Source organism: Hypomesus nipponensis, chromosome 17, assembly GCF_054491055.1.
Source record: "Hypomesus nipponensis isolate SF chromosome 17, ASM5449105v1, whole genome shotgun sequence".
NCBI classification, from domain to species: domain Eukaryota; kingdom Metazoa; phylum Chordata; class Actinopteri; order Osmeriformes; family Osmeridae; genus Hypomesus; species Hypomesus nipponensis.
This window is the reverse complement of record NC_140377.1, coordinates 3,514,130-3,658,308: the sequence shown is the minus strand read 5'-3', so window position 1 is coordinate 3,658,308 and position 144,179 is coordinate 3,514,130. Positions and strand designations below refer to the sequence as shown.

At 43.2% G+C, this 144,179-nt stretch overlaps 4 protein-coding genes across 8 annotated transcripts; 3 read left to right on the top strand and 1 right to left on the bottom strand.

The window, feature by feature from the left end:
- Positions 1–71,456: 71,456 nt before the first annotated feature.
- Positions 71,457–82,760, bottom strand: LOC146253014 (G protein-activated inward rectifier potassium channel 1-like). Its single transcript, XM_084677222.1, has 3 exons — positions 81,861–82,760; positions 75,266–75,482; positions 71,457–72,118 (listed from the first exon to the last, which is right to left on the bottom strand). Exons 1-3 carry the CDS (start codon positions 82,524–82,526, stop codon positions 71,457–71,459), a joined length of 1,545 nt encoding a protein of 514 aa, XP_084533348.1. The 5' UTR covers positions 82,527–82,760.
- A 4,175-nt stretch (positions 82,761–86,935) lies between these two features.
- znf281a (zinc finger protein 281a) lies at positions 86,936–96,383 on the top strand. 4 transcript variants are annotated; one of them, XM_084678604.1, is made up of 7 exons: positions 86,936–87,076; positions 89,181–89,637; positions 91,057–91,158; positions 91,399–91,525; positions 91,799–91,882; positions 91,980–92,098; positions 92,301–96,383. In XM_084678604.1, exons 2-7 carry the CDS (start codon positions 89,230–89,232, stop codon positions 93,939–93,941), a joined length of 2,481 nt encoding a protein of 826 aa, XP_084534730.1. In that variant the 5' UTR covers positions 86,936–87,076; positions 89,181–89,229; the 3' UTR covers positions 93,942–96,383. The 4 variants fall into 4 exon arrangements, with proteins under 4 accessions (XP_084534730.1, XP_084534727.1, XP_084534729.1 ...); XM_084678601.1 differs by having other exon boundaries at positions 86,984–87,120; XM_084678603.1 differs by lacking the exon at positions 86,936–87,076 and adding an exon at positions 87,366–87,543.
- A 4,354-nt stretch (positions 96,384–100,737) lies between these two features.
- LOC146253012 (uncharacterized) lies at positions 100,738–114,457 on the top strand. Of its 2 annotated transcripts, XM_084676619.1 has the most exons (14): positions 100,738–100,902; positions 107,916–109,727; positions 109,924–110,100; positions 110,333–110,440; positions 110,541–110,650; positions 110,746–110,804; positions 110,937–111,082; positions 111,216–111,356; positions 111,983–112,025; positions 112,192–112,229; positions 112,342–112,429; positions 112,555–112,753; positions 112,928–112,960; positions 113,453–114,457. In XM_084676619.1, the coding sequence occupies exons 1-14, from the start codon at positions 100,848–100,850 to the stop codon at positions 113,582–113,584; spliced, it is 3,141 nt and encodes a 1,046-aa protein (XP_084532745.1). In that variant the 5' UTR covers positions 100,738–100,847; the 3' UTR covers positions 113,585–114,457. The 2 variants fall into 2 exon arrangements, with proteins under 2 accessions (XP_084532745.1, XP_084532744.1); XM_084676618.1 differs by lacking the exon at positions 112,928–112,960.
- A 4,546-nt stretch (positions 114,458–119,003) lies between these two features.
- Positions 119,004–137,566, top strand: mpp3a (MAGUK p55 scaffold protein 3a). Its single transcript, XM_084678344.1, has 20 exons — positions 119,004–119,146; positions 124,716–124,773; positions 125,115–125,233; positions 125,321–125,398; positions 125,752–125,832; positions 125,970–126,107; positions 126,474–126,555; positions 127,479–127,564; positions 127,721–127,795; positions 128,027–128,223; positions 129,212–129,276; positions 130,460–130,519; positions 131,540–131,581; positions 132,816–132,881; positions 133,915–134,076; positions 134,256–134,336; positions 134,482–134,575; positions 134,715–134,823; positions 135,008–135,136; positions 135,648–137,566. The coding sequence occupies exons 2-20, from the start codon at positions 124,737–124,739 to the stop codon at positions 135,825–135,827; spliced, it is 1,881 nt and encodes a 626-aa protein (XP_084534470.1). The 5' UTR covers positions 119,004–119,146; positions 124,716–124,736; the 3' UTR covers positions 135,828–137,566.
- The last annotated feature ends 6,613 nt before the right edge of the window (positions 137,567–144,179 follow it).

Below are 144,179 nucleotides of genomic sequence, written 5' to 3'. Positions count from 1 at the left end.
AACTGCTTCCTAAAGGTATTAAAATTTCGAAAGATCCTTTGGGTAGTTATTTCATCTATTCATACTAATCTGGAGCCTTTGTTTCTGATTTCGAGTCATCATAGAGCCATTACCACACAGGTCACCATTTCTGACGGTCGTCAGAATGTGTGACCCACAAAAAAAAAAATATAGGCCTATATGTATATTTTTTTTAAGAATGAGTGTTCCCACCGTAACTGCTTCCTAAAGGTATTAAAATTTCGAAAGATCCTTTGGGTAGTTATTTCATCTATTCACACTAATCTGGAGCCTTTGTGTCTGATTTCGAGTCATCATAGAGCCATTACCACACAGGTCACCATTTCTGAGGGCCGTCAGAATGTGTGACCCACACAAAAAAAAGATGTTTTAAGAATGTGTTCCCACCGTAATTGCTTCCCAAAGGTATTAATATTTCGAAAGATGGTTTGGGGTAGTTATTTAATCGATTCACACTAATCTGGAGCCGTTGTTTCTGATTTAGAGTCATCATTGAGCCATTACCACACAGGTCACCATTTCTGACGGCCGTCAGAATGTGTGACCCACCCCCCAGAAAAACGATGTTTTAAGAACGTGTGTTCCCACTGTAACTGCTTCTCAAAGGTATTAAAACTTTCAAAGATGGTTTGGGGTAGTTATTTAATCGATTCACACTAATCTGGAGCCGTTGTTTCTGATTTAGAGTCATCATAGAGCCATTACCACACAGGTCACCATTTCTGACGGCCGTCAGAATGTGTGACCCACAAAAAATATATATGTTTTAAGAACGTGTGTTCCCACTGTAACTGCTTCCCAAAGGTATTAAAACTTTCAAAGATGGTTTGGGGTAGTTATTTAATCGATTCACACTAATCTGGAGCCGTTGTTTCTGATTTCGAGTCATCATAGAGCCATTAGCACACAGGTCACCATTTCTGACGGCCGTCAGAATGTGTGACCCACCAATAAAAAAACTATGTTTTAAGAACGTGTGTTCCCACCGTAACTGCTTCCTAAAGGTATTAAAATTTCGAAAGATCCTTTGGGTAGTTATTTCATCTATTCATACTAATCTGGAGCCTTTGTTTCTGATTTCGAGTCATCATAGAGCCATTACCACACAGGTCACCATTTCTGACAGTCGTCAGAATGTGTGACCCACAAAAAAAAAATATAGGCCTATATGTATATTTTTTTTTAAGAATGAGTGTTCCCACCGTAACTGCTTCCTAAAGGTATTAAAATTTCGAAAGATCCTTTTGGTAGTTATTTCATCTATTCACACTAATCTGGAGCCTTTGTGTCTGATTTCGAGTCATCATAGAGCCATTACCACACAGGTCACCATTTCTGACGGTCGTCAGAATGTGTGACCCACAAAAAAAAAAATATAGGCCTATATGTATATTTTTTTTAAGAATGAGTGTTCCCACCGTAACTGCTTCCTAAAGGTATTAAAATTTCGAAAGATCCTTTGGGTAGTTATTTCATCTATTCACACTAATCTGGAGCCTTTGTGTCTGATTTCGAGTCATCATAGAGCCATTACCACACAGGTCACCATTTCTGAGGGCCGTCAGAATGTGTGACCCACACAAAAAAAAGATGTTTTAAGAATGTGTTCCCACCGTAATTGCTTCCCAAAGGTATTAATATTTCGAAAGATGGTTTGGGGTAGTTATTTAATCGATTCACACTAATCTGGAGCCGTTGTTTCTGATTTAGAGTCATCATTGAGCCATTACCACACAGGTCACCATTTCTGACGGCCGTCAGAATGTGTGACCCACCCCCCAGAAAAACGATGTTTTAAGAACGTGTGTTCCCACTGTAACTGCTTCTCAAAGGTATTAAAACTTTCAAAGATGGTTTGGGGTAGTTATTTAATCGATTCACACTAATCTGGAGCCGTTGTTTCTGATTTAGAGTCATCATAGAGCCATTACCACACAGGTCACCATTTCTGACGGCCGTCAGAATGTGTGACCCACAAAAAATATATATGTTTTAAGAACGTGTGTTCCCACTGTAACTGCTTCCCAAAGGTATTAAAACTTTCAAAGATGGTTTGGGGTAGTTATTTAATCGATTCACACTAATCTGGAGCCGTTGTTTCTGATTTCGAGTCATCATAGAGCCATTAGCACACAGGTCACCATTTCTGACGGCCGTCAGAATGTGTGACCCACCAATAAAAAAACTATGTTTTAAGAACGTGTGTTCCCACCGTAACTGCTTCCTAAAGGTATTAAAATTTCGAAAGATCCTTTGGGTAGTTATTTCATCTATTCATACTAATCTGGAGCCTTTGTTTCTGATTTCGAGTCATCATAGAGCCATTACCACACAGGTCACCATTTCTGACGGTCGTCAGAATGTGTGACCCACAAAAAAAAAATATAGGCCTATATGTATATTTTTTTTTAAGAATGAGTGTTCCCACCGTAACTGCTTCCTAAAGGTATTAAAATTTCGAAAGATCCTTTTGGTAGTTATTTCATCTATTCACACTAATCTGGAGCCTTTGTGTCTGATTTCGAGTCATCATAGAGCCATTACCACACAGGTCACCATTTCTGACGGCCGTCAGAATGTGTGACCCACAAAAAAAAAAGATGTTTTAAGAATGTGTTCCCACCGTAATTGCTTCCCAAAGGTATTAATATTTCGAAAGATGGTTTGGGGTAGTTATTTAATCGATTCACACTAATCTGGAGCCGTTGTTTCTGATTTAGAGTCATCATTGAGCCATTACCACACAGGTCACCATTTCTGACGGCCGTCAGAATGTGTGACCCACCCCCCAGAAAAACGATGTTTTAAGAACGTGTGTTCCCACTGTAACTGCTTCTCAAAGGTATTAAAACTTTCAAAGATGGTTTGGGGTAGTTATTTAATCGATTCACACTAATCTGGAGCCGTTGTTTCTGATTTAGAGTCATCATAGAGCCATTACCACACAGGTCACCATTTCTGACGGCCGTCAGAATGTGTGACCCACAAAAAATATATATGTTTTAAGAACGTGTGTTCCCACTGTAACTGCTTCCCAAAGGTATTAAAACTTTCAAAGATGGTTTGGGGTAGTTATTTAATCGATTCACACTAATCTGGAGCCGTTGTTTCTGATTTCGAGTCATCATAGAGCCATAAGCACACAGGTCACCATTTCTGACGGCCGTCAGAATGTGTGACCCACACAAAAAAAAGATGTTTTAAGAATGTGTTCCCACCGTAATTGCTTCCCAAAGGTATTAATATTTCGAAAGATGGTTTGGGGTAGTTATTTAATCGATTCACACTAATCTGGAGCCGTTGTTTCTGATTTAGAGTCATAATAGAGCCATTACCACACAGGTCACCATTTCTGACGGCCGTCAGAATGTGTGACCCACCCCCCAGGAAAACGATGTTTTAAGAACGTGTGTTCCCACTGTAACTGCTTCTCAAAGGTATTAAAACTTTCAAAGATGGTTTGGGGTAGTTATTTAATCGATTCACACTAATCTGGAGCCGTTGTTTCTGATTTAGAGTCATCATAGAGCCATTAGCACACAGGTCACCATTTCTGACGGCCGTCAGAATGTGTGACCCACCAATAAAAAAACTATGTTTTAAGAACGTGTGTTCCCACCGTAACTGCTTCCTAAAGGTATTAAAATTTCGAAAGATCCTTTGGGTAGTTATTTCATCTATTCACACTAATCTGGAGCCTTTGTGTCTGATTTCGAGTCATCATAGAGCCATTACCACACAGGTCACCATTTCTGACGGCCGTCAGAATGTGTGACCCACACAAAAAAAAGATGTTTTAAGAATGTGTTCCCACCGTAATTGCTTCCCAAAGGTATTAATATTTCGAAAGATGGTTTGGGGTAGTTATTTAATCGATTCACACTAATCTGGAGCCGTTGTTTCTGATTTAGAGTCATCATAGAGCCATTACCACACAGGTCACCATTTCTGACGGCCGTCAGAATGTGTGACCCACCCCCCAGGAAAACGATGTTTTAAGAACGTGTGTTCCCACTGTAACTGCTTCTCAAAGGTATTAAAACTTTCAAAGATGGTTTGGGGTAGTTATTTAATCGATTCACACTCATCTGGAGCCGTTGTTTCTGATTTAGAGTCATCATAGAGCCATTAGCACACAGGTCACCATTTCTGACGGCCGTCAGAATGTGTGACCCACAAAAAATATATATGTTTTAAGAACGTGTGTTCCCACCGTAACTGCTTCCTAAAGGTATTAAAATTTCGAAAGATCCTTTGGGTAGTTATTTCATCTATTCATACTAATCTGGAGCCTTTGTTTCTGATTTCGAGTCATCATAGAGCCATTACCACACAGGTCACCATTTCTGACGGTCGTCAGAATGTGTGACCCACAACAAAAAAAAATATAGGCCTATATGTATATTTTTTTTAAGAATGAGTGTTCCCACCGTAACTGCTTCCTAAAGGTATTAAAATTTCGAAAGATCCTTTGGGTAGTTATTTCATCTATTCACACTAATCTGGAGCCTTTGTGTCTGATTTCGAGTCATCATAGAGCCATTACCACACAGGTCACCATTTCTGAGGGCCGTCAGAATGTGTGACCCACACAAAAAAAAGATGTTTTAAGAATGTGTTCCCACCGTAATTGCTTCCCAAAGGTATTAATATTTCGAAAGATGGTTTGGGGTAGTTATTTAATCGATTCACACTAATCTGGAGCCGTTGTTTCTGATTTAGAGTCATCATTGAGCCATTACCACACAGGTCACCATTTCTGACGGCCGTCAGAATGTGTGACCCACCCCCCAGAAAAACGATGTTTTAAGAACGTGTGTTCCCACTGTAACTGCTTCTCAAAGGTATTAAAACTTTCAAAGATGGTTTGGGTTAGTTATTTAATCGATTCACACTAATCTGGAGCCGTTGTTTCTGATTTAGAGTCATCATAGAGCCATTACCACACAGGTCACCATTTCTGACGGCCGTCAGAATGTGTGACCCACAAAAAATATATATGTTTTAAGAACGTGTGTTCCCACTGTAACTGCTTCCCAAAGGTATTAAAACTTTCAAAGATGGTTTGGGGTAGTTATTTAATCGATTCACACTAATCTGGAGCCGTTGTTTCTGATTTCGAGTCATCATAGAGCCATAAGCACACAGGTCACCATTTCTGACGGCCGTCAGAATGTGTGACCCACACAAAAAAAAGATGTTTTAAGAATGTGTTCCCACCGTAATTGCTTCCCAAAGGTATTAATATTTCGAAAGATGGTTTGGGGTAGTTATTTAATCGATTCACACTAATCTGGAGCCGTTGTTTCTGATTTAGAGTCATAATAGAGCCATTACCACACAGGTCACCATTTCTGACGGCCGTCAGAATGTGTGACCCACCCCCCAGGAAAACGATGTTTTAAGAACGTGTGTTCCCACTGTAACTGCTTCTCAAAGGTATTAAAACTTTCAAAGATGGTTTGGGGTAGTTATTTAATCGATTCACACTAATCTGGAGCCGTTGTTTCTGATTTAGAGTCATCATAGAGCCATTAGCACACAGGTCACCATTTCTGACGGCCGTCAGAATGTGTGACCCACCAATAAAAAAACTATGTTTTAAGAACGTGTGTTCCCACCGTAACTGCTTCCTAAAGGTATTAAAATTTCGAAAGATCCTTTGGGTAGTTATTTCATCTATTCACACTAATCTGGAGCCTTTGTGTCTGATTTCGAGTCATCATAGAGCCATTACCACACAGGTCACCATTTCTGACGGCCGTCAGAATGTGTGACCCACACAAAAAAAAGATGTTTTAAGAATGTGTTCCCACCGTAATTGCTTCCCAAAGGTATTAATATTTCGAAAGATGGTTTGGGGTAGTTATTTAATCGATTCACACTAATCTGGAGCCGTTGTTTCTGATTTAGAGTCATCATAGAGCCATTACCACACAGGTCACCATTTCTGACGGCCGTCAGAATGTGTGACCCACCCCCCAGGAAAACGATGTTTTAAGAACGTGTGTTCCCACTGTAACTGCTTCTCAAAGGTATTAAAACTTTCAAAGATGGTTTGGGGTAGTTATTTAATCGATTCACACTCATCTGGAGCCGTTGTTTCCGATTTAGAGTCATCATAGAGCCATTAGCACACAGGTCACCATTTCTGACGGCCGTCAGAATGTGTGACCCACCAATAAAAAAACTATGTTTTAAGAACGTGTGTTCCCACCGTAACTGCTTCCTAAAGGTATTAAAATTTCGAAAGATCCTTTGGGTAGTTATTTCATCTATTCATACTAATCTGGAGCCTTTGTTTCTGATTTCGAGTCATCATAGAGCCATTACCACACAGGTCACCATTTCTGACGGTCGTCAGAATGTGTGACCCACAACAAAAAAAAATATAGGCCTATATGTATATTTTTTTTAAGAATGAGTGTTCCCACCGTAACTGCTTCCTAAAGGTATTAAAATTTCGAAAGATCCTTTGGGTAGTTATTTCATCTATTCACACTAATCTGGAGCCTTTGTGTCTGATTTCGAGTCATCATAGAGCCATTACCACACAGGTCACCATTTCTGAGGGCCGTCAGAATGTGTGACCCACACAAAAAAAAGATGTTTTAAGAATGTGTTCCCACCGTAATTGCTTCCCAAAGGTATTAATATTTCGAAAGATGGTTTGGGGTAGTTATTTAATCGATTCACACTAATCTGGAGCCGTTGTTTCTGATTTAGAGTCATCATTGAGCCATTACCACACAGGTCACCATTTCTGACGGCCGTCAGAATGTGTGACCCACCCCCCAGAAAAACGATGTTTTAAGAACGTGTGTTCCCACTGTAACTGCTTCTCAAAGGTATTAAAACTTTCAAAGATGGTTTGGGGTAGTTATTTAATCGATTCACACTCATCTGGAGCCGTTGTTTCTGATTTAGAGTCATCATAGAGCCATTACCACACAGGTCACCATTTCTGACGGCCGTCAGAATGTGTGACCCACAAAAAATATATATGTTTTAAGAACGTGTGTTCCCACTGTAACTGCTTCCCAAAGGTATTAAAACTTTCAAAGATGGTTTGGGGTAGTTATTTAATCGATTCACACTAATCTGGAGCCGTTGTTTCTGATTTCGAGTCATCATAGAGCCATTAGCACACAGGTCACCATTTCTGACGGCCGTCAGAATGTGTGACCCACCAATAAAAAAACTATGTTTTAAGAACGTGTGTTCCCACCGTAACTGCTTCCTAAAGGTATTAAAATTTCGAAAGATCCTTTGGGTAGTTATTTCATCTATTCATACTAATCTGGAGCCTTTGTTTCTGATTTCGAGTCATCATAGAGCCATTACCACACAGGTCACCATTTCTGACGGTCGTCAGAATGTGTGACCCACAAAAAAAAAATATAGGCCTATATGTATATTTTTTTTTAAGAATGAATGTTCCCACCGTAACTGCTTCCTAAAGGTATTAAAATTTCGAAAGATCCTTTTGGTAGTTATTTCATCTATTCACACTAATCTGGAGCCTTTGTGTCTGATTTCGAGTCATCATAGAGCCATTACCACACAGGTCACCATTTCTGACGGCCGTCAGAATGTGTGACCCACAAAAAAAAAAGATGTTTTAAGAATGTGTTCCCACCGTAATTGCTTCCCAAAGGTATTAATATTTCGAAAGATGGTTTGGGGTAGTTATTTAATCGATTCACACTAATGTGGAGCCGTTGTTTCTGATTTAGAGTCATCATAGAGCCATTACCACACAGGTCACCATTTCTGACGGCCGTCAGAATGTGTGACCCACCCCCCAGGAAAACGATGTTTTAAGAACGTGTGTTCCCACTGTAACTGCTTCTCAAAGGTATTAAAACTTTCAAAGATGGTTTGGGGTAGTTATTTAATCGATTCACACTAATCTGGAGCCGTTGTTTCCGATTTAGAGTCATCATAGAGCCATTAGCACACAGGTCACCATTTCTGACGGCCGTCAGAATGTGTGACCCACCAATAAAAAAACTATGTTTTAAGAACGTGTGTTCCCACCGTAACTGCTTCCTAAAGGTATTAAAATTTCGAAAGATCCTTTGGGTAGTTATTTCATCTATTCATACTAATCTGGAGCCTTTGTTTCTGATTTCGAGTCATCATAGAGCCATTACCACACAGGTCACCATTTCTGACGGTCGTCAGAATGTGTGACCCACAAAAAAAAATATAGGCCTATATGTATATTTTTTTGGGGAATGAGTGTTCCCACCGTAACTGCTTCCTAAAGGTATTAAAATTTCGAAAGATCCTTTGGGTAGTTATTTCATCTATTCACACTAATCTGGAGCCTTTGTGTCTGATTTCGAGTCATCATAGAGCCATTACCACACAGGTCACCATTTCTGACGGCCGTCAGAATGTGTGACCCACACAAAAAAAAGATGTTTTAAGAATGTGTTCCCACCGTAATTGCTTCCCAAAGGTAATATTTCGAAAGATGGTTTGGGGTAGTTATTTAATCGATTCACATTAATCTGGAGCCGTTGTTTCTGATTTAGAGTCATCATAGAGCCATTACCACACAGGTCACCATTTCTGACGGCCGTCAGAATGTGTGACCCACCCCCCAGGAAAACGATGTTTTAAGAACGTGTGTTCCCACTGTAACTGCTTCTCAAAGGTATTAAAACTTTCAAAGATGGTTTGGGGTAGTTATTTAATCGATTCACACTAATCTGGAGCCGTTGTTTCTGATTTAGAGTCATCATAGAGCCATTAGCACACAGGTCACCATTTCTGACGGCCGTCAGAATGTGTGACCCACCAATAAAAAAACTATGTTTTAAGAACGTGTGTTCCCACCGTAACTGCTTCCTAAAGGTATTAAAATTTCGAAAGATCCTTTGGGTAGTTATTTCATCTATTCATACTAATCTGGAGCCTTTGTTTCTGATTTCGAGTAATCATAGAGCCATTACCACACAGGTCACCATTTCTGACGGTCGTCAGAATGTGTGACCCACAAAAAAATATATATAGGCCTATATGTATATTTTTTTTAAGAATGAGTGTTCCCACCGTAACTGCTTCCTAAAGGTATTAAAATTTCGAAAGATCCTTTGGGTAGTTATTTCATCTATTCACACTAATCTGGAGCCTTTGTGTCTGATTTCGAGTCATCATAGAGCCATTACCACACAGGTCACCATTTCTGACGGCCGTCAGAATGTGTGACCCACACAAAAAAAAGATGTTTTAAGAATGTGTTCCCACCGTAATTGCTTCCCAAAGGTATTAATATTTCGAAAGATGGTTTCGGGTAGTTATTTAATCGATTCACACTAATCTGGAGCCGTTGTTTCTGATTTAGAGTCATCATAGAGCCATTACCACACAGGTCACCATTTCTGACGGCCGTCAGAATGTGTGACCCACCCCCCAGAAAAACGATGTTTTAAGAACGTGTGTTCCCACTGTAACTGCTTCTCAAAGGTATTAAAACTTTCAAAGATGGTTTGGGGTAGTTATTTAATCGATTCACACTAATCTGGAGCCGTTGTTTCTGATTTAGAGTCATCATAGAGCCATTACCACACAGGTCACCATTTCTGACGGCCGTCAGAATGTGTGACCCACAAAAAATATATATGTTTTAAGAACGTGTGTTCCCACTGTAACTGCTTCCCAAAGGTATTAAAACTTTCAAAGATGGTTTGGGGTAGTTATTTAATCGATTCACACTAATCTGGAGCCGTTGTTTCTGATTTCGAGTCATCAAAGAGCCATTAACACACAGGTCACCATTTCTGACGGCCGTCAGAATGTGTGACCCACCAATAAAAAAAGTATGTTTTAAGAACGTGTGTTCCCACCGTAACTGCTTCCTAAAGGTATTAATATTTCGAAAGATGGTTTGGGGTAGTTATTCAATCGATTCACACTAATCTGGAGCCGTTGTTTCTGATTTAGAGTCATCATAGAGCCATTAGCACACAGGTCACCATTTCTGACGGCCGTCAGAATGTGTGACCCACCAATAAAAAAACTATGTTTTAAGAACGTGTGTTCCCACCGTAACTGCTTCCTAAAGGTATTACAATTTCGAAAGATCCTTTGGGTAGTTATTTCATCTATTCACACTAATCTGGAGCCTTTGTGTCTGATTTCGAGTCATCATAGAGCCATTACCACACAGGTCACCATTTCTGACGGCCGTCAGAATGTGTGACCCACACAAAAAAAATATGTTTTAAGAATGTGTTCCCACCGTAATTGCTTCCCAAAGGTATTAATATTTCGAAAGATGGTTTGGGGTAGTTATTTAATCGATTCACACTAATCTGGAGCCGTTGTTTCTGATTTAGAGTAATCATAGAGCCATTACCACACAGGTCACCATTTCTGACGGCTGTCAGAATGTGTGACCCACCCCCCAGGAAAACGATGTTTTAAGAACGTGTGTTCCCACTGTAACTGCTTCTCAAAGGTATTAAAACTTTCAAAGATGGTTTGGGGTAGTTATTTAATCGATTCACACTAATCTGGAGCCGTTGTTTCTGATTTAGAGTCATCATAGAGCCATTACCACACAGGTCACCATTTCTGACGGCCGTCAGAATGTGTGACCCACAAAAAATATATATGTTTTAAGAACGTGTGTTCCCACTGTAACTGCTTCCCAAAGGTATTAAAACTTTCAAAGATGGTTTGGGGTAGTTATTTAATCGATTCACACTAATCTGGAGCCGTTGTTTCTGATTTCGAGTCATCATAGAGCCATTAGCACACAGGTCACCATTTCTGACGGCCGTCAGAATGTGTGACCCACCAATAAAAAAACTATGTTTTAAGAACGTGTGTTCCCACCGTAACTGCTTCCTAAAGGTATTACAATTTCGAAAGATCCTTTGGGTAGTTATTTCATCTATTCATACTAATCTGGAGCCTTTGTTTCTGATTTCGAGTCATCATAGAGCCATTACCACACAGGTCACCATTTCTGACGGTCGTCAGAATGTGTGACCCACAAAAAAAAAAATATAGGCCTATATGTATATTTTTTTTAAGAATGAGTGTTCCCACCGTAACTGCTTCCTAAAGGTATTAAAATTTCGAAAGATCCTTTGGGTAGTTATTTCATCTATTCACACTAATCTGGAGCCTTTGTGTCTGATTTCGAGTCATCATAGAGCCATTACCACACAGGTCACCATTTCTGACGGCCGTCAGAATGTGTGACCCACACAAAAAAAAGATGTTTTAAGAATGTGTTCCCACCGTAATTGCTTCCCAAAGGTATTAATATTTCGAAAGATGGTTTGGGGTAGTTATTTAATCGATTCACACTAATCTGGAGCCGTTGTTTCTGATTTAGAGTCATCATTGAGCCATTACCACACAGGTCACCATTTCTGACGGCCGTCAGAATGTGTGACCCACCCCCCAGAAAAACGATGTTTTAAGAACGTGTGTTCCCACTGTAACTGCTTCTCAAAGGTATTAAAACTTTCAAAGATGGTTTGGGGTAGTTATTTAATCGATTCACACTAATCTGGAGCCGTTGTTTCTGATTTAGAGTCATCATAGAGCCATTACCACACAGGTCACCATTTCTGACGGCCGTCAGAATGTGTGACCCACAAAAAATATATATGTTTTAAGAACGTGTGTTCCCACTGTAACTGCTTCCCAAAGGTATTAAAACTTTCAAAGATGGTTTGGGGTAGTTATTTAATCGATTCACACTAATCTGGAGCCGTTGTTTCTGATTTCGAGTCATCATGGAGCCATTAGCACACAGGTCACCATTTCTGACGGCCGTCAGAATGTGTGACCCACACAAAAAAAAGATGTTTTAAGAATGTGTTCCCACCGTAATTGCTTCCCAAAGGTATTAATATTTCGAAAGATGGTTTGGGGTAGTTATTTAATCGATTCACACTAATCTGGAGCCGTTGTTTCTGATTTAGAGTCATCATTGAGCCATTACCACACAGGTCACCATTTCTGACGGCCGTCAGAATGTGTGACCCACCCCCCAGAAAAACGATGTTTTAAGAACGTGTGTTCCCACTGTAACTGCTTCTCAAAGGTATTAAAACTTTCAAAGATGGTTTGGGGTAGTTATTTAATCGATTCACACTAATCTGGAGCCGTTGTTTCTGATTTAGAGTCATCATAGAGCCATTACCACACAGGTCACCATTTCTGACGGCCGTCAGAATGTGTGACCCACAAAAAATATATATGTTTTAAGAACGTGTGTTCCCACTGTAACTGCTTCCCAAAGGTATTAAAACTTTCAAAGATGGTTTGGGGTAGTTATTTAATCGATTCACACTAATCTGGAGCCGTTGTTTCTGATTTCGAGTCATCATGGAGCCATTAGCACACAGGTCACCATTTCTGACGGCCGTCAGAATGTGTGACCCACACAAAAAAAAGATGTTTTAAGAATGTGTTCCCACCGTAATTGCTTCCCAAAGGTATTAATATTTCGAAAGATGGTTTGGGGTAGTTATTTAATCGATTCACACTAATCTGGAGCCGTTGTTTCTGATTTAGAGTCATCATTGAGCCATTACCACACAGGTCACCATTTCTGACGGCCGTCAGAATGTGTGACCCACCCCCCAGAAAAACGATGTTTTAAGAACGTGTGTTCCCACTGTAACTGCTTCTCAAAGGTATTAAAACTTTCAAAGATGGTTTGGGGTAGTTATTTAATCGATTCACACTAATCTGGAGCCGTTGTTTCTGATTTAGAGTCATCATAGAGCCATTACCACACAGGTCACCATTTCTGACGGCCGTCAGAATGTGTGACCCACAAAAAATATATATGTTTTAAGAACGTGTGTTCCCACTGTAACTGCTTCCCAAAGGTATTAAAACTTTCAAAGATGGTTTGGGGTAGTTATTTAATCGATTCACACTAATCTGGAGCCGTTGTTTCTGATTTCGAGTCATCATAGAGCCATTAGCACACAGGTCACCATTTCTGACGGCCGTCAGAATGTGTGACCCACACAAAAAAAAGATGTTTTAAGAATGTGTTCCCACCGTAATTGCTTCCCAAAGGTATTAATATTTCGAAAGATGGTTTGGGGTAGTTATTTAATCGATTCACACTAATCTGGAGCCGTTGTTTCTGATTTAGAGTCATAATAGAGCCATTACCACACAGGTCACCATTTCTGACGGCCGTCAGAATGTGTGACCCACCCCCCAGGAAAACGATGTTTTAAGAACGTGTGTTCCCACTGTAACTGCTTCTCAAAGGTATTAAAACTTTCAAAGATGGTTTGGGGTAGTTATTTAATCGATTCACACTAATCTGGAGCCGTTGTTTCTGATTTAGAGTCATCATAGAGCCATTAGCACACAGGTCACCATTTCTGACGGCCGTCAGAATGTGTGACCCACCAATAAAAAAACTATGTTTTAAGAACGTGTGTTCCCACCGTAACTGCTTCCTAAAGGTATTAAAATTTCGAAAGATCCTTTGGGTAGTTATTTCATCTATTCACACTAATCTGGAGCCTTTGTGTCTGATTTCGAGTCATCATAGAGCCATTACCACACAGGTCACCATTTATGACGGCCGTCAGAATGTGTGACCCACACAAAAAAAAGATGTTTTAAGAATGTGTTCCCACCGTAATTGCTTCCCAAAGGTATTAATATTTCGAAAGATGGTTTGGGGTAGTTATTTAATCGATTCACACTAATCTGGAGCCGTTGTTTCTGATTTAGAGTCATCATAGAGCCATTACCACACAGGTCACCATTTCTGACGGCCGTCAGAATGTGTGACCCACCCCCCAGGAAAACGATGTTTTAAGAACGTGTGTTCCCACTGTAACTGCTTCTCAAAGGTATTAAAACTTTCAAAGATGGTTTGGGGTAGTTATTTAATCGATTCACACTAATCTGGAGCCGTTGTTTCCGATTTAGAGTCATCATAGAGCCATTAGCACACAGGTCACCATTTCTGACGGCCGTCAGAATGTGTGACCCACCAATAAAAAAACTATGTTTTAAGAACGTGTGTTCCCACCGTAACTGCTTCCTAAAGGTATTAAAATTTCGAAAGATCCTTTGGGTAGTTATTTCATCTATTCATACTAATCTGGAGCCTTTGTTTCTGATTTCGAGTCATCATAGAGCCATTACCACACAGGTCACCATTTCTGACGGTCGTCAGAATGTGTGACCCACAAAAAAAAAAATATAGGCCTATATGTATATTTTTTTTAAGAATGAGTGTTCCCACCGTAACTGCTTCCTAAAGGTATTAAAATTTCGAAAGATCCTTTGGGTAGTTATTTCATCTATTCACACTAATCTGGAGCCTTTGTGTCTGATTTCGAGTCATCATAGAGCCATTACCACACAGGTCACCATTTCTGACGGCCGTCAGAATGTGTGACCCACACAAAAAAAAGATGTTTTAAGAATGTGTTCCCACCGTAATTGCTTCCCAAAGGTATTAATATTTCGAAAGATGGTTTCGGGTAGTTATTTAATCGATTCACACTAATCTGGAGCCGTTGTTTCTGATTTAGAGTCATCATAGAGCCATTACCACACAGGTCACCATTTCTGACGGCCGTCAGAATGTGTGACCCACCCCCCAGAAAAACGATGTTTTAAGAACGTGTGTTCCCACTGTAACTGCTTCTCAAAGGTATTAAAACTTTCAAAGATGGTTTGGGGTAGTTATTTAATCGATTCACACTCATCTGGAGCCGTTGTTTCTGATTTAGAGTCATCATAGAGCCATTACCACACAGGTCACCATTTCTGACGGCCGTCAGAATGTGTGACCCACCAATAAAAAAACTATGTTTTAAGAACGTGTGTTCCCACCGTAACTGCTTCCTAAAGGTATTACAATTTCGAAAGATCCTTTGGGTAGTTATTTCATCTATTCACACTAATCTGGAGCCTTTGTGTCTGATTTCGAGTCATCATAGAGCCATTACTACACAGGTCACCATTTCTGACGGCCGTCAGAATGTGTGACCCACACAAAAAAAATATGTTTTAAGAATGTGTTCCCACCGTAATTGCTTCCCAAAGGTATTAATATTTCGAAAGATGGTTTGGGGTAGTTATTTAATCGATTCACACTAATCTGGAGCCGTTGTTTCTGATTTAGAGTCATCATAGAGCCATTACCACACAGGTCACCATTTCTGACGGCCGTCAGAATGTGTGACCCACCCCCCAGGAAAACGATGTTTTAAGAACGTGTGTTCCCACTGTAACTGCTTCTCAAAGGTATTAAAACTTTCAAAGATGGTTTGGGGTAGTTATTTAATCGATTCACACTAATCTGGAGCCGTTGTTTCTGATTTAGAGTCATCATAGAGCCATTACCACACAGGTCACCATTTCTGACGGCCGTCAGAATGTGTGACCCACAAAAAATATATATGTTTTAAGAACGTGTGTTCCAACTGTAACTGCTTCCCAAAGGTATTAAAACTTTCAAAGATGTTTTGGGGTAGTTATTTAATCGATTCACACTAATCTGGAGCCGTTGTTTCTGATTTAGAGTCATCATAGAGCCATTACCACACAGGTCACCATTTCTGACGGCCGTCAGAATGTGTGACCCACAAAAAATATATATGTTTTAAGAACGTGTGTTCCCACTGTAACTGCTTCCCAAAGGTATTAAAACTTTCAAAGATGTTTTGGGGTAGTTATTTAATCGATTCACACTAATCTGGAGCCGTTGTTTCTGATTTAGAGTCATCATAGAGCCATTACCACACAGGTCACCATTTCTGACGGCCGTCAGAATGTGTGACCCACAAAAAATATATATGTTTTAAGAACGTGTGTTCCCTCTGTAACTGCTTCCCAAAGGTATTAAAACTTTCAAAGATGGTTTGGGGTAGTTATTTAATCGATTCACACTAATCTGGAGCGTTGTTTCTGATTTCGAGTCATCATAGAGCCATTAGCACACAGGTCACCATTTCTGACGGCCGTCAGAATGTGTGACCCACCAATAAAAAAACTATGTTTGAAGAACGTGTGTTCCCACCGTAACTGCTTCCTAAAAGTATTAATATTTCGAAAGATGGTTTGGGGTAGTTATTTAATCGATTCACACTAATCTGGAGCCGTTGTTTCTGATTTAGAGTCATCATAGAGCCATTACCACACAGGTCACCATTTCTGACGGCCGTCAGAATGTGTGACCCACCAATAAAAAAACTATGTTTTAAGAACGTGTGTTCCCACCGTAACTGCTTCCTAAAGGTATTAAAATTTCGAAAGATCCTTTGGGTAGTTATTTCATCTATTCACACTAATCTGGAGCCTTTGTGTCTGATTTCGAGTCATCATAGAGCCATTAGCACACAGGTCACCATTTCTGACGGCCGTCAGAATGTGTGACCCACCAATAAAAAAACTATGTTTTAAGAACGTGTGTTCCCACCGTAACTGCTTCTTAAAGGTATTAACATTTCGAAAGATCCTTTGGGTAGTTATTTCATCTATTCACACTAATCTGGAGCCTTTGAGTCTGATTTCGAGTCATCATAGAGCCATTACCACACAGGTCACCATTTCTGACGGCCGTCAGAATGTGTGACCCACAAAAAAAAAGATGTTTTAAGAATGTGTTCCCACCGTAATTGCTTCCCAAAGGTATTAATATTTCGAAAGATGGTTTGGGGTAGTTATTTAATCGATACACACTAATCTGGAGCCGTTGTTTCTGATTTAGAGTCATCATAGAGCCATTACCACACAGTCACCATTTCTGACTGCCGTCAGAATGTGTGACCCATAAATAAATAAAAAACATATATTTTTTTTTAAGAATGAGTGTTCCCACCGTAAGTGCTTCCCAAAGGTAATACAAATTCGAAAGATCGTTTGGGGTAGTTATTTCATCTATTCACACAAATCTGGAGCCGTTATTTCTGATTTAGAGTCATCATAGAGCCATTACCACACAGGTCACCATTTCTGACGGCCGTCAGAATGTGTGACCCACAAAAAAATATATATATATGTATATTTTTTTTAAGAATGAGTGTTCCCACCGTAACTGCTTCCTAAAGGTATTAAAATTTCGAAAGATCCTTTGGGTAGTTATTTCATCTATTCATACTAATCTGGAGCCTTTGTTTCTGATTTCGAGTCATCATAGAGCCATTACCACACAGGTCACCATTTCTGACGGTCGTCAGAATGTGTGACCCACAAAAAAAAAAATATAGGCCTATATGTATATTTTTTTTAAGAATGAGTGTTCCCACCGTAACTGCTTCCTAAAGGTATTAAAATTTCGAAAGATCCTTTGGGTAGTTATTTCATCTATTCACACTAATCTGGAGCCTTTGTGTCTGATTTCGAGTCATCATAGAGCCATTACCACACAGGTCACCATTTCTGACGGCCGTCAGAATGTGTGACCCACACAAAAAAAAGATGTTTTAAGAATGTGTTCCCACCGTAATTGCTTCCCAAAGGTATTAATATTTCGAAAGATGGTTTCGGGTAGTTATTTAATCGATTCACACTAATCTGGAGCCGTTGTTTCTGATTTAGAGTCATCATAGAGCCATTACCACACAGGTCACCATTTCTGACGGCCGTCAGAATGTGTGACCCACCCCCCAGAAAAACGATGTTTTAAGAACGTGTGTTCCCACTGTAACTGCTTCTCAAAGGTATTAAAACTTTCAAAGATGGTTTGGGGTAGTTATTTAATCGATTCACACTAATCTGGAGCCGTTGTTTCTGATTTAGAGTCATCATAGAGCCATTACCACACAGGTCACCATTTCTGACGGCCGTCAGAATGTGTGACCCACAAAAAATATATATGTTTTAAGAACGTGTGTTCCAACTGTAACTGCTTCCCAAAGGTATTAAAACTTTCAAAGATGTTTTGGGGTAGTTATTTAATCGATTCACACTAATCTGGAGCCGTTGTTTCTGATTTAGAGTCATCATAGAGCCATTACCACACAGGTCACCATTTCTGACGGCCGTCAGAATGTGTGACCCACAAAAAATATATATGTTTTAAGAACGTGTGTTCCCACTGTAACTGCTTCCCAAAGGTATTAAAACTTTCAAAGATGTTTTGGGGTAGTTATTTAATCGATTCACACTAATCTGGAGCCGTTGTTTCTGATTTAGAGTCATCATAGAGCCATTACCACACAGGTCACCATTTCTGACGGCCGTCAGAATGTGTGACCCACAAAAAATATATATGTTTTAAGAACGTGTGTTCCCACTGTAACTGCTTCCCAAAGGTATTAAAACTTTCAAAGATGGTTTGGGGTAGTTATTTAATCGATTCACACTAATCTGGAGCGTTGTTTCTGATTTCGAGTCATCATAGAGCCATTAGCACACAGGTCACCATTTCTGACGGCCGTCAGAATGTGTGACCCACCAATAAAAAAACTATGTTTGAAGAACGTGTGTTCCCACCGTAACTGCTTCCTAAAAGTATTAATATTTCGAAAGATGGTTTGGGGTAGTTATTTAATCGATTCACACTAATCTGGAGCCGTTGTTTCTGATTTAGAGTCATCATAGAGCCATTACCACACAGGTCACCATTTCTGACGGCCGTCAGAATGTGTGACCCACCAATAAAAAAACTATGTTTTAAGAACGTGTGTTCCCACCGTAACTGCTTCCTAAAGGTATTAAAATTTCGAAAGATCCTTTGGGTAGTTATTTCATCTATTCACACTAATCTGGAGCCTTTGTGTCTGATTTCGAGTCATCATAGAGCCATTAGCACACAGGTCACCATTTCTGACGGCCGTCAGAATGTGTGACCCACCAATAAAAAAACTATGTTTTAAGAACGTGTGTTCCCACCGTAACTGCTTCTTAAAGGTATTAACATTTCGAAAGATCCTTTGGGTAGTTATTTCATCTATTCACACTAATCTGGAGCCTTTGAGTCTGATTTCGAGTCATCATAGAGCCATTACCACACAGGTCACCATTTCTGACGGCCGTCAGAATGTGTGACCCACAAAAAAAAAGATGTTTTAAGAATGTGTTCCCACCGTAATTGCTTCCCAAAGGTATTAATATTTCGAAAGATGGTTTGGGGTAGTTATTTAATCGATACACACTAATCTGGAGCCGTTGTTTCTGATTTAGAGTCATCATAGAGCCATTACCACACAGTCACCATTTCTGACTGCCGTCAGAATGTGTGACCCATAAATAAATAAAAACATATATTTTTTTTTAAGAATGAGTGTTCCCACCGTAAGTGCTTCCCAAAGGTAATACAAATTCGAAAGATCGTTTGGGGTAGTTATTTCATCTATTCACACAAATCTGGAGCCGTTATTTCTGATTTAGAGTCATCATAGAGCCATTACCACACAGGTCACCATTTCTGACGGCCGTCAGAATGTGTGACCCACAAAAAAATATATATATATGTATATTTTTTTTAAGAATGAGTGTTCCCACCGTAACTGCTTCCTAAAGGTATTAAAATTTCGAAAGATCCTTTGGGTAGTTATTTCATCTATTCATACTAATCTGGAGCCTTTGTTTCTGATTTCGAGTCATCATAGAGCCATTACCACACAGGTCACTATTTCTGACGGTCGTCAGAATGTGTGACCCACAAAAAAATATATATAGGCCTATATGTATATTTTTTTTTAAGAATGAGTGTTCCCACCGTAACTGCTTCCCAAAGGTATTAAAACTTTCAAAGATGGTTTGGGGAAGTTATTTAATCGATTCACACTAATCTGGAGCCGTTGTTTCTGATTTAGAGTCATCATAGAGCCATTACCACACAGGTCACCATTTCTGACGGCCGTCAGAATGTGTGACCCACCAATAAAAAAACTATGTTTTAAGAACGTGTGTTCCCACCGTAACTGCTTCCTAAAGGTATTAAAATTTCGAAAGATCCTTTGGGTAGTTATTTCATCTATTCACACTAATCTGGAGCCTTTGTGTCTGATTTCGAGTCATCATAGAGCCATTAGCACACAGGTCACCATTTCTGACGGCCGTCAGAATGTGTGACCCACCAATAAAAAAACTATGTTTTAAGAACGTGTGTTCCCACCGTAACTGCTTCTTAAAGGTATTAACATTTCGAAAGATCCTTTGGGTAGTTATTTCATCTATTCACACTAATCTGGAGCCTTTGAGTCTGATTTCGAGTCATCATAGAGCCATTACCACACAGGTCACCATTTCTGACGGCCGTCAGAATGTGTGACCCACAAAAAAAAAGATGTTTTAAGAATGTGTTCCCACCGTAATTGCTTCCCAAAGGTATTAATATTTCGAAAGATGGTTTGGGGTAGTTATTTAATCGATACACACTAATCTGGAGCCGTTGTTTCTGATTTAGAGTCATCATAGAGCCATTACCACACAGTCACCATTTCTGACTGCCGTCAGAATGTGTGACCCATAAATAAATAAAAAACATATATATTTTTTTAAGAATGAGTGTTCCCACCGTAAGTGCTTCCCAAAGGTAATACAAATTCGAAAGATCGTTTGGGGTAGTTATTTCATCTATTCACACAAATCTGGAGCCGTTATTTCTGATTTAGAGTCATCATAGAGCCATTACCACACAGGTCACCATTTCTGACGGCCGTCAGAATGTGTGACCCACAAAAAAATATATATATATGTATATTTTTTTTAAGAATGAGTGTTCCCACCGTAACTGCTTCCTAAAGGTATTAAAATTTCGAAAGATCCTTTGGGTAGTTATTTCATCTATTCATACTAATCTGGAGCCTTTGTTTCTGATTTCGAGTCATCATAGAGCCATTACCACACAGGTCACTATTTCTGACGGTCGTCAGAATGTGTGACCCACAAAAAAATATATATAGGCCTATATGTATATTTTTTTTTAAGAATGAGTGTTCCCACCGTAACTGCTTCCCAAAGGTATTAAAACTTTCAAAGATGGTTTGGGGAAGTTATTTAATCGATTCACACTAATCTGGAGCCGTTGTTTCTGATTTAGAGTCATCATAGAGCCATTACCACACAGGTCACCATTTCTGACGGCCGTCAGAATGTGTGACCCACCAATAAAAAAACTATGTTTTAAGAACGTGTGTTCCCACCGTAACTGCTTCCTAAAGGTATTAAAATTTCGAAAGATCCTTTGGGTAGTTATTTCATCTATTCACACTAATCTGGAGCCTTTGTGTCTGATTTCGAGTCATCATAGAGCCATTAGCACACAGGTCACCATTTCTGACGGCCGTCAGAATGTGTGACCCACCAATAAAAAAACTATGTTTTAAGAACGTGTGTTCCCACCGTAACTGCTTCTTAAAGGTATTAACATTTCGAAAGATCCTTTGGGTAGTTATTTCATCTATTCACACTAATCTGGAGCCTTTGAGTCTGATTTCGAGTCATCATAGAGCCATTACCACACAGGTCACCATTTCTGACGGCCGTCAGAATGTGTGACCCACAAAAAAAAAGATGTTTTAAGAATGTGTTCCCACCGTAATTGCTTCCCAAAGGTATTAATATTTCGAAAGATGGTTTGGGGTAGTTATTTAATCGATACACACTAATCTGGAGCCGTTGTTTCTGATTTAGAGTCATCATAGAGCCATTACCACACAGTCACCATTTCTGACTGCCGTCAGAATGTGTGACCCATAAATAAATAAAAAACATATATATTTTTTTAAGAATGAGTGTTCCCACCGTAAGTGCTTCCCAAAGGTAATACAAATTCGAAAGATCGTTTGGGGTAGTTATTTCATCTATTCACACAAATCTGGAGCCGTTATTTCTGATTTAGAGTCATCATAGAGCCATTACCACACAGGTCACCATTTCTGACGGCCGTCAGAATGTGTGACCCACAAAAAAATATATATATATGTATATTTTTTTTTAAGAATGAGTGTTCCCACCGTAACTGCTTCCCAAAGGTATTAAAACTTTCAAAGATGGTTTGGGGTAGTTATTTAATCGATTCACACTAATCTGGAGCCGTTGTTTCTGATTTCGAGTCATCATAGAGCCATTAGCACACAGGTCACCATTTCTGACGGCCGTCAGAATGTGTGACCCACCAATAAAAAAACTATGTTTTAAGAACGTGTGTTCCCACCGTAACTGCTTCCTAAAGGTATTAATATTTCGAAAGATGGTTTGGGGTAGTTATTTAATCGATTCACACTAATCTGGAGCCGTTGTTTCTGATTTCGAGTCATCATAGAGCCATTAGCACACAGGTCACCATTTCTGACGGCCGTCAGAATGTGTGACCCACCAATAAAAAAACTACGTTTTAAGAACGTGTGTTCCCACCGTAACTGCTTCCTAAAGGTATTAAAATTTCGAAAGATCCTTTGGGTAGTTATTTCATCTATTCACACTAATCTGGAGCCTTTGTGTCTGATTTCGAGTCATCATAGAGCCATTAGCACACAGGTCACCATTTCTGACGGCCGTCAGAATGTGTGACCCACCAATAAAAAAACTATGTTTTAAGAACGTGTGTTCCCACCGTAACTGCTTCTTAAAGGTATTAACATTTCGAAAGATCCTTTGGGTAGTTATTTCATCTATTCACACTAATCTGGAGCCTTTGTGTCTGATTTCGAGTCATCATAGAGCCATTACCACACAGGTCACCATTTCTGACGGCCGTCAGAATGTGTGACCCACAAAAAAAAAGATGTTTTAAGAATGTGTTCCCACCGTAATTGCTTCCCAAAGGTATTAATATTTCGAAAGATGGTTTGGGGTAGTTATTTAATCGATACACACTAATCTGGAGCCGTTGTTTCTGATTTAGAGTCATCATAGATCCATTACCACACAGGTCACCATTTCTGACGGCCGTCAGAATGTGTGACCCACCCCCCAGGAAAACGATGTTTTAAGAACGTGTGTTCCCACTGTAACTGCTTCCCAAAGGTATTAAAACTTTCAAAGATGGTTTGGGGTAGTTATTTAATCGATTCACACTAATCTGGAGCCGTTGTTTCTGATTTCGAGTCATCATAGAGCCATTAGCACACAGGTCACCATTTCTGACGGCCGTCAGAATGTGTGACCCACCAATAAAAAAACTATGTTTTAAGAACGTGTGTTCCCACCGTAACTGCTTCCTAAAGGTATTAAAATTTCGAAAGATCCTTTGGGTAGTTATTTCAGCTATTCATACTAATCTGGAGCCTTTGTTTCTGATTTCGAGTCATCATAGAGCCATTACCACACAGGTCACCATTTCTGACGGACGTCAGAATGTGTGACCCACAAAAAAAAAAATATAGGCCTATATGTATATTTTTTTTAAGAATGAGTGTTCCCACCGTAACTGCTTCCTAAAGGTATTACAATTTCGAAAGATCCTTTGGGTAGTTATTTCATCTATTCACACTAATCTGGAGCCTTTGTGTCTGATTTCGAGTCATCATAGAGCCATTACCACACAGGTCACCATTTCTGACGGCCGTCAGAATGTGTGACCCACACAAAAAAAAAATGTTTTAAGAATGTGTTCCCACCGTAATTGCTTCCCAAAGGTATTAATATTTCGAAAGATGGTTTGGGGTAGTTATTTAATCGATTCACACTAATCTGGAGCCGTTGTTTCTGATTTAGAGTCATCATAGAGCCATTACCACACAGGTCACCATTTCTGACGGCCGTCAGAATGTGTGACCCACCCCCCAGAAAAACGATGTTTTAAGAACGTGTGTTCCCACTGTAACTGCTTCTCAAAGGTATTAAAACTTTCAAAGATGGTTTGGGGTAGTTATTTAATCGATTCACACTAATCTGGAGCCGTTGTTTCTGATTTAGAGTCATCATAGAGCCATTACCACACAGGTCACCATTTCTGACGGCCGTCAGAATGTGTGACCCACAAAAAATATATATGTTTTAAGAACGTGTGTTCCCACTGTAACTGCTTCCCAAAGGTATTAAAACTTTCAAAGATGTTTTGGGGTAGTTATTTAATCGATTCACACTAATCTGGAGCCGTTGTTTCTGATTTAGAGTCATCATAGAGCCATTACCACACAGGTCACCATTTCTGACGGCCGTCAGAATGTGTGACCCACAAAAAATATATATGTTTTAAGAACGTGTGTTCCCACTGTAACTGCTTCCCAAAGGTATTAAAACTTTCAAAGATGTTTTGGGGTAGTTATTTAATCGATCTTTGAAAGTTTTAATACCTTTGGGAAGCAGTTACAGTGGGAACACACGTTCTTAAAACATATATATTTTTTGTGGGTCACACATTCTGACGGCCGTCAGAAATGGTGACCTGTGTGGTAATGGCTCTATGATGACTCTAAATCAGAAACAACGGCTCCAGATTAGTGTGAATCGATTAAATAACTACCCCAAACCATCTTTGAAAGTTTTAATACCTTTGAGAAGCTGTTACAGTGGGAACACACGTTCTTAAAACATCGTTTTTTTATTGGTGGGTCACACATTCTGACGGCCGTCAGAAATGGTGACCTGTGTGCTAATGGCTCTATGATGACTCGAAATCAGAAACAACGGCTCCAGATTAGTGTGAATCGATTAAATAACTACCCCAAACCATCTTTGAAAGTTTTAATACCTTTGGGAAGCAGTTACAGTGGGAACACACGTTCTTAAAACATCGTTTTCCTGGGGGGTGGGTCACACATTCTGACGGCCGTCAGAAATGGTGACCTGTGTGGTAATGGATCTATGATGACTCTAAATCAGAAACAACGGCTCCATATTAGTGTGTATCGATTAAATAACTACCCCAAACCATCTTTCGAAATATTAATACCTTTGGGAAGCAATTACGGTGGGAACACATTCTTAAAACATCTTTTTTTTGTGGGTCACACATTCTGACGGCCGTCAGAAATGGTGACCTGTGTGGTAATGGCTCTATGATGACTCGAAATCAGACACAAAGGCTCCAGATTAGTGTGAATAGATGAAATAACTACCCAAAGGATCTTTCGAAATGTTAATACCTTTAAGAAGCAGTTACGGTGGGAACACACGTTCTTAAAACATAGTTTTTTTATTGGTGGGTCACACATTCTGACGGCCGTCAGAAATGGTGACCTGTGTGCTAATGGCTCTATGATGACTCGAAATCAGACACAAAGGCTCCAGATTAGTGTGAATAGATGAAATAACTACCCAAAGGATCTTTCGAAATTTTAATACCTTTAGGAAGCAGTTACGGTGGGAACACACGTTCTTAAAACATAGTTTTTTTATTGGTGGGTCACACATTCTGACGGCCGTCAGAAATGGTGACCTGTGTGCTAATGGCTCTATGATGACTCGAAATCAGAAACAACGGCTCCAGATTAGTGTGAATCGATTAAATAACTACCCCAAACCATCTTTGAAAGTTTTAATACCTTTAAGAAGCAGTTACGGTGGGAACACACGTTCTTAAAACATAGTTTTTTTATTGGTGGGTCACACATTCTGACGGCCGTCAGAAATGGTGACCTGTGTGCTAATGGCTCTATGATGACTCGAAATCAGAAACAACGGCTCCAGATTAGTGTGAATCGATTTAAATAACTACTCCAAACCATCTTTGAAAGTTTTAATACCTTTGGGAAGCAGTTACAGTGGGAACACACGTTCTTAAAACATATATATTTTTTGTGGGTCACACATTCTGACGGCCGTCAGAAATGGTGACCTGTGTGGTAATGGCTCTATGATGACTCTAAATCAGAAACAACGGCTCCAGATTAGTGTGAATCGATTAAATAACTACCCCAAAACATCTTTGAAAGTTTTAATACCTTTGGGAAGCAGTTACAGTGGGAACACACGTTCTTAAAACATATATATTTTTTGTGGGTCACACATTCTGACGGCCGTCAGAAATGGTGACCTGTGTGGTAATGGCTCTATGATGACTCTAAATCAGAAACAACGGCTTCAGATTAGTGTGAATCGATTAAATAACTACCCCAAACCATCTTTGAAAGTTTTAATACCTTTGAGAAGCAGTTACAGTGGGAACACACGTTCTTAAAACATCGTTTTCCTGGGGGGTGGGTCACACATTCTGACGGCCGTCAGAAATGGTGACCTGTGTGGTAATGGCTCTATGATGACTCTAAATCAGAAAAACGGCTCCAGATTAGTGTGTATCGATTAAATAACTACCCCAAACCATCTTTCGAAATATTAATACCTTTGGGAAGCAATTACGGTGGGAACACATTCTTAAAACATCTTTTTTTTGTGGGTCACACATTCTGACGGCCGTCAGAAATGGTGACCTGTGTGGTAATGGCTCTATGATGACTCGAAATCAGACACAAAGGCTCCAGATTAGTGTGAATAGATGAAATAACTACCCAAAAGATCTTTCGAAATGTTAATACCTTTAAGAAGCAGTTACGGTGGGAACACACGTTCTTAAAACATAGTTTTTTTATTGGTGGGTCACACATTCTGACGGCCGTCAGAAATGGTGACCTGTGTGCTAATGGCTCTATGATGACTCGAAATCAGACACAAAGGCTCCAGATTAGTGTGAATAGATGAAATAACTACCCAAAGGATCTTTCGAAATTTTAATACCTTTAGGAAGCAGTTACGGTGGGAACACACGTTCTTAAAACATAGTTTTTTTATTGGTGGGTCACACATTCTGACGGCCGTCAGAAATGGTGACCTGTGTGCTAATGGCTCTATGATGACTCGAAATCAGAAACAACGGCTCCATATTAGTGTGAATCGATTAAATAACTACCCCAAACCATCTTTCGAAATATTAATACCTTTAGGAAGCAGTTACGGTGGGAACACACGTTCTTAAAACATAGTTTTTTATTGGTGGGTCACACATTCTGACGGCCGTCAGAAATGGTGACCTGTGTGGTAATGGCTCTATGATGACTCGAAATCAGAAACAACGGCTCCAGATTAGTGTGAATTGATTAAATAACTACCCCAAACCATCTTTGAAAGTTTTAATACCTTTGGGAAGCAGTTACAGTGGGAACACACGTTCTTAAAACATCGTTTTCCTGGGGGGTGGGTCACACATTCTGACGGCCGTCAGAAATGGTGACCTGTGTGGTAATGGCTCTATGATGACTCTAAATCAGAAACAACGGCTCCAGATTAGTGTGAATCGATTAAATAACTACCCCAAAACATCTTTGAAAGTTTTAATACCTTTGGGAAGCAGTTACAGTGGGAACACACGTTCTTAAAACATATATATTTTTTGTGGGTCACACATTCTACGGCCGTCAGAAATGGTGACCTGTGTGGTAATGGCTCTATGATGACTCTAAATCAGAAACAACGGCTCCAGATTAGTGTGAATCGATTAAATAACTACCCCAAACCATCTTTGAAAGTTTTAATACCTTTGAGAAGCAGTTACAGTGGGAACACACGTTCTTAAAACATCGTTTTTCTGGGGGGTGGGTCACACATTCTGACGGCCGTCAGAATGTGTGACCCACACAAAAAAAAGATGTTTTAAGAATGTGTTCCCACCGTAATTGCTTCCCAAAGGTATTAATATTTCGAAAGATGGTTTGGGGTAGTTATTTAATCGATTCACACTAATCTGGAGCCGTTGTTTCTGATTTAGAGTCATCATAGAGCCATTACCACACAGGTCACCATTTCTGACGGCCGTCAGAATGTGTGACCCACAAAAAATATATATGTTTTAAGAACGTGTGTTCCCACTGTAACTGCTTCCCAAAGGTATTAAAACTTTCAAAGATGTTTTGGGGTAGTTATTTAATCGATTCACACTAATCTGGAGCCGTTGTTTCTGATTTAGAGTCATCATAGAGCCATTACCACACAGGTCACCATTTCTGACGGCCGTCAGAATGTGTGACCCACCCCCCAGGAAAACGATGTTTTAAGAACGTGTGTTCCCACTGTAACTGCTTCCCAAAGGTATTAAAACTTTCAAAGATGGTTTGGGGTAGTTATTTAATCGATTCACACTAATCTGGAGCCGTTGTTTCTGATTTCGAGTCATCATAGAGCCATTACCACACAGGTCACCATTTCTGACGGCCGTCAGAATGTGTGACCCACCAATAAAAAAACTATGTTTTAAGAACGTGTGTTCCCACCGTAACTGCTTCCTAAAGGTATTAATATTTCGAAAGATGGTTTGGGGTAGTTATTTAATCGATTCACACTAATCTGGAGCCGTTGTTTCTGATTTCGAGTCATCATAGAGCCATTAGCACACAGGTCACCATTTCTGACGGCCGTCAGAATGTGTGACCCACCAATAAAAAAACTATGTTTTAAGAACGTGTGTTCCCACCGTAACTGCTTCCTAAAGGTATTAAAATTTCGAAAGATCCTTTGGGTAGTTATTTCATCTATTCACACTAATCTGGAGCCTTTGTGTCTGATTTCGAGTCATCATAGAGCCATTAGCACACAGGTCACCATTTCTGACGGCCGTCAGAATGTGTGACCCACCAATAAAAAAACTATGTTTTAAGAACGTGTGTTCCCACCGTAACTGCTTCTTAAAGGTATTAACATTTCGAAAGATCCTTTGGGTAGTTATTTCATCTATTCACACTAATCTGGAGCCTTTGTGTCTGATTTCGAGTCATCATAGAGCCATTACCACACAGGTCACCATTTCTGACGGCCGTCAGAATGTGTGACCCACAAAAAAAAAGATGTTTTAAGAATGTGTTCCCACCGTAATTGCTTCCCAAAGGTATTAATATTTCGAAAGATGGTTTGGGGTAGTTATTTAATCGATACACACTAATCTGGAGCCGTTGTTTCTGATTTAGAGTCATCATAGAGCCATTACCACACAGGTCACCATTTCTGACGGCCGTCAGAATGTGTGACCCACCCCCCAGGAAAACGATGTTTTAAGAACGTGTGTTCCCACTGTAACTGCTTCCCAAAGGTATTAAAACTTTCAAAGATGTTTTGGGGTAGTTATTTAATCGATTCACACTAATCTGGAGCCGTTGTTTCTGATTTAGAGTCATCATAGAGCCATTACCACACAGGTCACCATTTCTGACGGCCGTCAGAATGTGTGACCCACAAAAAATATATATGTTTTAAGAACGTGTGTTCCCACTGTAACTGCTTCCCAAAGGTATTAAAACTTTCAAAGATGTTTTGGGGTAGTTATTTAATCGATTCACACTAATCTGGAGCCGTTGTTTCTGATTTAGAGTCATCATAGAGCCATTACCACACAGGTCACCATTTCTGACGGCCGTCAGAATGTGTGACCCACAAAAAATATATATGTTTTAAGAACGTGTGTTCCCACTGTAACTGCTTCCCAAAGGTATTAAAACTTTCAAAGATGGTTTGGGGTAGTTATTTAATCGATTCACACTAATCTGGAGCCGTTGTTTCTGATTTCGAGTCATCATAGAGCCATTAGCACACAGGTCACCATTTCTGACGGCCGTCAGAATGTGTGACCCACCAATAAAAAAACTATGTTTTAAGAACGTGTGTTCCCACCGTAACTGCTTCTTAAAGGTATTAAAACTTTCAAAGATGGTTTGGGGTAGTTATTTAATCGATTCACACTAATCTGGAGCCGTTGTTTCTGATTTCGAGTCATCATAGAGCCATTAGCACACAGGTCACCATTTCTGACGGCCGTCAGAATGTGTGACCCACCAATAAAAAAACTATGTTTTAAGAACGTGTGTTCCCACCGTAACTGCTTCCTAAAGGTATTAAAATTTCGAAAGATCCTTTGGGTAGTTATTTCATCTATTCACACTAATCTGGAGCCTTTGTGTCTGATTTCGAGTCATCATAGAGCCATTAGCACACAGGTCACCATTTCTGACGGCCGTCAGAATGTGTGACCCACCAATAAAAAAACTATGTTTTAAGAACGTGTGTTCCCACCGTAACTGCTTCTTAAAGGTATTAACATTTCGAAAGATCCTTTGGGTAGTTATTTCATCTATTCACACTAATCTGGAGCCTTTGTGTCTGATTTCGAGTCATCATAGAGCCATTACCACACAGGTCACCATTTCTGACGGCCGTCAGAATGTGTGACCCACAAAAAAAAAGATGTTTTAAGAATATGTTCCCACCGTAATTGCTTCCCAAAGGTATTAATATTTCGAAAGATGGTTTGGGGTAGTTATTTAATCGATACACACTAATCTGGAGCCGTTGTTTCTGATTTAGAGTCATCATAGATCCATTACCACACAGGTCACCATTTCTGACGGCCGTCAGAATGTGTGACCCACCCCCCAGGAAAACGATGTTTTAAGAACGTGTGTTCCCACTGTAACTGCTTCCCAAAGGTATTAAAACTTTCAAAGATGGTTTGGGGTAGTTATTTAATCGATTCACACTAATCTGGAGCCGTTGTTTCTGATTTCGAGTCATCATAGAGCCATTAGCACACAGGTCACCATTTCTGACGGCCGTCAGAATGTGTGACCCACCAATAAAAAAACGATGTTTTAAGAACGTGTGTTCCCACTGTAACAGCTTCTCAAAGGTATTAAAACTTTCAAAGATGGTTTGGGGTAGTTATTTAATCGATTCACACTAATCTGGAGCCGTTGTTTCTGATTTAGAGTCATCATAGAGCCATTACCACACAGGTCACCATTTCTGACGGCCGTCAGAATGTGTGACCCACAAAAAATATATATGTTTTAAGAACGTGTGTTCCCACTGTAACTGCTTCCCAAAGGTATTAAAACTTTCAAAGATGGTTTGGGGTAGTTATTTAATCGATTCACACTAATCTGGAGCCGTTGTTTCTGATTTCGAGTCATCATAGAGCCATTAGCACACAGGTCACCATTTCTGACGGCCGTCAGAATGTGTGACCCACCAATAAAAAAACTATGTTTTAAGAACGTGTGTTCCCACCGTAACTGCTTCCTAAAGGTATTAAAATTTCGAAAGATCCTTTGGGTAGGTATTTCATCTATTCACACTAATCTGGAGCCTTTGTGTCTGATTTCGAGTCATCATAGAGCCATTACCACACAGGTCACCATTTCTGACGGCCGTCAGAATGTGTGACCCACACAAAAAAAAGATGTTTTAAGAATGTGTTCCCACCGTAATTGCTTCCCAAAGGTATTAATATTTCGAAAGATGGTTTGGGGTAGTTATTTAATCGATTCACACTAATCTGGAGCCGTTGTTTCTGATTTAGAGTCATCATAGAGCCATTACCACACAGGTCACCATTTCTGACGGCCGTCAGAATGTGTGACCCACCCCCCAGAAAAACGATGTTTTAAGAACGTGTGTTCCCACTGTAACTGCTTCTCAAAGGTATTAAAACTTTCAAAGATGGTTTGGGGTAGTTATTTAATCGATTCACACTAATCTGGAGCCGTTGTTTCTGATTTAGAGTCATCATAGAGCCATTACCACACAGGTCACCATTTCTGACGGCCGTCAGAATGTGTGACCCACCAATAAAAAAACTATGTTTTAAGAACGTGTGTTCCCACCGTAACTGCTTCTTAAAGGTATTAACATTTCGAAAGATCCTTTGGGTAGTTATTTCATCTATTCACACTAATCTGGAGCCTTTGTGTCTGATTTCGAGTCATCATAGAGCCATTACCACACAGGTCACCATTTCTGACGGCCGTCAGAATGTGTGACCCACAAAAAAAAAGATGTTTTAAGAATATGTTCCCACCGTAATTGCTTCCCAAAGGTATTAATATTTCGAAAGATGGTTTGGGGTAGTTATTTAATCGATACACACTAATCTGGAGCCGTTGTTTCTGATTTAGAGTCATCATAGATCCATTACCACACAGGTCACCATTTCTGACGGCCGTCAGAATGTGTGACCCACCCCCCAGGAAAACGATGTTTTAAGAACGTGTGTTCCCACTGTAACTGCTTCCCAAAGGTATTAAAACTTTCAAAGATGGTTTGGGGTAGTTATTTAATCGATTCACACTAATCTGGAGCCGTTGTTTCTGATTTCGAGTCATCATAGAGCCATTAGCACACAGGTCACCATTTCTGACGGCCGTCAGAATGTGTGACCCACCAATAAAAAAACGATGTTTTAAGAACGTGTGTTCCCACTGTAACAGCTTCTCAAAGGTATTAAAACTTTCAAAGATGGTTTGGGGTAGTTATTTAATCGATTCACACTAATCTGGAGCCGTTGTTTCTGATTTAGAGTCATCATAGAGCCATTACCACACAGGTCACCATTTCTGACGGCCGTCAGAATGTGTGACCCACAAAAAATATATATGTTTTAAGAACGTGTGTTCCCACTGTAACTGCTTCCCAAAGGTATTAAAACTTTCAAAGATGGTTTGGGGTAGTTATTTAATCGATTCACACTAATCTGGAGCCGTTGTTTCTGATTTCGAGTCATCATAGAGCCATTAGCACACAGGTCACCATTTCTGACGGCCGTCAGAATGTGTGACCCACCAATAAAAAAACTATGTTTTAAGAACGTGTGTTCCCACCGTAACTGCTTCCTAAAGGTATTAAAATTTCGAAAGATCCTTTGGGTAGGTATTTCATCTATTCACACTAATCTGGAGCCTTTGTGTCTGATTTCGAGTCATCATAGAGCCATTACCACACAGGTCACCATTTCTGACGGCCGTCAGAATGTGTGACCCACACAAAAAAAAGATGTTTTAAGAATGTGTTCCCACCGTAATTGCTTCCCAAAGGTATTAATATTTCGAAAGATGGTTTGGGGTAGTTATTTAATCGATTCACACTAATCTGGAGCCGTTGTTTCTGATTTAGAGTCATCATAGAGCCATTACCACACAGGTCACCATTTCTGACGGCCGTCAGAATGTGTGACCCACCCCCCAGAAAAACGATGTTTTAAGAACGTGTGTTCCCACTGTAACTGCTTCTCAAAGGTATTAAAACTTTCAAAGATGGTTTGGGGTAGTTATTTAATCGATTCACACTAATCTGGAGCCGTTGTTTCTGATTTAGAGTCATCATAGAGCCATTACCACACAGGTCACCATTTCTGACGGCCGTCAGAATGTGTGACCCACAAAAAATATATATGTTTTAAGAACGTGTGTTCCCACTGTAACTGCTTCCCAAAGGTATTAAAACTTTCAAAGATGTTTTGGGGTAGTTATTTAATCGATTCACACTAATCTGGAGCCGTTGTTTCTGATTTAGAGTCATCATAGAGCCATTACCACACAGGTCACCATTTCTGACGGCCGTCAGAATGTGTGACCCACCCCCCAGGAAAACGATGTTTTAAGAACGTGTGTTCCAACTGTAACTGCTTCCCAAAGGTATTAAAACTTTCAAAGATGGTTTGGGGTAGTTATTTAATCGATTCACACTAATCTGGAGCCGTTGTTTCTGATTTCGAGTCATCATAGAGCCATTAGCACACAGGTCACCATTTCTGACGGCCGTCAGAATGTGTGACCCACCAATAAAAAAACTATGTTTTAAGAACGTGTGTTCCCACCGTAACTGCTTCCTAAAGGTATTAAAATTTCGAAAGATCCTTTGGGTAGTTATTTCATCTATTCACACTAATCTGGAGCCTTTGTGTCTGATTTCGAGTCATCATAGAGCCATTAGCACACAGGTCACCATTTCTGACGGCCGTCAGAATGTGTGACCCACCAATAAAAAAACTATGTTTTAAGAACGTGTGTTCCCACCGTAACTGCTTCTTAAAGGTATTAACATTTCGAAAGATCCTTTGGGTAGTTATTTCATCTATTCACACTAATCTGGAGCCTTTGTGTCTGATTTCGAGTCATCATAGAGCCATTACCACACAGGTCACCATTTCTGACGGCCGTCAGAATGTGTGACCCACAAAAAAAAAGATGTTTTAAGAATATGTTCCCACCGTAATTGCTTCCCAAAGGTATTAATATTTCGAAAGATGGTTTGGGGTAGTTATTTAATCGATACACACTAATCTGGAGCCGTTGTTTCTGATTTAGAGTCATCATAGATCCATTACCACACAGGTCACCATTTCTGACGGCCGTCAGAATGTGTGACCCACCCCCCAGGAAAACGATGTTTTAAGAACGTGTGTTCCCACTGTAACTGCTTCCCAAAGGTATTAAAACTTTCAAAGATGGTTTGGGGTAGTTATTTAATCGATTCACACTAATCTGGAGCCGTTGTTTCTGATTTCGAGTCATCATAGAGCCATTAGCACACAGGTCACCATTTCTGACGGCCGTCAGAATGTGTGACCCACCAATAAAAAAACGATGTTTTAAGAACGTGTGTTCCCACTGTAACAGCTTCTCAAAGGTATTAAAACTTTCAAAGATGGTTTGGGGTAGTTATTTAATCGATTCACACTAATCTGGAGCCGTTGTTTCTGATTTAGAGTCATCATAGAGCCATTACCACACAGGTCACCATTTCTGACGGCCGTCAGAATGTGTGACCCACAAAAAATATATATGTTTTAAGAACGTGTGTTCCCACTGTAACTGCTTCCCAAAGGTATTAAAACTTTCAAAGATGGTTTGGGGTAGTTATTTAATCGATTCACACTAATCTGGAGCCGTTGTTTCTGATTTCGAGTCATCATAGAGCCATTAGCACACAGGTCACCATTTCTGACGGCCGTCAGAATGTGTGACCCACCAATAAAAAAACTATGTTTTAAGAACGTGTGTTCCCACCGTAACTGCTTCCTAAAGGTATTAAAATTTCGAAAGATCCTTTGGGTAGGTATTTCATCTATTCACACTAATCTGGAGCCTTTGTGTCTGATTTCGAGTCATCATAGAGCCATTACCACACAGGTCACCATTTCTGACGGCCGTCAGAATGTGTGACCCACACAAAAAAAAGATGTTTTAAGAATGTGTTCCCACCGTAATTGCTTCCCAAAGGTATTAATATTTCGAAAGATGGTTTGGGGTAGTTATTTAATCGATTCACACTAATCTGGAGCCGTTGTTTCTGATTTAGAGTCATCATAGAGCCATTACCACACAGGTCACCATTTCTGACGGCCGTCAGAATGTGTGACCCACCCCCCAGAAAAACGATGTTTTAAGAACGTGTGTTCCCACTGTAACTGCTTCTCAAAGGTATTAAAACTTTCAAAGATGGTTTGGGGTAGTTATTTAATCGATTCACACTAATCTGGAGCCGTTGTTTCTGATTTAGAGTCATCATAGAGCCATTACCACACAGGTCACCATTTCTGACGGCCGTCAGAATGTGTGACCCACCAATAAAAAAACTATGTTTTAAGAACGTGTGTTCCCACCGTAACTGCTTCTTAAAGGTATTAACATTTCGAAAGATCCTTTGGGTAGTTATTTCATCTATTCACACTAATCTGGAGCCTTTGTGTCTGATTTCGAGTCATCATAGAGCCATTACCACACAGGTCACCATTTCTGACGGCCGTCAGAATGTGTGACCCACAAAAAAAAAGATGTTTTAAGAATATGTTCCCACCGTAATTGCTTCCCAAAGGTATTAATATTTCGAAAGATGGTTTGGGGTAGTTATTTAATCGATACACACTAATCTGGAGCCGTTGTTTCTGATTTAGAGTCATCATAGATCCATTACCACACAGGTCACCATTTCTGACGGCCGTCAGAATGTGTGACCCACCCCCCAGGAAAACGATGTTTTAAGAACGTGTGTTCCCACTGTAACTGCTTCCCAAAGGTATTAAAACTTTCAAAGATGGTTTGGGGTAGTTATTTAATCGATTCACACTAATCTGGAGCCGTTGTTTCTGATTTCGAGTCATCATAGAGCCATTAGCACACAGGTCACCATTTCTGACGGCCGTCAGAATGTGTGACCCACCAATAAAAAAACGATGTTTTAAGAACGTGTGTTCCCACTGTAACAGCTTCTCAAAGGTATTAAAACTTTCAAAGATGGTTTGGGGTAGTTATTTAATCGATTCACACTAATCTGGAGCCGTTGTTTCTGATTTAGAGTCATCATAGAGCCATTACCACACAGGTCACCATTTCTGACGGCCGTCAGAATGTGTGACCCACAAAAAATATATATGTTTTAAGAACGTGTGTTCCCACTGTAACTGCTTCCCAAAGGTATTAAAACTTTCAAAGATGGTTTGGGGTAGTTATTTAATCGATTCACACTAATCTGGAGCCGTTGTTTCTGATTTCGAGTCATCATAGAGCCATTAGCACACAGGTCACCATTTCTGACGGCCGTCAGAATGTGTGACCCACCAATAAAAAAACTATGTTTTAAGAACGTGTGTTCCCACCGTAACTGCTTCCTAAAGGTATTAAAATTTCGAAAGATCCTTTGGGTAGGTATTTCATCTATTCACACTAATCTGGAGCCTTTGTGTCTGATTTCGAGTCATCATAGAGCCATTACCACACAGGTCACCATTTCTGACGGCCGTCAGAATGTGTGACCCACACAAAAAAAAGATGTTTTAAGAATGTGTTCCCACCGTAATTGCTTCCCAAAGGTATTAATATTTCGAAAGATGGTTTGGGGTAGTTATTTAATCGATTCACACTAATCTGGAGCCGTTGTTTCTGATTTAGAGTCATCATAGAGCCATTACCACACAGGTCACCATTTCTGACGGCCGTCAGAATGTGTGACCCACCCCCCAGAAAAACGATGTTTTAAGAACGTGTGTTCCCACTGTAACTGCTTCTCAAAGGTATTAAAACTTTCAAAGATGGTTTGGGGTAGTTATTTAATCGATTCACACTAATCTGGAGCCGTTGTTTCTGATTTAGAGTCATCATAGAGCCATTACCACACAGGTCACCATTTCTGACGGCCGTCAGAATGTGTGACCCACAAAAAATATATATGTTTTAAGAACGTGTGTTCCCACTGTAACTGCTTCCCAAAGGTATTAAAACTTTCAAAGATGTTTTGGGGTAGTTATTTAATCGATTCACACTAATCTGGAGCCGTTGTTTCTGATTTAGAGTCATCATAGAGCCATTACCACACAGGTCACCATTTCTGACGGCCGTCAGAATGTGTGACCCACCCCCCAGGAAAACGATGTTTTAAGAACGTGTGTTCCAACTGTAACTGCTTCCCAAAGGTATTAAAACTTTCAAAGATGGTTTGGGGTAGTTATTTAATCGATTCACACTAATCTGGAGCCGTTGTTTCTGATTTCGAGTCATCATAGAGCCATTACCACACAGGTCACCATTTCTGACGGCCGTCAGAATGTGTGACCCACCAATAAAAAAACTATGTTTTAAGAACGTGTGTTCCCACCGTAACTGCTTCCTAAAGGTATTAATATTTCGAAAGATGGTTTGGGGTAGTTATTTAATCGATTCACACTAATCTGGAGCCGTTGTTTCTGATTTCGAGTCATCATAGAGCCATTAGCACACAGGTCACCATTTCTGACGGCCGTCAGAATGTGTGACCCACCAATAAAAAAACTATGTTTTAAGAACGTGTGTTCCCACCGTAACTGCTTCCTAAAGGTATTAAAATTTCGAAAGATCCTTTGGGTAGTTATTTCATCTATTCACACTAATCTGGAGCCTTTGTGTCTGATTTCGAGTCATCATAGAGCCATTAGCACACAGGTCACCATTTCTGACGGCCGTCAGAATGTGTGACCCACCAATAAAAAAACTATGTTTTAAGAACGTGTGTTCCCACCGTAACTGCTTCTTAAAGGTATTAACATTTCGAAAGATCCTTTGGGTAGTTATTTCATCTATTCACACTAATCTGGAGCCTTTGTGTCTGATTTCGAGTCATCATAGAGCCATTACCACACAGGTCACCATTTCTGACGGCCGTCAGAATGTGTGACCCACAAAAAAAAAGATGTTTTAAGAATGTGTTCCCACCGTAATTGCTTCCCAAAGGTATTAATATTTCGAAAGATGGTTTGGGGTAGTTATTTAATCGATACACACTAATCTGGAGCCGTTGTTTCTGATTTAGAGTCATCATAGAGCCATTACCACACAGGTCACCATTTCTGACGGCCGTCAGAATGTGTGACCCACCCCCCAGGAAAACGATGTTTTAAGAACGTGTGTTCCCACTGTAACTGCTTCCCAAAGGTATTAAAACTTTCAAAGATGGTTTGGGGTAGTTATTTAATCGATTCACACTAATCTGGAGCCGTTGTTTCTGATTTCGAGTCATCATAGAGCCATTAGCACACAGGTCACAATTTCTGACGGCCGTCAGAATGTGTGACCCACCAATAAAAAAACTATGTTTTAAGAACGTGTGTTCCCACCGTAACTGCTTCCTAAAGGTATTAACATTTCGAAAGATCCTTTGGGTAGTTATTTCAGCTATTCATACTAATCTGGAGCCTTTGTTTCTGATTTCGAGTCATCATAGAGCCATTACCACACAGGTCACCATTTCTGACGGACGTCAGAATGTGTGACCCACAAAAAAAAAATATAGGCCTATATGTATATTTTTTTTAAGAATGAGTGTTCCCACCGTAACTGCTTCCTAAAGGTATTAAAATTTCGAAAGATCCTTTGGGTAGTTATTTCATCTATTCACACTAATCTGGAGCCTTTGTGTCTGATTTCGAGTCATCATAGAGCCATTACCACACAGGTCACCATTTCTGACGGCCGTCAGAATGTGTGACCCACACAAAAAAAAGATGTTTTAAGAATGTGTTCCCACCGTAATTGCTTCCCAAAGGTATTAATATTTCGAAAGATGGTTTGGGGTAGTTATTTAATCGATTCACACTAATCTGGAGCCGTTGTTTCTGATTTAGAGTCATCATAGAGCCATTACCACACAGGTCACCATTTCTGACGGCCGTCAGAATGTGTGACCCACAAAAAATATATATGTTTTAAGAACGTGTGTTCCCACTGTAACTGCTTCCCAAAGGTATTAAAACTTTCAAAGATGTTTTGGGGTAGTTATTTAATCGATTCACACTAATCTGGAGCCGTTGTTTCTGATTTAGAGTCATCATAGAGCCATTACCACACAGGTCACCATTTCTGACGGCCGTCAGAATGTGTGACCCACAAAAAATATATATGTTTTAAGAACGTGTGTTCCCACTGTAACTGCTTCCCAAAGGTATTAAAACTTTCAAAGATGGTTTGGGGTAGTTATTTAATCGATTCACACTAATCTGGAGCCGTTGTTTCTGATTTAGAGTCATCATAGAGCCATTACCACACAGGTCACCATTTCTGACGGCCGTCAGAATGTGTGACCCACAAAAAATATATATGTTTTAAGAACGTGTGTTCCCACTGTAACTGCTTCCCAAAGGTATTAAAACTTTCAAAGATGGTTTGGGGTAGTTATTTAATCGATTCACACTAATCTGGAGCCGTTGTTTCTGATTTCGAGTCATCATAGAGCCATTAGCACACAAGTCACCATTTCTGACGGCCGTCAGAATGTGTGACCCACCAATAAAAAAACTATGTTTTAAGAACGTGTGTTCCCACCGTAACTGCTTCCTAAAGGTATTAATATTTCGAAAGATGGTTTGGGGTAGTTATTTAATCGATTCACACTAATCTGGAGCCGTTGTTTCTGATTTAGAGTCATCATAGAGCCATTACCACACAGGTCACCATTTCTGACGGCCGTCAGAATGTGTGACCCACAAAAAATATACATGTTTTAACAACGTGTGTTCCCACTGTAACTGCTTCCCAAAGGTATTAAAACGTTCAAACATGGTTTGAGGTAGTTATTTAATCGATTCACACTAATCTGGAGCCGTTGTTTCTGATTTAGAGTCATCATAGAGCCATTACCACACAGGTCACCATTTCTGACTGCCGTCAGAATGTGTGACCCACAAAAAATATACATGTTTTAACAACGTGTGTTCCCACTGTAACTGCTTCCCAAAGGTATTAAAACGTTCAAACATGGTTTGAGGTAGTTATGTAGTCGATTCACACTAATCTGGAGCCGTTGTTTCTGATTTAGAGTCATCATAGAGCCATTACCACACAGTCACCATTTCTGACTGCCGTCAGAATGTGTGACCCACAAATAAATAAAAAACATATATTTTTTTTTAAGAATGAGTGTTCCCACCGTAAGTACTTCCCAAAGGTAATAAAAATTCGAAAGATCGTTTGGGTTAGTTATTTCATCTATTCACTGGAGCCGTTATAAAAAATAAAAAAAACATATATTTTTTTTTAAGAATGAAGGTTCCCACCGTAACTGCTTCCTAAAGGTATTAAAATTTCGAAAGATCCTTTGGGTAGTTATTTCATCTATTCACACTAATCTGGAGCCTTTGTGTCTGATTTCGAGTCATCATAGAGCCATTACCACACAGGTCACCATTTCTGACGGCCGTCAGAATGTGTGACCCACACAAAAAAAAGATGTTTTAAGAATGTGTTCCCACCGTAATTGCTTCCCAAAGGTATTAATATTTCGAAAGATGGTTTGGGGTAGTTATTTAATCGATTCACACTAATCTGGAGCCGTTGTTTCTGATTTAGAGTCATCATAGAGCCATTACCACACAGGTCACCATTTCTGACGGCCGTCAGAATGTGTGACCCACAAAAAATATACATGTTTTAACAACGTGTGTTCCCACTGTAACTGCTTCCCAAAGGTATTAAAACGTTCAAACATGGTTTGAGGTAGTTATTTAATCGATTCACACTAATCTGGAGCCGTTGTTTCTGATTTAGAGTCATCATAGAGCCATTACCACACAGGTCACCATTTCTGACGGCCGTCAGAATGTGTGACCCACAAAAAATATACATGTTTTAACAACGTGTGTTCCCACTGTAACTGCTTCCCAAAGGTATTAAAACGTTCAAACATGGTTTGAGGTAGTTATGTAGTCGATTCACACTAATCTGGAGCCGTTGTTTCTGATTTAGAGTCATCATAGAGCCATTACCACACAGTCACCATTTCTGACTGCCGTCAGAATGTGTGACCCACAAATAAATAAAAAACATATATTTTTTTTTAAGAATGAGTGTTCCCACCGTAAGTACTTCCCAAAGGTAATAAAAATTCGAAAGATCGTTTGGGTTAGTTATTTCATCTATTCACTGGAGCCGTTATAAAAAATAAAAAAAACATATATTTTTTTTAAGAATGAAGGTTCCCACCGTAACTGCTTCCTAAAGGTATTAAAATTTCGAAAGATCCTTTGGGTAGTTATTTCATCTATTCACACTAATCTGGAGCCTTTGTGTCTGATTTCGAGTCATCATAGAGCCATTACCACACAGGTCACCATTTCTGACGGCCGTCAGAATGTGTGACCCACACAAAAAAAAGATGTTTTAAGAATGTGTTCCCACCGTAATTGCTTCCCAAAGGTATTAATATTTCGAAAGATGGTTTGGGGTAGTTATTTAATCGATTCACACTAATCTGGAGCCGTTGTTTCTGATTTAGAGTCATCATAGAGCCATTACCACACAGGTCACCATTTCTGACGGCCGTCAGAATGTGTGACCCACCCCCCAGGAAAACGATGTTTTAAGAACGTGTGTTCCCACTGTAACTGCTTCTCAAAGGTATTAAAACTTTCAAAGATGGTTTGGGGTAGTTATTTAATCGATTCACACTAATCTGGAGCCGTTGTTTCTGATTTAGAGTCATCATAGAGCCATTACCACACAGGTCACCATTTCTGACGGCCGTCAGAATGTGTGACCCACAAAAAATATATATGTTTTAAGAACGTGTGTTCCCACTGTAACTGCTTCCCAAAGGTATTAAAACGTTCAAACATGGTTTGGGGTAGTTATTTAATCGATTCAAACTAATCTGGAGCCGTTGTTTCTGATTTCGAGTCATCATAGAGCCATTAGCACACAGGTCACCATTTCTGACGGCCGTCAGAATGTGTGACCCACCAATAAAAAAACTATGTTTTAAGAACGTGTGTTCCCACCGTAACTGCTTCTTAAAGGTATTAAAATTTCGAAAGATCCTTTGGGTAGTTATTTCATCTATTCATACTAATCTGGAGCCTTTGTTTCTGATTTTGAGTCATCATAGAGCCATTACCACACAGGTCACCATTTCTGACGGTCGTCAGAATGTGTGACCCACAAAAAAAAAAATATAGGCCTATATGTATATTTTTTTTAAGAATGAGTGTTCCCACCGTAACTGCTTCCTAAAGGTATTAACATTTCGAAAGATCCTTTGGGTAGTTATTTCATCTATTCACACTAATCTGGAGCCTTTGTGTCTGATTTCGAGTCATCATAGAGCCATTACCACACAGGTCACCATTTCTGACGGCCGTCAGAATGTGTGACCCACACAAAAAAAAGATGTTTTAAGAATGTGTTCCCACCGTAATTGCTTCCCAAAGGTATTAATATTTCGAAAGATGGTTTGGGGTAGTTATTTAATCGATTCACACTAATCTGGAGCCGTTGTTTCTGATTTAGAGTCATCATAGAGCCATTACCACACAGGTCACCATTTCTGACGGCCGTCAGAATGTGTGACCCACCCCCCAGGAAAACGATGTTTTAAGAACGTGTGTTCCCACTGTAACTGCTTCTCAAAGGTATTAAAACTTTCAAAGATGGTTTGGGGTAGTTATTTAATCGATTCACACTAATCTGGAGCCGTTGTTTCTGATTTAGAGTCATCATAGAGCCATTACCACACAGGTCACCATTTCTGACGGCCGTCAGAATGTGTGACCCACAAAAAATATATATGTTTTAAGAACGTGTGTTCCCACTGTAACTGCTTCCCAAAGGTATTAAAACGTTCAAACATGGTTTGGGGTAGTTATTTAATCGATTCACACTAATCTGGAGCCGTTGTTTCTGATTTCGAGTCATCATAGAGCCATTAGCACACAGGTCACCATTTCTGACGGCCGTCAGAATGTGTGACCCACCAATAAAAAAACTATGTTTTAAGAACGTGTGTTCCCACCGTAACTGCTTCTTAAAGGTATTAAAATTTCGAAAGATCCTTTGGGTAGTTATTTCATCTATTCATACTAATCTGGAGCCTTTGTTTCTGATTTCGAGTCATCATAGAGCCATTACCACACAGGTCACCATTTCTTACGGTCGTCAGAATGTGTGACACACAAAAAAAAAATATAGGCCTATATGTATATTTTTTTTAAGAATGAGTGTTCCCACCGTAACTGCTTCCTAAAGGTATTAACATTTCGAAAGATCCTTTGGGTAGTTATTTCATCTATTCACACTAATCTGGAGCCTTTGTGTCTGATTTCGAGTCATCATAGAGCCATTACCACACAGGTCACCATTTCTGACGGCCGTCAGAATGTGTGACCCACACAAAAAAAAGATGTTTTAAGAATGTGTTCCCACCGTAATTGCTTCCCAAAGGTATTAATATTTCGAAAGATGGTTTGGGGTAGTTATTTAATCGATTCACACTAATCTGGAGCCGTTGTTTCTGATTTAGATTCATCATAGAGCCATTACCACACAGGTCACCATTTCTGACGGCCGTCAGAATGTGTGACCCACCCCCCAGGAAAACGATGTTTTAAGAACGTGTGTTCCCACTGTAACTGCTTCTCAAAGGTATTAAAACTTTCAAAGATGGTTTGGGGTAGTTATTTAATCGATTCACACTAATCTGGAGCCGTTGTTTCTGATTTAGAGTCATCATAGAGCCATTACCACACAGGTCACCATTTCTGACGGCCGTCAGAATGTGTGACCCACAAAAAATATATATGTTTTAAGAACGTGTGTTCCCACCGTAACTGCTTCCTAAAGGTATTAATATTTCGAAAGATGGTTTGGGGTAGTTATTTAATCGATTCACACTAATCTGGAGCCGTTGTTTCTGATTTAGAGTCATCATAGAGCCATTACCACACAGGTCACCATTTCTGACGGCCGTCAGAATGTGTGACCCACAAAAAATATACATGTTTTAACAACGTGTGTTCCCGCTGTAACTGCTTCCCAAAGGTATTAAAACGTTCAAACATGGTTTGAGGTAGTTATTTAATCGATTCACACTAATCTGGAGCCGTTGTTTCTGATTTCGAGTCATCATAGAGCCATTAGCACACAGGTCACCATTTCTGACGGCCGTCAGAATGTGTGACCCACCAATAAAAAAACTATGTTTTAAGAACGTGTGTTCCCACCGTAACTGCTTCTTAAAGGTATTAAAATTTCGAAAGATCCTTTGGGTAGTTATTTCATCTATTCATACTAATCTGGAGCCTTTGTTTCTGATTTCGAGTCATCATAGAGCCATTACCACACAGGTCACCATTTCTTACGGTCGTCAGAATGTGTGACACACAAAAAAAAAAATATAGGCCTATATGTATATTTTTTTTAAGAATGAGTGTTCCCACCGTAACTGCTTCCTAAAGGTATTAACATTTCGAAAGATCCTTTGGGTAGTTATTTCATCTATTCACACTAATCTGGAGCCTTTGTGTCTGATTTCGAGTCATCATAGAGCCATTACCACACAGGTCACCATTTCTGACGGCCGTCAGAATGTGTGACCCACACAAAAAAAAGATGTTTTAAGAATGTGTTCCCACCGTAATTGCTTCCCAAAGGTATTAATATTTCGAAAGATGGTTTGGGGTAGTTATTTAATCGATTCACACTAATCTGGAGCCGTTGTTTCTGATTTAGATTCATCATAGAGCCATTACCACACAGGTCACCATTTCTGACGGCCGTCAGAATGTGTGACCCACCCCCCAGGAAAACGATGTTTTAAGAACGTGTGTTCCCACTGTAACTGCTTCTCAAAGGTATTAAAACTTTCAAAGATGGTTTGGGGTAGTTATTTAATCGATTCACACTAATCTGGAGCCGTTGTTTCTGATTTAGAGTCATCATAGAGCCATTACCACACAGGTCACCATTTCTGACGGCCGTCAGAATGTGTGACCCACAAAAAATATATATGTTTTAAGAACGTGTGTTCCCACCGTAACTGCTTCCTAAAGGTATTAATATTTCGAAAGATGGTTTGGGGTAGTTATTTAATCGATTCACACTAATCTGGAGCCGTTGTTTCTGATTTAGAGTCATCATAGAGCCATTACCACACAGGTCACCATTTCTGACGGCCGTCAGAATGTGTGACCCACAAAAAATATACATGTTTTAACAACGTGTGTTCCCACTGTAACTGCTTCCCAAAGGTATTAAAACGTTCAAACATGGTTTGAGGTAGTTATTTAATCGATTCACACTAATCTGGAGCCGTTGTTTCTGATTTAGAGTCATCATAGAGCCATTACCACACAGGTCACCATTTCTGACGGCCGTCAGAATGTGTGACCCACAAAAAATATACATGTTTTAACAACGTGTGTTCCCACTGTAACTGCTTCCCAAAGGTATTAAAACGTTCAAACATGGTTTGAGGTAGTTATGTAGTCGATTCACACTAATCTGGAGCCGTTGTTTCTGATTTAGAGTCATCATAGAGCCATTACCACACAGTCACCATTTCTGACTGCCGTCAGAATGTGTGACCCACAAATAAATAAAAAACATATATTTTTTTTTAAGAATGAGTGTTCCCACCGTAAGTACTTCCCAAAGGTAATAAAAATTCGAAAGATCGTTTGGGTTAGTTATTTCATCTATTCACTGGAGCCGTTATAAAAAATAAAAAAAACATATATTTTTTTTAAGAATGAAGGTTCCCACCGTAACTGCTTCCTAAAGGTATTAAAATTTCGAAAGATCCTTTGGGTAGTTATTTCATCTATTCACACTAATCTGGAGCCTTTGTGTCTGATTTCGAGTCATCATAGAGCCATTACCACACAGGTCACCATTTCTGACGGCCGTCAGAATGTGTGACCCACACAAAAAAAAGATGTTTTAAGAATGTGTTCCCACCGTAATTGCTTCCCAAAGGTATTAATATTTCGAAAGATGGTTTGGGGTAGTTATTTAATCGATTCACACTAATCTGGAGCCGTTGTTTCTGATTTAGAGTCATCATAGAGCCATTACCACACAGGTCACCATTTCTGACGGCCGTCAGAATGTGTGACCCACCCCCCAGGAAAACGATGTTTTAAGAACGTGTGTTCCCACTGTAACTGCTTCTCAAAGGTATTAAAACTTTCAAAGATGGTTTGGGGTAGTTATTTAATCGATTCACACTAATCTGGAGCCGTTGTTTCTGATTTAGAGTCATCATAGAGCCATTACCACACAGGTCACCATTTCTGACGGCCGTCAGAATGTGTGACCCACAAAAAATATATATGTTTTAAGAACGTGTGTTCCCACTGTAACTGCTTCCCAAAGGTATTAAAACGTTCAAACATGGTTTGGGGTAGTTATTTAATCGATTCAAACTAATCTGGAGCCGTTGTTTCTGATTTCGAGTCATCATAGAGCCATTAGCACACAGGTCACCATTTCTGACGGCCGTCAGAATGTGTGACCCACCAATAAAAAAACTATGTTTTAAGAACGTGTGTTCCCACCGTAACTGCTTCTTAAAGGTATTAAAATTTCGAAAGATCCTTTGGGTAGTTATTTCATCTATTCATACTAATCTGGAGCCTTTGTTTCTGATTTTGAGTCATCATAGAGCCATTACCACACAGGTCACCATTTCTGACGGTCGTCAGAATGTGTGACCCACAAAAAAAAAAATATAGGCCTATATGTATATTTTTTTTAAGAATGAGTGTTCCCACCGTAACTGCTTCCTAAAGGTATTAACATTTCGAAAGATCCTTTGGGTAGTTATTTCATCTATTCACACTAATCTGGAGCCTTTGTGTCTGATTTCGAGTCATCATAGAGCCATTACCACACAGGTCACCATTTCTGACGGCCGTCAGAATGTGTGACCCACACAAAAAAAAGATGTTTTAAGAATGTGTTCCCACCGTAATTGCTTCCCAAAGGTATTAATATTTCGAAAGATGGTTTGGGGTAGTTATTTAATCGATTCACACTAATCTGGAGCCGTTGTTTCTGATTTAGAGTCATCATAGAGCCATTACCACACAGGTCACCATTTCTGACGGCCGTCAGAATGTGTGACCCACCCCCCAGGAAAACGATGTTTTAAGAACGTGTGTTCCCACTGTAACTGCTTCTCAAAGGTATTAAAACTTTCAAAGATGGTTTGGGGTAGTTATTTAATCGATTCACACTAATCTGGAGCCGTTGTTTCTGATTTAGAGTCATCATAGAGCCATTACCACACAGGTCACCATTTCTGACGGTCAGAATGTGTGACCCACAAAAAATATATATGTTTTAAGAACGTGTGTTCCCACTGTAACTGCTTCCCAAAGGTATTAAAACGTTCAAACATGGTTTGGGGTAGTTATTTAATCGATTCACACTAATCTGGAGCCGTTGTTTCTGATTTCGAGTCATCATAGAGCCATTAGCACACAGGTCACCATTTCTGACGGCCGTCAGAATGTGTGACCCACCAATAAAAAAACTATGTTTTAAGAACGTGTGTTCCCACCGTAACTGCTTCTTAAAGGTATTAAAATTTCGAAAGATCCTTTGGGTAGTTATTTCATCTATTCATACTAATCTGGAGCCTTTCTTTCTGATTTCGAGTCATCATAGAGCCATTACCACACAGGTCACCATTTCTTACGGTCGTCAGAATGTGTGACCCACAAAAAAAAAAATATAGGCCTATATGTATATTTTTTTTAAGAATGAGTGTTCCCACCGTAACTGCTTCCTAAAGGTATTAACATTTCGAAAGATCCTTTGGGTAGTTATTTCATCTATTCACACTAATCTGGAGCCTTTGTGTCTGATTTCGAGTCATCATAGAGCCATTACCACACAGGTCACCATTTCTGACGGCCGTCAGAATGTGTGACCCACACAAAAAAAAGATGTTTTAAGAATGTGTTCCCACCGTAATTGCTTCCCAAAGGTATTAATATTTCGAAAGATGGTTTGGGGTAGTTATTTAATCGATTCACACTAATCTGGAGCCGTTGTTTCTGATTTAGAGTCATCATAGAGCCATTACCACACAGGTCACCATTTCTGACGGCCGTCAGAATGTGTGACCCACCCCCCAGGAAAACGATGTTTTAAGAACGTGTGTTCCCACTGTAACTGCTTCTCAAAGGTATTAAAACTTTCAAAGATGGTTTGGGGTAGTTATTTAATCGATTCACACTAATCTGGAGCCGTTGTTTCTGATTTAGAGTCATCATAGAGCCATTACCACACAGGTCACCATTTCTGACGGCCGTCAGAATGTGTGACCCACAAAAAATATATATGTTTTAAGAACGTGTGTTCCCACCGTAACTGCTTCCTAAAGGTATTAATATTTCGAAAGATGGTTTGGGGTAGTTATTTAATCGATTCACACTAATCTGGAGCCGTTGTTTCTGATTTAGAGTCATCATAGAGCCATTACCACACAGGTCACCATTTCTGACGGCCGTCAGAATGTGTGACCCACAAAAAATATACATGTTTTAACAACGTGTGTTCCCACTGTAACTGCTTCCCAAAGGTATTAAAACGTTCAAACATGGTTTGAGGTAGTTATTTAATCGATTCACACTAATCTGGAGCCGTTGTTTCTGATTTAGAGTCATCATAGAGCCATTACCACACAGGTCACCATTTCTGACGGCCGTCAGAATGTGTGACCCACAAAAAATATACATGTTTTAACAACGTGTGTTCCCACTGTAACTGCTTCCCAAAGGTATTAAAACGTTCAAACATGGTTTGAGGTAGTTATGTAGTCGATTCACACTAATCTGGAGCCGTTGTTTCTGATTTAGAGTCATCATAGAGCCATTACCACACAGTCACCATTTCTGACTGCCGTCAGAATGTGTGACCCACAAATAAATAAAAAACATATATTTTTTTTTAAGAATGAGTGTTCCCACCGTAAGTACTTCCCAAAGGTAATAAAAATTCGAAAGATCGTTTGGGTTAGTTATTTCATCTATTCACTGGAGCCGTTATAAAAAATAAAAAAAACATATATTTTTTTTTAAGAATGAAGGTTCCCACCGTAACTGCTTCCTAAAGGTATTAAAATTTCGAAAGATCCTTTGGGTAGTTATTTCATCTATTCACACTAATCTGGAGCCTTTGTGTCTGATTTCGAGTCATCATAGAGCCATTACCACACAGGTCACCATTTCTGACGGCCGTCAGAATGTGTGACCCACACAAAAAAATGATGTTTTAAGAATGTGTTCCCACCGTAATTGCTTCCCAAAGGTATTAATATTTCGAAAGATGGTTTGGGGTAGTTATTTAATCGATTCACACTAATCTGGAGCCGTTGTTTCTGATTTAGAGTCATCATAGAGCCATTATACCACACAGGTCACCATTTCTGACGGCCGTCAGAATGTGTGACCCACCCCCCAGGAAAACGATGTTTTAAGAACGTGTGTTCCCACTGTAACTGCTTCTCAAAGGTATTAAAACTTTCAAAGATGGTTTGGGGTAGTTATTTAATCGATTCACACTAATCTGGAGCCGTTGTTTCTGATTTAGAGTCATCATAGAGCCATTACCACACAGGTCACCATTTCTGACGGCCGTCAGAATGTGTGACCCACAAAAAATATATATGTTTTAAGAACGTGTGTTCCCACTGTAACTGCTTCCCAAAGGTATTAAAACGTTCAAACATGGTTTGGGGTAGTTATTTAATCGATTCACACTAATCTGGAGCCGTTGTTTCTGATTTCGAGTCATCATAGAGCCATTAGCACACAGGTCACCATTTCTGACCTCCGTCAGAATGTGTGACCCACCAATAAAAAAACTATGTTTTAAGAACGTGTGTTCCCACCGTAACTGCTTCTTAAAGGTATTAAAATTTCGAAAGATCCTTTGGGTAGTTATTTCATCTATTCATACTAATCTGGAGCCTTTGTTTCTGATTTCGAGTCATCATAGAGCCATTACCACACAGGTCACCATTTCTGACGGTCGTCAGAATGTGTGACCCACAAAAAAAAAAATATAGGCCTATATGTATATTTTTTTTAAGAATGAGTGTTCCCACCGTAACTGCTTCCTAAAGGTATTAACATTTCGAAAGATCCTTTGGGTAGTTATTTCATCTATTCACACTAATCTGGAGCCTTTGTGTCTGATTTCGAGTCATCATAGAGCCATTACCACACAGGTCACCATTTCTGACGGCCGTCAGAATGTGTGACCCACACAAAAAAAAGATGTTTTAAGAATGTGTTCCCACCGTAATTGCTTCCCAAAGGTATTAATATTTCGAAAGATGGTTTGGGGTAGTTATTTAATCGATTCACACTAATCTGGAGCCGTTGTTTCTGATTTAGAGTCATCATAGAGCCATTACCACACAGGTCACCATTTCTGACGGCCGTCAGAATGTGTGACCCACCCCCCAGGAAAACGATGTTTTAAGAACGTGTGTTCCCACTGTAACTGCTTCTCAAAGGTATTAAAACTTTCAAAGATGGTTTGGGGTAGTTATTTAATCGATTCACACTAATCTGGAGCCGTTGTTTCTGATTTAGAGTCATCATAGAGCCATTACCACACAGGTCACCATTTCTGACGGTCAGAATGTGTGACCCACAAAAAATATATATGTTTTAAGAACGTGTGTTCCCACTGTAACTGCTTCCCAAAGGTATTAAAACGTTCAAACATGGTTTGGGGTAGTTATTTAATCGATTCACACTAATCTGGAGCCGTTGTTTCTGATTTCGAGTCATCATAGAGCCATTAGCACACAGGTCACCATTTCTGACGGCCGTCAGAATGTGTGACCCACCAATAAAAAAACTATGTTTTAAGAACGTGTGTTCCCACCGTAACTGCTTCTTAAAGGTATTAAAATTTCGAAAGATCCTTTGGGTAGTTATTTCATCTATTCATACTAATCTGGAGCCTTTGTTTCTGATTTCGAGTCATCATAGAGCCATTACCACACAGGTCACCATTTCTTACGGTCGTCAGAATGTGTGACCCACAAAAAAAAAATATAGGCCTATATGTATATTTTTTTTAAGAATGAGTGTTCCCACCGTAACTGCTTCCTAAAGGTATTAACATTTCGAAAGATCCTTTGGGTAGTTATTTCATCTATTCACACTAATCTGGAGCCTTTGTGTCTGATTTCGAGTCATCATAGAGCCATTACCACACAGGTCACCATTTCTGACGGCCGTCAGAATGTGTGACCCACACAAAAAAAAGATGTTTTAAGAATGTGTTCCCACCGTAATTGCTTCCCAAAGGTATTAATATTTCGAAAGATGGTTTGGGGTAGTTATTTAATCGATTCACACTAATCTGGAGCCGTTGTTTCTGATTTAGATTCATCATAGAGCCATTACCACACAGGTCACCATTTCTGACGGCCGTCAGAATGTGTGACCCACCCCCCAGGAAAACGATGTTTTAAGAACGTGTGTTCCCACTGTAACTGCTTCTCAAAGGTATTAAAACTTTCAAAGATGGTTTGGGGTAGTTATTTAATCGATTCACACTAATCTGGAGCCGTTGTTTCTGATTTAGAGTCATCATAGAGCCATTACCACACAGGTCACCATTTCTGACGGCCGTCAGAATGTGTGACCCACAAAAAATATATATGTTTTAAGAACGTGTGTTCCCACCGTAACTGCTTCCTAAAGGTATTAATATTTCGAAAGATGGTTTGGGGTAGTTATTTAATCGATTCACACTAATCTGGAGCCGTTGTTTCTGATTTAGAGTCATCATAGAGCCATTACCACACAGGTCACCATTTCTGACGGCCGTCAGAATGTGTGACCCACAAAAAATATACATGTTTTAACAACGTGTGTTCCCACTGTAACTGCTTCCCAAAGGTATTAAAACTTTCAAACATGGTTTGAGGTAGTTATTTAATCGATTCACACTAATCTGGAGCCGTTGTTTCTGATTTAGAGTCATCATAGAGCCATTACCACACAGGTCACCATTTCTGACGGCCGTCAGAATGTGTGACCCACAAAAAATATACATGTTTTAACAACGTGTGTTCCCACTGTAACTGCTTCCCAAAGGTATTAAAACGTTCAAACATGGTTTGAGGTAGTTATGTAGTCGATTCACACTAATCTGGAGCCGTTGTTTCTGATTTAGAGTCATCATAGAGCCATTACCACACAGTCACCATTTCTGACTGCCGTCAGAATGTGTGACCCACAAATAAATAAAAAACATATATTTTTTTTTAAGAATGAGTGTTCCCACCGTAAGTACTTCCCAAAGGTAATAAAAATTCGAAAGATCGTTTGGGTTAGTTATTTCATCTATTCACTGGAGCCGTTATAAAAAATAAAAAAAACATATATTTTTTTTTAAGAATGAAGGTTCCCACCGTAACTGCTTCCTAAAGGTATTAAAATTTCGAAAGATCCTTTGGGTAGTTATTTCATCTATTCACACTAATCTGGAGCCTTTGTGTCTGATTTCGAGTCATCATAGAGCCATTACCACACAGGTCACCATTTCTGACGGCCGTCAGAATGTGTGACCCACACAAAAAAATGATGTTTTAAGAATGTGTTCCCACCGTAATTGCTTCCCAAAGGTATTAATATTTCGAAAGATGGTTTGGGGTAGTTATTTAATCGATTCACACTAATCTGGAGCCGTTGTTTCTGATTTAGAGTCATCATAGAGCCATTATACCACACAGGTCACCATTTCTGACGGCCGTCAGAATGTGTGACCCACCCCCCAGGAAAACGATGTTTTAAGAACGTGTGTTCCCACTGTAACTGCTTCTCAAAGGTATTAAAACTTTCAAAGATGGTTTGGGGTAGTTATTTAATCGATTCACACTAATCTGGAGCCGTTGTTTCTGATTTAGAGTCATCATAGAGCCATTACCACACAGGTCACCATTTCTGACGGCCGTCAGAATGTGTGACCCACAAAAAATATATATGTTTTAAGAACGTGTGTTCCCACTGTAACTGCTTCCCAAAGGTATTAAAACGTTCAAACATGGTTTGGGGTAGTTATTTAATCGATTCACACTAATCTGGAGCCGTTGTTTCTGATTTCGAGTCATCATAGAGCCATTAGCACACAGGTCACCATTTCTGACGGCCGTCAGAATGTGTGACCCACCAATAAAAAAACTATGTTTTAAGAACGTGTGTTCCCACCGTAACTGCTTCTTAAAGGTATTAAAATTTCGAAAGATCCTTTGGGTAGTTATTTCATCTATTCATACTAATCTGGAGCCTTTGTTTCTGATTTCGAGTCATCATAGAGCCATTACCACACAGGTCACCATTTCTGACGGTCGTCAGAATGTGTGACCCACAAAAAAAAAAATATAGGCCTATATGTATATTTTTTTTAAGAATGAGTGTTCCCACCGTAACTGCTTCCTAAAGGTATTAACATTTCGAAAGATCCTTTGGGTAGTTATTTCATCTATTCACACTAATCTGGAGCCTTTGTGTCTGATTTCGAGTCATCATAGAGCCATTACCACACAGGTCACCATTTCTGACGGCCGTCAGAATGTGTGACCCACACAAAAAAAAGATGTTTTAAGAATGTGTTCCCACCGTAATTGCTTCCCAAAGGTATTAATATTTCGAAAGATGGTTTGGGGTAGTTATTTAATCGATTCACACTAATCTGGAGCCGTTGTTTCTGATTTAGATTCATCATAGAGCCATTACCACACAGGTCACCATTTCTGACGGCCGTCAGAATGTGTGACCCACCCCCCAGGAAAACGATGTTTTAAGAACGTGTGTTCCCACTGTAACTGCTTCTCAAAGGTATTAAAACTTTCAAAGATGGTTTGGGGTAGTTATTTAATCGATTCACACTAATCTGGAGCCGTTGTTTCTGATTTAGAGTCATCATAGAGCCATTACCACACAGGTCACCATTTCTGACGGCCGTCAGAATGTGTGACCCACAAAAAATATATATGTTTTAAGAACGTGTGTTCCCACCGTAACTGCTTCCTAAAGGTATTAATATTTCGAAAGATGGTTTGGGGTAGTTATTTAATCGATTCACACTAATCTGGAGCCGTTGTTTCTGATTTAGAGTCATCATAGAGCCATTACCACACAGGTCACCATTTCTGACGGCCGTCAGAATGTGTGACCCACAAAAAATATACATGTTTTAACAACGTGTGTTCCCACTGTAACTGCTTCCCAAAGGTATTAAAACGTTCAAACATGGTTTGAGGTAGTTATTTAATCGATTCACACTAATCTGGAGCCGTTGTTTCTGATTTAGAGTCATCATAGAGCCATTACCACACAGGTCACCATTTCTGACGGCCGTCAGAATGTGTGACCCACAAAAAATATACATGTTTTAACAACGTGTGTTCCCACTGTAACTGCTTCCCAAAGGTATTAAAACGTTCAAACATGGTTTGAGGTAGTTATGTAGTCGATTCACACTAATCTGGAGCCGTTGTTTCTGATTTAGAGTCATCATAGAGCCATTACCACACAGTCACCATTTCTGACTGCCGTCAGAATGTGTGACCCACAAATAAATAAAAAACATATATTTTTTTTTAAGAATGAGTGTTCCCACCGTAAGTACTTCCCAAAGGTAATAAAAATTCGAAAGATCGTTTGGGTTAGTTATTTCATCTATTCACTGGAGCCGTTATAAAAAATAAAAAAAACATATATTTTTTTTTAAGAATGAAGGTTCCCACCGTAACTGCTTCCTAAAGGTATTAAAATTTCGAAAGATCCTTTGGGTAGTTATTTCATCTATTCACACTAATCTGGAGCCTTTGTGTCTGATTTCGAGTCATCATAGAGCCATTACCACACAGGTCACCATTTCTGACGGCCGTCAGAATGTGTGACCCACACAAAAAAATGATGTTTTAAGAATGTGTTCCCACCGTAATTGCTTCCCAAAGGTATTAATATTTCGAAAGATGGTTTGGGGTAGTTATTTAATCGATTCACACTAATCTGGAGCCGTTGTTTCTGATTTAGAGTCATCATAGAGCCATTATACCACACAGGTCACCATTTCTGACGGCCGTCAGAATGTGTGACCCACCCCCCAGGAAAACGATGTTTTAAGAACGTGTGTTCCCACTGTAACTGCTTCTCAAAGGTATTAAAACTTTCAAAGATGGTTTGGGGTAGTTATTTAATCGATTCACACTAATCTGGAGCCGTTGTTTCTGATTTAGAGTCATCATAGAGCCATTACCACACAGGTCACCATTTCTGACGGCCGTCAGAATGTGTGACCCACAAAAAATATATATGTTTTAAGAACGTGTGTTCCCACTGTAACTGCTTCCCAAAGGTATTAAAACGTTCAAACATGGTTTGGGGTAGTTATTTAATCGATTCACACTAATCTGGAGCCGTTGTTTCTGATTTCGAGTCATCATAGAGCCATTAGCACACAGGTCACCATTTCTGACGGCCGTCAGAATGTGTGACCCACCAATAAAAAAACTATGTTTTAAGAACGTGTGTTCCCACCGTAACTGCTTCTTAAAGGTATTAAAATTTCGAAAGATCCTTTGGGTAGTTATTTCATCTATTCATACTAATCTGGAGCCTTTGTTTCTGATTTCGAGTCATCATAGAGCCATTACCACACAGGTCACCATTTCTGACGGTCGTCAGAATGTGTGACCCACAAAAAAAAAAATATAGGCCTATATGTATATTTTTTTTAAGAATGAGTGTTCCCACCGTAACTGCTTCCTAAAGGTATTAACATTTCGAAAGATCCTTTGGGTAGTTATTTCATCTATTCACACTAATCTGGAGCCTTTGTGTCTGATTTCGAGTCATCATAGAGCCATTACCACACAGGTCACCATTTCTGACGGCCGTCAGAATGTGTGACCCACACAAAAAAAAGATGTTTTAAGAATGTGTTCCCACCGTAATTGCTTCCCAAAGGTATTAATATTTCGAAAGATGGTTTGGGGTAGTTATTTAATCGATTCACACTAATCTGGAGCCGTTGTTTCTGATTTAGAGTCATCATAGAGCCATTACCACACAGGTCACCATTTCTGACGGCCGTCAGAATGTGTGACCCACCCCCCAGGAAAACGATGTTTTAAGAACGTGTGTTCCCACTGTAACTGCTTCTCAAAGGTATTAAAACTTTCAAAGATGGTTTGGGGTAGTTATTTAATCGATTCACACTAATCTGGAGCCGTTGTTTCTGATTTAGAGTCATCATAGAGCCATTACCACACAGGTCACCATTTCTGACGGTCAGAATGTGTGACCCACAAAAAATATATATGTTTTAAGAACGTGTGTTCCCACTGTAACTGCTTCCCAAAGGTATTAAAACGTTCAAACATGGTTTGGGGTAGTTATTTAATCGATTCACACTAATCTGGAGCCGTTGTTTCTGATTTCGAGTCATCATAGAGCCATTAGCACACAGGTCACCATTTCTGACGGCCGTCAGAATGTGTGACCCACCAATAAAAAAACTATGTTTTAAGAACGTGTGTTCCCACCGTAACTGCTTCTTAAAGGTATTAAAATTTCGAAAGATCCTTTGGGTAGTTATTTCATCTATTCATACTAATCTGGAGCCTTTGTTTCTGATTTCGAGTCATCATAGAGCCATTACCACACAGGTCACCATTTCTTACGGTCGTCAGAATGTGTGACCCACAAAAAAAAAAATATAGGCCTATATGTATATTTTTTTTAAGAATGAGTGTTCCCACCGTAACTGCTTCCTAAAGGTATTAACATTTCGAAAGATCCTTTGGGTAGTTATTTCATCTATTCACACTAATCTGGAGCCTTTGTGTCTGATTTCGAGTCATCATAGAGCCATTACCACACAGGTCACCATTTCTGACGGCCGTCAGAATGTGTGACCCACACAAAAAAAAGATGTTTTAAGAATGTGTTCCCACCGTAATTGCTTCCCAAAGGTATTAATATTTCGAAAGATGGTTTGGGGTAGTTATTTAATCGATTCACACTAATCTGGAGCCGTTGTTTCTGATTTAGATTCATCATAGAGCCATTACCACACAGGTCACCATTTCTGACGGCCGTCAGAATGTGTGACCCACCCCCCAGGAAAACGATGTTTTAAGAACGTGTGTTCCCACTGTAACTGCTTCTCAAAGGTATTAAAACTTTCAAAGATGGTTTGGGGTAGTTATTTAATCGATTCACACTAATCTGGAGCCGTTGTTTCTGATTTAGAGTCATCATAGAGCCATTACCACACAGGTCACCATTTCTGACGGCCGTCAGAATGTGTGACCCACAAAAAATATATATGTTTTAAGAACGTGTGTTCCCACCGTAACTGCTTCCTAAAGGTATTAATATTTCGAAAGATGGTTTGGGGTAGTTATTTAATCGATTCACACTAATCTGGAGCCGTTGTTTCTGATTTAGAGTCATCATAGAGCCATTACCACACAGGTCACCATTTCTGACGGCCGTCAGAATGTGTGACCCACAAAAAATATACATGTTTTAACAACGTGTGTTCCCACTGTAACTGCTTCCCAAAGGTATTAAAACTTTCAAACATGGTTTGAGGTAGTTATTTAATCGATTCACACTAATCTGGAGCCGTTGTTTCTGATTTAGAGTCATCATAGAGCCATTACCACACAGGTCACCATTTCTGACGGCCGTCAGAATGTGTGACCCACAAAAAATATACATGTTTTAACAACGTGTGTTCCCACTGTAACTGCTTCCCAAAGGTATTAAAACGTTCAAACATGGTTTGAGGTAGTTATGTAGTCGATTCACACTAATCTGGAGCCGTTGTTTCTGATTTAGAGTCATCATAGAGCCATTACCACACAGTCACCATTTCTGACTGCCGTCAGAATGTGTGACCCACAAATAAATAAAAAACATATATTTTTTTTTAAGAATGAGTGTTCCCACCGTAAGTACTTCCCAAAGGTAATAAAAATTCGAAAGATCGTTTGGGTTAGTTATTTCATCTATTCACTGGAGCCGTTATAAAAAATAAAAAAAACATATATTTTTTTTTAAGAATGAAGGTTCCCACCGTAACTGCTTCCTAAAGGTATTAAAATTTCGAAAGATCCTTTGGGTAGTTATTTCATCTATTCACACTAATCTGGAGCCTTTGTGTCTGATTTCGAGTCATCATAGAGCCATTACCACACAGGTCACCATTTCTGACGGCCGTCAGAATGTGTGACCCACACAAAAAAATGATGTTTTAAGAATGTGTTCCCACCGTAATTGCTTCCCAAAGGTATTAATATTTCGAAAGATGGTTTGGGGTAGTTATTTAATCGATTCACACTAATCTGGAGCCGTTGTTTCTGATTTAGAGTCATCATAGAGCCATTATACCACACAGGTCACCATTTCTGACGGCCGTCAGAATGTGTGACCCACCCCCCAGGAAAACGATGTTTTAAGAACGTGTGTTCCCACTGTAACTGCTTCTCAAAGGTATTAAAACTTTCAAAGATGGTTTGGGGTAGTTATTTAATCGATTCACACTAATCTGGAGCCGTTGTTTCTGATTTAGAGTCATCATAGAGCCATTACCACACAGGTCACCATTTCTGACGGCCGTCAGAATGTGTGACCCACAAAAAATATATATGTTTTAAGAACGTGTGTTCCCACTGTAACTGCTTCCCAAAGGTATTAAAACGTTCAAACATGGTTTGGGGTAGTTATTTAATCGATTCACACTAATCTGGAGCCGTTGTTTCTGATTTCGAGTCATCATAGAGCCATTAGCACACAGGTCACCATTTCTGACGGCCGTCAGAATGTGTGACCCACCAATAAAAAAACTATGTTTTAAGAACGTGTGTTCCCACCGTAACTGCTTCTTAAAGGTATTAAAATTTCGAAAGATCCTTTGGGTAGTTATTTCATCTATTCATACTAATCTGGAGCCTTTGTTTCTGATTTCGAGTCATCATAGAGCCATTACCACACAGGTCACCATTTCTGACGGTCGTCAGAATGTGTGACCCACAAAAAAAAAAATATAGGCCTATATGTATATTTTTTTTAAGAATGAGTGTTCCCACCGTAACTGCTTCCTAAAGGTATTAACATTTCGAAAGATCCTTTGGGTAGTTATTTCATCTATTCACACTAATCTGGAGCCTTTGTGTCTGATTTCGAGTCATCATAGAGCCATTACCACACAGGTCACCATTTCTGACGGCCGTCAGAATGTGTGACCCACACAAAAAAAAGATGTTTTAAGAATGTGTTCCCACCGTAATTGCTTCCCAAAGGTATTAATATTTCGAAAGATGGTTTGGGGTAGTTATTTAATCGATTCACACTAATCTGGAGCCGTTGTTTCTGATTTAGATTCATCATAGAGCCATTACCACACAGGTCACCATTTCTGACGGCCGTCAGAATGTGTGACCCACAAAAAATATATATGTTTTAAGAACGTGTGTTCCCACTGTAACTGCTTCCCAAAGGTATTAAAACTTTCAAAGATGGTTTGGGGTAGTTATTTAATCGATTCACACTAATCTGGAGCCGTTGTTTCTGATTTCGAGTCATCATAGAGCCATTAGCACACAGGTCACCATTTCTGACGGCCGTCAGAATGTGTGACCCACCAATAAAAAAACTATGTTTTAAGAACGTGTGTTCCCACCTTAACTGCTTCCTAAAGGTATTAATATTTCGAAAGATGGTTTGGGGTAGTTATTTAATCGATTCACACTAATCTGGAGCCGTTGTTTCTGATTTAGAGTCATCATAGAGCCATTACCACACAGGTCACCATTTCTGACGGCCGTCAGAATGTGTGACCCACAAAAAATATACATGTTTTAACAACGTGTGTTCCCACTGTAACTGCTTCCCAAAGGTATTAAAACGTTCAAACATGGTTTGAGGTAGTTATGTAGTCGATTCACACTAATCTGGAGCCGTTGTTTCTGATTTAGAGTCATCATAGAGCCATTACCACACAGTCACCATTTCTGACTGCCGTCAGAATGTGTGACCCACAAATAAATAAAAAACATATATATTTTTTTAAGAATGAGTGTTCCCACCATAACTGCTTCCTAAAGGTATTAAAATTTCGAAAGATCCTTTGGGTAGTTATTTCATCTGTTCACACTAATCTGGAGCCGTTGTTTCTGATTTCGAGTCATCATAGAGCCATTAGCACACAGGTCACCATTTCTGACGGCCGTTAGAATGTGTGACCCACCAACAAAAAAAACTATGTTTTAAGAACGTGTGATCGCACCGTAACTGCTTCCTAAAGGTATTACAATTTCGAAAGATCGTTTGGGTAGTTATTTTATCGAATCACACAAATCTGGAGACGTTGTTTCTGATTTAGAGTCATCATAGAGCCATTACCACACAGGTCACCATTTCTGACAGCCGTCAGAATGTGTGACCCACCAATAAAAAAACTATGTTTTAAGAACGTGTTTTCCCACTGTAACTGCTTCCCAAAGGTATTAAAACTTTCAAAGATGGTTTGGGGTAGTTATTTAATCGATTCACACTAATCTGGAGCCGTTGTTTCTGATTTCGAGTCATCATAGAGCCATTAGCACACAGGTCACCATTTCTGACGGCCGTCAGAATGTGTGACCCACCAATAAAAAAACTATGTTTTAAGAACGTGTGTTCCCACCGTAACTGCTTCCTAAAGGTATTAATATTTCGAAAGATGGTTTGGGGTAGTTATTTAATCGATTCACACTAATCTGGAGCCGTTGTTTCTGATTTAGAGTCATCATAGAGCCATTACCACACAGGTCACCATTTCTGACGGCCGTCAGAATGTGTGACCCACAAAAAATATACATGTTTTAACAACGTGTGTTCCCACTGTAACTGCTTCCCAAAGGTATTAAAACGTTCAAACATGGTTTGAGGTAGTTATGTAGTCGATTCACACTAATCTGGAGCCGTTGTTTCTGATACAGAGTCAGAGCCATTACCACACAGTCACCATTTCTGACTGCCGTCAGAATGTGTGACCCACAAATAAATAAAAAACATATATTTTTTTTTAAGAATGAGTGTTCCCACCGTAAGTGCTTCCCAAAGGTAATAAAAATTCGAAAGATCGTTTGGGTTAGTTATTTCATCTATTCACTGGAGCCGTTATTTAAAAAAAAAAAACATATATTTTTTTTTAAGAATGAGTGTTCCCACCATAACTGCTTCCTAAAGGTATTAAAATTTCGAAAGATCCTTTGGGTAGTTATTTCATCTGTTCACACTAATCTGGAGCCTTTGTGTCTGATTTCGAGTCATCATAGAGCCATTACCACACAGGTCACCATTTCTGACGGCCGTCAGAATGTGTGACCCACACAAAAAAAAAGATGTTTTAAGAATGTGTTCCCACCGTAATTGCTTCCCAAAGGTATTAATATTTCGAAAGATGGTTTGGGGTAGTTATTTAATCGATTCACACTAATCTGGAGCCGTTGTTTCTGATTTAGAGTCATCATAGAGACATTACCACACAGGTCACCATTTCTGACGGCCGTCAGAATGTGTGACCCACCCCCCAGGAAAACGATGTTTTAAGAACGTGTGTTCCCACTGTAACGGCTTCTCAAAGGTATTAAAACTTTCAAAGATGGTTTGGGGTAGTTATTTAATCGATTCACACTAATCTGGAGCCGTTGTTTCTGATTTAGAGTCATCATAGAGCCATTACCACACAGGTCACCATTTCTGACGGCCGTCAGAATGTATGACCCACAAAAAATATATGTTTTAAGAACGTGTGTTCCCACTGTAACTGCTTCCCAAAGGTATTAAAACTTTCAAAGATGGTTTGGGGTAGTTATTTAATCGATTCACACTAATCTGGAGCCGTCTTTTCTGATTTAGAGTCATCATAGAGCCATTAGCACACAGGTCACCATTTCTGACGGCCGTCAGAATGTGTGACCCACCAATAAAAAAACTATGTTTTAAGAACGTGTGTTCCCACCGTAACTGCTTCCTACAGGTATTACAATTTCGAAAGATCCTTTGGGTAGTTATTTCATCTATTCATACTAATCTGGAGCCTTTGTTTTTGATTTAGAGTCATCATAGAGCCATTACCACACAGGTCACCATTTCTGACGGTCGTCAGAATGTGTGACCCACAAAAAAAAAAAATATAGGCCTATTTTTTTTAAGAATGAGTGTTCCCACCGTAACTGCTTCCTAAAGGTATTAAAATTTCGAAAGATCCTTTGGGTAGTTATTTCATCTATTCAAACTAATCTGGAGCCTTTGTGTCTGATTTCGAGTCATCATAGAGCCATTACCACACAGGTCACCATTTCTGACGGCCGTCAGAATGTGTGACCCACACAAAAAAAAGATGTTTTAAGAATGTGTTCCCACCGTAATTGCTTCCCAAAGGTATTAATATTTCGAAAGATGGTTTGGGGTAGTTATTTAATCGATTCACACTAATCTGGAGCCGTTGTTTCTGATTTAGAGTCATCATAGAGCCATTACCACACAGGTCACCATTTCTGACGGCCGTCAGAATGTGTGACCCACCCCCCAGGAAAACGATGTTTTAAGAACGTGTGTTCCCACTGTAACTGCTTCTCAAAGGTATTAAAACTTTCAAAGATGGTTTGGGGTAGTTATTTAATCGATTCACACTAATCTGGAGCCGTTGTTTCTGATTTAGAGTCATCATAGAGCCATTACCACACAGGTCACCATTTCTGACGGCCGTCAGAATGTGTGACCCACAAAAAATATATATGTTTTAAGAACGTGTGTTCCCACTGTAACTGCTTCCCAAAGGTATTAAAACGTTCAAACATGGTTTGGGGTAGTTATTTAATCGATTCACACTAATCTGGAGCCGTTGTTTCTGATTTCGAGTCATCATAGAGCCATTAGCACACAGGTCACCATTTCTGACGGCCGTCAGAATGTGTGACCCACCAATAAAAAAACTATGTTTTAAGAACGTGTGTTCCCACCGTAACTGCTTCTTAAAGGTATTAAAATTTCGAAAGATCCTTTGGGTAGTTATTTCATCTATTCATACTAATCTGGAGCCTTTGTTTCTGATTTCGAGTCATCATAGAGCCATTACCACACAGGTCACCATTTCTGACGGTCGTCAGAATGTGTGACCCACAAAAAAAAAATATAGGCCTATATGTATATTTTTTTTAAGAATGAGTGTTCCCACCGTAACTGCTTCCTAAAGGTATTAACATTTCGAAAGATCCTTTGGGTAGTTATTTCATCTATTCACACTAATCTGGAGCCTTTGTGTCTGATTTCGAGTCATCATAGAGCCATTACCACACAGGTCACCATTTCTGACGGCCGTCAGAATGTGTGACCCACACAAAAAAAAGATGTTTAAGAATGTGTTCCCACCGTAATTGCTTCCCAAAGGTATTAATATTTCGAAAGATGGTTTGGGGTAGTTATTTAATCGATTCACACTAATCTGGAGCCGTTGTTTCTGATTTAGATTCATCATAGAGCCATTACCACACAGGTCACCATTTCTGACGGCCGTCAGAATGTGTGACCCACCCCCCAGGAAAACGATGTTTTAAGAACGTGTGTTCCCACTGTAACTGCTTCCCAAAGGTATTAAAACTTTCAAAGATGGTTTGGGGTAGTTATTTAATCGATTCACACTAATCTGGAGCCGTTGTTTCTGATTTCGAGTCATCATAGAGCCATTACCACACAGGTCACCATTTCTGACGGCCGTCAGAATGTGTGACCCACAAAAAATATATATGTTTTAAGAACGTGTGTTCCCACTGTAACTGCTTCCCAAAGGTATTAAAACTTTCAAAGATGGTTTGGGGTAGTTATTTAATCGATTCACACTAATCTGGAGCCGTTGTTTCTGATTTCGAGTCATCATAGAGCCATTAGCACACAGGTCACCATTTCTGACGGCCGTCAGAATGTGTGACCCACCAATAAAAATGTTTTAAGAACGTGTGATCCCACCGTAACTGCTTCCTAAAGGTATTAATATTTCGAAAGATGGTTTGGGGTAGTTATTTAATCGATTCACACTAATCTGGAGCCGTTGTTTCTGATTTAGAGTCATCATAGAGCCATTACCACACAGGTCACCATTTCTGACGGCCGTCAGAATGTGTGACCCACAAAAAATATACATGTTTTAACAACGTGTGTTCCCACTGTAACTGCTTCCCAAAGGTATTAAAACGTTCAAACATGGTTTGAGGTAGTTATGTAGTCGATTCACACTAATCTGGAGCCGTTGTTTCTGATTTAGAGTCATCATAGAGCCATTACCACACATTCACCATTTCTGACTGCCGTCAGAATGTGTGACCCACAAATAAATAAAAAACATATATTTTTTTTTAAGAATGAGTGTTCCCACCGTAAGTACTTCCCAAAGGTAATAAAAATTCGAAAGATCGTTTGGGTTAGTTATTTCATCTATTCACTGGAGCCGTTATAAAAAATAAAAAAAACATATATTTTTTTTTAAGAATGAGTGTTCCCACCGTAACTGCTTCCTAAAGGTATTAAAATTTCGAAAGATCCTTTGGGTAGTTATTTCATCTATTCACACTAATCTGGAGCCTTTGTGTCTGATTTCGAGTCATCATAGAGCCATTACCACACAGGTCACCATTTCTGACGGCCGTCAGAATGTGTGACCCACAAAAAATATATATGTTTTAAGAACGTGTGTTCCCACTGTAACTGCTTCCCAAAGGTATTAAAACTTTCAAAGATGGTTTGGGGTAGTTATTTAATCGATTCACACTAATCTGGAGCCGTTGTTTCTGATTTAGAGTCATCATAGAGCCATTACCACACAGGTCACCATTTCTGACGGCCGTCATAATGTGTGACCCACAAAAAATATATAGCCTATGTTTTAAGAACGTGTGTTCCCACTGTAACTGCTTCCCAAAGGTATTAAAACTTTCAAAGATGGTTTGGGATAGTTATTTAATCGATTCACACTAATCTGGAGCCGTTGTTTCTGATTTCGTGTCATCATAGAGCCATTGGCACACAGGTCACCATTTCTGACGGCCGTCAGAATGTGTGACCCACCAACAAAAAAAAAATATATATTTTTTTTAAAATAATGAGTGTTCCCACCGTAACTGCTTCCTAAAGGTATTACAATTTCGAAAGATCCTTTGGGTAGTTATTTCATCTATTCACACAAATATGGAGCCTTTGTTTCTGATTTCGAGTCATCATAGAGCCATTACCACACAGGTCAACATTTCTGACGGCCGTCAGAATGTGTGACCCACAAATAAAAAAAACTATGTTTTAAGAACGTGTGTTCCCACCGTAAATGCTTCCTAAAGGTATTAATATTTCGAAAGATGGTTTGGGGTAGTTATTTAATCGATTCACACTAATCTGGAGCCGTTGTTTCTGATTTAGAGTCATCATAGAGCCATTACCACACAGGTCACCATTTCTGACGGCCGTCAGAATGTGTGACCCACAAAAAATATATATGTTTTAAGAACGTGTGTTCCCACTGTAACTGCTTCCCAAAGGTATTAAAACTTTCAAAGATGTGTTGGGGTAGTTATTTAATCGATTCACACTAATCTGGAGCCGTTGTTTCTGATTTCGAGTCATCATAGAGCCATTAGCACACAGGTCACCATTTCTGACGGCCGTCAGAATGTGTGACCCACCAACAAAAAAAACTATGTTTTAAGAACGTGTGATCCCACCGTAACTGCTTCCTAAAGGTATTACAATTTCGAAAGATCGTTTGGGTAGTTATTTTATCGATTCACACAAATCTGGAGACGTTGTTTCTGATTTAGAGTCATCATAGAGCCATTACCACACAGGTCACCATTTCTGACGGCCGTCAGAATGTGTGACCCACCAATAAAAAAACTATGTTTTAAGAACGTGTGTTCCCACTCTAACTGCTTCCCAAAGGTATTAAAACTTTCAAAGATGGTTTGGGGTAGTTATTTAATCGATTCACACTAATCTGGAGCCGTTGTTTCTGATTTAGAGTCATCATAGATTCATTAGCACACAGGTCACCATTTCTGACGGCCGTCAGAATGTGTGACCCACAAAAAAAAAAAATATATATTTTTTTTAAGAATGAGTGTTCCCACCGTAACTGCTTCCCAAAGGTATTAAAACTTCGAAAGATTGTTTGGGTAGTTATTTAATCGATTCACACTAATCTGGAGCCATTGTTTTCTTATTTAGAGTCATCATAGAGCCATTACCACAGAGGTCACCATTTCTGACAGCCGTCAGAATGTGTGAACCCCGCCTCCAAAAATCTAAAAAAAATGTTTGACTCCAACATAACTGCTTCCCAAAGGTATTAAAACTTTGAACGATGGTTTGGGGTAGTTATTTAATCCCTTAACCCTAATATGGACCCATGTTTTCTGATTTGCAGTCATCATAGAGCCAGTCACCACAGAGGTCACCAGTTCAGACTGCATACGAAATTCGAAATGCAATACCATCAAGACCCACAAGGGCCTTTATTTTCAAACCAAGGATTGAGTGTTTTTTTTTTCAGCCCACAATATCCTGAAATGTTGTCTGTGCGTCTCGCCAAGCTCGCGCGTGTGTCAAGGGAAAGGCTGAGTGTGTGAGAATGTGGAGCTCATGCGTTGTGGAGAAGAGGGTGAAATTACATTGGACATCCTCCTAGCAATTAGCTAAGCATGCATGTTTCAAATATTCACTAAAAGTCTACTTATCATCTTACTGTCAACTTTTTTCAGATTTGTGTAATAAACATTCTCAAGTGTCTTCATAGGAATTTTTGAATGTTATCATAATATCAGTTTTTGACTGGCCGATGTGTAAAGCACTATTTTAGTGTTCGTGATAAATTCGATTTGCTTTATATTAACCAATTTTAGAGATATGACATTTCCTTTGCACATGAAAACATGTTATTGTGTCTTCCACCAACATCCAACTTCCTTTTTAATCGGTTTGTTGCCGAATCTTTGAGTGAGGGGTGCTGTGATGATGATGTGTGCCAATTCTGGGAAAGATTGGAAAAAAATTGTTGGAGGATAAGGCTTTTAAAGGTTTTTGATAAAACCGAAAATGGCGGAAAATCTGTTCAAACGGAAATTGACGTCATAGGTTGTGATGCACTTGTCTCTATCCAGGGAATCCATTGGTACCTCATTTTTGAAAATCAGTCATACGGTTCAAAAGTTGCGTATGTAAACTCAAGTCCAACTTTGACCCATTGGTGGCGCTAGAGTGGTCTAATGGGAGACATCAAACTTGGTGTAAGTATAGAAAGTACTGTCCTTAATGAGTTTGCCAAATAAAAAATAAAAAAAAGTTACCATATGGTTTTGGGGGCTGCCATTGACTCCCATTGCGCAAGAATAACAATAACAAAACTAACGATAACAATAGGTTAATCCTTACGGAGGAATCCTACTAAGAATACGTAGAAACACTCAAAGTAGTTCGCCGCTTCGTGGCTTGGCCACCAGATAGGCAGAGGGTCCACAGGGCTGAGGGCATTGCTCATGTTTACAGGTTTGTGACGTGCTTCTCTTGTGACTGTCCTCACAGTCAGGAGGGCTGTTTGGCGGTCGTGGTGCGCTGGGGAACAAGATTAGTCATGAGCAAAGCAGAGGACCTTCTGATTTTCATATTCCAAACACACGCTCGATGACATGCACGAGCACGGAAGGTTAAGAAGCAGGGCTCCGTATTTGTCATTGTTTTGCGTATATAAACCAAGCAGACTTGACACCACCTACATATTTGTTTTCGTTGAATGTAATTGTCTTTTTATGGTGCTCATACAAGGCTGACGGCGTGGTCTTAATTGATTACAGTGGTGCCGCCATTCACTCCAGAATTTAAATTGCCCTGTTTTCAAATCTGACATTCATAAATATGGACCTATGAATATAAATGAACCTGGACCAGAAACTGCATTGAGCAGGGTGTGTTTGTGCCGTGTTTTGAAAAGACTGTCAATCACACGTCCGTTTGAACGCCTGCAACAGTGATAGCCCTGAAGACAGAGGATTCCCAGTCCCGTGTTAGTGACACTGATCTGTACTGTAGGACGGCTGAAGGAAAGACTTTAAAAACATCGATGTCGTTTGACCACCCGCACACTGTTATCTTATCACAACTGACACGGTAAGAGTCGACGGCAGGTTGGTATAGGCATTATCCATCGCTCCAGACTACTCTACTCTACTTTCCTATGTTTTTGTTCTCCATTTAGCGAGCCAATCGGCCGTCTCACACCACCGAATCCAGCTGCTTCACTGTGCCTAATTACTGCTGTCTGGATAAGCGTGTGTAGCTACAACACTGCTGGGATCCCAGCAGCTCTTTGATGGATCTGACGCGTTGAGCTGCAGAGGAATTCAAATGGGGAACAGCAGCTGTTTTTCGCTGACACGGCTCAGGCTGTTCCTGCAGACATGCCACTGTGCATGCAGCATTTGTTTTCTTTAAAACTGTATGATCCTGTGTGTGTGTGAGTGCCCGATAATAGATGACTTTGTGTTCACCCCCCTGTGTGATAAGTGGGGAGTCCACGGCAACATGGCTGGCTTGATTTCCCGCTCTGGACTTTAATCACACTCTGCTGTTCAGCTCACTGAAATAGCGAACGGTCCCAAAAACCCAAATTCGGCAACAAACCGACCAAAAAGGAAGTCGGATGTCGGTGTAAGACACAATAACATGTTACCATGTGCAAAGGAAAGTTCATATCTCTGATTGGCTCATTAAATGGAGAACAAAAACATAGGGAAGTAAGGGAAGCGAAAGGTCCCAAAAACCCTAATCATCAGAGTACATTCTTTACGGTCTTGGTCTCATCCATCTTAAAGAGTCCCTGATCACCTGCTGTTATTTACGGCCTAAATGTACATACATTTAGGGCATTTGTCAAATGTAACATTTACTCTGATGTCTCAATGTTTGTTTATATTAAGCCTGTGTGTAAATGTGGCTCACTGTTTTCTACACAGCTTGTCCAAAAAGTCCCCATCAGAAACTGGGCTCCAGGGCACAAACTGAGGAGTAATTGCCCACACTACAGATCGGCAGGGTGTGCACAAGGTCAGGGATTGTGGAGCAGTAAGACAGTATTTGTCCTTTAACCCCAGGGCTGGTTACACAGGGTTGTGTAGACAGGTACTGATTGGTCCTTTAACCCCAGGGCTGGTTACTCAGGGTTGAACTGGGTGAGGACATCCTGGGAGTTTCTTGAAACACACACACACACACACACACACACACACACACACACATAAACAGGCAGGAACTTTGATGACTGTTAAAAGAGCAGCCATGTGTGTTTGCTCGTAGTATGCTGTATCTGGGACAGAATTTAAGAATGTTGACGTCATTTGTTATTGGTTTTTGTGTGTGTGTATGTGTGCTAAATTATTGTGGACTTTGTTAGATGAAGATAAAAGTTGTGTGTGTGGGTGTTTGTGCTCAACGAGGCACACAACCCTTTCTAGGTATACAAGATGATTTTCAATCTTGTTCTGTGGGATTTTCAATCAACCAATCAATCAAAACCTCTCCTGTTTACTGATAATGGGCGTTTCTATTTGTGTGCTTGTTTTATGCGAATAGGGAGATGTCTATTTAAAACACCTTTAGGCTGAGCTCAGGTTCTGGACAGTCCTGTGATTGTTCTCTAATCATAGCTCTGCATGCCAAGACTGTTAAAATATTCATGCTGAAGCTCATTTGGCCCATGGAGAGACACCGGTGTCATTACAGCCATGACAGCCTTGTCATTAAATTTGACTCGAGACAGCAGCTAAAAGACAGTGATTTTCTGAAATGTGACATCTCATCGCCGAAGAGATCGTAGAGCACTGCTTTTCAACATTCATATTTTTTGTTTTGTTGGACAGACAGTAAGTATGGGTTTAATGAACCTTGTTGATAGGATGACTTCATCTCTTGATATCTAGTAGGAGTGTGGGCATAGTTGGGGTTGTGAGGTGGGAAACATCCACTTTAAGGTGTATAAGGCATCAGGTTAAGTGTGTGTACAATGTAGGCTAAGGCCTTACAGCAGGTGCCTGGGTTTGAATCCAGCCCGAGCAATTTCCTGCATTTCCTCCCACCTCTCTCTTCCTTACATTTCCTGTAGCTCTTCACTAAATCTTAAAGAAGAAAATTCCCTAAAAAAGTCAAGCAGAGAAAATCTCCCTTCCTCGTTTACCTCCTTTTGTGTCTCAGTGGACAAAAGAAAGGTTTGATGCTTTATCTACGCCTTCCACCACCTCTCCACTCCTATAGGGCTGTTGAGACCCGTCTGTGTCCTAATCTCAACCAAACCTCTCTCGATTCCTGGCCACAAATGACTGCTAACTCTGCTTCATCTCTCTGTTGCACTATGGGCTGCACAAGTTCTTCAGGCGGTACACAGGAGTACAACATTAGGACAGAGGTGAATGTGCTCTCCCACCTCATGACCTAGATGACAAGATCATCATCCAATTATCCCATGAGCTATGGTGTCTGGAGATCCTGGCTAAAAGGACTGCTTTGCCTTTTGGACAGTTTTAGGCTGTTGCCATGCAAGTTTGAATTTTTTAGTTTATTAAACATGTTCCTTTTGTTATCCCTGACTAGCCTCCTTTTTCTGGGGTGAATATCACCTTGTCCTTCACCCAGCCACTCAGACTGTTCTTGTTACCACTTGCCCTCCTGCAGTCTCTGTCATTCTCTCCCTACCTCTCTTTCTCTTGGTGGCACCCGCCTTGACCATTATCCCCTGCCTCTTACTCACCGCAGCTTTGCTTTAAAGAGTTATGGAATTGTTCTTGCGGAAAGTGTTTTCCTTCCCAGTAGTTGAGATTAGCATTTCAACTTCCCATCAAATCTCCTAGCAGAACGCTCAGTGTCTCCAGAACCTTATGTTCACGTGGCAGCTTTCTTACGACAGACGGCTTTTGATTTCTGTTAGATAAAAAGAAGACAATCAGACGTATTGTTAATCGTCATCTTAAATATATATTTTATTTTTGTCATCATTTTCTTTTCATTAACTGAGAGCTGAGGTGAGCGGTGCATACGGATGGATCAAGCGTGTACATGCAAACAATTCTGTATGGTGAGTGTACAATGTGCATGCGTGTCTCAAATAGGGAAGGGGGGGGGGTGAAATGATGAACGAATCTCAGCATGAGTGAGCGAGGACAGCCAGTATGACAGCTGCAGTTATTAAACACAAAGATCACAGCAATTCCAGTATTGACTGTGTTTTCAAAATCAAGAAAAATACTGAAACACGCCATCCATCTTCTTTCATGGGATTGTCTGTTCGAATTCAGGAAAGGAACTTCAAAGTACACAAATGTCTCAAAATATGTGCGGTTGTGGTCAAAGAGCGTTAAAGGTCTGGCTAGGTGTGGTCAGAGTCTGGTTTATAACCACAACCTCAGCGATCGGCGTTCATCCGACGTAGTTTGGCTGGGAGGTTGTCTTCTGGACGGCCCCCTGCCAGGGGCTGAGGAGAGGGGGCTGGAGCTGGGGTGGGGGGCGGGCTAAGCTGGTGCAGGTCTCCAGTGGACTGGGTCACAGATTCGAAGCCCAGCTTCAGAGCCTTGAGCTGCAGCCGTGTCTCGGCCTCGGGGCCAGGGGAGGAGCTGAGGCGCTGCAGCTTGAGGGGCAGGTCTCCCGTGCTGCAGGCTTTCTCCGAGTGCTGGGAGCTCAGCATCAGCACCTTCCTCTGGAGGTCCTCCTTCCCGGACGAGCTCATCCTCTGCAGCTTGCTCGGCAGGCGTCCGCCCCCCGATCCCCCCGCGCCCCCCCGCTCCTCCGCCGCGTGGATGCAGTCCACCGAGAAGACGCGCTCGCGGCGCCCGCCGCCGCCGCCGCCGCGGCCCTCGCCCAGGGCGGGGGTGGAAAGGGGCGAGGGGAGGGACGTCTTCTCCTCATGCTCCTTGACGCTGTGGGGAGGCGTGGGCACCTCGAAGTGGTTGTGGAACTGGGAGTAGTCCACCCGGAAGAAGCCCTCTTCCAGGGACATGACGGGCAGGAAGCGGTGGCCCCACAGGACCTCGTCCTCTGTGTAGGAAGTCCGCGCCTGACACGTCATTCCTGAGAGAGAGAGAGAGAGAGGGAGAGGGAGAGGGAGAGGGAGAGGGAGGGAGAGGGAGGGAGGGAGGGAGGGAGGGAGGGAGGGAGGGAGAGGGAGGGAGGGAGGGAGGGAGGGAGGGAGGGAGGGAGGGAGGGAGGGAGGGAGGGAGGGAGGGAGGGAGGGAGGGAGGGAGGGAGAGGGAGGGAGAGAGAGAGAGAGAGAGAGAGAGAGAGAGAGGGAGAGGGAGAGGGAGAGGGAGGGAGGGGGAGAGGGAGAGGGAGAGGGAGAGGGAGAGGGAGAGGGAGGGAGGGAGGGAGGGAGGGAGGGAGGGAGGGAGGGAGGGAGGGAGGGAGGGAGGGAGGGAGGGAGGGAGGGAGGGAGGGAGAGAGAGAGAGAGAGAGAGAGGGAGAGGGAGAGGGGGAGAGAGGGGGGAGGGGGAGAGAGTTGCTGGCATTAATTGCAAGCAATGCATTCTGTCGGCCTGTAATAGCAGATGTTGGCTTGTGTTTCTTGTGGTTCAGTGACCTCCAAAACAATTAAGAGAAAGGGAGAGAAAATTGAAGCCCTTCTTCATCCTGTCCTTTGAATCCCCTTCCATTGTTCCTTCTCTCTATGTCTTTGCTTTGTGGAATGAAACTTCTTCCATGAATAGGTCCAGGCACAGGCAGCCTACCCGGGTCCCAAGCAAGGTTGATTTTATTATGGCTCTAGCCGTAAGTCTAACTGGAGAGATGCCTGTCATTCCTCACATGGCTCGTAAAACCAGCCATGGCAGGGTGACACATCGATTGGCCATCCCTAATGGCTTTTTCTGCAACTGTCACTGAGATAAACAGGGAGAGGGGAGGGGTTGTTTTGTATGACTGTGCACTAGTTAGGTCTTTGTAAAGGAGCAGAAGCACGACATCACTGGCATCCTGTGGAGTCTTCCACACGTGTCATCGTCACGGCTGCTCCCTGCTGGGTTGTCACCAGTGCGCCCCACCACTCTGACCTCCTTCCTAATGAACACAGGGTCAAATCGAACTCAATCAATTAGATACGATTTGTTCTGTGAACACAGATCGTTAGCTGTTGTTGGTTTCTCCTGGCTGATTTGCTGTCTCCGAACACCATTCCTAAGTCTACGTCAGCGCAACAGTCATGTGTTGAAATGGCACCTCCATCAGTGGTGCCAAAGATTTATTGTCACTTTTGTGTCTCACTAGTTCACGCTCGGATCTGTGTTCAAAGCAGAACATAGCAAAGTGACAATCCCAAAGTTCTGTCTTTGTACACAGTTTCACCTTCGATTATTTCCCTCTGTATCGGAGACCCTTGGAGATCAATAAGCACTTATGAGAGTGCTCGACAGCACAGCCGCTTTCAAACCCAGTGGCTCTGTCAAGGCCCCTGTCATGTTTTTGTTAAACAGGGCCTCGACTCTCGCTCTGTGACAGACCACTGACAGGACCATCCCAACCTCGGTCAACCCCAGGCCTGAAGACTTCGCCTGAGGAGAAAAATCGGGAGAAAAAAAACCCTGCAGCCTTCCAATAGCCAGAGCTCACCAGGCCTTATCGATGCTTGCATATTGCTGTGATTTACAGTCCAATAATGTCCAGTGCCAGGCTCACTCTGGGACCATGACACGCTTGGGAAAAACCTTCTCCTTCCACACCCGTCGGTGTCTGTGACACGGCTCTGAGGGAGCCCGGTTCTTCTCTCCAGTGTTCCTTCAGGTGTCATGGTGTCTGGCCCCAACAGCAGCTTCTGTTTCGTGGGTCTTGCATTGATAGGAGAGATTCCGAAAAACCAAGCGGCTGTCGGACGTCCCTCGGGAAGAGTGCTTTGTGTGAAACATTGGCGCCAGTCTGAACAGGATTCCTTTCACTGGCATTTCCATAATGATATGCCGTTTCAGCTGGACAGAAAAATCCATCTTGGGATTCTCCTTTCTCTAACAAACATATACGCACACAGTCATGAACCAAATTCCTGACTAACTGAATGACAGATTGCACATTAATGCAAATATACATCGATGCAAACACACACACACACACACACACAGAGTTGCTCCCGGGCACATTTGGTTTTCAGCTCATCAGTATGTGGATGGCTGTGCCAGCATCAACCAAGAGACAGAAATATCAAGCTCATGTGTCTGTGCAGCAGAACACTTGGGTGTGCTGCAAGAACGCCAGGAGACTGATAGCTGTTTATCAAGCGGGGGGAGATCCATGATAACCTGGACAGGTTTATGTCTTGGACACAAACCTCTCTAAGGACGTATATCTCAGGGACGGGAGGTGGAGGGGGTGGTGGGGGAGGGTGAGGTGGAGGGGGTGGTGGGGAAGGGTGTTGAGGACACCTGCAGAGGGCAGAGATGCATCTGATCAGCCGTTCCTCCTCCCCTTCTGCCCTCCTCCCCTCCTGCCTTCCATCCACACCATAACAAGCCGCTGCCAGCGTTAATGACATTATCAACAGAGCACAGAGCGTGCTGCCTGCTTGGCTGGATGCCTGGCTGGCTGGGGCTCCCCTCCTCTGTTCTAAGCCTATTCAGCTCCACGGTTTCAGCCCGCAACAATGACAAAAGAGAGGAGGGGAGAGAGATAGGAGGACAGCTCAGATGAAAGGGAAAGGAAACAAGAAGAGAAAATGCGTGTGACGAGAAGAAAATGCAAAGATGCCCTTACAGGGAAAGATAGGATTTCTTTTGTACTTGTGTGTTGAACTTGTAGGGGAGAGTCCCAATGCTTTATGCAAAGTGGAGAGTCTTAATTCTGACGAGGGCATGCACATGTCTGCTTGTGCTTTACGGCTGAGTATACCAGGTCTCTGTTTCAATATGACTCCAGAATTGTGCTGTTTGAAAAATGGAGTGGAGCGTCTACTGACTGAACCCCGAGCTCATGCATCAAAGTGACACACGCTTCTATGACCACAGGCTTTTATTATGCATGAAGCAGGGATAAAAACGATCGCGCTGTAACAAAATATTCCCCATAATTCAATCAGGGGAGCCATTTGGTTGTGTTCTTCCTAGCCTAACTCCAGCACAGCCTGTTTTCTAAGAGCAGTCAGGAGGCTTAGAGGGCTGTTACCTTACTGTACAGACAAATTCAAGAAGCTATCTTCCTGGAGCCAAAGTACATGGAAGAAAGGTGAATGGAAGGTCTTACCTGTGGTCTCCACGATGCCTTCCAAGATGACGACGATCTCAAACTGCTCGTTCATGAGGGAACGCTGAGACAGCTCAAAGAAGGGGCTTTTGGGGGTGATCTCGTGACAGATGGTCAGGGGGGACACCAGGAAGAGCTGGTCAGCCCCCGTCCCGAAGCCCACGTCGAGTTCACACTGGTCCAGCGGTAGAAACTCCCCCTCGGGGGTCTGGCGTGACTGTAAGAAGCAACACGGGTAAGGGGGGGGGGGGGAGGTCAGGGAGGTAGGATGGAACAAAATGAATAAATGCATTTTCTCTCAGTAGTGTAAGACAGGTGGTGAGATTATGAAGAGTGAAGCAAAACAGCCCCGGGCCACGGCTGCTCTGGAGACTGTCGGCTCGTCTAATCGTTTCCTGTTCGTTATTTACAGAGGGCCTCCTCCTCTCTACTGTATCTCCGCACCAGCTCATTCCTCACGTGTCCTGGATGTCCCTTCTCCTGAGCAGCTACACACCACAAGCTTACTGTGGTCATTTGGAAGATGAGAACACACTCACTTACACAGACACACACACACACACATAGAGGGCATCACCAGAGGGCATCTCCTCCTTTAAATATTCATGGGAGCCATGAACACAGAGGTCACAGGCTTGGCTCTTCACATTGATTCACTGGGAGCTTGCGAGGGGGTGGAAAGACCAGCCATGTTTAGACAGGCTCTGCCCACATAGTGTTAACTGGTGCAGAAGTATTTAATTACCCAGATGAAGACAGGGCACAATGCTATGGTCTCTGCTGTCTGATCTACACCAAGGCAAACACACTCTCCAGGAATGGATGGTGACAGCCACACACACACACACACACAAACTGAACACATGCAGGCATGCATGCTCTTATGAACAAAAGCCAACGTACTCAGATATGCACAAGAACACATAGTGTCATTGCCAGAAGAACACCAGCAAGTTTCAGTTGCTAAGCAGATCCATGCATGCACACACCACACACACATGAACAGAGATGTGGAGCAAAGCCGTAACATCGGCAAGGCCATTGTAGTTTATGCCTCTGCTCGTTTCATGCCAAGCCATGCCAACCCATCTAGGCCCCAACCTCCACACACACACCTCCCACCCTACCCTCTACCTTAATCTTTATTACAAGCACCTTAACTCTCTCTCTCTCTGTCTTTCTCTCTGCTAAGGATTAATTTGCTCAAATACTTCCTCTTTGTTTCCAATTTGTTTCAAGGTAAGGGGTGTTCTTGTTCTAAACTCTTTGAAAAGAAAGTTTGAAGTCATTTCTTTTTCATTCTCTGTCTACAAAACGTCCTTCAAAATGAGTTGATGAGTAGTTTGCCAACTTTTTATCTCAGATGTGTTCCATTTTTTAGCTCTACCTTCAAAATAATTAGGATGCTGTGTCAACCACAAGCCCCACCCACGCTCTCACTTCCTCTCTTATTCTACCTCCAACACACATGCCATCTCTGTACACCGCACCCCCACATTGTCAAACCATTCCACCTCTCCTCTTCTCTCCTCTCTCTCTTATTCTGTCCTCTCCTCTCTCTCCTATTCTATCCTCTCTCCTCTAACATCTTATCCTCTCTCTCCTCTTCTCTCTCTCCTCTTCTCTCCCCTTCTCTCCTCTTCTCTCCTCTCCTCTCCCTCATATTCTATCCTCTCTTTCCTCTTCCATCCTCTCCTCTCTCCTTTTCTACCCTCCCTCTCCTATCTTCTCTCCTTTCCGTGGCCTGATGCTATTTCGAGATCCTCTCTTGCTGCCTCCTACCTGCATGTCAGGAACCTCTGTGAGGGCCCTTGATAGAATACCCAAACACACTCAGATACATCATTCTTGCAAACCCATCTCCCTCTCAAAACACACATTATCAACTGCCCCATCATTGAATTGACCTGCACGATTCCTGCTCTCCTCACAGCGGATCTACGACTCCTCTGGGTTAGGCCTGACCTTTGTGTATGTTGCCCTGTGTTTTAGCTTCTGATCACATCCTCTGGAGGGGACTGAAATACATATCTGTATGTCGTATACATCAAAATACAAACTAGACACAGCTGGATTCAGGTTGTAAAGTTGTGTTTGTTTTAGAAAAGGGAGTTTGTGTTTCTTTGCACCGTTCAAGTGTTTTTTCAATCCAGTGAAGGCAAAACGTTTGGTTGTCATTGTTGTTCCATGTGGGTTATTTCACCACGCCATTTAACTTCTTACTGCCTGCCTCTGTCGGTTAAGATTGAAACGGTGGATGACGATGTGAACACTGACACGCAAATCTTCTTACATGCGTCTCTGGCACTCCACTGTTGGAGTAGAAGATTGAGAGATAGCTCTGTTGGTGCATAACCCATCTCTTTGTAATTCTCCAGTCATGTTCAAACAAACAAATATAAAGTTCCCTGCCGCACCTAACAAACATCCAAGCCATCCCCAGATGGGATGAATTAGACAGTCAGGCCTCATATTGATTTTCGTGGCGAGCACGCCATTTGCATCTAAATGCAAAATGTGTCCGAAATACTGTCTGATACAATGCATGGTCTGCATGATCTAAAGCCTTTTAACCAGACAGCATGCCCCTCCCTACTTCCATTAGTAGGATTCCATCTCACTGGCGTTTGAGTCTCCCTATTCCTAGAGAGCAGCGCTTGGAGAGGTGCTAAACAATATTGATTGACCCTAAAGAGCCTTGATCCTCCATATCTTCACAGCTCCGTACTTCTTCCCCCTCTGAGCCCTCATCGATCAGGGCCCAGATAGCATGCGACCAGTACGCAAGGACAGGCTCGGGTGAGCGGGTGTGGAGAAGGTGGTAGAAGAGGCCTTAGCTCAGCTTCCGGTGGTACTGAAATTAGTATTCCTGGGAAATGATAGGATCTACTTTGAAATGTAAATTGGACTATTTTGTAATTTTACACTCAGCTATGGTTCTCTTTGTCTCTCCAACTGGGTTGAATTTGCGGGGTGATGCTCATTGGCTCAGACAGGGGTGGTTAGTGAAGGCTCCTGTGTGGACAGCCATAGCAGGAACGGGCTTAATATTGTCAGGCCGCACCACGCTAGAAGGTTGAGGCTGAGGGGATTACATTGGCGCACCAAAGAACCCAGTCTGACATGCCTCCTGTAACCGGCAAATGTTGCCACCATATGAGCAATATAAAGGCATGCCATGAATCCCTTCGTTGTTCTTTGTCCCCTGGGGCATCGAAATTCTCTCACCCATGTCCATCCATATTCTGAAACATTCATTCTTCATTGGCCATGCAAAAGCCATTGTATAGCAGTGACATGAAATCAAAATGACACTCTCACACTTACACCTTTTCCACTTCACGCTTGACCATCTCAACTGGAATGGAAAAGAATGCTGCATGGAAATGGCTTCGTAGACTTGAAGGTTTCTGCGGGAATGGGCATGTGTACCTGTGTGTGTATTTGTGTGTGTGTGTGTGTGTGTACACACACATCAAGTGGGTACTTTACTCTAAATATGATGTAGTGGTACTGCAGTACAGAGAAGGCACCCATATTGTGGTACATTAGCATTTCAGACATCATGGAGTTCAATGCCTGCAGGGCCATTTTCCAGCACTCTGCCCTCACTTTATACTTTGTCTCTGTTCTTATTAGAAAAGGAAAATCAATAATTTCAGGTGCCCCTAACTCTGCTGTTCAGAAGACAGTTTGACAGTCTGGAGAACACCCAATGATGAACTCTTAGATTCCCCATCCGCCCCTGCTTTCACTCTCCTCTCTCTCTCTCTCTCTCTCTCTCTCTCTCTCTCTCTCTCTCTCTCTCTCTCTCTCTCTCTCTCTCTCTCTCTCCCTCCCTCCCTCCCTCCCTCCCTCCCTCCCTCCCTCCCTCCCTCCCTCCCTCCCTCCCTCCCTCCCTCCCTCCCTCCCTCTCTCTCTCTCTCTCTCTCTCTCTCTCTCTCTCTCTCTCTCTCTCTCTCTCTCTCTATGAGACAGGGAGCGGGGCCAACTTGGCTTTGCCAAGCAGAGTTTGGATGGGCAATGGTGTGACACAGTTTGACAGTTCTGATTGGTCTGTTTCTGTGCCCTGCAAGAAGGAGCAGTCTCCCAGTAATCAGACACATCGCTCCAGCAGCACCATGTAACGCCAGCAAACACACAACACTCTCCCAAACATCAACAGGCTGCCTGTCAGTAATCATACCCACACTGGTCACTCCACCTCACAATTCCTGTCAAATCATCAGGCAAAATTCCAACTGAAATGACATGCCCACTTTTGACATCTTACAAAGGATGCTGCTTGCGGAGTTACTCCAGGCTTGATGTGTAGATTTGTGGTTGGAGTGTGGCCTTGGGTTTTGATTAGTGTGTCCTGGAGTCCATAGGAGAGTGGCTCACAGACAGGAGCCACGGTGAATTAATCCATAGCCATTTTAGTCATATACTAGACTTTGATTTGCATTAAAAAAAACGTATATGTCCTGTTTCTTTACAGCAAAATATAGATTATGAATATTTTCAAAAATACATAAAAGAGGGAATGGTGGTGAGTAGAGGAGGGGGGTGATTCAACAGCACCACCATCACTTCTCTACAAGTACTGCACAGCAAAGATTAGGATATCTATTGTCAGACAATTCACCAGTGTCTCCATGTTTCCTGTTATTAAATTCAACATTTACAATTCAGTACCCTCCTTCCTGAGTCAGACACATATAATTATTTGTACAGATATAGACATGTACTGTATATGAACATGCACAATGTTGGTTTGGTATATATAAGCTTTTTTTTGTAACTGTGGTGTGTGAATTGAAGGTGCAGAGGCTGGCTGTGTCTGGGAGGCTGGGGTTGGCTGGCTCTACCCTGGCACCCCCAGGGACACAGGGGCTGTGCTGTGTCTGGGAGGCTGGGGTTGGCTGGCTCTACCCTGGCACCCCCAGGGACACAGAGGCTGGCTGTGTCTGGGAGGCTGGGGTTGGCTGGCTCTACCCTGGCACCCCCAGGGACACAGGGGCTGTGCTGTGTCTGGGAGGCTGGGGTTGGCTGGCTCTACCCTGGCACCCCCAGGGACAGGGGTTGTGCTGCCTGGGGAGCAGTGTCCCTCTCTGCAGTCTGCCCGTGACAGTGGAGAGCCCGGCCTTGTCTCTGGCTACTTCTGTCTCGGGCACGCTGCATGCATGCGTCATTACCCTGAGTTTGGGGCTGCTCAATGTGCTGTGCTGATGTGGAAACACAGAGGGACACCGACATAAACAAGCTCCAAGTGCCTGGCTAATGCTGTTTGTCTTCTTTACAGCTCATTTTGCACTCTGGACGTGGATGTGGCTGAAAGCAGCTCGGCTGGTTCGTAATCACCTCCTGTGCGATAACACAGAGAGGGGATTCATCGGGAGTTCCACAATAGATGGAGTTGTAAAAGGGTCTTTACAATATAAAAATTCCCTTAGGAGGGGGAGGGGGGGGTTCTTGGAAATACAGTCATTGACTGATTGGTTCAATATCCCTTCATTAAATCAGTGATATTAGGACGGCTCTGATCTTGTGTGGGATATGTAATTATTTATTTGCAATGATTTTCCTTGTTGGATTTCCAATGTGTTGTGGCATTTAGATATAGTTTTGTCAGTCATTCTACATGTTCAAGATAAAATCTTTTAAAATTATTGAAAAGAGTCGCATGGAGAAATGAACAATAACTGAATTAAGTAAAATTCTATTGCATGCTTCCTTTTAAAAACTTGCCCAACAAAAAGAACAATTGAAGTGTTCTTTGCTGGATAACTGGATTCTTTACATGTCACCGTGTGTCCTTGAGCACCAGGAACTCTCCTGACAAAGTAGGAGGGTGTGCATGCATGGCGAATACCTCATGTTTCACTTTCAAACCACAGTGTCAAAGCCAATGTCCCTGTCATGACAGCTCACTGATACCCGACCATAACCAACCATTAAACCGAGTGGACCTCTAACTGTCCCTAACTGAGAAGTGACCAATGCTAGATACAGCACTGGTCTAGACGGGCACCTGGTTACCCTGCCTGCCTGGCTGGTCAGGCCTTTGTTATACCTGTCCGTTGCTCAAACACAAGTCCATCTCACTACTAACGGATTATTTTAATGCTATATTAATCCTTTTTTGTCTGACAAGATGCATACTGTGGATGGGGCTCGCTTACAATTAATCTTAGATTAATTCCAGTCTTGAACAAGATGTTCATCCCTTTGTGAGGTTTAACCTGGAGGGTGAAACCAATGCAGTGGTTTCCATTTTACCCATTTGTGAGTTGTCATTCGGTCTAACCTCAGTCCAGAAAGGACTCTTACAGGTTTTGTATTACTGCCTTGTCCCATCCTCAGCAATGTAAATCTTCAAAATTAGAATGTACAAACAGATCACTGACAATTCACAGTAAATACATTAACTTATTAATAGGCAAGATAACTTTCCTTTCCAAACGTGAATGTTATTTTTGTGGCTTGGACACAGCATCTTGGTGTGTTATTGTGGAGAGTTAAATTCTCCTGGACTCCTTGCGGACGGAGGGTTGGTTTACGGCCAGTAAATACCCCGGTGGAGCAGAGCGCAGCTGGAGCTTGTTTGCCTTACCTTTATGAGTTTGCACCTGATCTGTGCAGACACCATATGGCTGTTTCTCAGGTTTCCCACACGGAACATGAGGCACAGTTTGCCGTCTCGGTTTGAGATTACTGCGTCCTGGCTGAACATAAGCGTCTCGGCGCGTTTCTTGGGTTGGGACATTTTAATGAACATACAGCCGATGAGAAACGCATCTACGATGGAACCCAGTAGCGACTGGAACAAGAATAGGATGATTCCCTCAGGACACTTCTCCGTGATGTAGCGGTAGCCATAGCCGATGGTTGCTTCTGTCTCGATAAAGAAGAGGAAAGCGGAGGGGAAGTTGTAAACGTTGGCTACGCAAGGGGTATAAGTCGAGTCGTGGCCATGATTGATGTCTCCTCTTATGTAGGCTATGATCCACCACATAGATGCCATGACCAGCCAGGCAATGGTGTAAGTAAGAACGAAGATCAGCAAGTTCCATCGCCACTTTAGGTCTACCAATGTGGTAAACAGATCGGAGATGTACCTGCTGGTCTCCCCGCCGAGGTTCCCGTGCTGGACGTTGCAGCGACCATTCTTCTCAACAAACCGCTGGCGTTTCTTTTTGACTGGCGCTGAAAACGTGGTTCCCCGGTTGGTATTTACAACCTGATAGTCCTCTCCAAATTTTCTTCTTAATGCAGCCATGACTTCTCGGTAGTTTCCACGAAATGAAGAGAAAGTCACACGTCCATTTGATACATCCCTTTGTTTCTTTTGTGTCACAAAGACTTATTATCTGCAGTGCGTAAAAGTCACCATGGCCAATCACCCTGTGCGCAATGATCTGGGTACACGGTCAAAAGAATCCCGTTTTACTTTCTGTTGTCCAAAACGGTTCTTGGCTTTCTTAAAGCTTTAAAATGATAAGATATGGCTTTGGGAAATGCTTAGCGACCCTCCATTGTCTTCACATCCAGGTTAAAGTGGTGTGGAAGCTGCGCGCTCCGATCAGACTATGGGCGCGCTAAAATACATCACCGCGCCAGTAAACCGACTGAGAGGGAGGGAGAGGGAGGGTCAGAAATATGTGGAGTACAGTTTTTATGGTCTTGTGGGCTGTCGAAGATGACGGAGGATGGTGTGCGTTTTTTGTGGATTTGGTGTGCGTGCGCCGTGCGTGTGTGGGTGGGTGTATGGTGGAGGTGCTATAGAGGACACTAATTGTATTAGGAAGCAAGATAACTCAATTTGAATTTAAAGCAATAGTAAGAGGGTGTAATTATCCATTTCCTTTCATTTTAACACGTGATCTGATTAATTAGTGTTGTGTGTTGCTTCCTTAAATGGGACAGTTAGGAAAACAAAGAGTCGTGGCCCACTGTTGATTAGGTTAAAGAGACTTTCCAGTTCCTACTTAATGACAGAATGCTTTGACCCTGTGAAAAACTCTCAAGACATACAATGCCATCTACTGGAGAAGAAACGTATGTGCATCAAATTCTTCCAAACTGCTTTTCACTTGCTCCTTTGTCTGATGTAAATTATGAAACATTAAAATAGTTTTTTCTATTTATTTACAGCTTCTGGTCCATTTCAGTGACATTGAAAATTATTTTAATGTGCTTTTTCTCCTCTAAATTTCCGTGGAGCTTGCTATTGATCCAAAAGACTGCCCAAGGCCCTCCTGGGTATAGTCCCTGAGGTCGTTTTAAGGGGAGGGTTCGACCTTGGCACTCTTCTAATCAGGTTGCACAAAGCAATGTATTATGGTATCGCAGCGAAGAGCAGTTCCAGTGCTAGCTACAGAATATCGCTAATGTATGCTGAGCCTGGACTTTAGATCTACGTATTTGTCTTTTTTTGTTTTGTTTTGTCTGAGCCACATACAAATGTGTAATTCCTGTGTCCTCCTGCCATCTGGCTTCTACCAAAGCATGGACTATTTTGCGCCAGCTGTTTCTTGGTAGTAGGCTAATTGGATCCAAAATTGTAACATGGCGAAAAATGGCATTACATGTTACATTTACCCTTTGATTTTTAATTGCAGTGATTAAACTCCAAAAAGACACCAACATTCTGTAGCAGTAGCCCTTGTCGTAGGTTAGGCTCGTTGTGATGACTCATCTAGCCTACTGTCCCCGAAGCAGGAAAAACACATTCTCTGTAGCAGACGAGTAGAAAAACAGCCATATCGTTGCTATCACACAAGGGTGCGAGGGAGTTCAGTAATCTATTAGACGTAAATAGATGTGTTTGAATGAAATGAGGATGGTTTCACCCGGGATGAGTTATTGGTTGTTGGTATATTTTCTGTTTGTTTATTAATGCCAGATATATCTTAAATAAAGATGCAAATATGAACTAATCATATGAAATATCTGTTATGCTCATTTTATGGTTTTGAGTGTCATTCTAAATATAATTTGGTTAACTTTATTTAAACTGCTGAGAGACTGGTAATTGTCTCTGCCTTCCTTTATGAAAAGTAAATATGTTTATATTAAAGTAATCTTTCAGAAGGGGATACAGTTGATGTGCCTCCCCAGTGTGTCTGTGTTTGTAAATTAATTATATTAGTGGGATAACACACTTTCATTCCACAATTTTGCAATGATAAACACATTTTTATAAAACAAATCTAGTTGGGTGATTCTCACCCAAACGGAGCTTCTGAAGAATACAGTAATAATATGTATGAGGTGATCAAATGTTATTGGCTTCTCAATATCTCCGCCTACGGAGACACTGTTCAACTTCTGATTTCCGTGAGAGCCACACTTTGAGGATGGGAAGCTCTACAGCACCCCAGGCCTAGCATCATCCAACAGGAATAATGACCAACTATCACGAACAGGAGAGAGATTCGATTTGATTTCAGTCACAATAGAAAACTGCCTAAAAACAGGAGCCAGATAACTGGGCTTCCATCCAAGCTTCTTAGTCTGCAGGCAAAGAGACCATACAACTTCCACACCAAATAAAGTGAAACAAAATGCATGAATTTGGTGGGAAATGTGACATGTCAATGATGTACTTATGGCAGTTCTATGGGCGTATGTGAAGCCCTCTGTGACATTGCTTGTAAAAAAGGGCTATACAATTACATTTTGATTTGATTTACCTCCACTGAACATCAATGGTGTTGCTTAAGACAAATCTGAACATTGAAAATAATACGTGCTAATTGTTGATTGCAGCTTTTAGTCTATTTTGACCTTTTTTGTCAAGGAATGTTTTTCACAGATGACTGTGACAAACACTGTCTTGTACAATGTTCATTCAGAATAAAGGATTCTTTCATTCAAATATGCACTGTTACTTACAGGATATTTCCCCAATTCTGCATATGACTGCATAATCTACTGCACGTCTTGGCGGTCAATCAAAACTATAAAGATTTCAATGACAATCATGTATTAATTCAGATCATATACAGACATTCGTTGTTTGGTGTCTTTGTTCTGGATTTGGGGGAAGAACAGACAGAGAGAGAGACAGAGTATAATGCGATGCATTGTGAATTATTGATGAGGAAAGACAATTGATAACCATCATATGAGCAGTCACGGAACCTGGCGAGTTGGCTTAGATACTAGAAAATGTTAATGATGTGAGATTGTTCTTCTTGTTTCTTCAATAGCCTTATTCACCCTTGATAGTCCAGAACTGGTGCAGGTACAGGCAAGCTTTCCCCTGGGTCACTTCTGCACAGAGAGAAGATAGATTTACCTGGAGCACAGTCATGAGGCCTAAATATCCCTTCTAGGCTTCAGCCACTTATAGACAGATGGAAAGATGAACAGAAACACCACCGAAGTGAGACAACCAACAACTTTGTGAGCAATTGTGTGTTTTGTAAAAAATAAATACAAAACACAAAAGGATTCTTTATGGTAACCGAGGCTTCGGAATCATCTCTGGTTCCTAGATATCTTCAAGCAATGAGCAGATGAACTCAGTTCAAACAGAGGTGAACCATCAATGCTTGCCTATGAGTGAACACTGTCCTACTCTGATCTTGTACCATCCCATAGAGCTCTGCAGGAGTGCAGATACACCCCAGGCTAGGATTGTCACGCTGCTGAATCTGATTACTTGAATGCTAATACAAATTTTAAGCACTCTCAAGAGGGGAGTGAATTCAAAGATTCGTCAGCAATGTGCATATTTGAAAGGACGGAGCCCCAGCCCCCTGAAACTGTCTGTATTCATTCTATACCATCTCCATTTCAATTATACTCTGTTCTCTGAATTAATGTGGACGTTAGTGCAGGCAATTAGCAGTGTGGGCAAAGTCAGAATAAAAGGAGATTTAATGGTGTGTAGTTAGAAATACAGGCCTATGCATATTAACGTGTCCACAGCAGATATATACAGTTTTACATTTACTTAAAATTTAAAATAAAATCACTGTTCCTTACAAGAGACTTCTTCACTTTTCTAGTTTAATGTTTGTTAGGCCTATATAGTTTTTTGCTTTCTTGGTTGCTTTCTTTACTTGAGATCAGACCAGTGACTAATTAGTGTGAAGCTATTTAAGGGACTGATTTCATTTGATCTAAATGTGTCACAATATCCAGCAGCACTGAAAACCAGAGCTCGATCATCTTACGTTTTTAAGACACGAGGTGTCCTATTTCTTCAGTAATTGGGATCCAGAGAGACCCTCTCAGACATGACCACAATGAGAAACGAGCAAAGTCTGCGAGGTTTTACCTCGACAAGTTGATAAATCGAGGTGGTACCAATAAAATAGATGTTACACACTCACAACAATGTTACAAACAATGCATGTTTCCACATTTACACGTCATAAGCATGTTAATAATAATACATTACATTACAAACAAAAAAACTAATATGACCAAACTAAGAAGTTGACCATTCCAGCCAAAGTTTTTTTTCTTGTCTTTCTTTTTAAACTATGCCCCCTTTTCAAAATTAGACAGATACGAACAAAGACATACGATGACAGATTATTCGATCTATTCCACACAAAAAAGAACCTCCGTTTTTCTGTTTGTTTCCATAGACAACTAAAGAGAATGAAAATCCTATCTGAGGAAATCTTCCCGCACTGCGGTTTATTCTCGGCCATTGCTCCCCTGCCCCAGATCAAAGCAACCGTCTGTGACTCTTCTCAGGACCCGTCCGTTAGCTAAACCCAGAATTCCCCGCGCTGAGACAAGATGGAAGAATACAGCAGCTGCAGGAGAACAATGTTTGGGCTCTAAAATTGAAACGGACGACCGAAGGTGAATTAAAACAAGTCGAAATAGAAAGCTGGGGTCATGCACTGGTAAGATAACTTAAAATATTAATATTTTGGGTGCATTTCAACGCCGAGTCCTCAAGCATGCGTACGGGACAGGACAGACAACAAAGCCCAACGCATTAACATTAGTTAGCTAGCATTCGCCAGCTGTAGCATTGGAGCTGAGCATCAATTGTTCGCTCGAGTTGCATGGGCCATTTGTTATGGGGTTAACGTTGCTGCTTGAGTCGCACCATCCGTCTTTTCTAGCCACAATTGCCTAATCGTTAATTAGACATTCCGGGCAGTATTTATTTTAACATTCGCCAGCTACGGATTGAAGTGATCGGGCAATTATTTATGTGTTATTTATAGTGTTGCATCTAGGCTATCGAATGTTGCCGACAGTTTTGTCTTAGAACGCTTGCGCGCACAAGCCAACTCATCACAAGGACTCCAATAAAAACGGTATTATTTGTAATTACCTAACATGGAACCGATTTAAGGATACCAGACGGGAAATCTATATCCTCGCATGCGGTTGGAATTTAAAGTTTCTAAATAGATTCTTGCAGACCACTTTATTTAGTATATTCTCTTAAGGCAATGGCCGTATTAATAATTGCATGATCCAGCATCACAAAGGGCCCCGGCACACTGGTTAGCCAAATGGCTAATTGCTTGGTAGCTTTCCAGAGCTCTAAAGTATTTTTGGATTGAGTGTGTGTATAACACACGATGGATGCCAAAATCGCAGCTTTTGTCTGCCGTGCTGCGTTAACTCGTATATCTCTAACTGGAAAAGTTTATTTATGTCTGTGCAGTTGAGTTTTTAGATTAAAAGCAACGCAATTCCCAGCCAGAAAACAATTCGTCCTGTACGAGCTAACAAGTTAGCTAGCCAGCTTAGCTAACTAGCTACGTGCCATGAGCAAATGGTTGTCTGCATTGCAGACAATGAAGTTGTCTTGGGTCATGCAATACATTTTCGTTTTTCATCTAGGGATATTTGTTTGTTAAATAATCAACAAAACATTCCTGACTCCTTTAAAAGTAAAAAATAACTAATACGTTTAGTAATCATTCATCTAAATCAATTATGTTAATTTCTTATTTTTACCTTGATTCACTTCCAGTGAAACCTTTGAATTCGAATCCCTCCTAATGCATCAATTTTAGGCCGACTCTAGTCGAGGCTATAGAAAAGGATTGCTGCCTTTGCTGTTTGCCTTTTCCTCATAGTTAAGGTCATAAGAGGATAACCTGATCCTCTCAGATGCATCCACCGTGGCCTGTAGCCAGTTTTCTATTGTTTACTCCACAACATGAACAAAATAAATGACCATCAGACTATTAATTAAGTCATTTGATGTCTATTTGACCTTTAAGACACAGTTGTATTATTGTCGTCAAGTCTTAATCTCACATCTCCGGTAATTATTGTATATATTTTTTTTTTTTGATGAATAGATGCATGCACTTTCATGTGTTTGTAACAGAATGTTGGAATCCAGCTTTCTGGTGTAAAGGCTCTCGTTCACAGATAAATCCATGCAAATTGGATGACTCGGGCAAGTAGGCCCATCAAACAGATTAACAAGTTCAATCCTCTCTGCTTATGGGATGTCTGGTGTCAAGGTTTCACTGCTAAATTTAGCTCAGATTGAGCGTGGCAGAATGTTCCGTTGGCAGCTTTTTTGTAAAGAGGAAATATTGTTTGTCATTAATTGAAAATATATTTTTGACCCACACGATTGTAATCCTTGTAAACACTTGATTTTGAGATCTGAGACTGCAAGACTCATATAAAGTTAATCTGACTCTGTTTGGCCTTATAAAAGTAATGCAGGCAGTTTGGCTGTGTGTGTGTTTCGCTGTTGTCCAATACATTTACATTTGGTCATTTAGCAGACGCTCTTATCCAGAGCAACTTACAGTAAGTACAGGGACATTCCCCCGAGGCATATAGGGTCAAGTGCCTTGCCCAAGGACACATCATTTGGCACAGCTGGGATTTGAACCGGTAACCTTCTGATCACTAGCCCTACTCCTACCCCCTCAGCCACCTGACTCTCTCCCAACACAACCTCTCTGTTTCTCCACAGGATGTCTCGGGTGTGCTCCGCGTAGTCTGCCCACCCGCCCAACACCATCATGAGCATCATACAAGACAAACTAGGCAATGATTTCCTGCGCTCCAACGGGGGGGGCATGGACTCCAACTACGCCCCTGGCATGATCATGTTCAGCCACCTGCCCCCTGTGACGAGCTTCACCCGGCTGGCCTCCCATTCGATCATGCAGGATATGCCTCCCCAGGAGATGATCCTGAAGAAGGAGCGGGATTCTCCCGACTGTGGGATGGGTGTCATGGGAGGCCCCATGGGGTGTGGGAGTGCCGGGGACTACATCCATGCCATGGGGATCAAGCAGGAGAAGCTGTCCGAGCACGACTACAGGCTGCCACTGTACCCCGGAAGCTCTGGCAAGAGCAGTGATCTGATGGAGGTGTCGTTGGGCAGCCACCAAAGTCTGCTGGTCCATGACCTCAGTATGAGCAATGTAAGTTAACCCACTGCCAAGCTGAGCCGTGTGATCGTTTACAACATTCTGCATTTGTATCTCATTTCATTTGTGAACTCTATATATTTTTATTTTGTGTTATTATTCATTCATTAATTAATTAATATGATTTTGTCCGCACAGACCAATCTTTAGATTTAAGTGCACTAAGTCACTGAGGGTGACAGCTGGGCATTGCTATGGAAGACTGCTCCCTTGCTTTTGGGGCGCTGGTTGTCACAGCCCATATCCTGCTAGAAGGATGGAGAAAGGAGGGATGAGGAGGCGGGGCTTGAGTAGGTCTGGTAATGCTGGCATAAATCTACAGGAGGCTTCCAATACAATATATATAAATCATTCTGTCCCAGGATGATGTCGTCATCTGGTCTGTCGGCATGAATGGAAACGTATCGGCAAGGACACAGCTGTCTTGTTTGTGGTTGCATTTCAATTGTCTTCTGTGCACATGCAGTATCAGGCCCCCTGGCATGCTAGTAACACAAATTTTATATATAATATATATATATTTAAATGTATATTAAAGGTGAACGCAAGCACAACTTCTGCATGATTCCTCGTATCAGGAACTGTTACAGAGACTGAATATTTCACAGCTTGTCATGCAGAAACCTATAGCTACATTAAACTGCATATGCAGGGTTCTTTTTCCGGAGGGGGGGGGGGGGGGGGAGAGAGATTCCTTTTGGAATTCCTACAGCTATGTGTATTTTTTTTTTTTTTGGGGTGGGGGGGGGGGGGCCTCAAATGGTCCTCCTTGTTCTGAGGATAATGACATACATGTGAGTTTTCAGCCATTTTGAGACCACTGTGCTCTGCTCATTGGGTAGAGGAAATGAGTCTAGGTTTGTTTTGGCTAAGCTTTCCCCTAATCTAATACACTGTTTTTTGAGCTCCTTTAGACCAGGTCTCCCCCACACACACATGCAGTGCACGGACACCCTAATTCTCTTTCCAAATGCTTTTGTGAATCTGCCATTTTTTGTGGAATAAAGTTTAATTGAAGTAAAAATGGCAGAAGGTAGCATATAAAACAGAAGAGGAGGGGGCTGTGGCAGTGTTGAAGATTAGCAGATCTCCCCACTGCCTCTTATGAAATTAATGCAAATCCTTTGTTTGAAGAGGGCTTTTCAGACTGACGCGTAGACTGAATAATAAAAAATAAAAAAAAACCTGCCTCCCGTTTTGCTTAAGATTGCAGGTAAACAAAAGATTTCAACAAATCTGTGAAAGATGATGTAGGCCATACATTTAGAGGTTTATTACATGACCTCCTGGTTTCGCTCTGTGAACTTCCACGGAGTACCAGAGCAAGAGCGTGTAGGTGTGTTTGAAAACTCCTCAAGTGATTTCCTTTTGCCTTTCCCCCCCCATGCTTCTCTCCCATTGTCATCTTCACAGCTGCCGAGTCGACCAGGAAAGCAGTCCACAGGGAGGAGAGGTCGAAGGTCAAATGGGGACGGATCGGAGGGGAAGCCCAGAAGGAAACGAGGAGAAGCAAAGGTTCCTAGGCCCATTTATCCACACCCCTTTTAACACTAGTTAATCACAAATATTCTTGATTTACTGAACAGGTGAATTATAAAAACCACGTGTTAATGCCCCAAATAAATTGTGAAAAATATATCTACATTTTTAAAAATGTTTCGATTGTCTTTAATACCGGAATAATTGTTTCCAAATGTTCACCTTGGAGACAGGACGAATTAAACTGACTGTCGTCTTTCTCCTTTCATCCTCCAGCAATCAATGCTGCTGGACGCCGACGGAGGCAGTCTGTCACCAGGCACCAAGCCGCACATCTGCGAGCACTGCAACGCCTCCTTCAGGAGCTCCTACCACCTGCGCAGACATGTTCTAATCCACACAGGTACCCCCAACCCACCTTCAGACGGCTCAGGCTCTTTTACACTTCATACGTTTCAATGGCAAATAATTTGATGTATTTTTGGGGGGGATGTTTTACATGTTGTGCAGCTTGTATCTGATATTTGACGCTGTCGGTGTGCGTTGTACTGCTTGTGTGTTTTGAGTTCATTTCTTGAAAGAAATTGAGGGTTCGATGTCAGTGGAAATCCCATGTGTTCCACAGTAGCCATAATGTTTGTGTGTGTGTGTGTGTGTGTGTGTGTGTGTGTTTTAGGAGAGAGGCCTTTCAGATGCAGCCAATGCAACATGAGTTTCATCCAGAAATACCTTCTCCAGCGTCATGAGAAGATCCACAGTGGTGAGTGCAAACGAAACGTGATCTGTGAGCGACGTGGATGTTGGGTGGACCTGAAGAGATTATGACCTATGGAATGTTTGTCTGTTTTCCACGGCAGGAGAGAAGCCTTTTTGCTGTGATCAATGCAACATGCGTTTCATTCAGAAGTACCACATGGAGAGGCACAAGCGGACCCATAGTGGAGAGAAGCCATACAGATGTGACACTTGCCAACAGGTGAGTGACTACACACACACACACACACACAGAACCCCACAGACCCCCTTTATAACTGCATGTGCATGAACCATACTAGTGGTGTTCCTCAGTCCACACCATGCACTCTGCAGACAGGTTGGTTGGTATCATTTGAATTAGTTTAGAAAGGGGGAAAAATGGGTGTAAATTGTACCAATGTGTGCCTTCAATGCCTTTGCAGCATTTTTCCAGGACGGATCGATTGCTCAAGCACAAGCGAACATGCGGAGAAGCCATAAAGAGGGGTCTGGAGCCTGGGATGATGGATCTGGACGGTTCAGACATGGGTCACGGCAGCTATGGAATCACTCAGGGAAATGTCGGCACCTCTGGCCGAAAGAGAGGCAAATCCAGAAAGGCGGGGGAGGGAGGCAAGCGTAAGAAGGCAGCGGCGGCGGCGGCAGCATCGGTCGGGATGGAGGACTCGCACATCCATGCTGCCCTGTCCGGGGGCTACACCCACCACGACTACTCTGTCGAGAATCCCACTGTGTCCTCCACTCAGCCAGGACCCAGCATGCATCAGGGGCACCAGGGCCGTGCCCCAAAGATGGCCTTTAAGAAGGCCAACCGTAAGGGTATGGACAAGGGGGGCCTGGCCCCGGCCAAGCAGGGCTGCCTGGATCAGGGTTCAGGCGGAGGTATGGATGGCCTGGGCCTTCTGCAGGGTACCGGGCCCAAGCCAGGCCCCACCAGCAGCAACTATGACGACGCTATGCAGTTCCTCAAGAAGAGACGCTATCTGCATGCAGCCAATCACAACACTGCATCTGGCCCCGGGGTGTCTGGCGGTGGAGGCAACGACTACGACGTCAACATGGGTCACCTATCATCCCAGCAGTCGGTCATCCAGGGCGTGGTGTCGGGCGTGATGGATGGCGACGCGCCCCTCAGCCTGCTGGACTCCTCGATGGGCGTGGACAAGCACGACAAGTCGGGGATCCCCGACGAGGTGCTGCAGAGCCTGCTGGACCACTACACCCACAAACCGGACGGCTCGCACCAGGACGTGCACTTTGACCTCAGCGACCAGCACGTGGAGCTGCACCCTCCCTCGGGAGACGGGCCCGACTTGGGCCCTGACGCCGACTCGCCCAGCCCGTCCGGAGACAAGACGGTCATCATGCACGAGTACTCCCGTTTCCTGCTCCAGGCTCTGGAGCGCACCAGCCACAGCGCCAGCTTTCCCCTGGGCCCTAGCCCGCCTACCGCCGGCCCTTTCACCACCTCCCACCATGGCAACCCCCTCTATTCCGACAAGAACGTCTACACCACGTCCCCTCTGGAGTGTGGCTACAGCCAGTCCGGCTCCCCATCCCTGCCCTCCTCCGTGCCAAAGTCCCACTTTGCCATGCTCTCGAGCTCCTCTCCGCAGCACAGCTTCCACCTGAGCAGCCTGGAGCACCAGCAGCTCACCCCTTCTCAGGAGCTCACTGACCAGATGGAGAAGCAGCAGCAGCAGCAGCAGCACTCCGCCTCTCCCCCCTCCTCCTACCAGATCAGCCCGTCTGACCTGGCCAGTCAGAAGGAGGCCCCATCCTCCAAGAACGGCTCTGCCGTCTACCCACTGGCCCCCTCGCAGGACCTGGACTCCTCCAAGGCCTCTTACCAGATAGAGAACTTTGCCCAGGCCTTCGGGTCCCAGTTCAAGTCAGCCGGACGCGTCCCGATGTCCTACGGAAATGACTCGAACGGTGAGGTGGACCACCACAGGATAAGGACGCCTGTCTCAGAATTCTCAGGGTATACTAGCTTGCTAGCCGACGTCAACGAGCCAGTCAGTACAGGATCCAAAACCCCAACAAGCCAAAGCTATAGATGAGGGCCTGGAAGGGGGAATAACATTCTGTTGGAAATTCATGTTTTGGTCTTCTATTTTTCTTTTTTCGCGCTCCTATTTTATTATTATTTTATGTTATTTTATTTTATAGGTGATGTTTTGTAATTATTACACTGATGCTGTGTTTATATGCCCCACCCATCTCCTATGATCAGGTCTGCTAGGCCTCCCCACAAATGCAATTCTAGATCTCCTTTTTGTAAAGAAAGGTCTGTATTCATTATCTGTTAGTGTTATTTTAGGTCTGCTTGTTAATCATTAGTTTCAAAAGTATGTTTTAAGCGACTATAAAGTAGCGATGGACTTCTTTTCTTTTCCCTTAAGCTTAAGTGTTTTACCAATCAACTACATTTGTAAGATAACATTGGAGATGACAGGGAGTAGCCCAGAACTGAAATAGCAAAAAAAAAAAAAAAAAAAAAGAATTAAGATATTGTCTGTTACAAGGATAAAAGTATTACTCAGGAAAAAGTGTACAAGGATAAATCCTGTGGTGCAGGGAGCGCTCATTTCAGAGGTGTACGTTCGCAACTACAAAGACGATGCTTTGTTATTTTTTAATGTTTTATTCCTTGGTGAATGAGTGCAACAATAATAAGACTGCTGCCAGCACACTGACACTGAGAACACTTTTCACCTAGCTGTAGAGAGATTATGGTACTTTCTTGTCAATGTGAAACTCATGTTTTCTTCAATAAGGGCCATATATATTTATAAGAATATATATATGTATATTAACAGATATAATCCCTCTGGAGGACTGCCAGGTGCGTTGGAGGGAGAGAGGGCAGTGAGTTTGGGGATATTCGTTTTCCCTGTCGTTTTTGGGAGAGCAGATTTGGTGTTAGGGCTTTTCTTGGGCCAATAGAGGTAGCTGTTGGGCAGCGATGGAATGGCCTTCCTCATTTTCTCTCCTCTCTTCCTCAACTCCACTTTCTTTTAAATGAATCCAATTAGCACTTTGAGCCCTTTTTTTTTTTTTTTTTTTTTCTTACTTTCGAAAAACTTCCCCAACAGATCATGGAAGGTCCAACATCTCAAACAGACTTGGTTTCTATGGAGACGTGAGGTTGGTGGGTTTGTGCGTCGGCAGGCTTGCGGGGGAGGGGGGGGGGGTTTGAGGGGGTCTTATTCAATTGGTAAGCCCTACATTTGGATGGCATTGCATAGTTTATGATGGGTGGGGAGGTTGGGTTGGTCTAAGAATTTGTTTAAATAACTTGTCTCCTTTTCTCACAATGTTTAGGATTGGTTTAGATGGGGAGGGAGGGGGGATTTTTTTAAGAAAATGTACCTATTAAAATGGGATTATGTATTTCATGCCCCTAGATTTAGTTAAATGATTACCCAGTTTAGCAGGTTTGCTTTACTATTTGAATTAGATAAATGTGTGGCTGAATATCCTGTGTAATGATGCAGAAGCAGCCTTGTAGCCATTGCAGAAAATTTTATGATCTGAAATACACATTAGTTAAAAAACAAAAACTAAAAAAAACTCCATGTTCACAGATGGCATGCTTTCTCAGAGCACCGAGAGAACTCCTACTAGCTGAGAAATGGGTTGACCAATCTTGGCCAGTAGGGAAATTGTTAAAATAGGCATTTCTTTTGTTTCACATGCAAAAAGTGATCTTGTAATTTTATTGCTCTTCTGTTCTTGAATTGATTCAAACAATTATTGCGTTGTCTTCCATAGCCAGCCAGCCAGCCTTTTTCTTTTTTTTTTTTTTGTGCTGGATATTTTCACTTTTATTTTAGATTTCTTTAAATTGCCCAATGACCCCATGTCTTACACAATCACAAAATATGGCTGAATGACTGCAATGTTGCAATATCATAGGGAACAATGACTGACCACTAGAATTATTTGCAATGTTTGTAATGGGTGTGAGGTAAATTAAGTTAGAATTTACCTGTTATATACCTCGTATCACTGAAAACATGCAACCAGGGACAAAGGATAAAAGGTTTGATGTATGTAGCAGAGATGCTGTTGTTTGTTCAAAACACATTTTTGTGTGACTATTTTTAAACCTTGTATAAATGATGTTGATGGGACCTGGAATAGGGGCTATGGTATTGCTTTAGGGTTCTGTATTGTCTAATGCCTACCAGTGTTTCAGTCTTCAGTTCGACTTGTCTCCTCGGTAACTTCTGTTACTTGCCATATTGTTTTTATGACATGCCTATTGTTTACAAAAATGTACAAAACACTACATCTTAATGTTGCCCCCATATGATTAGCATGGTTTCTTTGTTTAACTTTATATTTCCCCTCATTTTTGTCACCACAACATTTGTAGCCGATGTTTTTCTTCCCTCTTTATTTTGTTCCAGACTCTTGTGATATTAATTGCAGGGCTGTACTTGTCCATGAATTTATAATTGATTAGGAAAACCAATAAAATGCTGTTATCAAGAAAACTCAAGGTTTCTCTTTGTGACAATACTGTGCAGAGAGTGAGGTTCTCTGCTGCATTTTGGGAGTATTAACCATTACAAATGATCCTCCATACCAGTGGTTCCCAACCCTGGTCCTCAGGGCACCCTGTCCTGCATGTTTTAGATGTTTCCCTGCTCCAACACACCTGATTCAAATGAATAGGTTGTTATACAGCTCTGCAAAAGCCTGCTTATGACCATTTATTTGAATCAGGTGTGTTGGAGCAGGGAAACATCTAAAACATGCGGGACAGTGGCCCCTGAAGACCAGGGTTGGGAACCACTGCTCCATACGGTTGCATGTGATGCTTCCTGAACCAGTTTTGTAGGCCGCTGACCTGAATGCAAGTTATGCACAAGTCAGCCACTAGATGGAGATGTTGGCGTAAACACCTCATTGATCCCGTAAATTGGCAGGATACATTATGGAAGTTTTAGAATCGTTTGACACACACGGGCTAGGGTTAAACGGTCCTCTATTTGAGTTATTCAATTCCTTCCTCCTTCCTGGAAAAAGAGGAAGGGTTTGTACATCTGTCATATCCTATTCATGAAGTCATGTAGCAATATGGTAACAATGTAATGTCACGAAAGAAGTAAAATCAACAAAGGTGCAACTATTAAAACAAGTTTCCATATGGGAACTTCCTTGTATGAGTTAGTACAGTTGACACAACAGAATAGCAATACTGCTGAGCTGAAAGTCAAGGAGATGTTTACGGCTGGTTGTGCCATGTCAAGCTCTAACTTAAGGCTGTCTTTTACACAGTAGGGAGTGCTGCTAAACCACTGACACAGTTCTCACTGCCTGTCAGAAGCTGACGTCTCTTGTTTGAACTTTCCTGTCACTGTGGAGAGCTCAGTGGGGTGGGAGAGGGTGGTATGGTGCACTGAGACTACAGAGAGACTGACTGCTGGCCTGTGCGGTGAGGCCAGGTGGTTGGTAGTTGACTGGCTGTTGGCATGTAGGCCATATGATAAGAAATAAGGTCAGGCCATCACATTTGTTGGATAAACTGAAAATGAACACAACACTGTAAATACTGTACTATTGTGGGATCAGCCATGTAAGTAAACAAAGGGAAATATTAGGAAAAGGTGGCCCTAACGAGTAACAGTGACCCTAAGGCAGGGGCGTTGTTAGACCCCTCTTACTGGGGCACGTGCCCCAGTATAAATATGCTGTGCCCCAGTAAAAGTTTGAGTTTTAACAATTTACTTTATTAGTCAGTGCATTCATTTAGATTGATAATCCCAGACAAAAAAAAATGAAATATCCCAATCAACGCTTGTAAAATCAACGCAGTTTAACCGAAAACACTAATGACGCAGAATGCCATGTTAGCGCGCTCTTCTGAGCTTGCCAAATAGCCACTGCAGCACGCACACCGACGTCCAGCTGTCAGACTCAGCACGGGTCAGAATTGAGGTAGGCTGAGAAAACATTTAGAAAAACGAAAGAAAGTTTCTAAATAATAGGCCTCCCGATCATCTTATTTTGACTAAAACATAAAAACAATATAACATAAAGCTCAAAAAAATAGTGTTTGCGCTCCAATGAATGAAATAAAAAGTGTGCGCTTGCATTAACTATTGTCCCTGCCAAAGCTGATATCAAACTTACGTCCCTGAACTGTTGTATAGTGGGTTAACCCTTGTGTTGCCTTCGGGTCACATGACCAAAAGGTTCATAACGAACCATTGTTGTGTTTACCCAATTTTACCCAATACAAAAGCAAATAAAAATAATTTTCTTTTAACCTTCGCAATGTGGGGGGTCTGAGACAGCCCAACGGTTAAAAGAAAATGCTTCACTTTGTTTTTGTATGCGGTAAAGTTGTCGCAAACGACGGTGGGTCACAATGACTGATGGGTCAGAATGACCCGAGGAGAACACAAGGGTTAAGCAAGGGGGTTTTCTATAGCCGAGTAGTGCATTGTGCCCAGCAAGCTTGGAAGAAAGAAAAAGGGATATTAATAGGGCCTGTGCCCCAGTAGTTTTAAGTCTAACAACACCCCTGCCATAAGGAAATTACAAATCAGTTGAAGATAAAACCATCCCAACCGTGCCACCAATATATAGTTCAACCATTGACTGCTCCTTAGTTCAACAATGATCAAATTGAAGTATGACACTTATCAAAAACCTGAAACTCAAAAACTTCCTTGATAATTAGTCATCTATTATGACCAGTTTCTGTGTGGAGTGGGGCTGTTGTAACGGAACAGACTTTTTCAATTGTTTTCGTTTATTCAAGGTCATCCAAAAGCCATTTATTTGTTGTTATCAGATCTGCACATGACTTGTTTGTTGTAAGGGGAGTTAAATTGTTATTGTTTATGCACTGTTTGTTTTAAACAAGACAGGCTATTGTTTAGTTTTGTGTCTGACATACAAATGACCGAGTTGGCTTTTGGGAACACTGAAAACATAAAGCAATAGTCTCAAATGTGGATTCAATCTCAGTAGCTGCAAAGATCTGGATTGCCGCTCCCCAGAAAGAATTCAAGTCATCATCAGTCTTTGTTATCTTTAATATCCAAAGGAATTTCAGACAGTTGCTTAGATATCAGTATGTTCTGTAGTGTTCATAGCCTCCAAGCTATAAACCGACCGTTGATCATGAGTCAGTCTATTTGTCAAATTTGTTTGCTATGGTGAACATAACATAACATCCTTGTATCCAATGTAAGTCAAGCTACCTTGCACACCTGAAACATTTACTAGAGCTTGCATGGCAGCATGTATCTACAAGCTTGATACACATCCTCCTGACATTGTGGTTGCTTGACTACAGAAATCAGGTTCAGGTTGGAACACTTGACTGAAGTACGTATATTTATTTTACTTTGTCTTCTCTCCCAAATTCACCCAATTTATTCTAAAATGGGCCAGCACAGTTGCTCCTCTACAAAGATTCAGGGGAACATAACAATGTTCAGGGAGGTTTGTGCAATCAGTCTGATCCATCATCTTTATAGTCCATAGCACAGATTCTTATGATAGAAAACAGAGGTCCATTACTAAACTTCTAAATGGAGAGTAGCTAACGTAAGATCACTGTCCCTATGAAATTGCTGTATATTGGTCCATGTGTAGAGTCATTTACTTTATAGTTTAGCTACATTTATATTAAATTTAGTCATTTAGCAGACGCTCTTCTCCAGAGCGACTTACAGTAAGTACAGGGACATTTGCCCCGAGGCAAGTAGGGTGAAGTGCCTTGCCCAAGGACACAATGTCATTGGCACGGCCGGGAATCGAAGCAGCAACCTTCTGATTACTAGCCCGACTCCCTCACCGCCCAGCCATCTGAGTTCAGGCTGATGACAACAAAGAGATTGTGTTGAGAGTTAACAGTTAATCTCATCCCACCATTAACTGCATATAATTTACGTCATCCATCCCACCTCAGCCATCCGGGACCAGGACAACAGGCTCTGAAATCTCTGTTTTACATGTGTGAGATAATGGTCTGTTGCAGCTTGAGGGAAACATTGTAATATCTGGATGAATATATAATTACTGCCTGTCCTGTGTGCCTCACAGTTGCAGCTTGAAAACCCTCATGTCCCAGGTGATACTGGACATCCACGTGGCCCACTTGCAGATACATGTTTGAGTTCACCAGATTTCTAAGGTAAATTCCACCATAAGTAGTGAATATCATTTAACAGCTTTCCAGTTCCACGAGTACAGCCGGCAGTAGGATAGTGTTGAGGGAAGGAGAAAACAGCTGGTCTCAGGTAACTAGGTATTTTGTTGAGTGTTCAGGTACATTGTCAAACATCAAGGAGTAGGGGAAGTTTGGACTTTCACATGACGTTTTTTTCTGTGTCGATCATTTGCTGTGAGATTTAATGGTTCAATGGGCAATGATTTCTCCTGTAATGTAGGCCTACAATATATCATTTAGAGGACAGCAATAGAAATAGCCTATCTTTTTGAGAAACCATGTAATATGCTTACAATTTGCCTGGCTGTGTACGCCTTTGTTTTTAACATATGAAATTGGCCATGCAGAAGCCTTCATGTAATATTATTTAGGGGTCTACATGTTAAAAACAAACCAAATAGGTATTGTCCGTGCCAAATTTACTACTCGTCCTTTTCGATATTGAACAAGCTGCACAGTGGTAACACAAAAAACAAATGAGTTAACCGCACCGTCTCAAAAAAAGCGGTAGTCCGGGAACTCTCCTTGTCTGTGCGTTATTTGGCTGGCCCAGAACACGACAGTGATCACTGACTATGTCCCGCCCCATGTGAGGAGGGACTAAGCATTTAATGCTCTGAGACGTCCAAACGGCCACAGATAGACCCACCTGTGGCAGACGTGGATAGTCATAAGTAGACACTCCAAGACCGTTATAACGCAACAAACCGTTCGTCGGACTTCTGTTTCATACCGTTTTATTGGACTCCGAACAAGTCGTTCCGTTAAAATGTTACAACATTGTCAACAACCGACCATCCTGCTCATCTTATTTGTTGGCATAGGTAAGAAAATATTAAAATGTTCTTTAAAATAATAGCATCTCATGTTTTGAAAATAGCCGACAGCTTTTCAAATCAACAGTTTGTCATATGGTCTTCATCCTAATATTTTTTCTCGCAAAAAAACTTTTCCAATAAGAATTTAGTTAACAGTGATTCACTATTTCAAGATAACTGGTTTAACAACAGTTCCTATTCATCGGGGTTTTTAGGGGGTTCCCCATATTGTACCTCCAAATAGCAGTCAGGACTGCTTGGTGAGTCACTGGTGGACTGACTGTACAGCATGATTCAAGGAGGGCAAATGCAGAGCCAAGGCACAAGTAAATGCATGCATTGTAGCAGTTTAGCTTCCAGCAGTGTGCTGAAGGTTACTGTGGAATCTTCATGCGTATGAACGAATTGAACCAAACTGTAGCCATATCTGTGGGCCTTAGTGGTTTGTGTGGGGCTGTTGCGAGGATCTTTATGTCCCTTGACTCTCTCGTGCCCCGGAGAGAGGGGGGAAAAGTTGAGAAGTCCAAGTGTTCAAGGACTGAGAGGAACTGTTGTCATGTGGACAACCCTTGCTAGGTCCCCTTTGTCCCGGGTCTCTTGTCATGGGTTTTGACAAGTCTTTTACGTCGAGCGAGAGAGGCTGAAGAAGGCTACAACGCGGGGCATGACTGAGTGTGTCTGAGGTTGCGGTTAAGAGGGGCAGATGAAAGAAAGTCCGGAGGGTCGGGTCCTTTTCCAGCAAGCCTGGCACCACACACTCCAGATTCCAAAGCAGGAGAGAGCTCTCCTTGAGAGACAAATGTTCAGCTCGTACCCCCGTGACTTCTTCCCCTCTCTTTTCAAGGCATTCTCAAGGCTTATGTGTCAGCACTTTGCAATTAGTCATTTTTTATCCAACACTCACATTAAATAAAGTACAGAAAAGCAGCCAAGGTCTGTACGGGAGATCATCGGGGTGGTCGGTGGTGAGAACACACACCCACCTAATCAGCCCACTTTTTAAAGTGTGATTAAACTCAGGCTTCAGAGACTGAGGGTGTATGATTAGTTCAGAGGGGGGAGTGTATGAGGGTCTGTGTGTGCAGATGAATCCCAGGCACGGACAAGTTAATCTGATCAGTGGACAGTAGTAAATCTCCGGTACTGTAAAGCACCTGATTGCATCATTGTTCGTCAGCTAGCGGGCGACTGGTCTCCCTGTGTTGTACTCTCTGTGTCATGTCGCTAATTAATGAAGTCTCGTGGAGTCTGCAGGCTGTCTCTGCCCAACGGTGGCTCCTGTTCACCTCCCCCACTCTCTATCTGACATCACTTCCTTTTACATGTCCACTTTTGCCTTCTCCCCCCTTTGCTTATCACCACCCTACCCCCCCCCCCCCGTCTGTCTCTCTCTCTCCCTTTCCCTCTCTCTCCCTCTCTCTCTCTCTCTTTCTCTCTCTCTCTCTCTCTCTCTCTCTCTCTCTCTCTCTCCCTGTTGTATCCTGTTGGATTAGGGCTTCTCTCTGGGGCTGTAAATCTCCCCCAGTAATTGGAAAGCATGTGCTGACGGAGCTTTAATAGGATATGATATGTGCGGGTGCCCAGAGAGCCAACGGTGCTCCAAGGAACCATCTGTTAGCTGAGGCCTCTCTGGCCTGGAGGAGCTCTCTGTGTTCACACCAACACACGCCCCTGCCCAGGTCTTATTGTGACAACCGTTAACGGTTCACCAGGAAAATGAGAACAAGGAGAAACAGGCTGAGAGCGACGAACAGCCAAACACGAGCTGAGCCCCTACGGCCGAGGCAGAGCCACGCCCCTGTGCTCAGTGGGTCCTGGCGGGATGAGGCAGAGCCACGCCCCTGTGCTCAGTGGGTCCTGGCGGGATGAGGCAGAGCCACGCCCCTGTGCTCAGTGGGTCCTGGCGGGAGAGAAACTCTGAGAAGGCTGTGGAGAAACCACCTCGAGCTGGGTTACTTTCTCCCGCTGTCAGTGTTGTGTGTGTGTGTGTGTGTCAGGCATCAGGGCCTGGCAGGCCAGGCACAGGAAGAGCGGGAGATGTGGAGCAGATGCGCTTCATGCAGATGCAGACTGCAGAGTGTCTGTCAGGGCGGAGCCAGTCCCGGCAGGAAGGGGGAGGGGCCTTTCGTGTCAATTATGGGCATCAGTCACTTGCAAATGTTCCTCTCTTTGAGTGTTGCTGTTTTTATAGAACAGACAATACCTTGCTGTTTGTGTCCTTTAGAGAGGAAAAAAACAAACTTAATGCATTTCCACAGTTCCCTTACAAATACATACAGTATGCTCTATCGCTATGAACCATCTTACAGTATCCAACATGTTGGCTGTTGATGTTCCGGTAATGAGACTCCTTGTCAAGGTAGGACCACTCCCTTTCTTCTCCAAAACATTTCCGCTAAACAAGCTTATGTGAGACAAACTTAAAACACATGCACACAATGGAATCTGAACAAACATGAACTGGCCTTCCCCAACCACCCCTTATTTATTATACTGCCAGTCTCAGTGAGTTGAAACAGCAAAGATAGGAAAATATATTTTCAGAGAGAGAAGAAGAATGGGAGGGAGGGAGGGAGCAGGGGAAGAGAGAGATGGTGATGAAAATGAAAGCTCCTACTCATTTCCATGATACGGTCACCCTTGGTGAAATGGTGTCAGCAGCATTGCTTTGATGTAGTGGCAGTGGTGAAAGAGCTAACTCTGTGGTGAGAGAGCTAACTCTGTGGGGAGAGAGCTAACTCTGTGGTGAGAGAGCTAACTCTGTGGTGAGAGAGCTAACTCTGTGGTAAGAGAGCTAACTCTGTGGGGAGAGAGCTAACTCTGTGGTGAGAGAGCTAACTCTGTGGTGAGAGAGCTAACTCTGTGGTGAGAGAGCTAACTCTGTGGTAAGAGAGCTAACTCTGTGGGGAGAGAGCTAACTCTGTGGTGAGAGAGCTAACTCTGTGGTGAGAGAGCTAACTCTGTGGTAAGAGAGCTAACTCTGTGGGGAGAGAGCTAACTCTGTGGGGAGAGAGCTGCTCTGCCTCTCCAGGCTGGAGAAGCAGAGGCAGGCTGGAGGAAGCTGACTTGCGTACCCATTTGTGTGGCAAGAATGAAGGGCGTTCATTTTTCCCCTTTCTAGGAGCGCAACAAGGACCCGACACAGTATGTGAGAAATGCTGACTCTCATCAGCTTGCTATGGGACCTCGACCTTGAATGTTTTCAACCGTAACCCTAATTCAGATTTACAGCAAATCCTTTTTTTCTCTCCTGAATTTAAGCTTGTTACTGAATTCCTTAGTGATCAGTGCTGGTGTGTTATTTGTAAACAGCCCCTAGTATGTGAATACTGACATGGCTGTGCTGTGGGTAGCCATGACGACACTAATGAGGTTCTGTCCTGTGGCCTTAGGCTCTTCCTGGCTCCGAGGGTCAGGACCTCATAACCTTCTGGGTGCATTCCTTAATCAGGTCCCTCTTTCTCACAGTGCTGCTGGATGCGATAAAAACTATTTCAGGAACGCGCTTCCCTAATCCCTACCCCATAAGCTGGAGATGTTTCCGTGGCAACTTCAAGTGACTGAGGGTGTCTGAAGCATTCTGGAACTTTCACGATGCCTCCTGGGCATTTTACCCATCCTCCTTGACGACAGGAAGGTCTTGCTGGGAGAGCTGTGCGCTATGTGGGCAGGAAGGTAGAAGGTGGAGGGCTGGAGTGAAGGGGAAGACAAGAGGCAAGGTGACTTTGTATTGGCCAGCCTGTTGGCCTGTGTGCAGGTGCTTAGCAGGAGGCTTGTTGTGTCACATGAAAAGAAAGACTGTGAAGGGTGCCATTGTGATGACAGGAGAGCGTCATTGCCAGACTGTCTTGCTCCTTTCCCTCTTTTTGATTCATTATTTCTCTTTCTCCCCATCTCTCTCTCCCTCTTTCTCTATTATCTCTCTCTCTTCCTCTCTCTCTTCCTCTTTCTCTATAATCTCTCTCCATCTCGCTCGGTGATATTTTGAAGGAACAGAGCTTTGGCAGCTGGTAACGGATGTCTCTCTTGGCAACAGACTTAGTCCCTTAATCGTGCAAACCTCTCTTCTCCTTTCTTCCTGTCTAGGTAGTAAAGGGGAAGAAGGAGAGGGACAAGGGAGAGGGAGAGGGAGAGGGAGAGAGGGGAAAATATTGGTTCATTTGATTTGGATACAGTGGGTAGGTTCACTTCAGGAGAACATTGACAAGAACCTGTCTCGGTGAGGGCGGGCCTGTTGTTGGCCATGTCTGATCTAGTCATCTCTTAGCTGTATTATATATGTGGAATATGGAAGTTACACTTCCTCCCTTTGTTTTGCTGGTTTTACAGTGTTTGTTATAACCTGGTCCCTCGCACATAGTGAGGTGCACGCAGAAGTATTGTATAATCGAAGAGAACTACTGCCTTTCTCATCAACATGACAAAAACCAAAAAACAGGAAGAGGAACATATGTGCTTTTGTGGGTTGGTTTCAAGGCGTGTGAGGTTCTGCCCACTGGAACATTCTCAGCCACTACAGTTCCATCTTATGAAGAAGCACATTGAACGTTCCTCAAACAATCCTGTTGACCTTTGGATTCATTAAAAAAGTTATTTGCATTGGGTCAACAAAGAAACTGCAATCCCATATTTGTTTTCCATAATTATTGTACAGAGGGACGTGATGTTGGATACGTCTGCACAGACTGGACTCTGTTTCCTCCTCCCCACCTCCTCCCCATCTCCTTTTCCTCCTCCCCACCTCCTCCCCATCTCCTTTTCCTCCTCCCCACCTCCTCCCCATCTCCTTTTCCTCCTCCCCACCTCCTCCCCATCTCCTTTTCCTCCTCCCCACCTCCTCCCCATCTCCTTTTCCTCCTCCCCACCTCCTCCCCATCTCCTTTTCCTCCTCCCCACCTCCTCCCCATCTCCTTTTCCTCCTCCCCACCTCCTCCCCATCTCCTTTTCCTCCTTCCCACCTCCTCCCCATCTCCTTTTCCAGCTCTCCACACTTCCTTCTGAAACCCTCCCATCCCCTTTTGAAGCCCTCTCCATTACTCTCTCTCTGTTGTCATAGGATCCCTGGCAACGGTGGTGTTTAGAGAGCGGTGATGGGGTTTGTTTACTGATGGTGATGGTTATGATGTCCATAGGTACTTTTGCATGAGAAACACTGGGCATTTGTCTTTATTCAGAATAAATTCAAACGTAACAACAGAGTACAGCATCAATCATCCATCTCAGTTTTTTTTTAGTAAGCTTTGTTAGTTTAAATCTCAATCTCTTTTAATCTCCAAAATCCTTTAGTCTGTTGCTTTTAATTCTTAATCCAAATGATCCACTAACAGATTGATATTTCTGTGTTTACAATAAGGTTTAAACACTGATGCTCCTCAACCCTCTTCTTTGTCAAGCGTCTGCCTGTCTTCGCATTCTGAGCCCTCCTTATCCAACCTGAATGTCCTCACTCTAACCCCTATGTTTGACCATTGCAAACAATACAAATTCCATTCACCTTCAACATCATCTTCAACATAAAAGTCTGTTTCAATTTGTTCCACTCTTTATTTTATTTATTTGTTTATTTATTTGTTTATATAGAAGGATCCCCATTAGCTCTACCCTAAGACAGAGCTACTTTTAGTGGGGTCCACATATAAAACTTACATACAGATATCAAACATTTAAAACATACATTACAATACCAATATATAACATTTAAAACATATATTACATTACAAGTTTTAAAAGTTAAAATACATAAAAATAATGATCATACAATTTTACATAACACATATCAAAAATGTACATAGTGGTTGTGCAATTTTACCTTTGTCATGATATAAAACACTGATATATTCAATTCCATAGAAGCGAAAACTGTAAACCATGTAAAGAAAGAACTACACCATTCTGTACAGTACATCACCATCTGGTGTCACAAGTATGCTGTACCCAAGTGTTTCATGATTTGCTTTTTGAACATACATTTACTTGTCACGTTTATACTTTCTGTTGGAAGTAGGTTCCATGACTCAATGGCTCTGTATCCCACAGCGCATTTAAGAAAATTGTTTATGTATTAGCTCTGGGGAGTGAAAATCTACCTCCTATTGCTCGTCTAGTGGCATAGTTATGTGAGGCTACATTTTGATTAAGTTGCCTATACTGATCTGCTGTTTTAGATTGCTGGTTTTTATCATATTTTGTATTTACTTTGGCATATACTCTGTGTGTGGTTAAGCAGTGTGTGTGATTAGGGTGTGCGTGTGTGTGTACATGCTCAACTATCTCTGATACAAATGACCAATGAGCCAGCCTTTGTCAGGTGTGTCCTTTCCTGTGGCGTTTTCATCCAACGCCGTTTTGGTTGCCCTGCAATAAGACCATTAGGTCACATCCGGGGATGTGAACACTCTGTCACATGGTATTCCTGGAAAATAATGTAATCATTGATAGAAAACTATGTTAGTGCATGTTGGCATCCTTGGTGTTTTTTGTCTGTGGACGCTGGCGTGACACTTGAGGGAGACACTGCTTTTTTTTTCCTGGCTCTGGTGAGGCCACTGAATACAGAAGAAGAACATAGGGAGGGTGAACTAAGATACAATGGGGACAGACGTCACTAAAACCCACAAGACTGACAAGTGGTGCAACAAGAGTCTATACTGAACTTGGCCATGGATCATGACTGAGTCATGACGGACCTATTTAGGGACTTGAGGCGTCTTTTTCAGAGCAGATATCAGAAGTGTTGTGTTGCTCATTCTGTTGAGTTTTAGTTAATCCTGTGTCCCTTTCGTGACACATTGTAACTTTTGTGCAAATAGTTTTGCATTGCAAAACAGCAGCTCATCTGAACTCATCCGATCAAATCATTCACTGCTCTCCAGTACTAAGAGTTGGAATATTGGTGGTTAGGTTTATGACATGTTTGAGTGTCACATCAACAAGTTGATTCAATGTGTGGGGACGAACCAAAGGTGAAGGGGCTATCGCAACTCTTAAACATACTTCTGTGTTCTGTCATGTTGTTCTAGGGGTGGATTCCACCAGTCTGGCTCCCTCTACAGATACCCCCAGCAGCTTTCCCACCACAGAACCATCCTCTCTCACCTCTCACACTCCGTGGATGCCAACCCAATCTGACCACACCGGATCTGACGGATCCACCTCCACCAACCCAGCCTCAGCCCCAAACACAGTTGACCCGAACACAACCAGGTCGGACACCAGCACAGAGCCAACCTCCACCACCTCTCTGAACCCCTCATCTGACATCATCCACCGTGGGAACACCTCCACCACCATGACAGACCCCTCTGTGTCCCCAAGCACAAAGCCAAGCCTGGCTGGAACCACAACTCAACCAGTTATATCTAGTACAACAAAGGAAGGCCCGGCGGTGACCACGGTGATGGACGCCATGGAAAGCGGAGCTACCTCCCCAATCAGCACGGGGGACAGGACGACAGAGATGACTTCCTCTAGTCAGACCCTGACTTCCCCTGTCACTCATTCTCCTGTTGCCGTGGAAACAGACAGCGCCCCCGCCTCGACTTCAGTAAAGATTGAGCCTTCGACAGCCTCATCTGCCACGCGCACCACCGAAACCCCCTCAACCATCTCCGTACCCACAGCCCAAACTCCCCAGCCAGACGCGACCACCTCTGTCACTGGAACGGAACCCACTCCAGCTGATGTTACCACACGCACGTCAGGAAGTACCCAGGCGGTCGCGAGCAGCACCGCGCACTCTTCCAGCAGCTCCAGTGGGCCAGGCTCAGCCATCCCAGTCACAACAGCTGTCATGACTACAAGAACACAGACTGCTCACACAGAAACAGCCACATCAGACACAGTGACCACGGACGGAACTGTCGCTTCAGGAACAACGACCAGAGACACCACGGAAAACAGCCAGACCACAGTGACCAGAGAGACTGGAGGAACTCTTGCCACAGGTATCAATAACTCCACAGCCTTCCCACCCACCTCCACCACCACAGGAGTGTCTGAGACCAGCATCTCAACTGGAACATCTAGCAGCACCGACACAGCTGGATCTCCACAGACAGGTCCCACCTTTACCACCACCACAGGAGTGTCTGAGACCAGCATCTCAACTGGAACATCTAGCAGTACCGACACAGCTGGATCTCCACAGACAGGGGCCACTACCACAGGAGTGTCTGAGACCAGCATCTCAACTGGAACATCTAGCAACACCGACACAGCTGGATCTCCACAGACAGGGGCCACTACCACAGGAGTGTCTGAGACCAGCATCTCAACTGGAACATCTAGCAACACCGACACAGCTGGATCTCCACAGACAGGGGCCACTACCACAGGAGTGTCTAAGACCAGCATCTCAACTGGAACATCTAGCAACACCGACACAGCTGGATCTCCACAGACAGGGGCCACTACCACAGGAGTGTCTGAGACCAGCATCTCAACTGGAACATCTAGCAACACCGACACAGCTGGATCTCCACAGACAGGGGCCACTACCACAGCAGTGTCTGAGACCAGCATCTCAACTGGAACATCTAGCAACACCGACACAGCTGGATCTCCACAGACAGGGGCCACTACCACAGGAGTGTCTAAGACCAGCATCTCAACTGGAACATCTAGCAACACCGACACAGCTGGATCTCCACAGACAGGGGCCACTACCACAGGAGTGTCTGAGACCAGCATCTCAACTGGAACATCTAGCAACACCGACACAGCTGGATCTCCACAGACAGGTCCCACCTCCACCACCACCACAGGAGTGTCTGAGACCAGCAACACCACCACTAGCCCCTCAGCCAGCCCCAGTCTGACACCAACCACAGGAGGTAGGCTTAAGGATTTTTGCTTCTATTAAAAAAAGCTCATATGAAGTGAACAGCATATACATACAGTATGCTTTAATTTTAGGTTCCTATATGTTTATTGTATGCACCTTCCTGCCAAAGTAAATCCCTTTCTGATTCAGATTCTGATCTTAGGTGTATTTCTACAATGTTAAGATGAATTATGTTTTTTGACTAGTCACTAGGCAAACTACCGCGAGCACAGCCCTTGTTTCTTCCTCTACACCAACCAATGAAACCACCACCACACAGGCTCGTGGCCAGACAACAGGGTCTGGCATTACCACAACTATGGCTCCACCTGGCACTAGCCAGCCTCCAAGCAGCACCACCATACCTTCACTCACCCCTTCAGGTACCATCTATTGCTAAACTGCACACACATGATTTGTAGAACCACAGCCATCTCCACAAACGAAAAGAGCTTCGATGTGAGATGAATATGTTCATAGACCAGACCGCATTTCCTGACTGATCCATAATTTCTTACTGAACCTTTTATATGCACTATAAGTATGCCCCTTTGGATAAAAGCGTCTGCTAAATGGAGCAAAGTTAAAACTTAATGACTGTTTTCCTTTCCTCAGAGCGTTGTCCCGCCAAGCCGTGTCAATTCCTGAGCGTCTGTCTCAACGGTACCTGCCAGTGTCTGTCTGGGTACTACTACAACGACTCACTGGGTCGCTGCATCAAAGGTAGCCAAGCCTTACCCTAACCCTGACTCTGTCACTAATAAGCATGAAGAAGATGGTGAGGATTGTGATGATGATGACAGTCATCTCTTTGCCATTTTAGCCCAAGTCTTCCCGGGGAACCTTCATCTTTTGTCCTTGACCTTCAAAAAAGACATGAGCGACAGATTCTCTAGTGAATTTCAAACCACAGCTAAGAACATCTCAGAAGCGGTAGGTTTGAGTCACGTTGCACGCGATGGTAACCAGTATAGATCTCCTCTCAGCCCAGCCTCTGACTTCCTCCACTCTGTTCTGTCCATCTCTAGATGGCCAAAGCACTGAAGGATCAGCCTGGCTTCATTCAGACGGATGTTGTGCGGCTAGAGTGAGTGATTTCACAGAGACACAGGGAAAGTGTCATTAGCCGTGCGTCGTCTTGACCACGACAACATTTTGCTGTTTCTTCTCTGGCGGTCAGGGCTCCTGTAACGGTCCCTTTGTCCCCCCCCTCCCCCAGACCAGGCAGCGTGCGAGCGACGGTGTTCAACGTGTTCCAGCCAGGCTTCGTTGCCAGCCAGGATTCCACAGACATGGCCATTCAGAAGGCCATCAATGAGAGCGCAAGTTCCCCCGACAACCCTTTGAAAGATGCTACATTTCGCGGTGTGTGCATTTCTGCTTACCTCCCATAAATCAAACACCGCTGATAGCTTTTAAAGTCTTGTCACTGACATGGCTACTTGTGACTACGAGGATTCTGACCGGGTGAGCCTCTGTCTCTGCTGTTGTCTGTTAGGCACCAGCCTGTGTGACCAGGGCCCTTTGACCAGCTGTGAGGTCCTCACCACAAATTGTATTGATGAAAAGGGCACGGCCAGGTGCACGTGTAAATCTGGCTACGTCTCCAACCACCCCTACGGTAGTCTCAGCTGCAGAGGTGAGTGCCAGCGAAGGTCATTTTGGTGTTTGACGCTACAGTAAATGATCGTAGCATCGACACCACACACCACAAGGTCTTTCATGTTAAGTGAGCTAGAAAGGAAGGAGATACTGAAAGCAGTTCTTGGCTGGTGTTCTGTCAAAGCTTAACAAAATGGCAAACTTGCAGACTAAGGAATGTCTTTGTGTTCAAATGCTTGGATTTGTGTACTTGAGAGATAGAGAGACAGAGACAATGCTTAGGGAGAGACACAGAGGAGGTCAAGTGCTATCGACGTTTCTCCAACCAGCCCCCTAGACCCAACGCCTTATGGTTCTTATGGTTCTTATCTTATGGTATCTATGGGTTATTTTCTTGGAATCCAAAAGAGAACTTGTGATCTTAATCAGAAAAGTTTTAAATAGAACCATCGTACGATAATTAGTTTTGATTCCCATGCTTGGCCGTTTATTGTGGGGGCACTTTAAATTTGGTCAGATTTCATTTTCTGAGCAGTCAAATCTGTCTTTACTCATAGTCATAAGGTTATAGGGATGCCTCTTAAAAGCCAATGTTGGCCGCTCTGTGAAGACTATCATGTTTAGTTTGCTTTAAAACAAACAAACTTGTCCTTCCTCCCAAAGCTTGTCCCAGTGGTGAAAGAGCAGAGAGCGACAAATGTCAGCCGTGAGTATTCCCATCTATTGTTTTCCTCTGCCTCTGTTACAACTTTAGCCATACATGGATAACGACTGGCGCCCCCTTGTGTTTTCAATAACTAAATGCATGACAAGGACCTCTGTAGTGTTCTCCGTTCAAGATTTTTTTGTTTATTTGTATTTATTTGATCTAGATGTTCATTTGGCTACTCTGGATTCAACTGCAATGACCGTAAGTGATGCTGTCTTGACGACATCTTTCTGAGGTTCGTGTAGTGCACAGTGTGTATTTCAGAGAGCTCAGGTGTGTGTTTGTGTGTGTGTGTGTGTGTGTGTGTGTGTAGCGTCTCTGTTGGCGGTGGTGGTCATTTCCTGTGTACTGGGAGGAGTACTGCTCATCATAGTGCTGGCCCTCCTCATATACTACTGCAGGTAAGAATACAATAACCCTCTGCTCCCCTGTTTATCATCCATATTTTCTTCCTCTCACACACACTATCTCCTTGACTGTATTTCCAATCTGTGTGTGTATGTGTGTGTGTCTGTGTGTTTTTTAGGAGGAGATGCTTCACAGAGAAGCCTATGTTCAGCAGTTCCAGCAGTCCCTACAGTGTGGATGACACCCACAGTCCCTGGCCCAGCCAAGGCCTTACCATCCCCCGCGCCACCACCAACTGGGACCCAGCCTCCATGGAGATGACGAAAGGGGGTAGCACCCACGCCCTGATGGAGAAGAAGCCCCAGACCAACGGAGGGGTGAGTCCCAGTGGCGGCTTGGTCTGTCTCGCTACGGACTGCTTACTAAAACGACAAGCTTCTTGTTTTTTGTCCTCTCCTTTCTTCTAAAACGTTGAAGTAGTCTTTACTTTAGTCTTGTAGTGAGTACACGCCTAATCCCTGCGTTGCCTGACTCCTAGTGTGTTGGTTTAGGGGTTTCGCATCATGCTTAAAGGACAAAAGAAGGTAAATATAATGCTGTACCCACTGCTGCCGAATGTGCTCAATCTTTCACTTGATGCTGGGAGGACTACTACTACACTACACTAAGCATGACCGCTTCTGTCAGTATTGCCTGGCAATACTACTTTTTCACAGACCTTATGAGGATATGACTTTTCAAAAGGCTGTTACCTGTTGCGCATTGCGCTGGCAAAAAAGTTTGGCAAAACTACTTATACGCTGGTGATGGCACCTATGCATCCAAGTTGTACTTCCAAGACTGAGGCTGCCAGTACTTTCCTTGAAAGATCGATTTGAAGAGCAGTGAGATTTCATTGGGTGATGTCAACAGTCAGTGATTGACAGCTTTTGCAACAAACAGAAAACGTTTGGGAATTGTTTGTTGAAAGTTTTCTTGCTGCATGCTGGTTTGGAATTGTTTGGTGCTTATGTGTCTTTTGTGCGTGTGTCAATATATCTTTCGACCGGTTATCACTGATCAATTTCCCATTGCAGACGGGGTCCTATGATGTCACCACAGACAGCATGAACACATTCAAAGGCGAGAATCCATCACGCTACTCCTACCTGGTCCAGGGCCATGAGAACCCCTACTTCATACCAGGAGAGGAGAGAAGATCCAGCTGAGTGGCTGGAAGAAGGAAGATAGAGATGAGGGAAAAATGTCATATAGAAGTATAAAGATCAAACTCAGAAACCACTTAATAAACACAACGGTTTTCTTTTGTTTTTTTTTCCGAAAGTGGAAAGATGACACTCCTTTTGTCATTCTCAGGGTACCACCTCAATCAACAAACACCACCTAAAAGAAAGTTATGCTAAGAATGATTGATTTTCTTTTGAAATGCAACAACTTCATTATTTAATCTAAAGGGAAGAAATAAGGCTTAGAGATATTCAGATTATTATTTTTATTGACGTGTCTTTTGGAAGAGCTGCTTGAGTGTTTTCGATCATAACCAGTAGATGTCGCTGTTGCTGCAAATTATTGAACGTCTAGTAATTTATTAAACAATCATTCTGTGTCTGCATTTTCGCAATGTCATAGTATTGAAAAGTGATTCATCTCTGGCTAATTGCACTAAATTGTGTACTGCGTTTACCACATGTTTTTGAGTGTGAACGAATTCTCTTTTCTATGGTTTTTTCGAGTTTTTAACATAGAGATTTTAGATGGTTTAAGGGCTGGATCCTTGGCCAGGGCAGGGAGGGTGTGTCCGGGGGTGTTTGTTTTTGTACAGACGCTGTGGACATGCTGAAGCACCTGTGTTGAAGCTGCTGCATTTGCAAATGTGCCTGTTTCTGTGGTCCTTAATGAATAGGAAACATTATGCAAAGCACCTGACAAAGCTTGTTTGGATGTGCCAATTATGTGTGTATATTTTCGCTACTCCATGTTGTTCACACATCTGTGGTTCTGCGACTCTGCACTATTTTCTAAAAGTGTAAACTTTTGTAAACAAGTATCTATCAGCAGTGAACGAGTGTGATGAAAGGAATAAAGGCTATCACTCTTATGAATATGTGGCTGCTTTATAAAAACGACTTATTGTAATGCACCGAAATGCTTCCAAAACGCTTACTAAATCACAAATTTGAAAAATAACCTGTTTTCCGCTGGGTATATTTTAAAGTGGGTAATTAAAAGCACAAAAGGACAGAAGTGGAGTGGATTTAGGGGTCCATGGATGGGGTTAGAATGGGCTCATCCTGCATGTCCGTCTCAACGGTACATGTCACATGATGTGTCACGTGATGTGTCACGATGCCCTCAGTGCTGATGGATTCTGGATCGTACTTCGGTGGCAGTGGGTGGGGGTGTGACTCTCCTAAGGTCAAGTTCTAAAACCTGAACAGTACAAGTGTCTGTACACGGGCTAGTGTTTTCATCTCCTACGTTACCTTCTGTCCGTTCCTCATGGTTAGCCGCAGTTCACACGGGAAGCTGGAGCACATCTGAAAGCAACATCTGGAGAGGTGAGATTCAGGCTCGAACACCCAGCTGCTGCACGGTCAGCGTTCTTCCGTTCGTATTCATGGCCTGCATCATTAAGTGACTGGATCTCTGGATGATGACTTGGCTCAGCAGCCGCTACAGTGCTGCTCTTCATAATGCATTCTGCAGTAGTCGGCAGGATTTGATTAGATTGGCACATTAATCATCGCGCTGTTTGAACGAGATGTTTCCCACTGCACACAACTGGTCTCAGGGTCGTAATTTCCCAGGCATTTTACTGAGCAGTAATATTTCACATGGGGAAAATGAACTTGTCATCCTGGAGTAGCATGGTGCCCTGGTCTTACCTCTTTAGAGTGGTGACGTGTTGCCTGTGAATATTTGGCAGCCAAAGAGATGTTGTCGCTTTAGGACTTAGTCTACCCTTCATTTGATTTTAAAAGCAGGGATTGAAACTGCTGGTAAAGCTGGCTTTGTGGGATCTTAATCTGGGGCAGTGAGCCACCATGTCACACCACCCAGACTACAGAGGGGAAGGGATGAAGTAGCCTACATATGGTCATGATTCGGCCCGCCCTGCCCCTGTCCCGCCCTGCCACACCCAGCTCAGCCAAGCCAGACTCACTCACTACACAAGCCTGGCCCAGCACGTTGATTCTGGCCCAGTTCTGCTCAAGCCAGCTCGGCCCGTCCCATACAATCTTTGCAGCCTGATTAATGGACCACTTAGCGGCTGCAAGCTACATCTCCCGGTCATTTGACCTGCAGGAGCTGTAGGAATGGGCACGCAATCGAATAACTATCGAGCGGCAGCAACTTGAGCCAGGCCTGATGTCTGGAGCAACTTTGTTCTCTCTTAAATCTCTGGGTCTGTTTGATGAACACAGATAAGCGATCCAGATAAGGTGCCACTATACTGCACACTGGTCTGACTCACAGACAAGGGCAATGCTCAAAAGAGATTTTGAGGTTGCTTGCATTGTCAGGTGGAGTTTCTGTGACACTTTTGAATAGTTTGCTGTGGTCATTAATAACAGGCATTATCATCTGAATGCCACTGAAAATGGAAAACATAAAATTACGTTCACATTTGTATTTATTTTTATAGTTATGAATTCTGTAATATCGGTAACCAGAACAGTTGTTCATTCTTTCTTTTAATTCAAACCTTGATGTATAGAAAAGTGTGATTTGTGAGTACACAATGTGGTTCTAATCTGGGAAATTATTACGGTTTGTCGGAAACTCTTATTTTGAAAAATTTGGATTGCACCTGTTTATGCGGAAAATGAAAAACAAATAGTTAAAAGTTGAAAAGTTGAGTAGAGCATGTTCACAGTTCACTTGGCTGTGCAGAATAAATCAGGATATATATATATATATATATATATATATACTTTTTTTTTTTCATTGCAGTGAGTAATATTTCAACCCGCCTAACTTCCATCAAATACGAAGGAATTAGCGATGGACTTTTCAGACACAGGGGAGGCAGCTGTTGTACGACCCAACATGGCAGGTGGGGAGGGTTGTTTACTAACAATTCACCAACTCTACAACGCTACGGTAAACGTCTACAAAGGGTAATACAAAAAGAACGGGAGCCAGCTGTTCATCAGTTTTATGGCAGTCAAAGGTTAAGATTCCTCCTTTTCCCGATTGCTTCACCCCCTCCCTCCCTTTTTTACCTCTTTTCTCCTGCGCCCCACCTTCCCTCTTCCCCTCCTCGGTGTCTCATGCAGACAGCTGACTATAATTCACTTTCACTAATGTAGCTCTGCAGAACCGCAGCACTAAACACTATTAAACATTTCCCAGCAACCCTGTCTCCCAGCTGCCTAAACTCCCCTGGTCCTCTACAGCCTTGCACCTTCTTGACAGAATTATGACCCACAATTCATTCATTCAGTCATTCATCCATCTAACCATCTTTTTTGTCATCTATTCAGCCATCCGGCATCTGTTTCCTACTTGTAACGACATAAGATTTATTTTGGCTCCCCTTCATCATCTGCTGGGCAGTTCAGTTCAGTTTTCATGCTGTCAGTATGCGCTGACAGAGGGACTGTTTAATGGCTCAAACGCATGTCCCCTTCATCTGCAATGTATGCTGTGCTTCCTGCTGCAGCTGAGCAGAGTTGGGAGAGAGGAGCGAAGGCTTGACAAGCCCTGCCTGCCTGCATGTAGGCCTGATGCAGAGAGGAGTAGGATGGGGAAGGGGGACGGGGGACTCTGATAGGGATGACTTTGTTGTGGTGATGTGAGAGACTCAGTGAGAAAGACCTGGCACTCGGTTGGCATCAGACTAAAACGGCATTAAGCCTCGCATCCCGTCCAGGAAAATGACAGCAAGCCGATGAATTTGATAGCAGTAAACATGAGGGCAGCAGATAAGAGAGTGTTTCAGCACAGGAGGCCAAGCCTGACTGGGCTGATTAAGTACAGAGCTCTCTCCATTAACTCTCTCCAGTGTAAATAACGTGCACGGCTCAAGGTCCACATGACTCCAGATCACGTGACCGACAAAGCGCGCTGCATTAGACCGTGGCCTTCACGGGGAGTGAGCCGGCAGTTCCTCCTCCTGTCTGTGGTGCTGGTGATCCCTAGCCCAGGGACTGGTGATCCCTAGCCCAGGGACTGGTGATCCCTAGCCCAGGGACTGGTGATCTCTAGCCCAGGGACTGGTGATCCCTAGCCCAGGGACTGGTGATCTCTAGCCCAGGGACTGGTGATCCCTAGCCCAGGGACTGGTGATCTCTAGCCCAGGGACTGGTGATCCCTAGCCCAGGGACTGGTGATCCCTAGCCCAGGGACTGCAGTCTGGCCTGTCTGGCCTCATTTATTTATTCATCCTTATTTTGTTTATCTTGTCTGAGCCTGTAAGTCAGAGGGACAGAGTGTGTGCGTGTGTGTGTGTTCTGGCAAGGGGGGGGAGGGGTGGGGGGCTTGGATCAGACCAACTACTAGGAGGGGGGAACTTTTGGGGGAAGTTTTGGCGAGGATGTGTCACCATTCTGCCTCCTGTTTTATTATCGGGAACAGAAGATGTGCAGATGAACTTGACCAGTCGGAATCATGTGGGCTCTCCTCATAACATGTTGGTAATGTAGAGCAATCTCCTGCCTATGTACATATGCAGACCCAGCCTGTGACCTATTTGTAAATTCAGGGACCCCCCCTTAACCCTAACCCTAAACCCCTCCCCCCCCCCCACCCCTGCTTGTTGTCATTCTCTCCAGTGACAAGGGTTAACAGATGTCTGTGAAGCTATTAGACAAGAGACCCACAACGACCTCTGAGCAAATTAATGAGCCTGTTTGGCATGAAGGACAGCCCCCTTTGTTGTGCCCCAGTGGATGTTGTGTCAAAGAGGAAAAGCTCTTGAAGGTCTGTCAATTCAGGACATCTGTGTGCACGTACATATATATTCTCTTCTCCCCTGTTGAAATGCTAGACTGACATCTTTAGCTTTTTTACAGTATATCAAATATCCCTTGCTGTTCCTTTACCTGTATGTAGCGCTGTGTTTAATCTGTAATACATCTCCATGTTTATTTAGTAGACACACGTTGTATCTTTCTTATGTGTCTGTGCAGTTCACTATCCCCAAGGGTCTAGGGGAATCCTCCAGCTTAATTAGCATGATAATGCAGGGGGAGCCCATCATTCAGACTTGGTTTCCTCTGTGGGAGCTGCACGCAAGGAGACAAAGGAAGAGCAGACGCTAGCGGGCTAGCCCGCTGCCTCTGCCTCTGCCTCAGCCTCAGCACCGCCATAGTCAAGGGATGGGGGGGGAGGGGACAAGCTCCTGACTCTGAAAAAAGGAGGTTGAGGAAAGAGAAAGGACCGGGGGAAACAAGCACAGAGGATGCCCTGCACAGAAGAAGATTCCACTTTCCTGCTCTAATACTGTCCCATCCTCTGATGCTCTTGAAAGCCTTGAACAGAATGAGAGCAAAGAGAAAGAGAGAGAGAGAGAGAGAGAGAGAGAAGGAAGAGCAAGGGGGAGCAGGGGAGGGGAGGGGCTAAGAGGGGAGGGGATATTGAGAGGCAGCAGGGAGCTAGAGAGACAGCAAGAGAGGGGGAGGCGGGGACACTGTAGCAGCAGGTTTGCGAGAACAGGAGCTGAGCCAGGAATCAGAGCGAAAGAAACGGTTTAGCCACTGTTGGAGGAAAAACAACAAACACTGACAGAGAGAGAGAGAAAGGGAGCTAGACTGAGAGAGAGAAAGGTAAGGACATTCTGCTGCATACAAGTCACGCACGCTTCCAGTGCTGTCTATTTTCAGCGTGACTGAGGCGTCGGTGTGAGAGATGCTCTGTAATGAGGAGGGGTGGTTCCCTGCCTGCCTGCTAACGACAAGCGGGGAATGCACGGCCCCATGGCACTGCAGCGTGATGCGGAGAGATGGAGGCTGCTGGGAGGGAGGTAGACAGGGGAAGGAAGAATCGAACGGAGCAGGCAGAGGGAACATCCAGTGAGCTAGCCTGGCTGTATGTGTGGCCTGGTTGGAACCTGGCTTAGATGTGCATCGGTTTGTGTGTCTGGGAGGCAGGGGATGGGACTGGTGACTCTATCCAGGAGCTGTCAACACATATGTTGTTTTACTGTAAAGGTTATGTAGGATAAGGTCGGTGCCCTGGCCACACCTTACCTCTCCAGTGTCGTCTTAGACCTCAGGTAAAACACAATTGCTGTGGGGAGCTGCTGTGTGTGAAGTGGTAATGATGTAATTTTGACTGTGAACAGCTCTGTGTTGTTGTGTGTGCGTGAGTGAATGAGACGTTGAAAGTTGTTCAAGTATGCATGGTAGGCTACTGTTGGTCAGGGTAGTATAATACCAGCAAATCAGCTTAGTCTCTGTGTTGTCTTTGGGTGTACAGTCCCGTTGCTGGACAAAACGACATGTTTAGCAAATTACAGATCAAGGACAAACAGTTCATCAATCACGTTTACCTGTACAGGGTACAAGGTTGTGATTTCAGTGTGTGAATCTTATTGACAGTTGCGGATGGTGTGGCTCTAATAAAAAACCAGATATGCTAGTGTTGATATCATCAGGCTCTCCAGCATTTTGGTCTAAAAATTACATTTACATTTAGTCATTTAGCAGATGCTCTTATCCAGAGCGACTTACAGTAAGTACAAGGACATTCCCCCCGAGGCAAGTAGGGTGAAGTGCCTTGCCCAAGGACACAACGTCATTTGGCATGGCCGGGAATCGATCTAGCAAACTTTACAAAGATTACTAGCCCGGTTCCCTAACTGCTCAGCCATCTGCCTCCCCAAATGTTGCCGTTTGGGAATAACCCCACAAATGGGAAAATAGCAGAGATTCTCCGGGCATAATGGTGATTAAAATGGAACCGTAACAGAGCTGACTGAACTACATCAGCTGGTGAACAGAACTCTTCGTTTCTGGTCAGTTTGACAAAGCCTAAATGTTACTGGCAGTATTATAGTGACAAATGACTACAGCGTGTTTTCAGATCATGACATTGGGAATTAAATGTTGAAAAGGTTACAAAAACAGCACATTTAATTTATTGTGATTAATGGCTATTATTGTTACTGCTGTAGTATTATAATCAAAGAGAGAGGGAGAGAGAGAGACCGAATGACCTTGGCTGCCTTTGTACCACTGTGACATCTAGATGAGTGACAGGCTAATAATTATTTTGGACTCAACCATCCATCATGACAAAAGAAGGCGTCTATGTGCAGTCAGTCCCAAGGCCCACCCAGGTGACTAGCTCCATCACTATGCCTCTCTCCTAACCACAGCGATCAGCCAAATCAAATCTGCAAAAGCGGTGTAGTGTGGAACTCCATCGCTGGTCACTGGAGGTTGTACATTTTTGACCATCACTGTCCTTCAGTCAGATCCTCAGCAAGGCTCCTGACAAGGAAAAGGTTAATGAATGGTTCTGTGACTGTGTGGGAGGTGGAAGGAGACTGAAAGTATGAGTATTTGTTGTGTGTGGGTGGGTGACTGGATGTATACAATAAATGACAATGCTACAAAGTTTGCATGTGGGGGCAGTCGTAATCTTTCATTGATGGATGAACCACAACATTGACAGTAATCCAGTTATTCCTAATACATGCAGCTGTAGTGGTTCACTGGCTGTGCAAGCCCAGATCTCATCAGTGTCCTGGGTGATTTGCGTGAGTCCTGAGTTCTCTGAGCATCGTGTTTACTTCTAAGCTCCTAAACTACATTTCATCAGACTGAAACGGTAAACATGGCGCCGAGGTTTATTCTTGGGCTAGCGTTGTTCTGTTTGCATGGACAAGACGCTCAGTATAAGGCACCCTGAGCTACACTATTCACAGACATGTCATCCATGCTCCGGCTTTTGAGTTGTGTTGGTACAGTCTACACGTCCGGTCTTGCAGCTTCATTCTCCCCTGACACCCTTACCCCGCACCCACACCAAACCACCCAGCCCCCCCACTCCCACACCCACCCACCCACCACCCTTCATAACAGCTTAATTCCCCTCCTCCCACCACCCACCGCCCCCCCTGGGTCCTACTTAGAGGTGCTCTCACACTGCCTCCCTCTCTGATGACCTCATCGTGGTGCTCGTTACCCGTTCTGCTGATGATGTCAGCGTCCCAGCAGCCTTGAGGAGAGAGTGTAATGGATGTGCAGGTGCAAGGCACTGGGGAGCATGGCCTTGTGGTTGCTACAGCATGATGCTCATAGACCGTTCAGCCAGACCCTCACTGCCTCCTTCCTCCCCATTATTTAATTTGGGTGATGGTTGAGATGATGGTGATGATGATGAACAGGATAATGGTACTGTATTTGCCTCAGGGAAGACAGTTCTAGACAGTGATCTGTGTGTCTTTTAGCCTGAGGCAATAGACACACACACACACACACACAAACCTCAAATTACCATGACTTTATCATTATTTCCTGGCCATGGCCTGTTCTCCACTGGCTGCTTTGTTTGTGTGTGTGTGTGTGTGTGTGTGTGTGTCGAGGAGTGGTGGGGATGGTATATTTTGACTTAGTGTTTATTTCTTTCCACTATCATGGCTACATAGGAGGCCAGGTGGCATCAGATATAAAGTGCACTGCCAGCTCACTTCCTCTCAGTTCACAGCCCAACATCTGTGCTCTGTCCCCATACAAGCTGAAACTGTTCAGGCACGGTCACCAGGTCTTTAATAACCTCTGTCTTGGCACATCACACAGAACACATTAACATTTCAGCTTCCCATTTCTGCTTTCCATCAGCCTTTCATCAGATGTACAAGGTGGAGGAGGGGGACATTTAAAGGGACAGAGACCTAGTGAGTATCAGACACACAGATACAAGTCCTCTTAGTTTGGTCTGAGCCAGTATTCAGGTGCTGTCATACTCAGAGATAAAGTATACACTTACTTTACTCAAGTAAGGACTTGTGTTTAAAAAGGCTGGTTAAAGTTGAAGAACTGACTACACTTTTTCACTCAAGTTAAAGTAAAGATGTATGGGCTCTGTCATATACTGAAGTAAAAAAGTAGTAATTACTACTACCTGTTTTAGTACTGATACCGGAACAATGTACTAAAGTACAATAAAAAAGACTTCATTACTTCTCTGGTCACTCTGGATTATTTCCAAGAAAGCATTGTTTATATTTTTCTTTATTTCTGTTGGATATGGTAATGAGCCGGCCCCAACCCTTCTGCTGTCACCCTGAGGGTACAGACCTCTGCTGTCACCTTGAGGGTACAGACCTCTGCTGTCACCTTGAGGGTACAGACCTCTGCTGTCACCCTGAGGGTACAGACCTCTGCTGTCACCTTGAGGGTACAGACCTCTGCTGTCACCCTGAGGGTACAGACCTCTGCTGTCACCCTGAGGGTACAGACCTCTGCTGTCACCCTGAGGGTACAGACCTCTGCTGTCACCCTGAGGGTACAGACCTCTGCTGTCACCCTGAGGGTACAGACCTCTGCTGTCACCCTGAGGGTACAGACCTCTGCTGTCACCCTGAGGGTACAGACCTCTGCTGTCACCCTGAGGGTACAGACCTCTGCTGTCACCTTGAGGGTACAGACCTCTGCTGTCACCCTGAGGGTACAGACCTCTGCTGTCACCCTGAGGGTACAGACCTCTGCTGTCACCCTGAGGGTACAGACTTCTGCTTCACTCCTACTCAAACTGGAGTCACAGAAGTTCCCTCCCTTTAGCTCTTCTATTTCCAAGTATCCTTGTTTCATCTCTCTGGTTTTCCATCTCTATCTCTCTCTCTCTCTCTCTCTCTCTCTCTCTCTCTCTCCCTCCTCTCTCTTTTTAGTCAAGTGGTTGTGATTCAGGCTGGTGGCTGACGCAAACATTTCTGTGTCTTGCTTGCGTGAGTCCGGTTCTTTGTGGTCTCACAGTTGGAAGTTTCTTCTAAATGGTTTTCGACTTGGCATCTGTGAGTGTGCGTTTATATATGTGTGTGTGTGTGTCTGCATCTGATTGTCCCTGTGAAATAACCAGATGCTCACTGCCATATTAGTATGTTTAGGAAGTGCAACAGTAAACCCTTTTTGAAAACACGCTGCACTCTGTCTGGAACTGGATGTCAATGAGCACTCAACAGCCTTGAAGCATCCCTGGTGAGGTAAAATAAGGGTCCCTTTGCCTCACACTGCCCCCAGCTACCTGGGCCCCAATACTGGGGTCAGATGGCTGAGCGGTTGGGGAAACAGGCTATTAATCAGAAGGTTGCCGGTTCGATTCGCGGCCGTCCCAAATGACGTTGTGTCCTTGGGCAAGGCACTTCACCCTACTTGCCTCGGGGCAAGTACCGTAAGTCACTCTGGATAAAAATGTAGTCATTTTTCTGCTAAAATGACTAAATGTAAATGTATTGTGCACGTGGGCCAGGGTGCCCAGTGAATCCCAAGCCCAGAGGAAGGACCAGAGGTACTCCCCAGCAGGCAGGAAGGAGAGAATAAGGAGTACTGCCGGCGGTATTGATCTGTAGTGCTGGTGTAAGGTTACACTCTGTCCATTACTCAGGTCTACTGGAGACCTGGAGTTACCTCAGACACAGAGAGAGACTGAGAGAGAGAGACAGAGAAAGAGACAGAGAGAGAGAGACAGAGACAGAGAGAGAGAGAGAGAGAGAGAGAGAGAGGCAGAGAGAGAGAGAAAGAGAGAGAGACAGAGACAGAACACAGAGAGAGAGACACAGAGAGAGAGAGAGAGGGAAAACCAGGTAGGTTGGCAGTGGGATAAATGTGATGATGGTCTGACGGGAACTCGGATTGTGCAGACGGAGATGATGGGTGTATCAAATTTGCAGCATTTACCTCAGAGCAAGGAGATGATCATCAATCAATTTTTATTCCCCTGACAGTGGATTTTCCCTAATCGGCTTTGCCGTTTACCTTACATACATTCTGTTGTGGTCAGCCATTGAGGGAATGTCTCTTAAGGGGGCTTGTCATGGTGTTGCAGCAGCAGAAAGAGAGCCGGACTTTAATGGATGGCCTTGTGTTGTTGTTAGTGAAGAGGCAGAGCAGAAAGCAGCAATTCAGCAAACACAGAGCCTGGCCATGCCTAGCCTCACACCAGGAGTGGGCCGGGGGCACGTCACTGTGATGAATAGGAGTCTCAGTGAATGTGGGTTGTGCTATCGTACGTCTACATCTCGCCAACACACACGCACACACAAGCCCACGAGGAAGCTACTTCTATAAGGTGGTCCCCTAACTACAGTACAGTAAGCAGAGTGAGAGTGTCCGTGGACAAGTCCAGAATGTAAACGTGTCTGTCTCTGTTTTGTTTCCCTCTCTCCCCCAGGATTCTCTTCCTCGCTGACCCATGAAAGAAGCCATGCCTGTGCTCTCAGCAGGCGGAGGTACCGGAATTTACTTTCATCATTCGCGCAAACACATACAGTACAGTCAACGTTGTCAGACCACATACTAACAGACGCATGCAGCAGTTTTGGTTGTCAGACATGATTGGATGGTATAAATAAGTGATTACAGCTCCGCTTCCTCCTTTCCTCTCCTCACGCACTCGCCTCTCTTTCCGTCACTCTCCATCTTCTTTTTCCCTGTTTCTCCTCACTTCCTCTCCTCTTCCACTCTCCCACTCCTCTTATCCTCCTCTCCTCCTTCTCTCCCCCCTCCTTCCCTGTTGTCTTCTGCTCCACCCCTCCTCCACCCATCCCTCTGTCCTCCTCTCCTTCCACAGGGCTCCACGAGACACTGGCCCTGTTGACCTCCCAACTGCGTCCTGATGCCAACCACACGGAGGACATGGTGTTCCTCAAGGACGTCTTCAGCGAGAAGAGCCTGGGCTACCTCATGAAGGTGACCACTGAAGGACACATTGTAGCAGTGGACGTACGTATGACAGGTTAGGAAGAAGTGGTGTGAACTCCCGTCTTTGTGTTGCAGATCCACGAGAAGCTGAGACAATATGAGAGACAGAGCCCCTCTCCTGTCCTACACAGCGCCGCTTCTCTGGCAGAGGATGTAAGTTTGGCTAACTTCACACACACACACACAGTTTCGTGAGCTCCGGAAGGGTCAGTCCTGGCAGGTCACAAGAGAGAACCGTTGCAGGTATGCAGAGCTGGGGTGTAATTTGCTGTAGTCTGAAAGTGCAGACTCATCCAAACCCTCACCGAATTAGATTCCACTTCCTGCTTCACCTCACGCCAGTTAGCAGGGGGGGGGGGAATGCTGACCAACACTTCTGGCTACTTATTTCTTCCCTGTGTGAACGTGTGTGTAGGAGTGTGACTGTGCCAGTGTAACATTTAGTGTATACACATACTCAAGTTTCCATCTGGTAGAGGTCTGATCTCAGGCTGTGTGATTGCCAGGTGGCCGAGGAACTGCAGAGTGGGCCAATGAGCGTCGAGGAGAAGGAGCTCATGCAGCTGTTGACTTCACCTCATCTGAAGGTAAACAACGACACTTTGTAGACCACGGTTGTCATGCGGAGCTGAATAGGCTCTCCCTTTGAGAGTTGAGTATTTTCCCTCCAGTGACGAGGGGGGTCAGGGTGGATTCTCACCCTCTGAGCGTTGTCTCTCTCCAGGCGGTTCTGTCGGTCCATGACACGGTGGCCCAGAAGAACTTCGACCCTGTGCTACCTCCACTGCCTGATGACTTTGAGGACGAGCTGGAGGAGGAGTCTGTGAAGATCGTCCGCCTGGTGAAGAACAAGGAGCCTCTGGTGAGTGAGGAGGGATGCTCTAGTAGCACGAAGAGGGAAATACAAACATGGAAGGATGCGTGACATAGTTGGGGGTCAGATAGCTGAGCGGTTAGGGAATCGGGGTATTAATCAGACGGTTGCCGGTTTGATTTCGGATTTTCCGTGCGAAAATGACGTTGTGTCCTTGGGCAAAGCCCTTCACCCTACTTGCCTCGGGGGGAATGTCCCTGTACTTACTGTAAGTCGCTCTGGATAAGAGCGTCTGCTAAATGACTAAATGTAAATATATATATATATATATATATTTTAATGTGTTTCTCTCTCTCTTTCTATCTCTCTTTCTTTCTCTCTCTCTGTCCCTCTTTTTATGTCTCTCCTGTCCAGGGGGCCACAATCAGGAGGGATGAGACCACAGGATCTGTGATCGTGGCTCGCATCATGAGGGGAGGGGCCGCAGACAGGAGTGGTGAGTGGTCTGTCTGTCTGTCTCTGTCTGTCTCTGTCTGTCTGTCTGTCTCTGTCTGTCTCTGTCTCTGTCTGTCAGTCTGTGTCTGTCTGTCTGTCTGTGGCTCTGTTTGTCTTCCTGTTTGTTTGACACATCTAAGACACACACGATACCTGAGAGCATAAAGAACCCAGAGAAGAAGCGTACACTCAGGGGAAGATGAAAGCCCGGCATGGCAGACAGACAGACAGACAGACTGATCTGTGCAGTTAGCTAGCTTGTGTTTGAGAGCTGGCGTCTCCCGGGAGCCAATCACACTTCACACAGACTCAGGAAGGAGCTGACCACGGACGTTGCCATGGTGATAGCAGCTGTACAGAAGGAGGCAGCTGTGTGTGGGTCTGTTACATGAGGAGGAGGGGGGGGATGTAGATCCCAACCTATAACTGCTTATGGATATCAATGATTAATGACTTCCAATGATTTGTTGTTGTCTTGGTAGCATGTGTCAGATGGATATCTGAGCTATAGAAGAAAAGAGAATGAGCATGTCCCTGAAGATATATTTATATTATTTTTTTTACAGAGGCCTATGCGTGTTTTTGTGTGCAGTAGTGTGCATGTGCTTTTGTGCGCGTGCTTGTGTGTGTGTGTGTGTGTGTGCAAGGTCGCTGCGGTTTGAGTACACGCTGGTCACACAGTGTCTCTCTCTCCCTGTCTCCCTCTCCAGATCACAGTGCTGAGAGGCTTCGATTCCCTCGCCCCGTTTATTCAGATTTCATTGTTATGATCCCAACCCCCCCTGCCCCCCCCTCCTCCCCCCCTTCCCAGCGTGACTCCTGACTAGACATCGCTGACGCAGCCCTCTGCTGCTACACACCACACCGGCAGAGCCCAACATGAGTATTGATCTGAGCTGTGTGTGTGTGTGTGGGCGGGTGCAGGTCTGGTCCACGTGGGAGACGAGCTCCGGGAGGTGAACGGCGTCTCCATCGTCCACAAGAGGCCGGACGAGATTAGCCAGCTGCTGGTGAGACGCCCGGGGGGTCACGGGACACGTTGACCCCGCCGCGCAGCATGACCCTGGTCATGACCCTGGTCATGCAGCGTTTGTCTTTGCTGTTGACTGCTGTGGCTCCGTGGTCACCACCAGTCTCTGTCTCCCCCCTGTGTGCCCCTGCTACAGTCCCAGTCTCAGGGCTCCATCACGCTGAAGATCATCCCCGCCATTAAAGAGGAGGACCGTCTGAGAGAGAGCAAGGTGAGCCTCACGACCCGGCGACAGAGGGGGAGAAGAGGCCTAACACAGAGCTCCCTGCTCCTGGTCCGGGGGGGTCACTGACTGGACGGTCTGTGGTGCTCGTCACCCCTCCTGTGTATCTCCTGTACCAGCCTGTGGTGCTCGTCACCCCTCCTGTGTATCTCCTGTACCAGCCTGTGGTGATTTCACGGTGGTGTGTGTGTCTGTCTGTGTGTGTGTTTGGCCTCTCAGGTGTACATGAGGGCCCTGTTTGACTACATTCCCTTGGAGGACAAGGCCACACCCTGCCAGGAGGCGGGGCTTCCCTTCAAGCGAGGGGACATCCTGCAGGTGGTCACCCAGGACGACCCCACGTGGTGGCAGGCCAAGAGGGTGGGCGACAGTAACCTCCGCGCGGGCCTCATCCCCTCGAAACACTTCCAGGAGAGGTGAGACAGGGCCACACATTGCCAGATCACAAACAAACCATGATGGTGCTCTCCAGTTAGAGGAGAAATAGCAATAGTACGTTCTTGTCAGAGAGGTTTAACCTATGAACATAGGAGGCGGTGGGAAAAGCAAACGGTCGTCTGAGCATTCAGTAGTGATATGGAGTGTACTCTATATGCAGCGATTCCCAACCGGTGGGCCCGCGGCCCACCAGTGGTCCATTAGGTCCATTAGCGTTGTTGGGGGGCCGCACAAATATTTGAGCTATGCAAGCAGGCCGCAAAGTGGAAAAGGTTGGAAATGGCTGTTCTATACTATAGAGTGCATTTCGATACATCCAGAGAAGAATAACAATTCTAACCCTTGTGATAAGATAGTAGATACGGTTCCTGCTATGTAACAGCTAACTGTGTGGGCTTGCTGGCTCGTGAAAACAGAAGCAGATATTTCTGTGAAGCACACTGTCTACCATCTCATCCATATTTATGTGCTCCGCACAAAATGTTCAGATTTTTTTTTCTTCTGAAGACGTTTTTAGATCAAGCATCCTCTTGAAGCATGCATGGATCTAAACTTAGGTATGAATGGGAACCCTTCAGTGTGTCCGTCTCATCACACTGTAGAGTTTTCTGTGAAGGGCAGTCCTTGGCACTGCCCTGTGCCAACTTAATACAGGGACAGCCCCTCCCACTGGTCTCGTCTTTGAACTTGGTTGGAGGTGAGGGTGGTGGTGGTGGGGGGGGGGGTCTGGATTAATCATGGAGCCAGTGTGCCACACAGAGAGGGAATATGGCTGTGGGTTTAATCTGCCCCAACCACATCAGCCGGGGTCAGGGTGTGTTCTGCACTATCTTTCTCATGTCCTAATCTGTTTTTTTCTGCCTCTCTCTGCCCCTCCTTCTTTTGCTACCTTTCTCGCTTCATCTTTCCAACGCTGTCACTATGTTCCTTTACTCTCCCTCTCTCCTCTTGTGTTTGTTCTTCTAGACGACTGGCCTACAGGATAAAAATGGGCACGCTTCCGAACCCCAAATCCCCTAAAACGCCCGTCTGTAAGTGTCCTTCTGTCGTCCTCTCTGCTTCTCAGTGTCGTGTCTCGTCCTGCCCGCTGACACAGGGGCTCTCTGGATTCACGTTTGCATCCAATGCTTCTCTGTCAGCGAGGGGCAAGTGTTATTCTTCTCATTTGTCACTGTGATATAATCACGTCAGCACGAGATGGATACAGCTGTTTATATCGACTCTTAGTCACTTTTTTCCACCGCTCTTAGTTTTTTTTCTGTGGCATCCAAAGTCTGTGTGCCAAAAACAGTACAAGTACATTTTTATAAAGTCGGAGTTAGAGAGAGCGGGAGAGAACGATGGGGACTGAGAGGGAGGGAATGAGGGGACAGGATCACATATATAAATTAATCTCTTTCATGTCTAGTCCATCTGGCTAGTGAGCACAAAGTCTACCGCAGGAGCTAGGAACAGGCCAGGGCTAACAGTGTGAGTGGCCCCCAGCTCCCTGGCTGTCTGCAGGCAGGCAGGCAGGCAGGCAGGCAGGCAGGCAGGCAGGCAGGCAGGCAGGCAGGGACGGGGCTAGCTGGCCTCACCCAGGCCACGAGTGGAGAAGTGGCCATGCAGGTGAGAGGCTAATGCAAGCGGTGGCGCTTCGTGGTCGGTAATCTGCAGGAGATCCGATTAGGACTGAGCCACAGGGAGACAACAAGGGCTTAGCAATATGTCAGCCTGCCTTGCCTCCACTCTGCCGTGGAGGGCCATGTCCGTAGGGGTCTCTCTCTCTCTCTCTCTCTCTCTCTCTCTCTCTCTCTCTCTCTCTCTCTCTCTCTCTCTCTCTCTCTCTCTCTCTCTCTCTCTCTCTCTCTCTCTCTCTCTCTCTCTCTCTCTCTGTCTGCCTCTCTCTCTCTGTCTCTCTCTCTCTGTGTTCTGTCTCTGTCTCTGTCTCTCTCTCTCTCTCTGCCTCTCTATCTCTCTGCCTCTCTCTCCACTCGCTCTCCTTGCCTCTCCCTTTGATTAATTCCCCCGGCTGCTCTAGCCGCTGTTTTAATGTGGGTCACCCCCTCGACCCCTCGTCGACGTCACCCACGAGAGACAGAGACCGTTTGCGCCTTTCGTTATCTGTCGGGCCTGTTGTTGTGAGAGTTGTGTAAGTGAATCTCCAGTTGTGCCTCTGAAAGTGTACTAATGGCGTTTCCCATATTCAGAACATTTTGTAACTCTTTTGCCAAGGTGTCTCTTCTCTATCCTCTCCCTCACTGCCTATGTCAGATGACCAGGGATGTGACAAAGGTGGGTACATTTGACTCCGTCTGTCTGTCTGTCTGTCTGTCTGTATATATATGTACTGTATACATACCTCTCTTTCTCTTTGCGTCTCTGGAAATGTGAGAAGAGGAGGGTTACTGTCTGCCTGCCTGCAGGGTGTGTGTGTGTGTGTGTGTGTTGCATGGGAGGAGCAGCCCTCCAGGGACTGATGCTACTCTCAGTTAAAAATCGTCCTGCTGTCGGCCTGCGAGACCAGAATAGAGATTCCCCGGGTAGCAGGTTGTGTGTGTGTGTGTGTGTCATGCTAGGCAGGCAGAGCAGAGCAGCAGCCCTACAAGCTGTTAAAGATAACAGTGGCCCATCCTCTCTTATCTCCTGAACTCTCTCACCTCGCCTATATTCCATCTTCCTCTGCCTGCAGTGCTGTCGTTTCTCTGCTCTTTGTTTCAACTTTCCTCACATGTCTCCGAAGATGTCCGTTATCTGAAACATTGAAATGTTTGTGTGTCGTGTTGGATCAGTACTATGTGTTCTGCTCTGTGTTCGTGAAGCTGTATCAAAGCAAGGGCTTGGAGAATGTATCCGTGCGGCCAAATAACTCTCACAATCAGCTGCTTCCAGGGGAGCTCCTCTCTGTTCCTCTCCTCTCTCTCCCCCTCTCTCTTCCCTCTCTTATCTGCCTCCTCTCCTCCCCCCCCATCTGCTCTCCTCCTGCCCCGCGGGAGGGCCTGGGAGGGGCTCAGTGTCTGGCTGTCTCTGTGGCGTCAGATCGGTCTGTCACGGCTGTCACTGCGGGCTCTGAGGGCCTGCTAAAACCTCCCCTTGCTGCCAACCCTTCCGCCCACCCCTCCGCCCTCTGCCCCGCTGCCTGTCCATCAGCCTGTCCGCCCTGCCTGTCCACCCCTATTACCCTGCTCTGCTCCGGAGCCCCACCACCAGCCCACCTCTCTCTGTGCCCTCACCCCCCCCCCCCCTCCCTCATCCCTTCCTCCAGGTCTCTTACCCTGTGCTCACCCCCTGTTCTCCCTGCTTGCCCCCCTACAGAGGACTGTGACTGTGAGGGCTATTTCAATGGACAGTACATAGGTGAGAGTGTTCCCGTCTTTCTCCGCCTTCCCCTCCCTCTCTGCTGCCTGTCTGTCCGTCTGTTAAGGCCTGGCTGACCGGCTGGTTGGCTGACTGGCTGGCCGCTTCAGCTTGTGTAGTCTGCGGCTGCTCTGAAGGCTCCTCGGGGTGGGGGGAGACTGGAGGGGGGAGACTGGTCGAGAGGGGGAGATGGATCTGTGTCCGGGGTAGCCGCCGCGTCACTGGGAAACGCCACAGCCCACCAGTCGGTTCTGTTACTGCATTTAACACCCCTGTCATTTGACACACTCACAGGAGTTAGGGAGAGGGAGGTCTCTCACTTTCTGGAGGTGTTGGTAACAGATCTGGTTCATGAGAGACTTGTTACATAATTAACAACAACTGAGAGTGGTAGCGTAGCATAAAACTGTGAGGAGAAGAAGAAGATGGCAGATTATGTAGTGTAAGTACGCCCTGACATACCAGATTAAAGACCTTGCTGTGCCAGATTAAACCATGTAAAGAAGACCCTTGATGGGGCGTGACACATCTCATGACAATCATCCCATAGAAACCATGGCGACTAAGAGAACCGTTGCATTGCCTCTCAGATTCATAGGTGCTGAAACCGAATGAAATTCCACTAGGAAGTCATATTTACCTACTTGATACCAGCGGCCAGGAAGACTCCACCCCCCCATCCTGCCCTGCCACTGACCCCTGCTGGCTCCTCCCCCGTCCCTCTCTGTCCCCCTGCCCTCCAGTGACCCTCCCCCACTTCTCAGGGGCTTTTGGAATGATAAGCAGAACATGGGGGACCCAAACACAGCTGACGGTCTAACAGCGCCCTCTGATGGCCAAACACACTTATAAAAATATATATGAATTAAAAAAATCTTTGTATGCATGTATCTAAGCTGCATTGGCTGACTGTAAGTCATCGGGAATGTATTAAATGTGAACTTTCAAATTAAAAGATATTTGACGCATTTGAACCCCCTCAACTAAGCAGTGTTTGGATTCTCCCTAACCTGCCTATCTGCCCATCCCTCCCTCCCTCCCTCCCTCCCTGCCTCCCCCCAGCCCCCCTTCCCTCCAAACCCCCGCCCTGCTGCTCTGGCTGCCCCCCACCCCCCACGAGGGCCCTGCTGCGTTGGACACATTGCACACTCAGCCAGGCACGTTTCCTGCTCGTTGGCCTTGTGTGGAGGCGTGAGGGGCGCTGGGTTGTGTGATGCTCTAACGCCAGTTATAGTCTCTCCTAAGTGTAAAGCAGGGGCGCCCTCCTGTGGTCAGGTGTTTTCCTGGGAATTTTATTCAGGTACTGTTCCCCCGGCTTGTTCCCTTCCGATATCACAGCAGGGGCACGGGCAAGCCTGGGCCTGACACACACACACACACACACACACACACACACTGTGTTCTCCAGGGCCAGGCTGGCCCAACCCTCCTGGATCACTCGTGTGTCAGCTGCATGCCTTGACGATACAGCTCAGTCCGCTGTCTCTCCACTAGGAACGAGTGCACTAACACAGCTGTGTCCAGCCTGCCGAGCAAGGCTGGTATCCTCGTTCACGATGAGAGAGGGAGGCCAGAGTGTGCTTGCTGTCTCCTTCCCTGCTTGGTCCTATAGGACATGCAGTGTTTTCTCATGTGGTTACATGGTGTTGGCTGTAGTCCTGTTCAGATGTGAGATCCATGTGCTCAGGCTTTGTTCGTCACATGCTCTGCAGGAGCACAATGAGCAACCTCAGCACATTGCTCACAGTTGCCTGGCAGCGCATCTGTGCCAGAGATAAGTTACGATCAAGTGTGCTAAGCTGTGCATTGTCTGCTGTTCAATATTGACAGGTCACGTTGTCTGTTGGATTCAAGGGCTCACGCAATTCACTGGGGCTTAATGCATGATTATTAAGGTTGCTGCAAAAAGAACATTCAAGAACATTCATTAGACAGAAGAGGGCTCTAGATGTTTTGTTTGATGTGCATGATTATTTGCCACTGATAAGATGTCTTTAAAATGTTTGTTTTACACCCTGATTGTTGGCAGGAAAACCTTTCTGTAAATGTGGATAACCATGTCATGGCATGAATAGATAGGACCGATATAGTGCTGTATGTTGGATGTAATGTTGTCAGGACACTTTATAGTATGATACATTCTCTTTGTGAACTCTGTCTCTCTCTTCCTGTCTCCACCTCCCACCCCCCAACATCACCCCCATACCTTCTCTCTCTCCCTCTCCCCTTCTCCACCTCCTGGCCCTCCCTTTCCTCCCCACCCACCCCGCCCTCACCCTCCCTCTGCCCACCCCAAACCTGGATTTCCTTTCTCTCCACCACTCCCTCTGTAGCTGGTCTCAGGAGAAGTTTCCGGTTGAGTCGCAAGGACCGTCCGGGTTCCTCCGGTGAAGCCATTGCCTCTGATCCCGAAGACTCGGACTTCCTGACCTATGAGGAAGTGACCCGGTACCAGCAACGGTCCAATGAGAGACCTCGTCTCGTGGTGCTGATCGGTAAGACTTTCAGATTCAGTGACGGAACCCTTTAACTTTTTCCCTACAGTTCCCTGTCACTTTCAATTTGTTGTTGTTGTTGTTGTATATTAATATAATGTAATATTAACAGCTCTCAGCACAGTATCAACAGCTCTCCCTTTCTCTCGCTGCCACACACACACACACACACGTGACAGGTTCTCTCGGAGCACGCATCAACGAGCTGAAACAGAAAGTGATCACTGAGAACCCACATCGCTATGCTGTGGCAGTACCACGTGAGTCCCCCTCTCCTCCTCTTCCCCTCCCCACAGCTCCGCTCCAGCCGTCCGACACACCAACCCCCCAACCCTCCCCCCCCTGCAGCCCCTCAGCCCCTCAGCCTCGCCACGTCTCACCTCCTCCCTGCCTCTGCCTCCTCAGATACCACTCGTCCCAAGAAGCCACACGAGAAGGAGGGGGTGGAGTACCACTTTGTCACCAAGCAGGCGTTCGACACCGACGCCCAGAACAACAAGTGCGTTTTCGTCGTCCGCGTCGATGTGCTCTTCGTTCATCCGACGCGTCGTACAGATGATCGCTAGCTGGTCTGGTGTACGAGGGTGCAGCGCAGTGTGTCGTATTCATCACTGCTGGGTGTCTCCTGTGTCCCCCAGGTTCATAGAGCACGGAGAGTACAAGGACAATCAATACGGCACCAGTATCGAGGCCATCCGATCAGTCCAGGCCAAGAACAAGATGTGTCTGGTGGACGTGCAGCCTGAGGTAGGTCCGACACGGGCTGTCACTTCTGCTCCACATCCGCCCCTCCTGTGGCAGGCGTCCTATGGCCCTCAGTCACAACAATTAGCCGTAGATGTTAGCGCGCTTTTAATCGGACGGGATTTGTGTGGGTGTTGCGTGCGTGTGTCTCTCGGTTCTGTGGCGTGGTTGCCGTGACTCCCCTCAGGCTCTGAGGACGCTGCGGACAGCTGAGTTCAAGCCCTACGTGGTCTTCGTCAAGCCTCGCGTCCCAGAGAGCAGACGGCGCCGCAGTACTGCCACCTCGCCTACAGGGGGCGAGCATGGCCGCGTCACGGTGAGGATGGCTGCGCACGGAAATGGGATGGCTTTCAGCTCGTCAGACAAACGCCTCAGACTAAATATAGACTGTCTCTCTCTCTTTCCCTGTCACCATTTGACTTTATGTTTTTCTGACTTATTGTCTCTGTGATTCTCTGTTTGTTCTCTCTCTCTGCCTCTCTCTATCACTTTCTCTCTCTCTCCCTCTATCTCTCTCTCTCTGCCTCTCTCTACCTCTCTCTCTTTCTCTCTCTCTCTCTCTCCCTTTATCTCTCTCTCTCTCTCCCTCTATCTCTCTCTCTCTGCCTCTCTCTCTGTACCTCAATCTTTCTCTCTCTCTATCCAACTCTCTCTCTCTGCCTGTCTCTCTACCTCTCTCTCTCTCTTTCTCTCTCTCTCTATCCATCTCTCTCTCTGCCTGTCTCTCTACCTCTTTCTCTCTCTTTCTCTCTCTTTCTCTCTCTCTCTCTCTCTCTCTCTCTCTCTCTCTCTCTCTCTCTCTCTCTCTCTCTCTCTCTCTCTCTCAGGATGAGGACCTCCAGGAGATGCGGCAGTCAGCCATCCAGATCGACCAGCAGTATGGTCATCTGGTGGACCGGGTCCTTATCAAGGAGGACACGGCCAGCGCCTGTGGGGAACTGCGCAGCGTGCTGGAGAGGTTGGAGCGGGACACCTTCTGGGTGCCCCTCAGCTGGGTGCGAACCTAACTCCCTCCCTCTGTCACCCTCTTGAGGGGGGGGGGGGGCAGTCCCCCCCTGACCACCTCTCCTGGCCCCCAGGGGGGGGGCAGTTTTGAGGGTTACTGAACTGTGCTGCCCTCCTGTGGACTGATGCAGGGCCAGGCACACACACACACCGAGACAGAGAGAGGAGTGACATGGAGCTCAAAGCCCTGTTTAGCATCTCTGTTTGGGTTATTCACTGGAAAGGACCGCAGATCAAAGCTGATCGTGACAGAATGCCCCTTATCTTGTCATTTATTTATAAAAGTATGTCATGTTTATTTGACGCTGTTTCATTTCGTTTCGACAGGGAAGAGGGTGTCTCTGAACTGACAACATTGTCAGTCGAATATGTAGTACATTACATTTCATGTAATGGCTATCATTTCCACCTGCTACTTAGGTCTGTTAGAGAAGGGGTTATCCTGTCTGAAATCCGTCTGCTGTAGGAGAGCCATCCAGTATTCTCCCCGTCCAGTACTTGAATGTGAATGTAACCATACAGTTCTTCCTCCCTCACTTGGTCTGCCCATGTAGGCAAGTTGCTGTACCATCAAAACAATACTCACGTTCTGGAAGACAAGGATATATTACTATCATTTAAAGACATTTCTGTCATGCAAAGATGTTACTGACATAACAGTGAGGCAAATCCATCTGCTTCCATTACAAACAGTTACTAGTAAAACATCAAATTGAACCTTATATAGATGTCCTGTACAGTAATATTGAATGTTAGGTTGTATAGTATTACCAAGTTTTCTCTGTTCACTTCCTTAATGGTTTGGTGTTTTTTTAACGTAGGAACTGCACGACAGCTGGTTATATAATCTGTGATGTATATTTAAATACAGATCCTTTTGTGCCAATGAATGATCTCTGTCACCACATCAGCGCAACCTGTTTATCTTTGATTCCTATAGTAGCTTATCCCGACAAGCTGTTTCCCTTTGATTCCTAGCTAATCCTGACAATGTGTCTATTACTTCGATTCTGGAACTTAAAACGGTCTGTGTGATGTCATACCTGGATGTACGCACACAAACACTGCCTACTCTAAACGTGTTAAGCTCCATGTGTAAACAGGAATGGCTCTGACACAGTTCAAACTGTATCAAACCCAGTCAAGAGTGTATGAAACAGCTATGTGTGAGGTTGTGTTTGCTAGAGGGAAAGTTCTCTGTGGGCTGTGATGAGCAAGGGCCGTGTCTGCAGGAGTTAAGATGCTGCCGGACCGGACCTTGACATTTTTTGCGAGAGGAGACTTACTGATTTGGATGCCGTCTTGTTGTGAATGCAGCAGCTGTGCAGTGTCACATAGGAACCCAATGGACTGTGGAACACAGGTGGAACGTCGGTGGAACGTCTGGTACTCCCATAGGGAAATGGGGAACCATGAAAATGTCTCTGTGACATATTTTTGATTGCTACAAATAATGGCACCAGGTATGAGTGTATGACCATACCTTCTGTACAACTAGAACTTGTGCGTGTGTAGGCCTACAATGTGTTGTTACTGTACGTGGTGTGTGTGTGTGTGTGTGCTGTTTTACCCACCCCATGTGAGCTATCCCAGGGTACCTTCCAGAAGCTCCTTGTCTCTTCCACCATTCTACCGTGTGTCCTCCAGACATATGACTGTACTCCTGTAAAGATCCTATAAAGGCCAGAATGTTGAGTTGGTGACATGTAAAAAGTGCCATAGTAAAATCCGATCTATCTAGTGTCGGTGGTGTTTTGTTTTCCAGTTTTAGTATAATAACTGCTTCTTTCCTCCATGTGTAAAAACAACATTTTCACCCCCCTAATTAAGACTTGGACTCCCCCAAAAGAGGTGAAAACAACAGGTTGGGGGGGTCGATACATTTATATATCGTTCTTACCTGTAATCGTAAATATTACTTTACGCCATGGAGAAGAAGCTGACCCCCGATTATCATTGTATAATTCCACTCTGCTTCTAACCAAACTAAACTAAAGAGAATCTTCCTGAGATTAACAAGTGTTTGGCGGAGAGGAGAGAGACGATGTTTATGAAACAGTGAAGCTGAAATCCCACATCTAACATGACCACAATATGCATTTTAAGTTAAAATAAACAATTTAAAATGTGGATTTGAACCCAGGCTGTTGCGGTATTGCCCCAGCATGCCTGAAAGAGCATGCACTCTAACCCAGTGAGCTAACAGGGGAGCCCTGCTTTATTCTGGTTTCTGACAGCCCAACTCTGCAGGTTGTTACAACTACATAGTTCAATGTCAAATTTGATGTTGAGTGATGATTGTTATGATCCCTGATAGCTTAGTGGTTAAGGATGTGGGCTAATGTGTGAGGGGTCTGGTGTTCAAATCTGGCTGAAGGATCTTCTTACAGCTGAATTTTTGCTCTTGGACTTTATAAAACTCAACTTAATAAAACTGATAAAAGGTGCATTTCTTTTTTGACTCTTGGTTGAGCCTTTCCTGGTAGGACAGTTGGGTACCTGGAAAGACATTTGGGAGAGGGAATCTGGGCAGTCAGGGAGTGCGCTGCAGGTACAGGGATCTGGGCCCACGGATGTGTTTGGCACTACGCTCTGTGCTGGCTTTGTACCCAGGTTGTTAGGCCCTTGTTCTCAACCCACGAGCCAGAGCTAATCATAATCTCCCCCTTCACACCAGGCAGTACTAGTAGAGATAATCTCTCACCCTTCACACCAGGCAGTACTAGTAGAGCTAATCTCTCCAGTCTGTCATGCAATTAAAACTCGCGGAGCATACAGTGCCTTTGGAGACTTCTGCCGGAAAACACAGTTAAAAAGGGCAGCAGTCTGTGTAATTAGAGGAGGCTGCACTGGGCGACGCAAGGAGTAAAAACAGGTGATGATACAAACTCATTGACAATTACACACAAACAGAAAAAACACACAATACTTGGTTCAAAGGAAGTGTGCAGTGCACACATTAAACACACCCAACTACAAGTGGACAAAAATACGACGTAGAATAGACCCACAGTGCGATAATCATGAAGGTGAAACATCATTCTTAGATACATAATGCATTTTTAATAAACAACAATTAAAATATGGACAATGTCAGGCTTTTCTTCTGTACTTAAATTTGTTTCGCCGTAAAAGTAAGGGATAAGCTATGCTAATGAGGATGCAATACGAGCCAGAACAGAGAGAATAAAAATCACTGATTACATTTCACACTGTGTCAAAAAACATTGACACTGAAATATTTCATTCTTTCTCCCATTAACTAAAGATATTGGATAATTTATTTGCTAAGTAAATCATCGAAAACAATGTGTCATGGAGCTACGATTTATAACACTTTATTAGACAATTATAACTGAACTAAATTATGTTTTTACAAACGCATGACCATGATGGATGGTCATACTAACCCCTTTGGTCATTTCATCCAAAACACAAATGCTAACCCCTTTGGTCATTTCATCCAGAACACACATGCTAACTCCTTTGGTCATTTCATCCAAAACACACATACTAACCCCTTTGGTCATTTCATCCAAAACACACATGCTAACCCCTCTGGTCATTTCATCCTAAACACACATGCTAACCCCTTTGGTCATTTATCCCAAAACACACATGCTAACCCCTCTGGTCATTTCATCCAAAACACACATGCTAACCCCTTTGGTCATTTAATCCAAAACACACATACTAACCCCTTTGGTCATTTCATCCAAAACACACATGCTAACCCCTTTGGTCATTTCATCCAAAACACACATGCTAACCCCTTTGGTCATTTCATCCAAAACATACATGCTAACCCCTTTGGTCATTTCATCCAAAACACACATACTAACCTCTTTGGTCATTTCATCCAAAACACACATGCTAACCTCTCTGGTCATTTTATCCAAAACACACATGCTAACCCCTTTGGTCATTTCATCCAAAACACACATGCTAACCCCTTTGGTCATTTAATCCAAAACACACATAAATACCCCTTTGGTCGTTTAATTGAAAACAAACATGCGGACTCCTTTGGTAATTTCATCCAAAACACACATACTAACCCCTTTGGTCATTTCATCCAAAACACACAGGCTAACCCCTTTGGTCATTTCATCCAAAACACACATGCTAACCTCTCTGGTCATTTATCCCAAAACACACATGCTAACCTCTCTGGTCATTTTATCCAAAACACACATGCTAACCCCTTTGGTCATTTAATCCAAAACACACATGCTAACCCCTTTGGTCATTTATCCCAAAACACACATGCTAACCTCTCTGGTCATTTTATCCAAAACACACATGCTAACCCCTTTGGTCATTTCATCCCGAACACACATACTAACCCCTTTGGTCATTTCATCCAAAACACACATGCTAACCCCTTTGGTCATTTTATTGAAAACACACATGCTAACCCCTTTGGTCATTTCATCCCGAACACACATACTAACCCCTTTGGTCATTCCATCCAAAACACACATGCTAACCCCTTTGGTCATTTTATTGAAAACACACATGCTAACCCCTTTGGTCATTTCATCCCGAACACACATGCTAACCCCTTTGGTCATTTCATCCCGAACACACATACTAACCCCTTTGGTCATTTCATCCAAAACACACATGCTAACCCCTTTGGTCATTTTATTGAAAACACACATACTAACCCCTTTGGTCATTCCATCCAAAACACACATGCTAACCCCTTTGGTCATTTAATCCAAAACACACATAAATACCCCTTTGGTCGTTTAATTGAAAACAAACATGCAGACTCCTTTGGTCATTTCATCCAAAACACACAGGCTAACCCCTTTGTTCATTTCATCCAAAACATACATCCTAACCCATTTGCTCATTTTATTTAAAACACACATACTAACCCCTTTGGTCATTTCATCCAAAACACAAATACTAACCCATTTGGTCATTTCATCCAAAACACACATACTAACTCATTTGGTCATTTCATCCAAAACACACATGCTAACCCCTTTGGTAATTTCATCCAAAACACACATGCTAACCCATTTGGTCATTTTATTTAAAACACACATGCTAACCCCTTTGCTCATTTCATCCAAAACATTTACGCAAGGAGTAAAGACAGGTAATCATACAAACTCATTGACAATTACATACCCCTTTGGTCATTTCATTGAAAACAAACATGCAGACTTATTTGGTCATTTCATCCAAAACACACATGCTAACCCCTTTGGTCATTTCATCCAAAACACACATGCTAACCCCTTTGGTCATTTCATCCAAAACACACATGCTAACCCCTTTGGTCATTTCATCCAAAACACACGTACATACCCCTTTGGTCCTTTTATTTAAAACACACATACTAACCCCTTTGGTCATTTTATTTAAAACACACATACTAATCCATTTGGTCATTTCATCCAAAACACACATGCTAACCCCTTTGGTCATTTCATCCAAAACACACATACTAACCCCTTTGGTCGTTTCATCCAAAACACACAGTAGAGCTAATCATCTGTCATGCAATAAAAACTCTCGGAGCATGCATTTCCTTTGAAAACTTCTGACAGCAAACACAGTTAAAAAGGGCAGCAGTGTGTGTAATTAGAGGAGGCTGCACTGAGCAACGCAAGGAGTAAAGACAGATGATGATACAAACTCATTGACAATTACATCCGAAACACATACTAACCCCTTTGGTCATTTTATTTAAAACACAAATACTAACCCCTTTGGTCATTTCACCCAAAACACACATACTAACCCATTTGGTCATTTCATCCAAAACACACATACTAACTCCTTTCGTCATTTCATCCAAAACACAAGTACTAACCCCTTTTGTCATTTCATCCAAAATACTCTTGCTAACCCATTTGCTCATTTTATTTAAAACACACATACCAACCCCTTTGCTCATTTCATTTAAAACACTCATACTAACCCCTTTGGTAATTTCATCCAAAACACACATGCTAACCCCTTTGATAATTTCATCCAAAACACACATACTAACCCCTTTGGTCATTTACCCCAAAACACACATACTAACCCATTTGGTCCTTTCATCCAAAACACACATAGCAGTTCAATGTATCACCACTAGATGGTAGAATAACCCTACTGCAACACATTTTAGGTGATGAGGAAATTCAGGCTTTTTTTAATGTAACATAAAAAAATACATGACTATATCTTTGTTTTTCATGGTTCAATAGCAGAGGGTTGTGTGCAACACTAAGGTGGTGTGGTGGCGGTAAGGTCAGCCAGTCTACCACTGGCTTCAGTTATCTTGTTCTCAGGAGCTTACTGGAATGTATGTTTGACCTTGGAGCTCATAACAGCACAGATACTTTCATAACAGAATATCTCATCCTCAGCTCCATAACTGTGAAGGCCTCACAGTAGCCAAAGGACTGTTCCTCTTCCAGAACCCCCACGGGTAGCTCTGTAAAATATCAATGAGCCGGGGGAAAACAACTTTACAGTTCTTGAGACTCTAACATTGTAGGCTGGCCTTTCCAAACATTCAGTGTGTGCAGTTGTACATAGCTAAGATAAATAGGACACAGACATAGCTTATAGATTGGTCTGTCAGAGAAATGCTCTTTCTGTTGAGGGACTTTGGCCACCCGGTACATAACGGATGGTCAAGTCCTTCATTAGCAGGGAGACATTACACCCACTAACCACAGAAAGTGCCCTTGATTTCCCTTGGCCTTGTTATGATTGCACTTTAAAAGAGAGCTGAAACATGGTTTGGGATTTAATTAGCTATCAGCCCACTTGAGCAATAAACAGGTGCGACAAGTGATTAAATATGATTTGGCCTCAGTCAACATGCTGCAGGGTTGAATAACGATTAACTTGTTCCTTGAGGTCATAGGTTGGTCCCTGTGCTGGCTGGTTAGTCAGGTCAACCTGGCAGAACAGAAGAAAAATACAGTTAAGTTACACATTAAGGTCTCTCAAGTCTTGAAGGCAGCAACTGAGCTCTTAGCAACACTTTGCATATCTTTTATAAATGTACAGTGTATATATATATTATAAATGTGCAGTGTATATCTATTATATGTAATGTTTGGAATTAGAAGACCGTACAAATACATCTGGTCTTGGACAGGAACATTGCTGGGCTCTCATAGGAGTTCTCTTTCAATTACATTATCAGCATCCAACATGTAAATAAATGCTTGAGAAACCTATTCATCTCACCACTCAGGTGTAATATGGCAGCCTGATTGACTCATTTGGAGGCTTGACAAGACTGGCAGCTTTAGGGACCTGCATCAACTGTTTAGATGTGTGTATATCTAGATGTTGGAGTTTATTTTAGGGACTATAATGTTAAATCACCGCAGAATCACAGAATCTCAATGCTTGCATTAGTTGTAAATATACACAATGTCAAACTAAACTAATAATTTGCAAAACTTCAATGTTCACTCATGATAAAAAAGCTGTTGGCTTCCACAGCTACATACATCTCTCTGATCTAGTCATACGTTCTCATTCTCTAATCACTTAATGTGCAGCACAGGATCTCCTTATCCAATAGCAATTCACAATCAACATTTACCATTAATTACAGACTTTACATTATTAACTGTCAGATGTTTACTTAGAATAAATTCTTGATTAAATTAAATATTGTAAATTAAATATTAAAATGCAAAATATCAACAAAGCATTTTCCTATGATTTGGCTCCTACAAATGTCATTTCAAAGTCAGAATTAACGATCATATTTATCTCTCTCTATGTAATGCCACTCACTCCATCTTAATTATAAGTCTGTTTAACAGTTTCTGAATATTATATGTAGATATTACTCAAAATCTGTTTCCGCTGAATGACGGAATTAAAGTGTGATTAACTTGTCTAAGTGGTTTGAATTTCAGCTCTGTGACACGACCATAAAAAAGACAGATACAGTGCGGTGGCAGGCAGCACTTCCATCAGAGAACAAGTTAGACTGCAATTATTTGACCTGAGTACTAGAGTACATATACATCCAGGGATCTTACGCAATCACATCGAGAGGATTTAGTTCTTTTTCATCAGCCAGGGCAAATAGTGTGTTCACATATAAATGGAGCTTGGCTGTTCGCTCCCTCCGGCACTGTCAGAAAGCTTGGCTCTAGTGCGGCCAGTGAACTCTGCTTGAACTGGGCCTGGAACAGCGTTGGAGCTGGGCCCTCTCTGGACACAATCTTCAATCTTCTGTATATCTAGATATCCTCCTCCTAGACACATTACAGACTACCGATCCGTCAGTACACCGTTGACAGTCAGATCCTGGCAGCATTCATCCATCCAAATGTCTACGGGCCATCTTGTTTTTTCGTAAGACAGAA

Coding starts and splice junctions, on each gene's coding strand:
- LOC146253012 (XM_084676619.1), top strand. CDS start 100,848: ATGTTACAACATTGTCAACAACCGACCATCCTGCTCATCTTATTTGTT. Junction 109,728..109,923: donor TCTGACACCAACCACAGGAG/GTAGGCTTAAGG, acceptor TTTTTTGACTAG/TCACTAGGCAAACTACCGCG. Junction 110,805..110,936: donor ACGGATGTTGTGCGGCTAGA/GTGAGTGATTTC, acceptor CCCCTCCCCCAG/ACCAGGCAGCGTGCGAGCGA.
- mpp3a (XM_084678344.1), top strand. CDS start 124,737: ATGAAAGAAGCCATGCCTGTGCTCTCAGCAGGCGGAG. Junction 129,277..130,459: donor ATCCCCTAAAACGCCCGTCT/GTAAGTGTCCTT, acceptor TCTTTTGCCAAG/GTGTCTCTTCTCTATCCTCT. Junction 134,337..134,481: donor CTATGCTGTGGCAGTACCAC/GTGAGTCCCCCT, acceptor CTGCCTCCTCAG/ATACCACTCGTCCCAAGAAG.
- znf281a (XM_084678604.1), top strand. CDS start 89,230: ATGAGCATCATACAAGACAAACTAGGCAATGATTTCCTGCGCTCCAAC. Junction 91,526..91,798: donor ACATGTTCTAATCCACACAG/GTACCCCCAACC, acceptor TGTGTGTTTTAG/GAGAGAGGCCTTTCAGATGC. Junction 92,099..92,300: donor GATGTGACACTTGCCAACAG/GTGAGTGACTAC, acceptor ATGCCTTTGCAG/CATTTTTCCAGGACGGATCG.
- LOC146253014 (XM_084677222.1), bottom strand. CDS start 82,526: ATGGCTGCATTAAGAAGAAAATTTGGAGAGGACTATCAGGTTGTAAAT. Junction 75,483..81,860: donor TCAGGTGCAAACTCATAAAG/GTAAGGCAAACA, acceptor TGCTTCTTACAG/TCACGCCAGACCCCCGAGGG. Junction 72,119..75,265: donor AGGCATCGTGGAGACCACAG/GTAAGACCTTCC, acceptor TCTCTCTCTCAG/GAATGACGTGTCAGGCGCGG.